Genomic DNA, 117,326 nt, shown 5'->3' with positions numbered 1-117,326 from the left:
CGTGCCTGGCTCCAACATTAATGCCAACTGGTGGCCAACTCATTTTAATAGACCCCAAATCCACCAGCCAGAATTCCCAACTAAAATTTCTTAATTAATACAATAAGCAGGAATAAATGCGGGTATGCTCGGCTGTTGGGTTGGCTGGCATGTTGCCCACTGCCGGACCACAAATGTCTGCAATTATTTTTGCATGCCATGCAAGGGGGCACAACAGCAGCTGGCAAAAATCTGAAACCCAACATCGCGACCACAACCGCAACAAGCCGTCAAGCGGCTCCCCCCGCCCCCTTCTCATCCGCCACCGTCTCTTTTGGCCCTGTTGTCTTTGCCATGTCAGCAACTTTCACCACAAACCGTCTCCTGTAAATGAAGAAATTCCTCGTGTCGCCCTGTTGTCTTCAGCTGTCTCGAACTCAGACTAGAGCTCAGACCCTCAGCTGGCGCTTCAAGCTGATTGAGGTTTTCCTCCAATGCACTGAGAGAAAAATATGGAAGAAACCATGCAATATCTTATTGAGATAATAACCAAGCTGAAAACAACATCTAGTCTACTTGCAGATTTAAAATTCAGAATGAAGAAGGTTTAGCTTTAAATGAACAACATGTATTTCTATCCTTACAATGAATTTCTCTCAGTGCACCTTTCGTATGACAGATGAAACTTCAAGATGGGTAGCTCGAGCTGCAGTTCCGTTGATTTGACTGCCATGAAATGGCAGAAACCGAATCGTTCTCTAGGGGCCACCTAATTAGGCCCTAAGCTTTCGGACTCAATCAGCGTGTAAGCAATTGCCAATACGTGATTTGGCAAAAAACAAAACGAAGCCAAGCCAAAGCAAATAAAAAAAACTTTCACACACGGCCGAAAATGTGGGCACGGCGATGAAGGAGGGCGGACAGGGGGCGTGTCAGATCACAGCTGCGTAATCGATTTTCAAGTGTGAAAATCGTCCCTACTTTCTGGCCCAAAGCTATTTGCGGCCATTTTTTAATCTACACTCGAACGCCCGGCTGGCATGCGGCCGTGTATTTGCACAACGTGATGAGATTTTGTGGTCTACTCGCATACCCACTCCACTTGGCCAGTTGTGAGCGACGCAACAACGCAACTTCTGTGCCCAGTTCCCAGCCAAAGAACTATATTTACATTTTTTTTTTGGTTGGCATATCGATCTTTTGGCCAAATCTTTGACTCCCTTTATGGGCCTGTTGGTCTCTTTTAGCGCCCAAAAGCAGACAACAGTTACTGCCTCTAAGCTCGAGTAATGTTTTTTTTTTTTGTTCGTCCTTGTTTCTCCTCCTCCTCCTTATTTCTGGGATGATGGCGATGCCGATGGGGCCAAAACACGCAACAGCTGCCAGCAGCCGGCGAAAGGAGGAAAACTTTTCTCTCAGCCAGCAGCCAACAACAAACAGCAGGCGGCTGGAAAATGTAGGATAAAAAATGAAATAAGCATTACCAGTTCGAGGAAAAAATATAAAAAATGAGTGAGCTGGAAAGTTGGGGATTGTTATCAATATCAGATGGACAAGGGGTTTTTGTTCGCCTCTCAGGGCTGTTAATTATGTGATTATTACTAGAAGTTTTCATAACTAATTTCAGTAACTTTATGTCATATATTCTACAAATATACTAGTAAGAACCTATATTTACTATGCAATATTCAATCTTTAAAGATACTTTAGCTTCTTTCGTTAGTTATAAAAACCAAAACACACTCCGTTCGCTCCTTTACCTATGTACTCCATTATAAAAGAGTGTTTGACTGGTAAATGCTCACCAATCCCCATACGTTTTTCCCCTGTCACATGATCTGCTAACCCAGCATCATAGCCATATTTTTTGGAGGATTTTCTATTAGGACATTGCATAAACTCGTACGTATATGTACATACTTATATATCTGGGCAAAGGCAAAGTTTAGTCTAATGCTCTTAACGCTCATGTCTAACCTTTTCCCGCTCCTGCATTCTGTTTGCAGCTGCGGTGAGGATTTGTCGCCTGTCTGTTTGCCTTCATCTTAGCCCACTGCCAGTGTCAGTGCCACGCCCCCCGGAACCGCCCACCTTCTCAGAATTCTCTACTTAACACATCTTCTAACGACAGACGTCGCGCAACTTTCGACATGTCTCCCGAGTTGTAAGGCGCTGAGAGTAGTTCCATGTCCAAGAGAGATGGCCCAGCTATCCTCACACACCGCCCAGTACACTGAAAGAAATAAATTAGTCTTATTTATTAGTTTAGTAAGTTACTAGATTACAAGAATTCCAAGTAGTGAACTATTAACTTATAAAGTTAGTTAATGGAATACCATACCATACAAGCAACCCATTTAATCTTTATTTTTTTATACATACATTTCAATCCAGTAATTTAATCTATGTAACCAACTCTCGATATTATTATGGATCCTTTTAGAATAGCACCCCCCTTGTTTTCAGTGCACCCTTGCAGTTGTCTGACAGATGATACATAATTTGATATAAATGCATTTTAATATGCAACTGCTGCTCATTGGGACTCCCATACTGCGGTGAATTTATGTTTTTTGCCGTAAATCAAATGAATAATTTAAGCTCTCCGCATGGCCAGTGTCTGTCACTTAAAAATGTCACGGGCTGCCATCAAAAATTTCCGCCATCCGCTTCGTTTTTTCCATATCTGATTTATACTGGCCGCCGCGGGTGAAATGCCGGAAAATGGGCAATGTAAGCTTTGCGTAATTGCATTAAATGGCATGGAACCGAATCCATCACACAGCAGAACAAGAATCGGTCTTATAGAAGGAGTAGGGAGCAGTTCCAAAGGGCTGGCAAGAATGGGTAAACAAAAACAAGACAGCTCGTCGTCCCCAATGACCGAGACTTTAACTACCCTCGCAAAGCCATCGAAATTTTAATATCAGCAAGCTCAGTTAAAAGTCAATAAATATTCAATTATATAGTGAAATGTGAAAGTTAGAAAATATATAAATATTTGTTTTGAGCAAATAAATTCGAACTTCATTATGGAAGCCAACTTACCCGTTGATGGGGCATAAATATGCTCTTCTTGTTCAACATCAGCGCACAAAATTCCAATTTATTTTAATTGATTTATTAATGATTGCAATGTTCCATAAATGTAGCAATATAAATGTATTTTTCGGCTACCGCGATCTCATCTGCACTTTTTGTACTTCTGTTTGTCTGATGAGCGAAATCAATTTTCAAGATGAATTAATACCGCTCAAATGACCAAAAAAGAAAATCCCTCAGACTTGTTTATATAAAAACATTAAACTTTTACAAAGGCTTAGTTAAAAACAAAACTTGATGCATAGTTTCGAGTGTGTTCGTTGCAAAAAAGGAGCATTGCGTACCTTCATGAATTATAACCCTTTCAAAGGATAAGAAATGTAAGCCTAGGGAAAAACTCGAGGGGTTTTTTAGAGAAAAGAAGTATGCAGTTTCTTCTTTTGTTTTATTTCTTAGATTGCACATTTGCGGATTGCCCCCCAAAGATCGGGCATAATTATGCAATTTCCTCTTTAACGCTTAGCCAGACAGACACAAAAAGAGTTAAATTCAATAAAATTTACATTTAACCACAAAAACAGCGACTCCGCCGGAGTCGAGAAGCCAATGGCAAATGAAAGTAGGCAAAAGTTGAGATGAAAGTCGAACAAAGAGATGGAAAAGCAGAGACTTATGTAAATTGAAATTCAAGAGCAGAAAAACCAAGAACAACAAAAGCATGCCGGTGGAGAAGCGGGGGAAAAACAAGAGCATCAACAGCTGAAAAACCGACGGAAAAGACAAAAAGAAAATTTTCATTCATTTCGAATTACGCTGTATGAGTGTCAAAATGGCGCTGGTATGCTCCTACCGCCCGGCATAATTCAGGGCTTCAGGGGGGATCCTGCGGGGGGGGGGGGCAATAGTGGGTGGTGGGCGATGGGTGGTGTGTGTTTTTATATTTTTTTTTTTGGAGCATGGGCGCTGGAGGTCACCCGACAATTGGGCGGGCTTTTGTCACTTGTCGCTTCTGCTGGCGGTGCAGACCGAAAATTCAATTTCATGCCGCGTGACACAAAGACAAAGACAAAGCCAGCAAAGACGGACGGTTTTCCCGCTTTCCCGCTTTCCCGCTCGCCCGCTTTTCTGGGTGAAAATGAGGGGAGTGGGAAAAGTTGAGTGGGGGGGATGGAAATGTGCAGTGCATTCGGGAAGACGCCGGAAAGTTGACATTCAAAAATGTGCGCACTTCGCTCAAAAGAATTTCAAATTAGCCACTTTTGCTTAACAATTGGTGCAGGCAACAAATTAAAAGGCAGCCAAGTGGGCGTGGCACCGCAAAATAAATGGAAATGGAAAATCGAGTCGAGTCGAGTCGAGTCCGGGCTGAGTTGAGAGTTCAGGTGGTGGTCACAGAGCATCTGGCGACAATTTAAAGTCAAGTGGCGCGTTTGCCGAGTATTGAGCAAAAAATAATTGCCGCACAAAATGCACTCGAAATCGCAGACAAGTGGGCAAAAATGGTGGGTAGGCTTGGGTGGTGGCCTTTGGGTTTGGGTGGTCTTAAGTGGAGTCTGAGGCCAACTCGCAACTTCGATCTGGCATTAGCGTCATTTACACATCTGTGTGTGCACCACGAACTGCGCTTAGCTAACAATGCTGCCGCCTTCGTCTGCTGCACTAAGTGGCAAAATTTCCATAGAAAAGCGAAGTAACCGCAGTAGTCGCCGGAAAAAAATCCCCAATCGGAACACCAGCAAACGCTAATGGTCGCCGTCGAGTCAAGTGTCCGACTTTGGCCATATGGAAATATCAAACGCCGCATTGGATCGGGAGCTGTCCAAGATGTTCCATTTGCTAAGTGGAGTCGGGCCAAGCAGGACCTCTATTTACACTGAAATTAAAGTATGGTGGACATGAGGAAATAAGGTAAAAGTTAAGTAACAGCCTTCGTATCACAACGAATCAAAACATAGAGAAATTTCTTTGATTCTACGTTTTTGCTCCATAAATTGTTATAAACTTTAGAACACACCCACATATTTTCTAGAATCTTTTTCTAGCCCAAGAATTTCCATTTAATTTTTTAATTCATTTAATGTGCATATATATTATATTGTAATTGTTAAACCCATATACCGCCACCAAATGTTGTGTAAAGTTCTAAGGTTTTGGTTCATCGGATCCAGCTGGTGTCGTGGTGACCTCCACCTCCTTGGTGGCCAAAGAGTTCTGCTGCTGCTGTTTCAACTGCTGCCGGCATTGGTGAATCTTGAAGGCCGTCTCACATTTGTTACTGCCACGAATCGCGTGGCACCGACGTTCTGGCCAGTTGATGGGATTACTGGCATCGGAAAGAAGCCCGATGAGATCGCGTTCCACAAAAACACCATCGTGCATGAGGCCCATTTGCTCGTAGAGGCAATGGGTGAAACACTGGACCGATTCCGAGGGCTCCGAAAAGTCCTCCCTTTGCAGCTGGTGCAACTCCCTGAGTGATATATCCGTTTGATCGCCGCACAGGCGAATCGTGTCCTCGGTGATCGTTTTGGGGGATTCATCAGCCACAGTTAGACCCAAATTGATGTTTATCTTGGCGAAACGGGACTGACAGGAGAGCTCCTTTTATAAGCAAATCCCTTTTTTTTAGAACTCCAACTCACCTCGCTTAAAGCGAACATTTTAAGCACAACCAATAGCACTAGAACTCGATTCATTTTGTAAAATTCGAATGTTTCTATCTGGCCAGAAGCGCCGCTTTTATAGACTCATCTTTGCGATCATTAGTGGCAGCTTGGGAATCATTTTAATTGCGAGTATCAACTCAATGAGCCGAGCGAAATTCGCGGTTTCCGTGGCCAAAAGCCTGAACAAGTTTGAATAACCAAGAGTAACAAGCCAAGTCGAGCCAAGCAGAAGCCAAATCGATACCGAATGCCAATTGGCATACCAAAAGTATCTTAAGAGCTGCTTCAACAAATCTCGAGTGCCAGCAAGTTTTCCTCTCACCCAAAAAGGAAAAAATACACAAGTTGCAAAACAAAATTTTGAAACAAAACAAGAAGAAATCGGCTGGGAAACCGCAGCTTTCAATTGCCGAAGAGCAAATACTATAAACTTATCAATGAATTAATGATGCCTTCGGGGTTTCTATCAGTTCGTTATGCTAATTTAATTGAATATTTAAATCATAAAACAGCTAATTGTCATATATTAGGACAATAATATTGAATTGGAACAAGCGACAGAAGCTCAGCCAAAAGAGTTTTTCAAATACCTAACTATACTAAGTTAAATACATTTTTGAAAATCCTACACAAAACTTGAATATTAACCCACGAACTTAATCTACAAATCGGCATACTCTTTCGCAAACTAAAATACTAATAACAACTTTGGATATTCATACTTAAGTGTGTGTGTGTGTGGGTGTTTGGGGCACTTCCGTTTGGTTGTTGCGCCATTTTGACTGCGACTATTTCCGCTGGTCGCATTAACTGCAGGCGCATAACTTTTCCAATTTGCTTTTGGCAATTATTGATATAAGCCAGCAACAGCAACTTGAACGAGCTTCTGTCTGCCACTTCAGTCGATCTCTACCCTTCTCTTTCTCATTCTAACCATCTCTCTCTCTCTCCCACGGCCAATCACGTTTGCATTGGTCCAAGCATATTTTCCTGCATTCTTGCGCATATTTGTGCAACATTCCAAAAATTCTTGAGCAAAGTTTCGTTATTATTGCCATTTTGCCGACTCTGGGGCTCTCGCAGTTGGGAGCCTGCCACTTTGATTACTTTTGCACTTGCCGTTAGATGCAATTAGTTGGTTCATTAGAAAAACAACAACAACAACGAAAACAACAGCCCCGCCCGATAGGAATTCACACACTTAATTAGCAGTCTCGGATGAAGGGTAAAACTCAGTCTCAACTCTCACTGATTGCAGACGTTTGCACTCGGAAAAATAAATTTCCTTAAACATGTTTGGTTGTCCTTGAAACTTGCAGAACTGTACACACTATGTACAGATGGATTATTTATAATAATAATAAATAAGGCTTAAATATAAAGCCCACCCTCTGTACTTTTACTTCCCCATAAGATGCATCTGACTTTAAATATCTAGTAAATAAATTCCTTTCAATTCCAATTTCTAGGCAATAATTTCGGTTTCGAGTGCAGGCGAGAAGTTGTATCTTCGTATCTTAAGGATGCCCGGACTGCTGCTTGAGTATGCAAATCGGTCAGCAAGCCGGAGCTGAGTGATTTGGCCAACTCTTTTGGCTCTCTGGGGTAAAATTTGCCAACCACGCCGCGAAGAACTTAGCATGCAAGCGGCCATGTGACCCGAGGCTTTGAGCTCGGCTCTGTTGCATATTTGTTGCATAATGCCTTATAAACTTATGCACTGGCACATTGTTGACCAGTTGTCCGGAATCTCTCCACCGCCATATATCCCGTATCCTATAACACATATGCCTTCGTCGTATCCTTCGCCCCTCGACATACATTATTTGCCGCTGTGTCCACTGCCAAAGCGTTTCGGGTTGAAAAATCTACAAATCGCATGCCGCAAACAAAAGCAAATGCCAGCAGAAGGATGTGGATATCTGGATATCTGGATAGGTGGACGGATGGATGGGTGAAGGATAGATGGCACAACGCTTAGAGGGTTAGATGGTTAGATGGCTGGCATACCAGCATTATTCCACGTCACCGGCCAGTGCACATTTCAAATTGGAAAGGAACGCTGCAAATACTGAGAACTTGGCTAAAATTCTCAGGCAAACTCTCATTCAATGCGAAATAAATAAGTAAATAGTTGAGATGCTCTCACCGCTGTGACAATTTGGCCTTCTTTCTTTATTTCTCTGCTCCCAGCCCATCCCATCCTTGCGGTTTAATTTTCCCAACCCGTCGGCATGCAAATCACATACAATCAGAATGAAGTAAACGTGGGCCAAAGGCAAATATGACATTTCAGTCAGCCAAGTAAATAAATGTTAGGCGGCACAAATGGAACGTGCCAAAGCCGCTTGAAGAGTACGAGACCTCAGACACTCGAACCCAGAGTTACCTTCACCTGTGCTCCGGGCTCTTCATCTGGCCGACAGGATCCGCTTTCATCCCTGCCTCTTTGCCCCGTGTCAATCCTTCGCAAACAACTGTGAGAAGTCATTTCGCAGCCCTAGAAATGTGGAGCTCTTCACACGGATTTTTTATGCTTACGAGTGTGTCTGCTTAAGAGGAATGACCAGTTATCGAGATTTAATATTTTCAGCAAACTAAGTAATCGATTTATACCCCCTTAGTAAATACATTTAAATTTAAGAAATGCGTAAAGGTTGTTCTCCTAAAAAGATGGAAAATGTATGTCTTAATAGCTATCGAATTCTCGATGTTTATACATATAGACGGACAAACGTATCTACAAACCTACGGACAACCCTACGTACAAAACTACGGACAAACCTACGGACAAACCTACGGACAAACCTACGGACAAACCTAAGGACAAACCTACGGACAAACCTACGGACAAAACTACGGACAAACCTACGGACAAGCATAAGCATTTACAGACTGGCACTTCCTGCAGCTTTTAAACCTACTTTACTACTACTACTTGTACTACTACTATACGAGAAGCAAGCATAATTATTAAAGGATTGTAAATTTAAGAAGTCATAACAAACCGCAGACTTTCATCACACGATTTTCCCATTCTTGGGCATCGTCTTGCGCAGCTTCGCTATCGTTTCTTTTTAGCCAACAAGTAATTGTATTAAAATGGGAATTTTTTCAATTTGAGAGCTTAGGCTGACAGGACTCGACTGCGACTGCGACTAGCGGACATGTGACAGGCGAGACACGGAGCGAGACAGTCGGGAATGAAGTTGTGGCACGCATTGTCTGAGACTCCGGCGAAGGGGCCAGCGACATTTTAGCCACCAACGATGTGGGACTTGCCTGCGCCGCCTCCTCCACCACACAGCACATTCTCCCGACTCCTGCGGGTTTGCTCGGAATTGTTTGATAATGACACTGACATGATGCTGCACTGACAACTAGGCAAGAAACCGGCTGCAGTAGTCCTGGCCACCCGGCCACCCAACAAACCACTTCCGCATCCTGTCTGGCCCACGGAATTATATACGAAAATTAGTTGAAGCGGCCGCTGCTGGCAAATTTTCTATGTGAGCTTTTCCTTTTTTTCCTGATCTCATTTCGTGTTTCTACCCACTCTGCTTATTTTTCCCCGGACACTTTTTTTCCGTTGATTTGCTGTTCGGTTTCGGGCCTTCTTTTTGGGAGGGCCAGTGCAAGCGGCGCTCTAAATTAAGTTTTAAGCAACATGTCTGCAAAAATCATGCCCCAGGATACCCGTACTCGTCCTGGTTCCCCTCATCGTGGCTGCTGTCGCTGGCAGTAGCAACGTTTTATTCTTAGCCTCCTCTCGGTTTTACTTTTTTTTTTGTGTATTTCTATTTGAAGAATGGAAATTGTGTTTTGTGTGTGTTTGCTGCAGTGGTCTTCCTTGTCCTTCGTGCAGTTCCTTGAGGAGCTGCAGGACTATTTTTTCGTATTTATTTTTTATTGTATTTCGCTGGCCGTGCTATTTACACTGGCGCAGTCAACAGTCGCCGTCGTCGGCAGTTGCTTTTCCTGTGCCTATTTATATAAATATATATATAGGTATTCGTATACGTATATATTTGCAGGAGCTTCAGGACGGGCAGCGATTTAACTTCCTCTTCTTGGCTCGGAATTTGTATTTGTGTATTTGTCTTTTAGTTTATTGTGCGGCAGCTAGGCAACTTTGCCTTTTGTATTTGCGCTCCATTGAGGCAAGGAATTCAATTTTAAAACCCCCATACCAGGCGCAAACGAAGCAGGGACTTGTGGTCGTGGTCCAGCCACCCCTCACTGCATTTGATTACAGTTCCCCATGCCGTGGGCTCCATTTTAAATGATCGGCGGCTCCTGAGCCTGGGCTCAGCTAATTAAACGTGGCGTATACTTGATGTGCGCCTAGCCTAGTCGAGTATACGCCACGTTAAGCAAACAAGAAGCGGACGCCAGAGCTTAGACAACCGACTTAATGGAGGATAAGCCAGCAGCCGGCAAACACTTGGCTGGCAATTAATTAAAAGCCCCCGAACAAGCAACCAAATATTTGGTTCTTAAACGCTAAAACGCAAAGGAACGGGGGCGGAAAACTTGGTAAATCCGATTTTATTTCCAACGATAAGCAACAGAAGCTGAGAAAATCCAAAATTGCAGCCCATTCTACCCTACATACTGTTGAGCGTCAACTGAAAATCACGGATCAGTTGCATTATGGCCACCGTGCAACCAACTGTCCCGAAAATAAGACCAATCAGCATAAGTAAGATATCCCGGATCAGCTTCCACATCAGCCGGCCATAACCCACATTATAGTTTAGGAACATATCGATCAATGCCGGACATAGAAGATTGAGGTTGCTCAACGAAAAAGCTCCTTCCAGTTCCGTGAGAGCCGCTAGATTGGGCACACCAATTGCCACGGCACCTATGAAAACGGAGTAATTATTTTTATAATTTCCTTTTATTTTACGTGCAAAAGTCACCTGTGAGAAAAAGAAACAGCAATCGAACTACGTACTCAATCAGCGTGCGATATCTTCCCCTCGGTTCTGAGTTTTCATAGTCGCTGAACATCACTGTGATCACTACGAAACCATTCAGAGGATAACTCAGAAATATTCCAGTGGCAATGAATACCTTAATGAACTGGGAAAGGCTAAGTAGAAAATAGCACTTTAAAAATGGTTACAGATAATTTAATCTTCTTTTAGAATAATCAGAAGTTGAATGTGGAATATCAATTTGGGAATTATTTTACCTACATTTCATCCTGTGGAATATTTAGGGTTATACTGGCATGGACACTGTCTCCGAAACGCCAATATCCGATGATTCCAAAAAACATGTTCGAGAGCAGGATGAATAAAACAGCAAGATTGAGGACACCAAAGAGGCCCAGATAGCTCTGCGGATGTGCCATGTGGGCCTCGACGACGAGCATCTGGAGAATGGAAACCATGGAAGTGTTTGAGATTTATTATAATATACATTTATTTTTACTTACAGAACCCACGGCTGTGAGGGAAAAGGCGGCGATGGCAATGAATTCGATCCACTCGACAGGAGGTGTGGCCATCTCACGATCATTAATATTGGGAAGACCATTGAATAGATAGTACATGATTAGGGCGAAACCCGCGTACAGCAGGAAGTTGGCGATCAAATTCAAGGGTACCAAATACTTTAGACGGCGGATCATGAAGAGCGGCAGGAGCAGCAAACAGGCGGCCAGCACATAATACCTTTCGTTGTACCTCTCAATATAATGGTCACCGATCTCCTTGAAGTTCTTGGACACGAAAACCAGGTAAACGGTGCACAACAGGAACTGACCGAAGACCAAAACGCAAGTGGTCATAAAACCAGCGGCACGACCAAAGCAATTGATCCACTTGGGACCCTCCTCGTAGGCAATCCTCACGGCCTCCGGCATGGAAACTTGAGGAACCCGACGCCTTCGACAGCACTCCGTCATGTCAGCTATCTGTTGGTACCGTAGGTATTTAAAGAGGGGGATTCGGTTGGCCGATGTAGCCACTTACAGACCAGCAAGTGGATGGAGTACGTCAGGAGTATCATCAGCAGAACGGACATCACGGCGCCCACCACGAATCCCGAGCAGCGGAAGGCCAGCGGCATCGCCAGGATGCCCGTTCCAATCACACATTTCAACAGGGAAATAAAGGCGTCACAGTTACTTCGTTATAAGTGGCAAAGAATTTATGTAATTAAGCAGTAGTTTGGCGAACTCAATCAATTCATTATCCTACATGAAACTCACGTTAGGGGTACCTCCACACTTCGCTTCTCGTAGGGATTGTACATGTAGAAAGAGGTTCTGGACTGGCTGCAAAGTAGCCTTAATATTATTAGTCTGTAAATGGAACGGGTGCGGGACATACTCACGCTATGGTCGGAGATTCAGTCTGCAGGCCAGGATCATCGTCCCGATGTGGAGCCTGATCCTGCGACTTTGGCTCCATATCCTTGGCGACATCAGCGGCAGGAAAACGAAAGAGTCACACAAAAAATAGCTACAAAAAACACAAAGTCAACGTCAAAATTGCCCCGAACTTTTGACAACGATTCCAAATTAGTTTAGTCGATTGCGTAGCTCCGTTACTATTTCCACTCCCAATCCCACTTCCATTTCCGTTTCCGGTTTCCGACAATGCAGCTGCGCACATTCAATTCACTTACGCTTGATAACTGGTTCTGCATTTAGCAGTGCCACTACAATCCTGCCGCAGCCCAATCAAAATGGCTGCACATGCGCACCCATTATCATAATAAGCGCAACTTATTGCCCCTTTTGCGGTCCTGCAGGACATAAAGTTCACCAACTAACGGCGTATTGGTCCTGCGGCGGTCGCAGGATGAAGGTTTCCGCGGTTGGCTACGTTTAGCCCAAATTACGGGGGACTTACTGAGCTAATTTAAGCCTGCTGTTTTCAAACTACTTCAATTAATACCTTAATGCAATCTGACTAATCGGGAAACTTCAAAGAAAATCAGAATTTTCTTAATATATTTGTTTCAAATATCCTTGAATTTATAAAAAGATAATAGATATAAAAGAAGTATCCCAGTTTAATCAACATGAACTTATCCTGTCATGTTCCCTCGTGCCTAAGCTTCACTGTAGCCCTTGGCTGATGGTAATCTCCGGCTGCACAGCGTCCTCTTTCCCCTTCACTAGGAATTCCCGGGCTGCCGCAGGACGATTGTCATGCCAGAATGCGCACTTCCGCGTCCGCATTTAGTTAGTTGTTGTGTCTCTGGGTGAGTTTAACAGTAAATTGAATTAAAATTTATTGTGCAAACTGCAGAATTCCGAAATCGCGCCGCTCTGCGCTGCGTTGCACAGAGGAGGACTCGCCGAGACAGCGCACTATGGTCCAGAATTCGTTTTTTTTGGCATAAAGTCTAAATTTTTATGGCAATATATCGTAATTTAGCAATTATTTTCTAATAGAAAATTGATCATATAAATAAAAACCAAAAACAAAATTGACCGAAAGCTTCACTAAATCTTTTTATGAGCTTTAAAAGGTGCAGTGTTAAACAGCTGATTGAGAGAATGCAATTCCAGCCAAATTATTTGCTTACTTTTGCACGTAGTACAATCGTTAATACGCATCCAAAAATTATAGTAAAATATGGAAAATAAATGCCAAGGTGTGATGTTTTTAATTTATGTAGGTAATATATGTATAGTTGTACTGTTTTTATGTTGTGTGACATCCAATTTATGTGTATTTTAACAGAAAATTCTAACGTGTCCCCTGTGTTTCGTGGAGTATAACTAATTTTCTGACAATTTCTGACAAAAGTTAAAAACGTCAGTTTGTACCTTTAACTATTGTCTTTCACGGTAAAGTAATATCTTTTGCCCATTTTTGCTCGTATTCTTAAAAATTTGATTTTTTATAGGCAAGTTCGAGTTCAGACATAGCGACCTCCTGGACATTTGGAGGCGTAACAATAGGCAAATAAGTTATGTTTCAGATTACGTTTGTTTCGCAATCAACAACAATAATCAGGAATCGAAAAAGACAGAAGAGATTGACAAAAAAATAGTAAATTTTGAATTATTTATTAAAAAAAAACTGCCCGAGTGTAACAGACAACTAGACCAATTTATTTCCAAACATACCAAGTGGATGGCGTCTAAGATAAAAATTCTTGTTAGTGATTTTGAAAACTCCAAGACACCCCAGCAAATGGGACGCCGAAACTTATCTTACCAAAATGCAGGAGAAAGATTAAGAAGGAAACTGAAAATGCGAGCGAAGCCTGGAATAAACTTTACAAAAGGGACCGACTATCACATGCAAGGAAAAATAGTCGGATCAATAGGATGAGTGATATTTTCCACAGAGCGATTGATTCCTCGCACCCACTATTATCAACAATTTGTTTAAAAGAAAGAGAGAGAGAAAATAGGAAAAACCATTTCCGAAGGCAGTATAAGTCTTTTGGAAATACAGTCTAATTTTAAACCTGATCCATGAGACAAAATATTGGATTCACATTCTGATTCTGATTCGAGTTCAGATTCGGAAATTTATAATGTAGAACTAAAAGAAGAATAAGGCGATTATTTTTAAAACAACAATATACACACCTTAAAAAAAAAAAACAATGAAATTTCGTTGAGTCCTGAGTCATACCAGTAGTTAATATGGGAGGCAAGAGAGGGCGTGGTCGCACAGACCAAATTTTGTGCGCAAACTATTTGTAATTTAACAACAAAATGTACAGTTTCAAGTCTGTAGCTCAATTTTTGGACTTTATGCCAAAAAAATCGAATTCTGGACCACAGTGCAGCGGCGCAAATCCAATACAAATAAAATTAAGTAAAAATGCACGAAACGTGGCAGTAAAGGGGTAACCAGGGTGTACTGCATACATATAGATAGATATATAAATGCGAGTCTGCGTTGGCACAGAAATATGCAAATGCGATATTGTCGCTGGGCGACATTTACAACAATTACAATAACAACGAAGGCACCTAACTGCGTGCGACATGTAACACGAGATTCAAATGGGGGCGGTGGGGCAGGGCCATTTATAGCATATATTTTGCATAAAGGGAAATATGCAGCAGGATCTCCGACTGCTGGAAATAAGGAGCAGAAAGCGGCAAGCCGGGAAACGGGCGAGAGCAGCGCAGAAATCAAATAAAACAAATTTGGAATTTTACAGCAGACAAGGAACCGAGCGGCTGCATCGAAGGAACCAAAGAACTGCTTATGTGCGACAATGTCCTGGTCCCAGGACCTCAGCCTCCACATCCAGTCCAACCCCATCTGTCCCGTGCTGCCTCCACATGTTCCTTAAACTGTCAGCAATGTGCGAGTGCGAGAGTGCGAGTGCCAGTGTGTATGTTATGGAAACAAACAGACTGACATTCAATTTAAATTCCTATACAAATAATTGCATGGCATGGGCGTGGGTCAGAGGGCTGCGATTCCGTCGGGAGGTCGGCTGTGATTGCTGCCGCCTGCCGCCGATAGATTGCAGCTCCCGGATAAAGCCCCTTACCTGCCCCCTAAACTCCATTTTTCACAATATTTATGCACAAAGCGAAACCAGGACACTGGGGACTTTAGTGGCTGAGTTGTTATTGTTAGTTGCAGGAATTAACTTTAAGCTACCTACAAATATTTGGTTTAAAACACCATTGTACCTATATAAATAACTCATTGGATGGGAGTATATATGGGATCCTATGCAATAAATACCTCTAATTCCACAGAACCTATGCGTTTTGTATTGAATTTAAACTCTTTATAATTAATCTATTACTATGAATTTATATATTTGTTTCCAAAAATCTTAACATTAATATTGAGTGATATGCTATGATTGATATAATATATTTAGTTGAGCAACCAGATGGATATCCTGCTTTTCCTGTTTTGGCTCAATGTCAATGGCCAGACTTGAGTCTCTAGTACATCCCAGCTGAAATTATAATTATAAATTCCCCGTGCTGCTCCGTCCGCCTGGATGCTCGCTCGCTTTATCCCCACGCCATTATCCGTGGCTCATCATCAGCTAAACCGAAAATAAATGCCATTTCGAGCGAATTTCCCAATGCAGCGCACGCACAGGACGACGAGCCACGACCGCAGAGCCACAAGGACATGCTGGCTTTTGTCCTTGCCAATTGGAGCTCAGGCGGCGTTCATCAAGTGCTGGGAAAGGTACTATTTTCTATCATTATCAAGGGTTTAGCTTCTTAGGTACCTAAGTATGGAAATATGACAAAGGAGTGAAAGGATTACAAATTCATACACTTTATCTTTCAGATACTTTAATGATTATATGTAAAAATCAGAGCGTTCAAATAACACAAAAGTAGATACTTAATAAGAATATATTCATTTATATATTTATTTATATTTATAGAATATTTTTAGATATATTTTTAGTTTTTTACAACCTTATATTTGGTACCGTCAACATTATATTTATGTATTTCAGTACTGCAGGAAAGAAAAAATAATTATTTCAAAAAAAATGTGTATTTTTAGGTACTTATTTTTCATACCCTGCTTGGGGACTCTCAATATTCGTCATCACTGCTCCACTGGCTCACCTGAAGTTGGGGCTTTTGGCTGCGCCCCAAACATTATCGCCGCGCTTATCGCGTCGTCATCATCGGCGTTATCAACAGCTTAGCGTCGCCGCAAAAACTTTGCAAGTGCGCCACGTTCCGCTGCAGTGAGTGCCACGCCTCCAGTCGCAGCCCGCTCCGCCCCTCCTCCGCACCTCCTCTCCGCGACTTACCCATTCCGTGCGCCTCAATAATTTTGATCAGATTTTCTGACGCGCTTGTCCAGCGGTGGTGGTGTCGTGCTTCCTACAATATTTTTGCATTTATAATGCAATTCATCGTTCATTTTTCATACTTGCACAAAGTGGATTTTTATTAGATTCCCTTTATATTCGCCGCACTGCCCCTTTCCCCCCTTCTGTCCCTCCCCCGCTTTGGGGAACTTTGTTTTCGCTATGCGTAGCCTGCACTTTTGCCCGGTTTTAATGTGGTCTGGCCATATGGAGCGCCGGGCAACTTCGAAATTTCAATATCATCGAGGTGGAGACTGTTGGATGGATGGACGGAAACCAATAAATTCCAAATAAATAAGAACGCATTCGCAGGGAAAGCTACTGGCAGTGGGGATTGAGATCTTCCCTAATCCTGGAGGGCTATCAAATAACTGACTAACTAACTATAAACTTTAACTGATATGGAAAACAACAAAAAATACAATGAGGATAAAAAACTATTTCAAAAACATATAGAAATCCATTTTATGAGAGAGACACAAATTGATAAAACCACATTTCTTTCTTCAAATCTTTGTGATTCATTAGGAAAAGACACCCTTTTCCTTTTTTTTTAATTTTAAGTTTATGAATGTTAAGAAACAGCATCCTATTACCCCGAATTTGTTTTTAATGTCCATCTGTTTGCGTCTTGAAAATTCATAGTCATGACTTCGAGAGGAATTCCACACGCTACCCGCTTTTAATAACTGCAAAAGTTCAAAGTGCGTGGCTTCATTTATTATGCATATTTTCCGCACAATTTGTCAATGCCGTTCGCTGGCGTATGAGGCCGTCGAGGAAAAACTATTTGGAAAACAAACGCAAACCAGCATCCATACACATGGCGAATTTTCTATTAAATAAACTGTCAGTCATTGACGATGGTGCGTCACCGACGTGCGGATGCGAAAGTCATACCCGATGATGTTCCAAATAATTGCACTCGGCACCGGGAAATAGGATGGTGGAAAATGCGAGGAAAAGCGGGCTGGGAAATATTAACGGCATTTTTAGTGAGCGGCACGCAGACAAAGGATAAGAAGAGCGGCATGCCACCGCAGCATATTATTTGCCCGTCTGGGTCCTAATTGAATGTTTCACGTAAAATATTGGAAGGAAGGTGAGTTGGGTTCATTGCGGGGTCACCAAACGTGAGCTGGGGAGCACACATATATGTATGTATGTACATACATGTATGCTTAACACATTTTGATTGCATTAACAATGGGTGACGAAATTCATTATAAATGTAATGCCACAAGACATAGACAGATATGCAGTATCACGTCCCGAAACTGTAGAAAATTCCGAATAATTACATTTTTTAAAGTTGAAATATTTTATAACTAAGCAGAAGGAAACCAGAACGAAACTTTCAGGATTACAAATGGCGTACTTTCTACCCAGATAAAAAAAAGGGACACAATGGAAATTTTGAGTTGGAAAAAATGTTTGGATTCAAAATTGATAATTGATTCCTTGTCCAGTGATGATCGGCTAGTTATCCTGATCAAGAATATATGTACCCACTTAATCTATTTTCAATTCTATTGTAATTCTATTTTCAACATAATTTCGAACAAATCAAGTTTGCCTCATATTTTAAAAGCACAACCGTACAGGGTGCCCCGTGCACGGAGCCTCATGCATGGAGGTACAAGGTGCCACGTAAAAGGAGCTCCATACAAGTTGCTTCGTAGAAGGTTGTACAGGGTGTCCCGTACTTGGTAGTAAAGGGTGATCCATACTTGTACAGTGGAACAGAACAGAACAGTTTCTGTGAAACTGATAAAGAAAATTTCTTGAGCTGAAAAACAGGGAGGCCACACAAGAATATGAAAAATTAAAGTTTTTACATAATATTTATAATTTGCATTTGCGGCTATTGGATGCCTTTGGAGCATATTTTGCCATTACAGAGCTGTAAATCTTTTATTTAATTAAATTTCACTGCTGTTACGCTCTTATAAATAGGTTCGAGTATTCGCTAAATATGTGACCACAAAACGCTCTTTAGTTTTTTTAATTATTATGCTGTAGCCGCTGTAAGGTATTTTATGCAGAGGCATTCTCTGGTCTTACTACATCATCCGCGTGCTCTGTTTATAATTTAGAAATTGTTAATTTTTGGAAATAGCCATGGATGACGAAGCTGAAACCTACAAGCTGTGGCGCATTCGCAAGACCATCATGCAGCTGAGCCACGATCGGGGCTATCTGGTGACCCAAGACGAGTTGGACCAGACCTTGGAACAGTTCAAGGAGATGTTCGGCGACAAGCCCAGCGAAAAGCGGCCGGCTCGCTCCGATTTGATAGTTTTGGTCGCCCACAACGACGATCCCACGGACCAGATGTTCGTCTTCTTTCCCGAGGAGCCGAAGATCGGCATCAAGACAATCAAGACGTACTGCACCCGCATGCAGGAAGAGAACATCCACCGGGCCATCGTTGTGGTGCAGGGCGGCATGACGCCCTCCGCCAAGCAATCCCTCGTAGATATGGCCCCCAAGTACATCCTGGAACAGTTCCTCGAATCCGAACTGCTGATCAACATCACTGAGCACGAACTGGTCCCGGAGCACGTGGTCATGACCGTCGAGGAGAAGCAGGAGCTGCTCAGCCGTTACAAACTGAAGGAGAACATGTTGATGAGGATCCAGGCGGGAGATCCCGTGGCCCGGTACTTTGGACTCAAGCGCGGCCAGGTGGTTAAGATCATCCGTTCCTCTGAGACGGCGGGGCGGTACATATCCTACCGATTGGTGTGCTGATTCTGGACTTATGAATTAATTTAAGAAACCTATGATTTAAGGAAAAGGCAGCGAGTTGGACACACTAATAAATCGCAATCTTTTCAGTGAGTTTTGTGTTTGGTATTGGTAAAAAATAAAAGTACTCGAAATTTAATTATTTCCTTTAATACTAGGGAATACTAGGGAAACTACTAGAAACGAGTTAGCTCAAAGTCTCAGCATTTTGCTAAAGATAAACAATAGTACAAATTGACAAAATTATATAAATTTAAACTAGTGTATTTATTTTATCTAAGAAGCTTATCCTAATCCATAAAAAAATTTATATTCGTTTATTTCGAAGCACCAGTACAAAATTTGGGGACTATATTGTGGGTATTCAAAATCATCATTTGATATGAGATTTATTATATCGTGTAGCACCATATATTATTTTCAAGCAGAAAGCATTTTTAAATAAAAATCATTGAAATAAATAGATTCATTTTTCTAATAGTTTTAACAAAGTTTGGTTTTGACCATTTGCGCGTAGTGAACTGCGGTCACACTGTTCTGCTTGGAGCAATTCGGTCGTAGGAAAAACAGAAAGAAATAAAAACAAATCAAATGGCCGGACGTGAAGCCGTGAAGCGAGCCGTGCAGCAGGTGCGTCCCATCCTGTCCGTGGACCGGGAGGAGGCCCGCAAACGCGCCCTCAATCTGTACAAGGCCTGGTACCGCCAGATTCCCTACATCGGTAAGTGCTCCTGGTTATGTCATCAGCGTATGCATCCGTATCCCGACGCCATGTAACGCCATCCGTCCGCTTGCAGTCATGGACTACGACATCCCCATGTCCGTAGAGCAGTGCCGGGACAAGCTGCGCGAAGAGTTCGTCAAGCATCGCAATGTGACCGACATCCGGGTGATCGACATGCTGGTCATCAAGGTAAAAGCATCCATAAGGGATCTATGCCGCAGGTGTTAATATTCTCTTACTCAGGGCCAAATGGAGCTTAAGGAATCCGTGGAGATCTGGAAGCAGAAGGGCCATATCATGCGCTACTGGAAAGAATCGCAGGATCCCAAACCCACCGACTTCCTCTCAAACTTCATCCAGGGTGTTAATTAGTTATTCAAATTGAAATAGTTTAAATACAAACTCCGACAGAGTGTAAAACGAAACGAAGGGAGTTTTGTGCGCTTCAGAAACGCGTGTGTCCTTGTTTATTGAGATGGTGACTTCAAAAATATCATGGTTTCACTGTGAATACATACTAATGAATGTTCTGATCTGGATTCTGATTCGGTTGAGCAAAATAGTTGTTCAAACTTAAACAGTGTGGTGTATAAATGCTATTTCTGTTAGGGCGATTTGTAAAGTGCAGACAGTCTTCTTGCTCTCGTCAGCTAATATGTGTGCCGTTTAAATTTGTAAATTCTATGCAGGTAGATTGATCGTCGCCGTGTGTTTAAGGTATCAAATTGAGCAGGTTGTCCAGAGCGGGGGAGCTGGCAAAGAGATCAGTAGTTATGTCGTCATAGTCCACGCCCAGGCTCTCCAGCTCGGCGAAACAGTCCTCCGTGAGGCCTGGAATCTCCAGCGAGTTGATCGACTTGTTGAATGCATCATGCCGATTGGTGTAGCCCTTCTTCTCGCGGAACATCTCAGCCAACTGCTCATCGCTCAGTTCGATGCCGTGCACCTTCTTGGAATGTTGGCGGAATCTGTAAGTGGCATGATGGTGAATTCCCGGCCCAGTATATTAAGTTTAATATTAAGTTACGTACTTGCTGCGATCAGCGAATTCGCTGGTGCACTTCTGACACTTGTACGGGTAATCCGTGTGCTCGTACTGATGCTGACGCCTGTGCCACCTGGTCTTCGTCTCAAAGTTGCACACCTCACAGCGCCAGACCTTTGACTTTTGGTGACTTCTTTGCTCGTGCTCGCGCAGCAGGGTCATGTTTTGGAACTGATTGCCACAGGTAAGGCAGCTAACTGGTTCCTCATTGACGTGAGCCCGTTCGTAGTGCACTCGCAACTCCGCCGAGTTAACATAGTTAAGGGAGCACTTACCGCACTGGAAGTGCCGCTCCGAGTGGCGCTTGCGATGCATCGTTAGGGTTTCGGCGCTCTTGAAGCTCCGCCGGCAGATCTCGCACTCGTGTACTGTTTCCACGGCATGGAGTTGCTGCAAGTGCAGCTCGTACTTGCGCATGCTGTTGAACTGTTGATCGCAGAAGCTGCAATGCACGACATCCTTCACCTGGCAGAAACGCTGATGGCTGTGCAGGCTGGCCTTCTGGTTGAACACCTTATCGCATGCCGTGCAGGCATATGACTCCGTTGGCGACACTGCAATTTGCACCGGAGTGTGCACCCTGGTGTAATGTTTTCTGGCCGAGCGCTGATCCTTGAAGATCCTGTCGCAAGCCGGGCAGTTTGCTTGCATATAGCAGTACATTTCTGGTGGATAAAGTCCGTGAGTAAGGGATCTTTTGATTCGAATCTTAGAGCCTACCAAAATCACCATCTATCTTGTGGTGATCGATGAGATGCTTCTGCATTTCAGACCTGTCTTTCGTCTCATAACTATTGCAAGGTCGGCACTTGAAGTTTTGATCTGCAACAATACGTATAAGATGGGTGGGACAAGGAATTTACTAGAAAAATATCTCACTTTTGTTTAGGCCAATTATATCGTCTTCGACCATTGAAATCTTGTGAATACTTTTGTAGTGAATTTTTAGCTGCTCCGCATCGGTATGCGTGTATTGACAAATGTTGCATTTCAAAATGGGTATATTGGTCGCCGTGCTGCTAGTCGTGGCCAGCTTAATAAAGAGTGGCGATGAGACCTCTATTCCATTGGCTAGAAAGCAGGAGATGATAACTATGAATAGTCCAACTCGGTATACACTTACATTTCAGCTGAGTTTCATTGCTGGCCTCCTTCTTGGGACTTTGGCTACAGCCATCGTCGTTTAGAGTCATCTCCAGAGCGCGTTGTATAAGGTCACACTCGTCGTCCGTCACATCGCCGTTTTTGTTATTAAAATTGTAATTGTTATTATTCTCGACAGCTTTTTCCGCAACTGAGACGACCATAACTGTCTCTCCAGGTGTAATACTGTTCTCGAAAAAGGTCTCGTTGTTCTTGGCATCCGAGCCGTCGTTCTCGTCCTCCTCCTCCAGATCATTTGTGTCGTACTTGACGTCGAAGAGTATGACTTTAACGGTGTTTAATAGAGAAGATTAGGGTGAATGCTGGGGTAAACTGCCAGTTAGGCCTACCTTCATCTTCCTTTGGCGCTGTCTTGCTGCTCGAAGAAGCGTCGACGTCCAGTCGCGGCACCTTGGTTCCTCGCATGTAGAGGACATTCTCCTCGATGGGACCCTCGTAGCCCTCGACAAACTGCTCGAACTCCTGGCTAAACTGATTCCAGGGGATCGTTTCGTTGCTGGCCTTTCGTTTAAGCTCTCCAGTGGGACTGGGCAGCTTAACGCTTTTAGCTTCGGCATGGAGCTTGAGATTCGATTCCAGGGCCATCTCGACAAAGTGCATAGCCACCTCCAGGGCGCGACAGCAGCGCACGCAGATCTGCATGGGCCACAGGTAGCCACCTGGACTAATGACCCGCAGGTCCAGGTTGGTGCACTGCTTCAGGCTCTGGGCGTAGGTGCGCGACTTTTGCAGGTTGGGCACCTCGGCGCTCAACTGCACGGTTTTCCGGTCCACCGATAGACAGGCTCGGCACTTGGAGCCCTTGTTTAGCTTGTTCATCGCCAGCAGCGCGGGATCCGGTACGGCGGCGTCCATGGCGCTGCGGTTGATCAAAAAGCTCCTCTGCGCTGGTTTATCCGCTTTTTGTAGGTGGTAGTAGTTTCAAAAATAAGTTCGGCAATCAATGTGTATTGTATTTTATACCGTTCTTTTGTGATCAAAAGCAGTGTGACCGTGTCTCCAATTGCACAAGTACCCATGCCGGCTGCGTGCTGCGTGATTTAAGTTTCAAGGGCGTACCCAAACAGGTGCGGGGGGTAAGTCACGTACAGAAGCGAATATAATTAAATATATATTTATTAAATATCAATCTACCTGCTTTCAATAAGATCAGAGGACGGGCAGTAACCTTTGAGTTACAGTCGCTAGCCAGCAAATGGTCCAAGGCCTATAAAAGTTGCCTTTGATGAAAGCTACATTACTAGACAAAAAGTTTATTAACTTACAAATATAGTAAAAACTGCAGTTCCTTACGCCCTTGCCTTCTGTACACTTCATCGCTCTGGTCATACTGCACCACATACCTTTGGACGGACGGACACTCCCTTGAGCGGACAAGAAAACTGCCAAATTTGGCAGCAAGTTTCAGCAATTTTGACAGATAAGTGTTCATCGCTCTCCCACCAGTAATGTTCGTCGACAAATATGCCATCGGGAGGAGTCAGAAAACCTAGAACATCGCTCACTTTGGAAGAGAAAATGGAGGTAATCCAGTCCCAGGAGCGAAACAAGCTATCGGTTCGGGATCTGGCCAAGAAGTAAGATCAATGCCTGATACATACATATGAATGAGTAAAAATAACGAAGACACAGGCAGCAGACATTTTGAAGCACAAACAGTCGATCAAAGAGGGTCTGTTGAGCGGAGAACTAAAGTTGAACCAGATGCGGAGGAATCCCCTCACTCAGCGGGGCGCCCAGATCGATGAGATGTGCTTCGATTGGTTCTCGCGTGTCCGTACGGAGAATAGACCCATATCGGGGGAAATGGTACGGAAAAAGGCCAAGCAGATAGCGTTGGAGCTGGGCCACTCCAATTTCTCTGCCTCCTCCGGATGGCTGGAGAAATGGCGGAAGCGACACAACATCCGATACAATGACACCGGTGACAGCCTGGATCTGCAGGAGTTCGAGGCCATTCTGGTGAAGAGCGAACCCATCTCGAATAAGGACGATTGTGATGAGCCATATCCCGTGACGCTGATCGAGCCTATCTATTCCACCGAAGAGGCCATGATGCAGTTGGCCCGCCTGAAGGAGTTCGCCAAGGATGACTATGCTTCCTACCAGCAGTTGCTTAGCCTGGAAAATCAATGGAGCTGGAAGTGGAACACCTTTAAAAAGGAGCTTCCTTGACCCAAGCATGCAATTTAAGTGCAATACACATTTATCTCGAATCTAGTAGTAAAAGTTATTTAATGTACGTTTCTTTTATAAGTAACATCGTTGAAGATAATTTAGCCCTTCATCGCGTTGAACTTAAACCTAAAACTATTGGGTTATTCTATTCATGACGAATATACAAAATACATAACTCACAAGAGCCGTATGCCAAAAAAAAAAAAATTATACATATATATAATGGAGAATTTTAAACATTATATGTGAAGCGTTTCTCTTTGGCCAATACAGAGCCAGCTGGTGGAGATTGCCTCAATCATGCTTGGGTATCGAGCGGATTGTTATGTTTAAGGCGGGGTACCTTAAGTTGCCATTTGGGCATTGCTACTTTTGGATCCTCATAATACATTGAAAATTTCACCGAAGTCTATTTGTCAATAAGTGATCGCTCGTCTGTATTTCAACTAATTTTATATAAGAGATTGTGTTTAATGTCTTAGTCTAGAACTTAACAGGAAAACTTCAAGACATTTGATGTGCTAAAACGATGGAGAGGAACAGTACTTAGACTATATCAAACTTTGTACATTGTGCGATTACTTTGCTTGATTGGTTAAAGCAGAAGTTCTCAACTACTTGGAATTATCGTCAGCTCCTCAGGGCTGCCCATTTTCTTCGCTTGCACCGCTCGCATCCTTACAGCCATCCAGGAGCTCCACGGGCGTCGCGTCTTTAAGATCGTTAGGTTTGGCTTGGTTCTTAGCCAGGGATGAGACGTTTTCCAACTCTTCGGTGGTAAGTTGCAAGTTATGGATTAGGAGTACATGGGTTACGAGTCTGCGTAAGAGAAATGATTGTAGAAGGATTACAAAGGATTAGAAAAGGGGAATCTCTCACCTGCCACGCCGCAAATAGGAGCGATCGCACTTGGGACACTTGTAGGTTATCTCACCTTTGTGCACGCTCATGTGATTTTTCAGATGCACATTGGACTTTTCCTCCTTATTGCAAACGGGACATATATACCGCGTGCTCAGATGAGAGGCCTTCTGATGGCGTATCAAATGGTGTTTGAAGGCAAAAGTCTTTCGGCAGCCATCCATAGAGCACCGAAGCGTCTTATCCTTGCTGTGCTTGGCCTTCGTGTGCCGCTCGAGCTCTGCAATGGTTACACAGGTCTTGGGGCACAGCTTGCACTGTGTTTTTCTATTACTGTGTCGCTTCATGTGGAACTTGAGCAAGGTGAGCGTGCGGTAGGTTGTATTGCAGATGGCACACTTGTGCTGATAGCCCCATCGCGAACGTTCCGTATTGGAATGCAGCTCCATTTCATGCTTGACCAACTTGCCCAGCTCGTCAAATGTCTGGTTACAAAGCTTGCACATGTGAAGGGAAGAACGATGCAGACGGCTGTTGGAGCGTAAACCCTTCGCTGGCGATGTTTCCAGGGCAGTGGTGGACAGCAGCTTATCGCTTTCATTAATTGGACTGCTGGATGAGGCATTGTCGCTGAGGGCTTTGGATACGTCATGGATATTGGGCGACGATTGCTGGACTTCGTCCCTCATTATGTCATATTCAAAATCAAATGGTGTGGGCGTGGGAAAGAGAGTGGTGGACGATGAAGCTGTGGTTGCTACGGGTGATTCTAACGAAGTAGCTGCCGCTGCTGCTGCCGCTGATATTGCTGCTGCTATTGCTGTTGTAGTCACTGCTGTGGCTGCGTCCAATGTTACGGGATCTAGTTCTTCCTCTGGCACCGCCGGTTCTGCCTTTTCTCCTGATCCATCATCTGTGCCGGCTTCTTCTGGTGAGTACAACAACAATCGACGATCATTGTTCGTCGCCGAACAACAGCGTTTTTAGATTATCATTTGTATTATGCGTTGGCGTATTTTGGGCACAGTTGAAATGGGAATTTGATTTGATTGGTGCAAGGCTATTGAGGCTCTTACCATTGCCATCGCCATTGCCTAAAGCTTCCGTCATCTTTTCCGCCCCAACATCCGTCTGCATCATCTCATTATGTTGGCCATCCACTGTGACCGAGTTTACGGGCCCAGTTGATGAGGATGTGGCCATCGTGGTGGTGTTGGCTTCCCCGCAATGCGACGTTTGCATCTCTATAATTGTGTCTACCAAATGACTGCGCTGCAGGTGGCGGCTAAGGGTGGTCTTGGCCGCAAACGATCGAATGCAGCGCGGGCATTCAAATGGTAATTCTGTTGTTGGACGAAAGAAGTGTTCATATATAGCCACAACGATTAAAGTCGTATCCAGCCCAATCAAAATAACAAAACTACTTACTGCGTATAATAAACACTTCGTTTGCATGCTCGGACACTGGAATGAAAATATAATTTATCTTATTAGAATTATTCCATAAAAACAATGGTGGAATTAAAAACTATATCTTTAATCAATCGATACTTAATTATTGATCATTCATAACTCACCTCCGTCATTGATTCCATGGTGGGCATTCAGATGCTTGCGCATCTCCGAATCCGATTCGCATTCAAACGGACACTTAGCGCACATGAGCATTGGATCTGTTGGTAGATAGAAAATTAAGATGCTGTGATCTCTATACTGTATTCCATGTAGCTTACTCTTTATCCTGCCAGGATACAGTTTTTCGATGTTGGTGCGGGCTACGGAGACCTTATCACCCTTCGCCTGGACCATGTCCCTCGTGGGCATTCGCTTGTGCACAGTTTTATAGTGCCTGATCAGCAATCGCTTCATGTTGTAGAGGTTGGTGCACAGCTCGCAGCGATAGGGAGCCAGACCTGAAATCCAACCAGACATATGCATGATTATTAGGTGACTAGAGCTGTGTGACCGACCCAGCTGACTTACCCCGATGAACGAACATGTGGTTCTCGAATTTATACTGACTGGTAAACTTCTTATTGCAGTAAATGCAGTAGGGCTTCTGCAAATGCTTCGATTGCTCGTCATCAAAGTCGTCCACATCATCATCGTCGCTGGTCAGCAGCAGATTTTGATCTGTGGCAGCATCATTGTTGTCATTCTCGTCTTCATTGTCGGCCTCGTCTTCTTCGTCGGCCACAGTATCCTCCTCCTCCTCGAAGTCTTCGAACAAATTCTCGGCATCAAAGTCCAGACTGATATTGTTATTATCAATCACAATGTCGTCACCATCCACAACGGGCATATCATCTGCGGGAATTGTGCATATGGCAGCCACATCGGTGTTGTCAATGAAGTCCTGCATGTCGCCAAACATCGAAATGTTAGATGTATTGGCTGGTGCCTGAGGTATGGCTTCGTTCACGGGCAGATTGCTCTCTGAGATTTCGGGAAAGATTCCAAATGGATGATTGTTGGCCGCACCGGTGGTTACCTCCACCGTTGTCACTGGCGTCGGGTTTGTCGCTAACAGAGAGTTGGAGGTTGCCGCATAGAAGAGCGGCGTCGCATCCACCACTACGTTGATGTCGCCCGATTCGGTGATGGTCGTCGATGTGGTGGCCATCGGCTCCGTTTGCTGCACTGGGTCAGGCATTGGTTGATGTACCACCGGTTGCTGCACTGACGCTTGCGTTTCCAAAACACCAGGCGGATCTGGAAGACATTGCATTACAAACATGCCAACATGAAACATATAAAACGGAAAGCCAGGGAATTCAAATGAGTATACAAATTTAACTGTTGGACTTAAATAAAATTTGGTTAGAGTGCAGGCTGGACAAACTCAAAGATAAACACGGTAACTATAAACAATTAATTATCAAAAACGAGTTAAGGTGCTCCTTTAAAGTCCTTACCGAAAGTCCACAATCCCTCCACTTGTATTCGATTTGCTTTTATTTACATGGAATAAAGGCCTCAACGTTTTTGTAGTTTCATCAGCGCGATGGCTAAATAGAGTTTCCCCAATCCTACCCGATAGTTAATGCCAAAAAACTAATTGCCATTATGATCATTATGAGCATCAATTTACTAGAAAGAGTACATAGCCTTGATATACACGGTGTTATGCTAAGTTTGTATGTACAACAAATGTTACAATTTAAAATTTTATTGCTGTGATCTATATATTTTCGAATGTAAATGTTAAATTTTACTGCTGTGTAGAATTTTGGTTCATGGTTTGTCACAAAATTGCCGCAAAAATTATGATAAAAAAAAACGTATTGCACGAAAGTATGGTGAAATACCTAATGAATAATAACAAAATAATAAATAAATAAATATCAACATAAACTCAGTCAAACAACGAAAAGATTAATACGAATTATCGTTTGCGAAACATTTTATAACTGTCCAAAAAACCGGCGAAAGTCGATACCAGTTTAAATGCCCTGGTTAAAACGATCTTATGACTCACATTTAATGCCCAATGGGATGTCGGTGTGATTTGATATCTTGGCCGGAGTCTGCTGCTTGGCGGGAACGCCTCTCTTTGTCGTTGACTCGACCGTCCAACTGGGACGCAGTTGCACCTCCGTGGGCTGGACCGTGTGCCGCTCCTTGTAGTGGATTCGCAATTGGCTAACGGTGGATGTCTCGAAGAGGCACATGTCGCACGAGTAGACACGAGACTCTGTAACTTGCGCCTGTTCCTTGCCGGCCTTGCCATTTTCATTGAACCGATGGTGGACCATCTTGTAATGCTGTATTAGATCGGCGCTGCGCAACGAGTAAAAATCGCATTGGTCGCAGAAGAATTTGGGAAGAGCTGTTTAAAAGAGATTCGATTAGTTATAGCGAATGATAGCATGGTGGATTTAATGAAGGTGGAGTAAACTAACTGTTGTGAGTCAACTGATGAGATTTTAGACGCGCTACAGTGGAAAATGTTTTCGGACACAATTTGCACTTGTGCTTGTGAATGGATGTTCCGATAACGGCTGGTTTTGGCTTGACTGTAAGCGTACAAAAAAATAGTAGAATCATATTGTAAGTCTTTGGGACGGATCTTACTTCTTATCTGTGGCATCGTTTCCTCCACGATCAATTCGTTGACATCGATTTCCATCGGATCATTATGGCTGGACAGGAGATTTTGTAGACTTATATTGACGTTGCCGGAACTATTCGGTTTGCTATCGTCAATATACTCGATGACCACGCCTGAAAGAGATAATTATGAGTTTTATTTTGCAATCATGCACCCCTAGCTAGTTCAACTTACCGCTTCCGTTAACCTGCTGCAGTGAACCATCGGGAAGGACAAGGTACTCGGTGCCGATGCTAACATTGGGCGTATCCATCGGCGGTAGGGTGGAGGTGAGGCTGTCCACTGCCGGTAAGGGTTCACCCATGCTGACGGCCAGCTGGTGATCAATGTCTCGCAATTGGTCGTTATCAATATTGGGATGCGGCTGTACGTAATCTTCCGGCCTAAGTACGGTGGGTATCAGCAACTCCATATCCTCAAGCGTGCACACTGCCTTGACCTCTTCTTCTTTTGGCGCTGGAAAATGCTTCGATTTTACGTGCTCCTCTGCCTGACTGAGGGGCATGTTGTGCATGGTCACATAGTGCTCAAACAAAACGCGTTGCTTCAACGACGTGAAGCTGCACAACTTGCAGTTGTACGAAAGACCCTCTGGAAAAGAATTTACACTTTTAGTTCAATAAATTACGCTTGTGGCGAAAGCCAAACTGTACCTGCATGCTGGCGTATGTGCTGTTTGAGCTCCAGGCGATTGTAAACCACTACTCCGCAGACCTGACACTCGTGCCGCATGGTCTTTAGGGGCTGTGCCGGCTGAAAAGGGAGAACCAATAGTATTGTACGCTGTGAATGCCACTATTTAGGACAAACATACCTCTGCAGACGCAGGCTTTTCCAGTTCGTGAGCGAAAGTGCCATTCAGTCTCCTTGTGACCTTTGGACACAGTTTCCGGCACAGGATCTCGTGGGCACGCAGCGCATTCTGAAGGAAGTAGTAAGCTATCTGCAGGCTCTTGCTGCACTCGATGCAGATGTGCTGCGGCAGCTCCGGCGCATTATCGGCGCTCACGCAGAAGAGCAGGCAGCGAAGGAGCGGTATCTTCTCAGTGGCGTCCGCAGGGTCCAGACTACGCGCCACCGACACCGAGTCCAGTTTGACGTACTCCACGTTCGTCTTCAAGCAACAGCGACATGACAACTTGTAGTCCACTTCGGCGCCCGAAATTGGGTCCGAGTACGGGCTCTTCCTTTTGTTCAGCGCCATTGTTCATGAGCTGCTCAACGGGTGGCACCCGTATCGCCTGCGGTCCGTTCGAAGCGATTACCTGGTGAAGCGCCACAATTTATCACGTCTTAGCGAATTTAATTTGATTGTTTTTCTCCACTCGCGTCGCGTCGAAATAAATTAGTAAAACAGGGTTGTTCTGCATTAGTGTTTTGTGCGGTAGGGTTGGGTAACAATTGCCAATGGCCAGGGCTGCGAATTCACTCGATGAACAGCGTTTATCGATAAGCAGGCACTTTCGCGCCATCGCATTTTTGCTTTTACACGGGGATACCAAAAAAAAATTATAATTTTGTAAAAATTGGTAGAAATGTAATTTATTTCAACTACTCGAATCTTAAGCTTTTAAAGATTGCCAACTGATAAGGGTAATTAATGCTAGTTATATATGTTTTTGTTATCGGGCGCAAACAGACTTACTTTAAATGTTTACAAAGTTTTTATTTCCAATTAGGTTCCTTGTAAGCCTATTTCTTTATTTAAAAATGAACATGTTAATAAATTTTAATCTTATCCTCTATAAGCCCCAAGAAAGTTATTTAAAAACAAACCAAATAATTTATCAATCCAGTTGGATCTAGTTAATTTATTAGCTTTTCGTATTTAACTCAGTAAAAAATATTAACTTGTGTACTCCATGGGCACGCACTCCTCGGCGGCCACCTCGTGCGAGTGTGAGTCGTCCTCCATCAGATGCTGCAGGCTCTCATTGGGATAACTAAAAGAACAGGATTATTAGATTGGTGCTGCAACGTGGGAATTGCACAACTTATTACCACTTAGAGGGGCTTTCATCGCTGAGCATCGTTGTGGGCACGGTGGCTGAAGTGCACTCCGGACTCATTAGCTCCAACGGAGTGGGTCGTCGCTCCTGCAGCTGGCGGGCAATCTCCGCTTGGCTGAGGCCGGGCGAAACATTCTTCGGAGCAATCTGTAGTTGCGGTGGCTGCTGCGAAGGTGAAACCGTGGCGGTAAGTTGCTTTTTGGCAGCGATGGCTGGGATTCCATGGTGCGCGGGCAACATTCCGGTTAGGATTTTCCGTCTTCGGCCTCGTGGGGCGCCCACTGTGGGCATGTGCGGAGGCACACCTGGAATTCCCGGTGCCCCCTTGTCTTTGTGCTTGCGCCGAATGGCGTCCTTGGATGTCTGAGATCCGCCGGCGGCGCCGGACGTTGATGCTGGTTCCGAATCGGAGCTGTCGGTGGCATCTGAGTCGCTAGAGTCCTTGGCCGGCTTCTCGTACACCAGCAGGCGGTCCAGCAGGAAGGTGCGATCCCGGGAAACCTTCAGCAGACGCCGCTGGTTGGTGTGCAACAGATCCTGGAAGTACTCGTTCTCCTGTAAACACAAAAAGCTGTGACTTGCCGTTGGCCAAGTTCAACTTTAGATATTTACATAGATGAGGAACTTCAGCTTCTTCTTGAGGTTCTTGTAGCGCTCCTTGAAGTCAGTCTCGCCTGCTCCCAGGCCCGCGGAAACGGAGGATGAGCTAGCGGGCGCCGCTCCGCGGGAAATTGGCGGGACGCGATCTCTGGCGGGCTGTGCGGGCTCGTCGTCGCTCGGCGGCTCGTCCTTTATGGCACCATCCTCCTGGTTGGCCAGGGATCTGCAGTACCAACCGTCTAGCATTGTATTTTAATGGTCTTCGCGTTTTGTTAATTTTTTCTTATATGTACATGCCTCATAGAGATGGGAGCATTGCGATAAATGCTAGTTGTTCGCACCTATCGTCAACCCAAGCATTGTTATCGGACGACTATTTACTGTTCTGTGTTATCATTAAGTTAAAAATTGAGTTTCATCATTTAAGTAATTTATAAAAATTGAAAACTCGCAATGATCTTTTGCGTTAAAAAACATATGAAATCAAATGATGATAGCATAACAAGGATCTGTAAGCTTATATGCAAAGCAGTTGTTTAGGCAAAACTGCTGTAGGCAATTGTATATTCCTTTGTCTCTAAGGCTCTTTTAATCAAAGCCATTCTCGCTCCATCGTGGAGTTATGCCATCCAGGTGTGGGGAACTGCTGCCAAATCCCAGCTTAATAGGCTCCGTGTGGTCCAGTCGAGAGCTGCACGTCACGCATCTGGGCTCCCCTGGTACGTGACGAACATGGTCATCGAAAGAGATCTGAAAGTTACCCTTCTTGGGGATGCCGACAGGCTTATGGCCCACCCGAACCGACTAGCAACTATCCTAGCTGATCCCATCTCCCTCCGAAGACTGAAGAGGGTACACCCCAGCGATCTCCTTACCCGGAGGATAATATAACATATTTCATTTTAAGTAATTGATAACTAGACTAGATTTTTCTTTCTTTTGTACTTTATAATTAAGATACCAATTGGTCTCATTTATCTTTATCACACATTAGGTTATGTACAGAGGAATTACTGAACGATTCCTTTTGAAACCTTAACAAATAGAATTAGTATTCAAAAAAAAAAAAAAAAAAAAATATTCCTTTGTTGATTTGAAATTTAAATTAATGTTTAATAAATGTTTCTTTATAATAGGAATATTTCCAAAAAGTCTGAAATCTAAATGTAATCTTCCTATTATATTGTTTGTCTGAACAATGTTAATATTTTAATAGTTTTTAATTGCAAGAATCTGTTTTTAATTTATTGTTATAGACATGTTTATTAGATTTATAAAAGCAAGTTTGATATGTTTTATGTATCCACGATAAAACGCTCCTGATTTACAGCTTGGCATATTTACTCTCATGTACCACCATTGCCGACGTGATATCCCCCAAACTTTGGCAACCGATCAGCGCCATGGTGATCTCAAAGTCCTTTTTCAGCACACTCAGCATCTCCTCCACTCCCTTCTGTCCATTGTAGGCCAATCCCCAGACAGCCGGACGACCCACAAAGACCGTCTTGGCTCCCAAAGCCAAAGCCTTGAAGATATCATTGCCCTGCATGATGCCTCCGTCCAGCATAACCACCAGATTATCGCCCACGGCCTTTACGATCTCGGGCAGGGCTTCGATCGAGGCCGGAACCGTATCGATCTGACGAGCTCCGTGGTTGGAAACAATGAGTCCGGCGCATCCAAACTCCTGGGCCAACACAGCATCTTCGGCAGTCAGCACTCCCTTGACCACAATGGGCAGATGAGTGATGCTCTTTAACCAGGCAATATCCCTCCAGGTGATGGTTGGATCAAACTGGCTAGAGACGTACTCATTGATGCCCGAGGCGCCCACAGCGGCATTACCCACTCCAGTAGCCTTAACGCCCTGGAAATTGGCCAATGTCAGGTGCGACGGCAAGCTGAAGTTGTTGCGCACATCGGCTCTACGGTGTCCAAAGATTGGAGCGTCGATGGTAAGGACGAGCGCTTTGAAGTTGGCCTTCTCGGCACGACGCACCAGCTTTTCCGTTATGGTACTGTATTTAAAAAGTTTTGTGTTCAATAGAAGTATTTGCTTAAATATATAAAGATAATCAACTCACCGATCCTTGTAGATGTACAGCTGGAACCATTTGATGGTGTCCGGGGCACCGGCTGCCAAATCCTCCAGCGAAGTGGTGGACAACGTGCTGAGTATAAAGATGGAGCCGGCTTTTCCGGCCGCCCTGGCATTACCTACTTCGCCGTCCGGATGAGCCATCTTCTGCATGGCCGTCGGAGCTATGCCCAGAGGCCACTGCATCTGCTCGCCGAAGATCTTGGTACTAATGTCCAGGCGGGAGACATCTCTCAGACAGCGAGGTCGCAAGCGTAGCCGGCGGAAGGCCTCGCGATTCAGTCCCAAGGTGAACTGCTCACCGGCTCCGCTTCTGTAGTAGTCCAGGGCATTCTTCTCCAGTTGCCCAACGGCCTTCTTCTCAAAGTCCTCTACGCACACCAAAGCCATGGCTGTTATATAACAGGGGAATGGAAATATACAATGTTTGGCAACACCTCTTGACGCACCTCCCAGACTCGCACTGAACCCACTGTGATTAGGTGCCAGCATCAACGCTTTTGTCCGGCGGAGTTCATAAACCAGGGAATCGCGATTAGCACACTGTCTGCCGGGTGAAATAGATAAGGAATGCCTCACAAGCCCGAGATTATGGAGTAAAGATCAGCGCAGGGATCATTTAAATCAAAAGACGTAATTTTCCAACTCGACATGGGGGGAAGCTATTGTCCGAGATGATAAGAACCCACTTCGCAAAGGTTAATTGGTATCACCTACCTCCTGCTGTCTTCCAAAGTAATCAGAGTCGCACTTCCACACGCTGGTTCCTATTTCATACGAGAGCTCCACCCACCTTTAGTGGTTCAAACGAGTGGAGGCTCGCTGGGAATTCTGAACTATCAACGGGTTTATTGAAAAACAACGAAAAATGTCTGTAAAAAACTAACTCTTAGAACTAGATAACCATCTGCGCCTACTCTAGACACTGTAAGAAGCCTTAAGGTTGTTGAAATACTCCAGATCCTTGGCGCTGATCGAGGGCACAAACTTGTTGAAAGACTTCGTGAAGTCTTCCACCTGCACGATTACGTTCTCCGGCACCAGTTCCTTCTCAGCTATTGTTCCACTCAAGTGTCCGTCTATGGTGCGCCTCACAGCGGAGAGCCATGCATTCGAGCAGATGGAGTACAGATCTGCGCCGCTCATTTCGCTCTTCAAACGCTCAGCAATCTGTTCCATGTCCACACCGGCTTCCAAAGCGAATCGCTGGGTTTGGGCACGCAGAACGGCTGCCTTGTCTTCGGCAGTTGAACACGGTCCCACGTAGAAAAGCTTGTCAAAGCGACCGGGACGCAAGAGAGCGGGATCTATAAGATCCGGGCGATTGGTGGCGGCCAGAATGAATATGGGCTTGCTGGTGTCGCCATCGCTCATTCCATCCATTTCCGCTAATAACTGCGACACCACCCTATCCATTACACCGCCAGAATCCCCAGCGACACCTCGATTGGGTGCCAGGGAATCCAGTTCGTCCAAGAAGAGTACACACGGAGCAGCAGAACGAGCCCTGGAGAAGACCTCGCGAACATTCTGCTCGCTCTGGCCGACGTACATGTTCAGTAGCTCTGGACCTTGAACGGAAAGAAAACTCAGGTTGCACTCAGTGGCGACAGCCTTGGCAACCAGGGTTTTGCCTGTTCCTGGGGGACCGTAAAGCAGGATTCCCGATCTTCTTAGATTCTTGCCCATGAGGTGAACATGCTTAAGCGGCAGGCCGATGCTGCTCTGGATCTCATCTTTTAGCTTGGCTAGACCACCAATGTCCGACCAATAAACCTTCGGCACCTTGGGCGCACCCAAACTGTCCGCGAAAGAGCTCTGCATGTCGGTGAGGTTCTTGGCAAAGTGAGACATATTCAGGGTAGTCCTACCCAACCTATTGCGAATCTTCATGCGAACCGCGTTGTCGTACAGCAACTGAAGGTCGCCCAGCAGAAAGCCCTGCGACTTTGCAGCCACATCCTGAAGGACATTGAGGGTTTCCCTCCAACTTGGAGAAATGCGTGACATGAACTGCGACTGGTTTTCCCGCGAGAACAAGGGCAATTGCTCAATGGCCTTCTGGTTGTAGATAACATCGTTGAAAGTCTCGCGCACGTGCATCCAGCGAAGAATCTCGAATCGCTCCTCCTTGCTGGGCATATCAATGTTTATGATCTCCAAAAAAAGTCCTTGGATCATGGGTTTAAGGTGTCTGTCACTGGTCAAAGCAACCACTACAATCGGATGCTTGCGGTCCCTGTTAAAGAGTTCCTGGACCTGCACGTGGAAGGCGGAAAGCAGACGCAGATCCTCGTTACCCTCGTTGTCTATGCCAAAAATCTGAAAAGATGAGTTAATAAACCTATGTAAATTTACTCAAAGAAAGCCCACGTACCTCGAAGTTATGGAAACAAATCATAAGCGGTTCGGAAACTTGGCTCTTGGCAAATACGGCTTTCAGCTTCATCTCCGTGTGGGAGGGAACTTGCGAAACGATCTCTGCGCAATCTGCTCCGTAAATATGCATTCCCAACTCTTGTGCTACGGCGCTCACGAGCTTTGATTTTCCCGATCCTCGCTCGCCTTGCAGGAGGAACACAGGAAATATGTGCTTTGACGACAGGCAGGCGGACTTCTTTGGCAGGAAGGCATCTACTGAGGAGCGCAACAGCTTATATGGCTTTCGCAGTCCACTTGGATAGTTCTCAACGATGGCCATGCTGTCAAGCACTTGACGAGGCAGGAAACTGTGAGATGCAGGCACTTGAACAAGGTTGCTAAAGTTTTTGGCAACAATCGCTTGCAGCTCGAACTCGCTGCCCTTCGTCTCCAGGTGAATACACTTTAGGTGGACGTGGCGTAGGTGAGCGAATATCAGGTAATAGTGGGCATAAGTCGCAGTGCCCACCAACTCTGCGTTCACCTCGATGCGGTACGTATGTCCACGATGCATGAGTCGAGGTGTATTGAAATAGTTGCTCAGGATGACCTCTGTCAGTTCGGTTGGAAGTTCATGGGGATCGGCGACTAAGTACACATGTGCTTTTGTTGCTATTCCAGGTATTGTCTGCTCATCGGCAAAATGCTCCACCTGCACCCAGCAGTTGGAGCACATTTGAAAGCGATCCAATATGTTGCCGTAGAAGTTCTCCTGAAATTGTACACGACGTAGAATTATATCAAATATTCCATTTATTTATAACTCGATACCCACCTGAACGTACAGACAATTGGGTTGGCACTGTGCAGCCGGCAAGATCTGGGCCACAATGGTATGCGGCGCCTCCTGGAGCATTTGCTTGATAACCGTTTGGGTCATATTTCCTTCATCTGAAGCTGGCGGCTTACCGATCCTTACCCTCCTGCCGCGAATAACCAAGTTGACAAAGTTGACGTCCGGCGATTCCGCATAGTTGTCGTACACCTCCTGACTGGCGAACACCAGGTGCTCCGACTTAATCAGCTCGTTCTTGATCAGCAGATCGTAGAGGCGGTTCGGAATGGGGGTCAGCTGCAACTTGCCCTTGTAATATTTGGCGTAACGCCAGTATACGGCATATGTCAGATATCCGGGGTAGAGGAACCAGGGCCACTTGGGCGCCAGCAGCTGTATGACCGAATTGTAGCCCTCGACTAGCTCCTGTACTTTTCCAGAGAAGCTAAATCTCGGCTGTCCTGGATCTTGCTGATCCAACGACACCGAATTCCGCTTGCCGACGACTTTTTTCTGCGGGAATTGATCACGACATTAGCTAATAGGGTTCAAATGTTAGTTATGGACCTACCGCATCATCATTTTCATTCATTTTATACAATAAATATGGACTAAACACAACAGAAAGCACGAGTACAAGGGTTAATTTCGAGGAGGCGGTGTCAAAGTTCAAGGAGTTGGGGGGTAGGCGCCAGACAAATACACTGAAATATGCAATGGCAAGTTAATCCTGTTAATGCACAGCAAATTATTACCCTCTGCTATAGAAATGTGCTTGTTTATTTGGCCAGTTACTTTGTATTTTACCTTTTTCACAATTACTCTCCTCTTCATTACGAATGTTTTGATTCTGGTAAGATATTTGCTCAAAAAATACTAAAGTATTCAGTCAGCTGTTCACAGTTAGGCCTCTATAATCACATATTAAATAATTTCCTTGGCCTGCATAAAAGTTACAATATTGAATTTAGTTTTTTATTGATCTATTCTATTTATTAAGGTTTCAAAAGGAATCGTTCAGTAATTCCTCTGAACTTAACCTAATGTGTGATAAAGATAAATGAGACCAAGTGGTATCTTAATTATAAAGTACAAAAGAAAATGTAATAAGTTATGTTATCCTCCGGGTAAGGAGATCGCTGGGGTGTACCCTCTTCAGTCTTCGGAGGGAGATGGGATCAGCTAGGATAGTTGCTAGTCGGTTCGGGTGGGCCATAAGCCTGTCGGCATAACGGCTGCTGTGGAAATTAATCTGATCCCCAAGAAGGGTAACTTTCAGATCTCTTTCGATGACCATGTTCGTCACGTACCAGGGGAGCCCAGATGCGTGACGTGCAGCTCTCGACTGGACCACACGGAGCCTATTAAGCTGGGATTTGTCAGCAGTTCCCCACACCTGGATGGCATAACTCCACGTTGGAGCGAGAATGGCTTTGATTAAAAGAGCCTTAGAGATTGAATTTAGTAGAATGAAAGAATGAAATATGTTTTTATATTTTAAATAATGCCAAATTTCGGCAAAAAGATATGTATTATTATTAGAATTTTTATGTATATCCGTCTGCGTTAGTGCTTACTGTATACTTTGACTGTACTTGGTGCATTTCAGTATATTTCATTCTCCACTTTGCCTATTTTAACCGATGCCAACCTGGTCACACTATTCCACGCACAACAAAATAGTACACAAGTTTCATATATTTCAATTTTCCGCGAAAATGAGCCTGGAAGTGAGCAATATCAACGGGGGAAACGGGACTCAACTGCCCCACAACAAGCGTGAGTTGCTGTGCCTGCTGAAACTCATCAAAAAGTACCAGCTAAAGAGCACTGAGGAGCTGCTCTGCCAGGAGGCGAATGTGAGCAGTTTGGAATTGTCGGAAATCAGCGAAAGTGATGTTCAGCAGGTGCTGGGCGCAGCTGTGGGATCTGGAGATGCCAACCGGGACCAGAAACATGTCCCATCTCCGGCGCAGAGTCATAAGCAGTACGCGGTAACGGAGGCCAATGCTGCAGAGGAACTGGCCAAGTTCATCGACGACGACAGCTTTGATGCCCAGCACTATGAGCAGGCATACAAGGAGCTGCGCACTTTCGTTGAGGACTCCCTGGACATATACAAGCATGAGCTGTCCATGGTTCTGTACCCAATTCTGGTGCAGATCTACTTCAAGATCCTCGCCAGTGGACTAAGGGAGAAGGCCAAAGAATTCATCGAGAAGTACAAATGCGATCTCGACGGCTACTACATAGAGGGTCTGTTCAACCTTCTTTTGCTGTCTAAGCCCGAGGAGCTGCTGGAGAATGACCTCGTAGTAGCAATGGAGCAGGATAAGTTTGTCATTCGCATGTCCAGGGACTCGCACTCTCTGTTCAAGCGACATATCCAGGATCGCCGGCAGGAAGTGGTGGCAGATATTGTTTCCAAGTACTTGCATTTCGACACCTACGAGGGCATGGCGCGCAACAAGCTGCAGTGCGTCGCCACTGCGGGCTCGCACCTCGGAGAGGCCAAGCGACAGGACAACAAAATGCGGGTGTACTACGGACTGCTAAAGGAGGTTGACTTTCAGACTCTGACTACTCCAGCGCCGGCACCAGAAGAGGAGGATGATGATCCGGACGCCCCGGATCGTCCGAAAAAGAAAAAGCCAAAAAAGGATCCCCTGCTGTCGAAAAAGTCCAAGTCGGATCCCAATGCTCCATCCATCGACAGAATTCCCCTGCCGGAACTGAAGGATTCAGACAAGTTGCTAAAGCTTAAGGCTCTCAGGGAAGCCAGCAAGCGTCTAGCCCTCAGCAAGGATCAACTGCCCTCTGCCGTCTTTTACACGGTGCTTAATTCCCATCAGGGCGTAACCTGTGCCGAGATTTCAGACGATTCCACCATGCTGGCCTGTGGATTTGGCGATTCTAGCGTGAGGATTTGGTCATTGACACCCGCCAAGCTGCGAACGCTAAAGGATGCAGATTCCCTTCGCGAACTGGACAAGGAATCGGCGGATATCAATGTGCGTATGCTGGATGACCGAAGTGGTGAGGTAACCAAGAGCTTAATGGGTCACACCGGACCCGTATACCGCTGTGCCTTTGCCCCCGAGATGAACCTGTTGCTCTCATGTTCCGAGGACAGCACCATAAGGCTGTGGTCTCTGCTCACCTGGTCCTGCGTGGTCACCTACCGCGGGCATGTTTACCCGGTTTGGGATGTTCGCTTTGCGCCGCATGGCTACTATTTTGTTTCTTGTTCGTACGACAAAACTGCTCGTCTGTGGGCCACGGATTCCAATCAAGCGTTGCGAGTCTTCGTGGGTCACTTGTCGGACGTGGATTGTGTTCAATTTCATCCCAATTCCAATTATGTGGCCACCGGTTCTAGCGATCGCACGGTACGCCTGTGGGACAACATGACCGGTCAGTCGGTGCGCCTGATGACGGGCCACAAGGGATCGGTGAGTTCTCTGGCCTTCTCCGCCTGCGGCCGGTATCTGGCCTCGGGCTCAGTAGACCACAACATCATCATCTGGGATCTGTCGAACGGATCCCTGGTCACCACCCTGCTGAGGCACACTAGCACTGTGACCTCGATCACCTTTAGTCGCGATGGAACAGTGCTTGCTGCAGCCGGCTTGGATAACAATCTAACTCTGTGGGACTTCCACAAGGTTACCGAAGACTATATCAGCAATCACATCACTGTTTCGCACCATCAGGATGAGAACGACGAGGACGTCTACCTCATGCGTACTTTCCCCAGCAAGAACTCGCCATTTGTCAGCCTGCATTTCACGCGCCGAAATCTCCTGATGTGCGTGGGTCTATTCAAGAGTTAGGAGCACAGATAAACTAATTTGGTATACGTAATGTAGTGTTAAGAATTTCTCGGAATGTTTAGGATTAATGTTTTATATTCCGTTTGTGTCCCACCCCCCTGAAATGTCTATTAGTTGTTTAAGCATAAAAGTGTAAAGTGCGTTATCAATAAACTTTAATTAATATAAAAGTCAATTATTAAGGTTCTTATATATAATTCATATTTATTTAAAAGTCATATAAAGCATATACACAGATAAATACGTAGCTGTACGATTTAACTACTCCGCATCAGGAATTCCAAACGTTCGGCGGACGGCTATCGAGTTCTTGATGTTAAAGATCGCACAGCGCGGAGGCTTCTCCCCGCCGAAGGCCAGCGTGTAGGGATCCTCGGGGCACTGGCGCATGCACTGCAAGCGACCCATGTTGAACTCATGCTCGTAGACGTGCTTTGCCTCTGTGCCATCAAAGTTCCACACCTTTAGGGTGCCCTCCGTGGAGGTGGAGGTCAGCAGATTGGGCATCTGGTTGTTGAAGCACACACCGGATATTTCTTCGTTGTGGGCCTTTACGGACCACAGCAGTTGGCCAGGCGAACGTTTGTCGGCGTAATGCAAGGTGCCATCGTTGGTGCCCACGATAAAGTAGTCGGTCTGTGTGGGATGCCACAGGACCTTCTCCACCTCACCATCAACTTTCCACTCAATGCTGGACGAGTTGACGCCTTCAGAGTCGCGGCAATCGAAGAGTCGCACGAATCCATCGGCACAGCCGGTTAGAATGCTTTGAGCCTCTTGCGGATGGAATTCCAGCGACTGAATCTGTTTGCCAAAAGCGGTAATGGTTGTATGAGGCTGGCCCTCGTCCATGTCCCACAGAATCACAGTTTGGTCTACGGACCCACTGGCCAGAATGTGCTCAAAGTTTGTGTTCCAAGAGAGATCCAGCACGGCGTCCTTGTGTCCATACTGCTCCTTGTTTTGTTTGCGGCTGCCTTTGGAACCAAGCTTAAATGTGGGCTCGATAGCGTCCTGGATGTCCAGATCCCAGATAGTGATTATAGGATCCATGCAGCCGATGGCGCACATGTTGCCCGCCTTTTCGCTGCCCGCGTCGTGATTCATCCACTCGATGCACAGAGGAAAGCTTGGCAGCAGAAAGTCGTGATGGGTGTAGAGAGCCTCCTCCTCCTGGTTGAACACCCACACCTCCATGGAGGCGGCGTCGTCCTGAACGTGACCCACTAGAATGAGGTTGTCGCTGGGCTTGATCACCTCGTCCTCGGCCTCGGAGTCTTCGTCCTCATCGGGGATTTGCTCGCCAGCGTCCACGATGTTGGCCAGACTGGTGACATTGGCATTCGCCTCGTTGTCATACTCTTGGAATTGGAACTCGTCCTGCGGATCGCGGTTTTCACTATTGGCATCCGCGTGGTCGTCCACATCCATGTCGTTTTCATCTTCCGCGGCATTTTCGCCCTCCTCTGCATCGTCGTCGCTCTCCTCGTCCAATTCCTGCTGGGTATCACCTATAATCCTGGCCAGCTCCGCCTGCGTCAGCACGATCTTGTCGGGACGATCCTTAGCCACGCCGCGAGGTACAAAGCAAAGAGCTGGGACAAAGTCAATGCTCGGCTCCGGTGGTCCTTCCTCAGCCATTATGATTATACTTTCAACTTAGTTTGATATACCTAACGAAATGGTAAACACGTGCAGTTCAAACGAGGCAGGTTGTGTGACCAGCTCTTATCGCTGTTACTAATACTTTAAACAAATACTGAAACGTACGGCATCAAACGATTTTTATATTTTTAAAAAACTATTTCAAATTTATTTTATTTAACTATTATTCGGAATAAAAAAACCTTTTCAAAAAAGGTATATATTTGTTTTATGTATATGCACTCCTCAAAAAACGTTCTGATTCCCCCAGGGATTTTTGTCTTACAAATAATTTCGACATCCCACTTATCAGTGATTTTCATTGTTAATGCAAAATGCAATCAAAGATTAAGATAAACAGTCTCATAAACTGGAGCTTTTGCCACCGTCTGAGATACCAGAGATATCTACGATCTTTAGTCTTAAAGTTGCCCTCAGAATGGAAGCACGAAAGTTTTCTACCCACATATTGGTAACTTTGTTTACATTTTTTTTATGTATAACTTTATTTGCGTTTATATAAAATACAATTTTCCGTTCTCCCTTACAGGATACTTCGGTGGGAAAGGCGGCAGCCAATGTGAGAATAACAGTTTCCAGGCTGGACGAGATTCAGGAGTGGAGATCCCTTCGGGCGGCCCAAACTGACGCAGATGGTCGCTGCCTGCTCTTGGAATCTGGTCAATTCCCCAGCGGGATCTACAAGCTGACCTTTCACGTGGGCGCCTATTACGCGGAGCGCAGTGTGAGGACACTCTATCCAGCAATCGACTTGATTGTGGATTGCAGTGAGAATCAGAACTATCACATTCCTTTGTTACTCAATCCCTTTGGGTATTCCACTTATCGTGGCACATAAGCTCAGTTAAAACCGAATATGGATGTTACACAACTTAAAATTGAATAAATGTCTTTTAAATGTTTAGTTGTAATATCTCGGGATTGCTCTATACTACGTGCGATGTTCGTGCATGAGTAACCGTGTCATGAAATCAACTTGTCTCACGTTCCCATCCCTATTCGCCAGTACAGTATCTTGCCATCCCTAGCCAGCATTCGGTGTCGTTTGGTTCCGGACTCAGTTTGTATTCAGCGGCTGACGCGGGAGGTTCGTGGTGTGGTCTGTGTTTGGAGTTGAATGGTTTTGAAACGGCGATCGGTCGAGTCGTGTGCCGGTAATTTGTATACAAAAAAAAACTTTTATTTGGAAATGCAACGATATTGCAAGTGCTCTTTGCAAAGTGAGTGAGTGATGGATCCTTGCGTCCTTCAGTTCTTTTCGGATTCAAATCCTCCACCGAGGTGCAACAGTTGTTTCGTAGTTGGATTCTGAGTGGAAGCAATATATCCATAATAATATATGTGTGCGTGTTTTCAAAAAGAGGCAAACAAGAAGTGGGATTTGTTATTGGAAAGTACAAAACAGCGCTCCCATAGACACATACACTCGATGCGGCCGAGCCAGCAAATCCCCGACAAATCTTAAACCAGTTTTAAGATACATATTCTTGGTGTCAGTGTGTGCATGTTGATTTTTTCTGGCATTGTTTTCGTTTATTTTTTATACTCCGCGCTGCTGCTGGCTCTGCATCTTTTTTGTGTACCCCATACCCTTTGCGTCTGCCCCTAATCGCGTTTCCATTTTCTGGCCATCGTCCAGATCCGAGGTTTTGCTATTGAGCTCCGCGTGAGCAACAAGTACCCCCGCCTAGTACCTATACCCATACCCAGACCCGTACCTATGCCTTCATCTATATCTGTACCCATACCAAGTGCCTGTCCACGTCTCGCTCCGCCTGCCATCTGAAAAGCCGAAAAACTTGGAAAGTAACGAGCTTAAATTCTAACGAGATCAGCACGCCAGTTGGTAACTCTGCCCCTCCAATTGGTCCAATTTGAATGCACCTACGAAGCACCTCCAGAATCCGGCGAAGATCGCGCAAGTAATTCCAAAAGGTGAGTGGCGGTGGCTCTAGGTGATCTCATCAGGAAGCTAGGAATAATATGTTGTTTTGGAATATATTTCAATTGGGCGAAGAAACCTGTTGTTTAAGATTCACCCCACTTAGGAGCCATTCTTCATTTATGAAATCCAACTTGTTTAAGTGTTCTTTCCTTAACTTGTAACTTGAGTTCAAATATCATTAAAAGTATTTATCGTATTTAAAATAAACTAGAAATCATCTTTCATTTATGAAATCTAATTCTTTTAAGCCTTTGTTCTTTCTTCTTTTACCAAATATTAATCACATTAAATGTTTCGGGGTTATCGTAGCTAAATATTAGTTTTTTATTATTTTAGAATCATAACACAATAGAAGCATTCTCCGGATTGAGCTAGATTCTAAGCAAAATTAAAATGTAGATTAAATTCAATTTTATTGATTGTGCAAAAATGTCGCCAGAACCAGTTGAGCTACAACAGCAAAATTAACACTTTCATTGTTCATTCGCCATACAAGTTCTTTGAAACGTGGGAAACAGTTTATGTAAAGTATTTAAATTCGATTGTTTGCTTTTTCATTAAATATATTTAGATTGCCTAATTGTCTAGCCCGAGGAGTGTTACCTCACCTTTTCTGCGACATTTCGCGCAATTTGGTTTACCTAATAATTGAAAGTTCGGCGCCGAATTAAAACGCAATCAATATGACAACTAGCTAACGGTCAATTAATCACAAGACCCAATGAATTCGACAAAAAGCAGCCGAAAAATTGTGTATATGTAATTGATAATCAATCCGACGATAAACGCTTTCCTGGCCCGCAGCTCTGGCCAAAAGCAATCATTAATAACTGTAGTCCAGCGATAAATTGAACTATGGCTGCGAATACCGTTAGACGCGGCGTTGGAAAAGTGTCAAAAATCGTAACCTACGTGGTTATAATTTGCACTGACGTAAAGCCAAAAACCCAATATGCGATGATCGTTGAACGCCGTAGGCAAATTAGAGAGCGGCTAAGCGGCCAAAGTGCAGAAAAGAAGGCAAAAGTTGGCCGCAAAAACAAAGCAAACAGCACCAGGAAAAAAACATCGAAATACGAAAAAAATAAATGTAAAAAACCTTTAAGTCTGCACAGGGGGGAAGGGGGGTAGAAATGGGGGGAAATCGCCAGTGCTTGAGCATGTTTGTCGTCGAGTTCAGCTGACATCGCAAAATGGCAAGAAGCCTCTGTAAGATGCACAGAAAAAAAAGTTTTTGAAAACATGCAGCCAAAACATAGCCAAAAAATATACTGTGTCCTTGTCATTAAAGTCATCAACAGATATTTGAGAAATATTTGAAGAATCCAATTTAACATTGCTTATCTTATTTAGAAATAATTGTGGGATGTATGAACTTAACATTTTCTGTTGCTTTTTCTTCAGCTGAAAACCAATTACAAAACATACAAATCTTTGACCATTTTCTAAATTTTCCATACTTTTCTTTACAAAAACTATCTGCTGCATTTTTAGTGCATAAACTGTGAATAATACCCATTATTTGCAGCGGTCTATCTGAAATGGCAAGAGCAAACAGGAAATGAACCCGCATGCACTTTTTCAAGTACCTTTCGTTCGAATTCGCTGGCCGATTGCATCGAGTTGTTCACTCGAGCACCGGAGTTGGTTGGAGCTCCGAGTTGAGCTTGAGCTTGGTCTAAAGTAAATTTTGTCGTCGTCTTGTGTTTCTTAGTTCGCCTTTAAGTTGTGCACATACCCAGCGACTTTTGCGAAGGTTCCATGCGGGTATATTCGCACTTGCAGTTGTGAGAACAACGCTGAATGTGCGAACTATTCAATGCAGTTTCCCAGCAATTACTTTTAGCCTTGAATACCAATGGGCAATTGCGTGGGGTTAATAATGTTTCAACTGGGAGCTTAGAATAATTCGTCATACTTATTCTTGACTTATGCATACCATACCATAATAATATGCTTTTCGAAATATAGCAGATATTCAAATATATGTCTCATACTCAACCTTCAAGATTTTAAAATGATTGAGATGAATATAGCTAACCTTTAACATTTCAAATTATCAAATATCACCTGCCCTTGCTTTAGATCGTCATAGTTTCTATTTTCTATGTTGAATCCCAAAATCGCAATTCTCCGCGCTCTCAGCGGTTCAATTAAAAGGTATCGCCGTGCCGAATGTGCACGTCTAGCCTCACCTTTTAGTTTTATTTCATTGCATTTTGTTTTGTTAATTTCCATGCAATTTCAGGGCATTTCATTCCGCTTGGGCGTAGTAGATGCTTTTCGCAATATTTGCGCAGTTGTGTGGGCATTTGCATTTGTATCTGAGTCCGGGTTCCAGGGGTGCGGATGTGTGTGGAAGTGTGAGTCGGCCAACCTGTTCGGAACTCAAGGAAAATGAGTCAGCAGCACCGGGCCGGGCTTTCGCATCCATGAGATACATTTCGAGTAGACGCCGTAGAGTGTTTGCGCAGGATATCAGGGGCTGCGGGGTCCTTCTTCCTTTCTGACCTGCACTCAAGCGTTTATCCGCCGAAGGTTTTGATTATTTTGTTTCATGTGCCCTTAGCAATGTCTCATATTACTTGCAGGGAATGGGCTATGTACATACCTACATATGGTATGTATATCCCCTGCCATCCGTATCTTTTCCTCTTCGCTTTGTTCGTCGCCCCTTCGCTTCATTTCCCGGCTATGCATGGGGCCACTCTAAATGTGTTCAATGTGTAGTTTCCGATAAGCATGCACTATGATATACACTTCGAGGCCGAAGCCGTACTGCGTCTCTTTAATTGAGATACAAAATGAGCTGCCACCGAAGAGCAGGTTACATAAAAAGATACATTTTCAAAACCATCTACCATCCTGTGGGAGGAAACTAACAGTTGCAGCTACATTAATATAGTTCTTAATAGGTAGAAATTTTCGAGATTTAAGCGAGATTTACTCGCGTAAGATGCACGACCTTGACAATCTCTGTCCAAGAGTCTCGGCACAATTATCGTGTTTGGCTTTAATACCACACGTCTACAATGTTTACCAAACAGATTTGGAGTGCGCTTAGTACCTTCCTTACCTTCCCACCTACTTACTGCCCCAAAAAAAAATAAGTGGATTGCAGCAGGTGGCGTGACTAAGACATTCCGCCATGGCAAAGTGAGTTTTTCAAAAATTCGAAACTAATTTCAGACTTTTTGTAGCCGCTCTTCTCGGTTTGTTTCTGCTTTTCTGTGCACTTTACCATATAGTTCGGTAGCTGCTGCCGCTGCTGCTAACAAGCATTCAGCATTCAGTCTTCCAAGCTGGCTTTTATTTTAGCCAATTTTTTATATTTTTTTATTTCTGCACACACATGAGCACTTTTATGGTTTCGGCATTAAAAATGTGGCGCAAAATTCAAACACAGAGAGGAGTGTAATTGAAAAGGCATGAGAGATTTGTTGCTTCATGGGTGGAGCTAATGGGGGGGACTTTGGTGGTTTTGCAAGGGGGTTGGAGGGGGGATGGTATTAGCCGAAGTAAGTCGCGCACTAAATCCCAATGGTAACGCACCCATTAATCACAAAAGAGAAACAATAATGCTCGGACGAGCGAAAAAGTGGTAAAAGCCGTTTCCAAAAACAAAGCCAGTTGAGAAACGGCTTAAAGATGTTCCTCCAAGATATCAGCCAAGTGTTAATTAATAAGTTTAATGTTTTGCGCCATGAGCATGAGGATTCTTAAACATAAATACAAGATTAGTGAGTTTAGTGAGTCAAATAGAATGGTATCGCTTTCAGCGAAATTTAGCTGCAGCATCTAGTGATTTTATGGCCTGACATTTCCACATTTCAGGGTGTGGTGCATTCGTCACCCATTTATATAAGGTTTAATTAATCCGAATTGCGTTGTGCAAAACAGTTAGCTTCTGTCTTTTGTCTTTGCCAATTTTTTGTGGATTGGGGAACGCCTATAATGGGGTAATTAAAAGCATTGTTAATGGGATTCAACGGGGGCGGTACACACATACAAACCATTCCTGTAGACAAGTGTATGAAAAACAGGGAAAATACACTAGTGAGCATGTGTTGCCAATTAATTAAGTGAATTAAAAAGGGGTGGGTATAGGAATATGCCACTGTATCAATTACTTTGCAAATGTATGCGATGTTAACTCAAGGAAAAATTGTTTAAGCTCAGCTAGAATTACTAAGTTGTTTATTTTTCGAAAATATAAGACCACATATACAATTTTTGTCTGTAAATAAAACATACTTTATTGTATAAATCATTTGATATTACTTGCCCGTTAACTCGAAAGGGAGAACCTCACGTTTGTAAAGTTCTTTATATATTTTAACTGATATTATATTATATTATCCCTTACCACATTTGTATTCAACACTCAGTGAGAACACTTCGGTTGCGCCCTGCAATAAACTGCTATTATTAGCGAGAGCACTTATGCCCGTTTTGGCCAGCTCATTAGCCATTCTGGGCACAAGCCACGTAACAGTAACAAGGCATAAAAGGCAAAATACACGAGTTCGTCTATATGGCTATGAGCGATTCCATATTCACACCATTCACGATGGTTTATCAGGTTGCATGCACGCGATTCAAATCAATTGCCACAATGACACACATACAAATTGTTGTTGCTGCGGTGTTAGATACTTCTCGCAGTCACTGTATTTGTTTCAGACCCAGACAATCGCCTAATGCCCAAACCAGAACGATGACGAGGCAGTAACGCGAAGAAGACCTTCACGGTGGCAAACAAGATATATACATATATATATATGCAAAAGTATATTCTGTGGACTCAGTCGCATTCTAAATTCTACGTCATCCAAGGAAAAGGGGCGGTGAGAGGGGCGCACTCAAATCGAGACAATTGCACGTGCTTTGCATGTCGAATTACAAAATAACGAGAACAACAACTTGTAACTCACTTTACAATCGACAGCTACGCAGAAGCTCTTTTTTTTAGTTGCAGAGCAACAGGTTTTTTATACCTTCAAAAGCACTCAGAAAAATAACAAAGTCTAACTAAATAGTCAAAAATATCCCAACAAAATGTAATGTAATCATTAGTTGTTGTTAAGAACTTTCGATGCAGGTGCATTCGTCACAACATTTTGCCTGCTTAAGTTCAACGTTTGTCTGTGTCAAGCTGCTATTCTATATTCCATATTTTAAATTATATAATATATTATTTTTTTTTTAATTGAATTATTTTTTTTTTCTCAAAAAGAATCGCTTAGAAGAGGGGGCGTTGTTTGCTTTCTTGTAGCGGTTCTTCGTTCTGCATAATTAGAAGGTCTCTTCTTCGGCGCATCAAATATTCAATCGACACAATGGCACACATTCGACGTCTATATTCTCCTCGCTCTTTGTTTTGGCCAGTATATCTTATATTTTTATTTTGGCTGCTTTACTTTTATTTGGGTTAATGCTGAAAAATTGGCAGAGCTGGCGGACAACTTTCGTTGGGCCAAAGAGCGGAAAAAATGAGAAAAAAAACTAATCTTTTGCACACCAAAGCCGACTTCTTCGCCAAGATCATGTCCGGCTTAGTGTCCGGGAATTATAAACTTCGTTTATAAACAAAGTTTGGCGAACAGTCTGTTAGTAACTTTACTTTTTATACTCACAAGAGGTTAAAACGATTAGGCATTAATGTTGGCCAATCTTTTTGATGCGTTTTCTGTATAATTTGCGTGCTATTAGCGTACTTATTTTTAAGCACTCTTTTTTTTGGTTTTCTTTTTGGGTCACTGCTATTAAGTTTTTAGGTAGCAGATGGGTGGTTTGTCTGTTTGGTATGGTGGTAAATACAGATATATAGCGTGAAAGAAGGCCTAACGACTTACGAACTTGGTGCAGTAAAAGTTGTGCAGAAATTACACTGACCTTGAAATGTGTTTGAATTATGTTTAACCTTTAGTTTATTTACTAACGATTTTATTTGTATCAATTCATTACTTGTATCTTTGTAGATTGATGACCTATTGAGCTTTAAAAGATTAATAAATTAGAAACGATAAAATATTAATCGATTTCCAACTTATCGAGCAGCTGCAACGAAAGCAGAGCTTAATAAATATTCATCTTGTTATTCAGTTACTTTCCCTTTTGTCCATTTATCAGCTGGGGAAGTTTAAGGAAGTGTTTCACTCTATAGAAGAAATGAGCACCAGTCGGATAAGGCACGGACAGATATATGTTTATGGGTAGTACAAGAATATACGATCTCCAACCTTATCGCGAACTGCATCCGGACCACACCCAGGGATTGGAAATACACTGAAATGAAACCAGATCCAATCTCCTCCCTCCATTCAACGTTGGAATGTTCAGAAGTCACTTGGCGGATTTCATGCTCCGTTGGCTTTGAGTAGAGCGTTCGATTTGTTTGTTTGATCCGATCCGATCATGCCGGCAATTAAATTCAATGAAATTTAATTTCGCAATTGAATTTCATTTTCAGCGTGCTTGCGAATTACTCGAGCGTTCAAACTTAGCCAAGTATTTATCGCCCCCGCAATTTTCCCTTTCGCCACTGGTTTTACAATTTTCACCAGCCCACAAAGAAGGCAAAACACATCGATTGGCTTTCCTTGTTTTTGCGCAAATTATCGGTCATCGAAAATTTCAGTGTATAATAGTCGGAGCACTCAAAAAAATTAATTTCGAAATATTCAGATTGCATTATTCATACACTTAAATTGTTTGTTATGGTTTTTCTAAGAGTACTTATGATAAAGGGTTTCTTAGTAGAACTTATAATCTATTCGCAGTAATCTATGGCTGGTGAGTTTATGAATGAAAAAAAAGGATTCATAAAAATACGAACTAAAATACTTAAGATCCCAGCATGAAAATGTATTTTAAAATATTAATATTTAACAACAGGTTCTTTCGCCAGAGGGGAATCCATCTTATTAACCATATGAACGTTACAATTTGGTTTTGGTTCGGTTTCCGCTATTCATGTTCATGCCCCATTGACTTATACTCGAGATGATCGAAGTGGAGGGGCTTGGGTAAGACGATGATGATGATGATGATGACCAAGGGGCGAGGTCGATTTCCAGAGCTGGTCCGTACTCGTTTCATTGCCGATCATTTGGGTTTGAGGTTTACGATATTCTATTTAACGGCTCATCGGGTCTGATCGCCTATGGATCATGCCCCCAAGCGGGGGGATCTCGAGATTTTTCTTTGTTCCCAGCCCGCTGCAATCTTAATGTGCGGCTTAGGTGAGTGACTAACGGCCAGCTAAACCATGAGTAAGTGGCCCCAGGTCCGTGGGTAGTTCAAACAGTTCAGGTATGGTAGATGGGAAATGATATTACTTTTGACAAGTTTGCCAAAATTAAAGCCATAAATGGTCAAATGGTGATCTGGAAATGACGTGGTTACTGTCAGCAGTCAATTAAAAATCTGCCAAATTCGAAATGCTTTTAGTGCTAAGTGAGTCACCAAGCAAATTCAGATATTAGAAACAGATACATTTTGCCTTACATTTATGCCTGCCCGCTTAACCAAGTTTGAAATCAACCCAAGATCATATTTTCAGCACAATTAGAGCACATTAAGTGTGGCAAGCGAGTGAGTGAGAGGTGTGGAGGGCGAGACAAGGAGAGAGTACGTACTTCTTGTTACTTTTTTTTCACTGTTTTCAGAATATAAATTAACGCAACAATTAACAGAAACGAGTTTTCGATTTAAGTTAAGGGGAGAAAACAGAATGGAGCGAAGAATCTGGCCATGGATGATCTTTCGGCGGCAAAGGGGAAAAAGAATGGAGTGGCAAAGCTGCTTTATTGAACACAACACAACTCTTCAACTATTTATGAGGGACCCCCGCTGAAGTGGCAAGTTCTTGTTTTGAAAAAAAGAAAAAAAATGGATCGAAAACCCAACGAAGCGAAGGAAAGAAAGGGATAGACTTCACTGAAACATTAGAAATTGAGTGGTGGCAACAAAGAAAATGTTCATTTTTATGCCACATTGATGATGTGATTTTCCAAGCAATATATATATATATATAGCACTTAAGGAAAAAACCCATGCTTCTATCAAAAAGTTGTTTCTATCCAGTGCTGCAAAGTACAAAAATCGTTTGAGTTCTCCAAACAAAGTTTGGGTTCTTAGCATTCAAATGATGTGATATTGCTAACTTTGCTTTTATTGTGGTTGTTTTTTTTTTTATTTTTTTTCGCCTCTGGCTTGATGTGGTCTTGTGGTTTTCCAGTTTTCAGTGTTCAGTTTCTTGTTCGGGTTTTCGGTTTTACTTTTATTACCATTCCACTTACGAGCCGTATGGCATTGAAGTGTTGCATTACTCCAGACTTTAGGCAAATTCTGTCTTCGCTGAGTTCGCAATCGCTGGCGTCATTTTTTTGGCCCACAAAGTTATGTGACAAATTTTCCATAAATACATTTGGCCGGCGGGCGAGAGAGTTCAGTAACCCCCATCTGAACTGACCTATTTGCGGCGATTGCCAGGCGGAAAATCGAAAGAGAGAAAGTGAGCCATAACATCCCAGAATAAGCAGTTCGGAAAAACTGGAAACTTTTCTGAGGAAAATCAAATACATTGTACTCATCGGAGATAATAATCTATTATATCTTTGCATATATTCATTGTTGGATTGTAAAGAATATGTAATTTGTATAGATATAATATCTTGCAAAAATAGTTTTCATTCCACACAGCAAATAATTATGTCTTTCGTTCACTTATTATTGTGTGGAAATACAAATTTTAAGCAAAATTTTTTCCTTACGCTCGCATTTTTGTTTATTTTTGGAGTGTTCAAAACAAATTTTCTTTGCCCTGATTAGTCATAAAAACTTAAAATTTTGCATTCTTCAAATATTTATACTTATTATTATGGATCTACCAATTTTGTTCTCCCGCCACAAGCCAAACTAATTTAGAGAAAACAAAACAAATGACAAACGAAATTCAATTAGGTTTTAAATGGGTTAAATTAATGGCAAGAGACTGCGATAAAAGTTGACCGAAACCCGTTTAGAATCGACGATTCGGGATAATTTATTCATGGATTCATCATTTGATGCGATGCATTGTTCGATGGCCCAAACAGAAACTTTTACTTTTTATCATTGTTATGGTTCCACTGTGAGTGCTGCTCATCTTCGAAGACCCTCGAAGAGATCTCCCCTGCAATTAATCTACGCCAGCCCCAAAACAATCCAATTAGATAACCCAGGGCCTACACATTTCCAGCGGGCAGTGAAAGTTTACGGCTCGTTCTAGCCCACTGGGCCAGTACCCGGAATCAGAAAGACGAAATCCGGAATACGATCGCCATTTGCATAAAACACTCATCGAATAAAAGCCCTGTGCAGTAGTGGGCAGTCGCTCGAGTGCTCGATCTCAAATGGTATGGTATATGGTATGGTATCGTACGTGGAGAAGATGCGTAGAAATCAGATCATGTTTTTTTATAAACACATGCTTATTCCTCGATTCATGATGATGATATTGCGGAGTTGGAGTTTCACTGCCAGTCGTCGTGAAAAGCATCTTGAAGATTGCATTGGAAATGGTCAAGTGCATCACGATTCCAATCTGCCTTTTTCCACAAAGTTTAACCTATTCCATAAAGTGCTTCAACTCGACTTAAAAATCTTATAAAATACGTAAAGAAATACCCTACTAGCTCAATTATTTTTGCCTTATTTAATGGCAGGATTAGTTTTACTTTCTCACAAAGGACTGAACTCTCCTCCCTCGCTGACTTTTCCCGCCTATCGGCATTTTTGCAGGCCCATTTCTATGCAAATCAGCTGAGAACACGCACACATCAGTTGGGTGCAAAAAGTAGGAGGTGGTTGGGATGGCTGGCTGGCCTCATATACTTATAATGGGGCACCGGCTTTCAATACGCCGCATGATATGCGATATGGATATGCAAATTCAAAGGGGTTAGGTTGGGCGAAAGGGGTGGCGCAGGGTTTTTCGAAGGGATTGGGCCTAGCCCAATGTGCAAATTCCTTTGGCCACGGGCTTGGCTTGGCAAAAAACGTGACAAAATGAAGTCTGTTTTGGGTATTCAGGCCTTACGTAATGCGCCTGTTCGGGTCTCCAGTTCTCAGCCATTGTGGCATTGTAGTGCCGGGGGATAATCAAGATTTACGCCCGACTTTCGCCGCTATCATCGGCTAATGGGGCTGGGAAATCCAGGAGACGGATGGCAGATTGCCGCCGGGGGTTCATGTTCCCTTTGTGGGTCAATGACCGTCCAATGTGTTGATTGATTCTAATGCAGGAGACTGTTCCAATGCACAGTGAAAAATGTTTCGAAAAAAAAATTGATTATAATGCAATATTATCTAAAGGCTGGCTTAATATATAACCTAATCATTAAAAGGCAAATTTATTTCTTTTGGTAACATTTACATTTTTTTTAAACAGCTTTGCTATATAAATTGTTATCGAACACTGACAATTATGCATATGTTTTGTTTAAACTCATAGACATGTCTATTGTCTATAGACCATTACTCGTTTGCGATGAACATGAACTTGACGGGTTCATAAATAGCTTACAGACAGTTCTTGGGCATGGATACAGATGCCCCACACATGTGTCCCTCGGAACCAGCTGAAGCAACCTTGGATTGCATCACTTCACCCTCGAAAACCACAATCATTTAATCTGTTTTCGTTCTTCTCTATTTTTTTCAGACCACCAACAAAAGAGTTTCGAACAATGTAACGACAACCTAAACGATCTAAACACAATCGAAAGCCGGAAAATTATTGTATTGCCCAGAAATCAAGTTGTTGAACAGACGCCAAAAAGCACTTCAGCGAAATCAGGTGAGTTGGGCAACGATTTGGAATTGCTTCTGAGATTTGAAATAACATTCGTTACTAAATAGTGATGTGCAATCATAATTCGCTTTGATCATATATTTTTCTGCTTTAATAGAGCAATTTCCAATAGCCATGAGAAATGGTTCTCTTAGGCAAGAGTGTACAAAACCCCTGAGGAGAAAACGACCAGTTGTTTATGAGTTTGTACTTTTCAAATTTACGTTTATGCGCGGAAAGAACCCTTCAAAGTTCACAATACGTAAGTGAAATGAACGTGCATATATATGCTAATATATATACTTATTCGCACCTGTGCGACGTTCGCTGTTGTTATGGTAATGTGAGCTTCGTTTTGGGGTTTCATTCTCATTACAATAACGCTTTTGCCCTCATTGTTTGCAGGCAGCAAAAGACCTTGGTTGCAGATCGACCTTGAATCCCCGCGTGTAATTGAAACAATATAATCAGACTGATTAACGCATAAACCAAGCAGCTTAACACCTTCTCGCCGGAAAAAGAGGCAGTAACTCTGTCAAAGCGAAGTCGAACAACCTTGTGGCGTCCTCAGTTTTTGATGGCTCAATTTTTGGCCAAGCCCATAAATTAGACAGTCGGCTCCTCGGATTTCCTTGACTAATTTCAAGGAGGTGGAAAGCCTGAGCAGTGCTGATGAATTTCCACCAACTTGGCCACTCTCCAAGAGCGCAGGGATTCTGTTGCAGAGAGGAAGGATGTCGTCGGCTCCTTTTTGCCTTATTTGGTTATTCGGTGACAGACTTCTGCCAAATTCGTTGACTAGGTCAGGCTCTCTCTGTTTTTTTTGCATGGTATTGTGTGTGTGTGGGCTTCACTTTTGTTTTCTGTTGGCCAAAATGCGACTGCGCAGGGAGAGAGGTAGCCATGAAGGTCCTGGCAACATGCCGTTGGCAACATAACTTCTTTAAAGTTTTCGCCAGTAAAATAAACTGAAAATATTAACTAGACTAAGCTGAAAAGCTACATTCTACAGATGTAAATATGTTATATTAGATATCAGTTGACTATATCAGATATTAAACTGTCAAAAATAGTTATATTTTAACTGAGTTGAACTGAAAATCCTCTCCTTCAAGTTGAGTCATCAGAGACTCTATGTTCTTAGCAACATATTTCCAGTGCATGCAAAACTGTGCGAGCAATGATGCTGCGCTGCCGCCCCCGCAAAAAGAGCAAGCAGGATGGCAGGATGACAGAGGAAGAGGGACTGCGAACTGAGAGCACATCTCGCAGTTGCGCTCCTTGACCTTGGGCACGAACGCACTCGGAGCCACAACCCCCCATCCCCCCTTCGTTGATGCGAAATCCGTACAGAAATTCCGAGTCAGTCGCTCGCTTCCAGCAGCCACAAGTAGTGGCCACGCGGATGGAATGAAAAGTGGGAAGAAACAGTGAGAATTAAAAAGTGTTTGTTTCTTTTTTATGGTGAATGGTGAACGGAATGATCCCCCGCAATGGCAGCTAGTCCCACCGATTCGCATCTGGATCTGCAGTATGTAAAGGGCGGAAAACGGGGAGCTGGAACTACAATTCCATCTGTTTGTCAATTAAAACGACGCCGAAGTAAACAGCAAATAAATCAACAAGAGCATCATCATCAGTTCAGTTTAGTTCAGAATCGGGTTCAGAATCTCTGAATCAGCGATTGCTGCTGCGTCATCATCATCAGCACTCTTATCGGAACTCTTACTGACCCCCAACCCCCATCGATTCGCATCGATTGTCATCTATCATACACAGATTGATTGATAGGAATAGGTGGGGACATTTCCATGAGCCTCCAGGGTTCAAAGTTCGCATTTGTCAAATGGAGCGAAAATAGGGACTGTATAAACACGCCTGCCGTTTTGAAGAGCCCAATCAACTAGAATGGGATGAGATTAAATGGTTCTGGGAAAAACACAGGTTTTCACTGGACTGAGAGACCATCAAGGGTCGCTGGAAAATTTATTTGTATTTGGGAGAATCACTTAATAGCTGCTGCTTTTGAATTTCAATTAATTGGCTATCGATTGTGAATGAGTGAATGAGAACTGAAGGTGCTTAGTTAGAATTGCAAAATTGGGGCTTACATCAGATAGGAAATGTATTCATATAACTTCTAACTAACTAACTAACTAACTAGTCATAGTATTGTAATGATATTATAGAGTGAATATACAACATGTAGGCAATATTTGCTAATTGATTTTCTTATCACAACACACCCACTTGGCATTACTTGCTCAACATTGTGCAATTGCCAAGACGCGTAAAATATGGCTCATTACATTTGTGTTGGCCAAAAGTGGCCGGAATGTTTATGCTCTCCTTGGCCATTTGTTTATACAACCTGCCAATCTTTGTGTACACAAGATACAGCCATCTATTGCCTCATAAGTAAGCAAATATTTCATTTTCCTCGCGTTTTCATTTGAGATTCTTAATAAAGCTGTTTGAAAAGTAAAATAAATCATAGAAATAAATAGCAATAAATAAATATGATTTATTAAATCCGAAATTGGCATATTCCTTGTGTTTTAAAATTTTGCATCCCTAACTTTGCCATTTTCACACTTAGAGACGACCTTCAAATGGCCCGAATCGCCCTCATTTCGCACTTTGACCAAAGTCGCAGTGGCCGGGTCATTAAAATTGATGACAGATCTATTCAGTTGGCGGCAAATAGGGTGAGGTAACAAGGTACTCCACTCCGGAGGTTGTGCACCTTGCTCATGTGCGATGAGCATGCACTTTTGTTCAGCCCGGCTGTTTGCTTTTCCTTCTCGGCTTGTTCGAGCTTTCCGGTCAGGGGCACTTTCCTTTTCAATTTGTCCAGCTCTTTGACTTGGCCATTATGCCACTTGGCCGTTTTGCAATGACGCTCGCTGACCAGCGTTTAGCCATTGGGAATTGTGCTGAAGTGATGGTAACAAGTGGCTACACTGGGCAAAATAACTGATTCATTTTAATGTCACTTTTTCATTTTGCTATTAGATAAGTTTATATGATTAAAATCACAAGTACCAGAAAGTAAACTTTGAATTGAAAAATTTTAATTATAAAATAAGCCATAATTGTATACAGCTGTGTTCATAAAAATAGCAGTGCTTGGGACATGCGAGTTTAAGATACAACAAATTACTATGATTTACAGTTTCAATGGTAATTTTTTTTTTTATAATATCATTAGGTATTTAATTTCAAACAATTCAACACTGAAAATAGCAGTGCTATGAAATCATAGTAACAAAATTCAACTTGACTTAGAACGAACTTAGTTTTTCTTTTTAATGTGTTAATTATAGATATATATATTTTAATGTATGAAATGATGAAACGTTTCATAAATAAAACATAGCTTTTACAACCATATTTTGAAAGTATCTCACATATTATATGTTAATTTTAAACAGCTAATGAATATCATACTTCAAGTATTATCCCATAGTTTTTTCTGCCTGTAGTTAATGGCTTAAACAGAGACGAGAATGTCTAACTCGCGAAGCTGAGTTTGCTTTAAAGTTAGAGCCATAAGCTGGCTTCCTAGGCCATTGTGCATAGCCATCCACCTTCGTAATTAAGTTGGCAAATTTGTGTAATGAGCTAGTGCAATTATATGTAGGGGCTGGCACCGTGTTGTGGGCCTATGCAAATGCCACACATAATTATAGTTTGCGGCCGGCTTTTTTTTATACTTTTGGTTTTGGTTTTGGCTTTGTTTTCCTTTTCATTTTCATTTTCCCTGCAGTGTTTGCCCACTTTGCCTGCTGAGCCGAATGGCGAGTGTGTGTGCTCATCTGCGAAATGCAAATGAAAGTCAAAGTTAATTTGTAAGATTTTCACGTTGAGATACAAGCTCGCGAGACCGCCGGCAAAAACTGCGTGACGGCGATGAGTTACTTTTGCGGATACCTCAACCGGGGAAATCAACGCCGGCGTTTTGCATTGCGACTTGCTTGCCACAAAAATGTGGCATACTTTCGGGCTGTTAACCAATTAGCGCTGCGGAAATTCAATGGATTCTTTAATGGCTGGTGGTGCTCAGATAAATGGCGAGGGAAACTCCAGCTACTAGTTAATTTAATTTAATACTTAATTAATTAAACAATATTCTTTCAATTTGAATTGAACTTTAATTTAGCAAAAAAACGAGTTAATGATGTTTCACAGAACACTACAGTTTTCATTTAGATTGTAATTAATGGTTGCCGTTTTATTGAAAGATACTTCAAAGAATTCCAAAGAACAACATATGGCAGTAAAATTTGCATATAATTAAATAGAACTTACAAAATAAATCTTTTAAATGCGCATTCTTTAATTTGAGTGTGTGAATCGTAAACAAACTTGACTCATAAACTATTTAGCAACCTAATTCCCTACCCATGCCCCCTGCTCAATTGAAAGTTTTAATGAATTTCGCCTTGGCATTCCCCCAAGTTCAATGCCAAAATCGCATTCATTTAGTGGACTGATCCCCCCATCTTATATCATCTATATGCCATCCAGACCACCAGTTCAGTCATTTCGTTTAATTAACCAACGCTCAAAACGAAATGAACATTTTGCAGTTGTGTTGGCTGAGTGCTGCTCGCTCATTTGTCTGCCCCAATCAACATCATCGTCATCGCGGTTTCTATCATCATTACGGGAGCTCTTCATCATTTCATCAAGTGGGGGGTGCACCCACGAGTGTCGACACGAATCCGCGGCTGCAGTTTCCATTTCAATGCGCAAAAAACGCTTAAACTGCAATTTGCGCTTGTTTCCAGCGGGAAAAAGGGCGGCAAAGGGGGCTCCAAAAGGGGCGTGTTCTCCCCCACTAATTAGCACATCAAATACTCTGTGCACACGGAACACGTTCGCATCGCGTAGTGGGTGGGTTTTTGTTGCCTGAAAGGGGTCAAATGTCAGCTCAACGCACAGCGCTATTTGGACAGCCCAACTAACTGGGTTAACTTGCTGGCTCTTTTGGAGCGCTAATCCCACGCTCGCAAACGCACTAATTACCACTTATAAATTAGGCTGCCCAAAAGTATGCAGCGAAAAAGGTGTCAACTGCATTACTCACCAGATTGATACATTTGAGTTGAGGTAGATTAGTTATTTAAAGCGCTTAAATAATACTACTAAATTAGTAGCATAAAACACTGTTAATATTACCTTTAAAATCGTAATGTTTTCAAAACTAATTTCTTTTCGTGCTTTAAAAAATATGAATGAAGTCTAGAGGCTGCCACAAGATCATGATTTTAGAATGATTGCTCATTTGAACAGTTCTCATTACCAAATGAATACTTTTTTTATGACGTACGTATGACGTAGACCCGCAAATATTTAACCAACTCATTTAAACCGTTCATAAATCAAGTTAGTGACCCAACATGATCTGCATGATGTAATTTAAATCTCACAACGTCTGTCTGAGTGCTCGGCATCCCCGAACTTGGCATGAATCATCCGCTCGAGAAGCCATTACTCACGTCCCATTCGTCCGGCGCCAAAACAAAGCCCAAGACAGTGAGAGGAGAACCATGAGCCAAAATCCATATGCACATCGACAGAGTCTGCAGGCCACACAGTTCAGGAAAAGGGGCAAATTCCTAGATGAAAATAGCTTTCCTTGAAATGCCTTTGGACCAGCCGCGATTTTCGATGCCAGCGATTCGAGGGAATCCGCCGAGCAAATGGAAAATGCATTCTGCTCATGCCGGACATGAATTTATTGGATGGATGACTCGGGATGATCGAGTGGGTTGACTGAACTAAGGATTTTTTTTGGCATCTAAATCATTGTGAATCACACTAATTCCTAATGCTTTGAGCATATTGTCATTTATGTGAAGTCGAAATAAATTCCTTGCTTTAATACATAAATCAAAAATTCTCTAGGCTTAACTGAAAATATTTACATAAAATGATTGATTAATTTAAAAAATTCATTACACATTCTATTGTATTCACAAGTATAGAGATTTTTTCCAAATTTTCAAAAACAGTATTGTAACTATTTCTTCACTTTCAAACTGAATTCAGTCTGTTACTTTTTGCCTTCTTCGGTTGACAGGTAACTATTTCAATTGCAAAAAAACTGTCAAGCTGACTTTTAATGTTTAGCTATAATTACAAAGTCAACACATCCAATTACCCAGTGTTCAATAAGTAATTATGTTTAAGATCCGCACAAATTTAATTAAATGCCACAACTTAAGGATTCTCTCAACCAATTTCCCTGTCACTCCGTCATTCTGCAGAAGACTGAGTTTTCCGCCAGTTTGTGGTGGCTTTTATCGCGAATGCAATATGACATTTAATTTCCCCCAGAACACCGACATAATGGAGATCCATTAGAGCGGTGTCGCAGGATGTCAGTGCAGTTTGAGTGACGGGTATGGGTTGAGTCCAGGGAAGTTCCTACGGAGGACTCCGATGGGGAAGAGAAGATACATATATTTCCATTGCACTAATATCGCTAATACCGCATACTTGCAGATGGCAATTACAAATAGTTTTCCCTTTTTTCCAGCATGTCTTCCGGCCTGATGTCGTGTGTGAGGGAAAACTCGCCGCCGCTGGAATCGGAGTTGGATGCCAGCTACTCCGGGGGACCATTGTCATTGCCGGCGGCCCACGCCCACCCGCACACCCATGGCGCCACCTCAACGCCCATCTCCAGTCCAGGAAACGATGCCCACCAGTCCCCGACCGCCGGTGAGTTATCTAATTGCTTTCATAATACCACCAACGAGCCAAGCCGAGCCGAGCTGAGCTAACAAAAAAACACATCCGTATTCCTATTCCTGCCAAGGAATTTCTCGTTGGTCTGCGTTATTAAATCATTCAAGTGCGGAATGTGGAATTATGAAATTGCCTTGGGGCCTTTGCTCTTGGTTTCCGGGAATCGCTTACAGTGTTGGGGATTTCTCTCCTTCACGTGTTCATCATTTCGGGAAAATCCCCCAGGACACGGGTTGCGAAAAAGGTTCTCGCTGATTGCCAAAGGCTTGGAGTTTGGTTTGATTGGCATCCCCGAGGGTTGATTGCAGGTTTTAGCCAGGACTTTATGGATGTTTTACGGGCTTTGAATATCTGTTGACCTTGTTTGGGAAAAGCCAGCATATTCCACGCCTTGAAAAATGACATCAATAGGGTACTTGGCAAAGAAAAAGTTACTTTGTAGTAGGTAATATTTGGTTTTGATACTAAATATTATATATTTGATATTAATATTTACCTTTTTCGCAAACTATTCGCGAAATATTTCTCATGGAAATCTAGTATTGAGTTTTATATGTTATATAGTTTGTTAACTTACAATGAATTCATTTTACTCGGCGTTGATTGCATCACTTTCCAGAGTAATGCCATCGATCATATGGAACGAGATTGGGCCTGTGCTCTTCCTTGAAAACTAAGTGAAGTATCATTGTTGCGATCGGTTTGCAGAGTTCACAGACGTGAACCCCTTTTGCAGATCCAGATCGTATGGTAGTTAGGAAAGTGTGTGGGTTGCATACCCAACAAAGCCATGTTATTGTAGACACCCTATACGAGCTGAGGGTATATGCGACTTGGGCAGACGGTTCGGTACGCACAGAGATGTAACAGAGTTCATGTGCTGGTTTGTTGGCTGTTTCGTATGTGCATAATTAGTGGGTTGTTTTGGCTTTCGGTTTGTCGACGCCAACTCCCCCTGAATCAAACACAGATGCAGATACAATGAGCCAGAGATAAAAGTGGCTGTAATACATATTCAGATTGAGCCACATCCACATCGTGCCTGCTACTGCACGAATCTATATACTTCAGTTCACATGTGAACTGGTCTTTGTCTATTTGTTTTCGTTGGGCTAGCCCTCATATAGCCACCGACAACTGAATAACTGGATAATGTTTATATAATTGTGGGTAATACTGCCTACACGTGCTAATTAACGCCCCCAACTTTCTACGGCTAATGCAAATGAACAGCGAATAGCGAATACAACCTCATAGGTTGGTTCTGCCTGCGGATTCGTAATGGGAATAGGAAGCTTTATCCATTTGGGGTCACCCCAACCGTGGTCGTTATGACAACTCCCACAAAGAAACCACATCAACAATAACGGACAGCACACATATTATTCACCTGTGTAAGTCTCAACATGAATAAATGGATCGATGGACAGTGGGTAAAAACGCATAAAAGATATTAGTTAAAACATTATTAATTTAAGAACTCAAGTAATGACAGAACGTCTTTGTTGTTTTCATTTGAGTTTTTTTCTAATGTTTAAATATAATTAACAACGTTGTTAAATGTTATTGCTTTATTCAAAAATAATACAGCATTCTCAAATGTGAATTAGTCATATAATCTTAAAATTATATTTATAAGTTTGATGAAAAACAGAACGTAAAAACTTTTAAGCATAATGTTTGATAGAATTAGAAAATCATTATTAATTGTTTATTTGTAGCTGTTGAAACTAGACACATTAACGCTGATTGCATAACACACTGATTGGTAATATAAGAGCGGTAATAAATATATTTTTTGAACAGCTCGCGGAAGTAGTAAACATACATGGGGTTTGATTTTTTGATTAGGCTCGTTAAATCGCATTTATGGCCCACTGTGCTGTTGTGCTGCTAACAGCGCTGTTAGCCGCTCAGACGGCTGGCAGACACCTGCAGTGAGCCAAGAAACGCTAATCAGTCCGAATTGGCAACACAACGCGGCCAATAAGCCCAATCCCGCCGCTGTCGATGACTCGATTCGATTCATTTTAGCCGAGTTCAGTTGATTACGTTTTTTTTTCTGTTTCTGTTCGGGCTTTTCGCTTCGTTTCGTTTTTCGTAGATTTCAATTTCAGTTCCCGAGAGAAGTGAGTATCATTTGCTTGTATTGTATTGTGTTGGGGAGTCTGTTATTTCGATTTCCATGGCGGTCTTTCGCGCTGTCCCATTGATTCAATTCATTCTGTGCGCTCCGCTCCACCTGAACAGGTGAGCAATTTCGCTGCCGAACGCGCCGGTTATTGCACTAATTGAATTGTCGCTGAATGCAATCGCAAGATTCAATCGAATCCGCAATCCCAACTCGCAATTTGCCATTCGCAATCTGCGAGCGATCAATCCGTATCCGAAAGATACAAGAGCTACAAAAGTCAACAAAGTTTAATCAATAATATCGGGAAAACATACATATCGAGTCATCGAACTAAGTGCAAACTTGTGTGTGCGCCGCTAAGTGAAGTTCAAGTAAAGCAGATACTTATGCCTAAAGATACATGCCATATTCTTCTAACTAAAAAAATACAGGCTTGTTTACAATAGGCAACAATCAGTAAAGTAAACAATTCGCGGGAATTGTGCAGTTGAATAAAACATCTGGCGCTATTTTGGGCTTTATGATACATATTTAAACAGGTAATAAAACGTATTGTGTTTTTGTGCATTTTTTGGACTAGAACGAACTGAAATTTGTGAAATATTTGAAATTCTGAGGATACTGAACCCAGTTTGTTTTGAATATGCATTTCAATCATTTAATTACTTAAATGAACCTAAAACGCCCGATGAGCATATAGTTTAAAACTATTTACACAATCGACCCATAAAACCATGGGCCATTATATAAGTTGACATCAGTTTGGAGCTTATCAAGCGATGATGATGGTTTGTTTTGGGTTCAATCTCCCATCTCTCCTCGAAGAAACCTCGTTACGAGCAGCTGCTGGGGGATTGGGCCTCTAATTGAAGTGCCACATGAGTTGTGTAATCAATTTGCTGCGTTGTACCGCCTGTTGTCGTTGTGATTTGTCGCGTTCGAGTGCGAACACCTCAAGTAAAAAGCACTACATTTCGGCCTGGTTAAAACTGATAAGCCAAGCCATTGGCCATTGGCAAGCAGACGACTGATTGCAGTCGTCGTCTTTTGGGCCACAGATTGGCGATAGGTCTTCGCTGGAATACGTTCTGATTGGCATTCGATCTTTAAATAAAATTGCCAGAAAATGTGCTCAAATACATTTCTTAGCACATTACACTCAAGTCAGTATGATTATTAGAAAAATTAATTTGACTTTATCATTAGCAAGTACTTATGAATCAGGCCATGCGATATATAGCGCTATATACATATCTATCTAACTAAGTACATCTATTGATTTTCCATTTCTTTGACAATCTTTTATAGCTCTACGACCAAGTTATTTATACTCATTGGCCACTATGCCTAATCTATATAGCCGCAAATGCAGCTTTATCTCAGCGTTTTTTGTGTGAAACAATTACGCAGCAATTGATTGAAAGCTCTGCGATTATTCGCCTTGTTGATGTAATTAATCATACGCCTGTTGAACTCTTTGACCAACAAAATCAACGAACCTTGGCTAAATCCATCGGCATAACATTCAATTCTCGAGGTTTACAGCATTGCAATTTACTATATGCACACGAGTAGCGCCAACATTTGAAGGCCTCGAGACTCGTTTCTATTTTTTTTTTATTTTATTTTATTTCTTTTCATTTAATTTTATTTTATTTTGCTGCTAGCGTTGTGCAATTCTTGGAGCTTTTGTCTATCTCTTTGGGGCTCGATTCTCGTTCAATGGTTTGCTATTTTTATTCCACGCAAGTGAACTCAGCACTTGTTAAGCGGCAAAGCTGCCCACATGGGGTGTTCCAAAGGGGCGGCCGCGTGCGATGTGGGCGTGGCCCACTTGACCTTACCCAATACAACAATCCCAAGAGCCGGAGCTGGTCGAGCTCACATCCGCTGGCTACAAAATGCTCAAGAAAAACTGGCAAAAAAAGGTCTCCAATTACTGCAATCGGCTAAAAAGTTGATTTGCACAATTTGCATGTTGAGTGTGTGTGTGGCAAGTCGATTGCTTTTGCCAATGATTAATTAATAAATAACGAACCCACAGCCAAACCTTTTTGGAATTGCAAATTCAGAATCGAATGGCAATCGGTGTCACTTGAACACCTCCAAAAAATCCCACGTGGGCAAGTCGCTATTAGAGCTAACATTAATACCCAAGGCATCCATCCTCCATCCGATTGCCAAATTGAAAAGACGAAAATCGCTTTTGATGAATTACCAAAGCCATGCCAAGATGCCAAAGATGACAATGACGCCAAGATTTCGCCCACATTCACGGAAAAAGCGAAACCCAAACCGATCACAGCGGCGGGCAAAGCCAAGTTGAACAATATGGGTGCTCAATAGACTTTAGGATAAATTAGAGATACTCGTAATGTATCCGCAATGCTGATGTAATCGGGATTGCCTCATAAAGTGAATCACAACCATGTCAGATTGAGCCAAGTAGAAACTTTTCAATTGAAAAGCTGGTTAATTAATTTAAGAACTTCAGCGTGTTGCAGAAGTAATGCCATTCTCGACTGACTCTGCTGACCCAATTAGGCATTCCATAAATAAACAATTTTCACTTGCTAAATGGGGTGGTAATGCCCGCCTTTGTTCGGTTAAAATTCCATTAGCCGTCGGTCCCCAAAGCAATTTTGGAGACGAACTGGGGCAGACAGCCAGACACCCCAAGGGGCAATAAATAGAATGACTTGCCACCGGGAGTCCTTGTGCCCCTCGAATAATTTCTACTTCTTTTTCCATGACTAATCAAGCGATGATGACCAGCCCCAACGCAGGTGAAATTAATCATTAAAATCGAGCCATCAGCGAAAAAACATAAATGAAGTAAGTAGTCGTACCCATGACTACACATGTGTTTGGCCATAAACAAATTCAAATACATATACATTTTGTATATATTGTATATATATATATAGTATCTTTTGCTGCTCGCGTGTCTTGGCCCCAAAACGTGACTGTTTTTTTTGATTAGAGGGGTCGAAGCTTTCTTGGCAGAGTTCATTTTATTTTGATTTTATTTGTCGAAATTCTTGTACTTCCGTTCGACGGCGTTCTTTTCTCTAATTAATATATGCACTTACCTACGCTGGTATGCAGACTTTCCACTGAGAATGATGGGTATTTGTTTTCGAAACTTTCATTTCTGGTAATGACACACAAAAAGAGTGAATCACTTTAGATGTTAAATATTCGGAGATGACTGAAGTGGAGCTTATCAGTACGCTTTACGAATAATGAGGTCAGCAGTTGTGGAAATGCATATCGATTCGATTATGAACCCATATATGAAATCCCAACTAATTCTTAGTATTTACTTTGTGTACCTGCAAAAAGTAATCATTTCTTTATGATCGATAAGAAAAAGTTCTTTTTCTTTCACCTGCCTTATCGGCCATCTAAATTGTGCAAACATTTTACGTCTACAGAAATCGAAGAAAAGAAAAAAGCTATAAAAGCTATTTAAGATAACTCAAATCGATTGATAAGCGTTTTTTATAACTCTTTTTTCGTTTTCGGATTTTTGTATGCAATTGTTCTATGTATTTCAAATTGTGTATATCGCGCAAACTTGAGATACGATATGACCTTGTCTAGTAAGCCGTTTTTCACGTGGTGTCCAATCGTTCTTATCGACGATAAGAAGCCATCCCTGTCGCTCTCCTAATCCCTGCATATTTCCCTCTCACTCTCGGCTAGGAACTTCCAGCAATTGAGAGTTCTTCAACTTTTGCCTATTTATGGTCATGTTTTTGGTACCATTCGCTGAGTTTTCCCTCGCTTATTGTTTACTTCTTATCGCTCATTTAGTTTTTTTTTTCGTATTTGGGGTCTTAACTTCTGATGAATGACAGAAGAATTCTATTAACAATCGATAGGCTCAACTGTGCTGAGTAAACTAGGAAGTTGACCACTTCCTCGGAAGTTACTACGAACTGTTTGAGTTATTTTTACGAAAGTACTGATTGCAAAGTGTATTTTGTCATCTCTTTAATGGAAATCCTTTATCAAATTGAATTTACTGAAAGGGGGGAAGGATAAGATTCCATGATAACGCAATTTCCATCGCTGGTAATTTAATTCCCTTTGCCTGAGTGTGAAAACCTAATCCCCAAGCGATTTTGCTCTCACTCCGGAATTTTTATGCCCGCGTGTCAATCTACTTGAAATCTTTAAAAATGAAATATTTTAAAATTTTATTATAAATATGTTTCAATTATTTATTAAAAAATTCCCATAACCTAAAGATAAAATGTATTAATAATATAATTTATTTTTGATGCTTGGAGACAATTGCACCAGCAAGCGTCTGGAAAGCTGCCATCACTTATATTTCGAAAAAAAAAAATTTTAAAAAAATGTTCTTATATTAAGCATATTTCTTGGTCTTTCCAGAGCATCCAAATCAGCAGCAACAGCAGCAGAAGCGTCGTCGTTTCCATCCGCTTCGCAACCTGCGGCGCATCTTTCGGCGACGTACGATCAATAGCTCAGCGGACAGTCCTGCATCCTGTCAGTCGCCAGGAGCCGGATCCTGCAACACCTTGCCACCGCCCGCCACCAGCAGCAGCAGTGAGAAGAATCTGCGCAGCGGGATCGCATCGCCACCAGGATCTCCTCTGAATCCCCAGCAACTGAAGGAGAACTACCAGACGCAATCGCTGCCCAAGTCCAAATCGTACGGCTCGCATCGCGATGAGCTGCTGAGTGTGCTCCTGGGCAAAAAGCGGGCCAGCAAACAGGACCACAGCCAGTCGGTTGCAGTCCAATCCGATTCCCAAGCGCAGTCGCAATCCCCGCAGGAAGCCATGTACCAGGCCCAGCGACAGCATGGCGGAGTGGCCGTCTTCCCCGATTCACTTGTCCTTAACCGAAGCAGCTACTTTGCCGAGCAGAGAATCCAACAGCGCCATCTTCGCAGCGTGGGGGACTCCTCGCAGGAACTGGAGTCCAGCCTAGGCTTAGGTTCGGGATCAGGATCCGGAGCTGGTGGCGCCGCTGACATCTCCGACAGCCAGCGAAGCCTCAGCGAAGGTCGCCTTCTGGATGTGGACGGGTGAGTTCATCTCCATTTCGCAGTTGCAGCGGTAGTTCAATCTCTGATTTCAGGGATTACTCTAGGGATACCCTGTCCCAGTCACATGACAGCGTCTTCTCCGAATCGGCCACAGCCAGCAGTCTATCCATTGTACTCAAGGTGAGCTACTTAAATATTTAATATGTATTTAATGTACATATGGAAGGAATCTATACCTTTTAAGGTCCCAATTCCCAGTTTAGTCAGCTTCTTTCGGCCCATTTTAATACAAATTAATGGCTCTTACTTTACAATAGGAAGTGATTTTACTTTTGCTTTTCAATGAACAAAGTGCACGGACTTCGGGTCACTGGGGGAATCCGCTTAATGTTTTTGTTATCTGAGCACTTGAGCTGCAATCAATCTAAATTGATTTTAATCAAAGTCAATTGCTGGCTTTGTTGGCACTCGTATCTGCATTGTGATGACCAAATCTTCTCTAGAGTCCATTGACTCACCATTTTTACAGATTGGTGGGGAAAACAGAACTTTGTTTAGCTGACTTATCTTCGATTCAGAACATCTATTAATTGAGTGTTTTTCCCATGGGGATGAGTTAAATAACTACCAAAAATGGTGGCTCCATTGGCTAGGGCTTATTTCCCATATCAGATTTCATCGTTGATAAAACTATTTAGCAACTTCCAAAACAATTGCAAACTGAACTAATTAAATCGACTTGAAACTTGTGCCAAATGAAAGTCCAAAATAAAATAGTCTGGCTAAGATGGTTATCTAATAGACTAAAACATCATTGCGAACTTCATTATCAACATTAATGCATAAGTCGGTTGAGCGTTTTTCTCTTCATTTTTTGAGTGAAAAAAGAAAAACTATTGCCAACGCACGCGTCTTGCAAGTTGCAACTGGAAACAGAAACCAATGTTAGATACTGCACTGAAAGAAATATATTTAAGCAAGTTTAAATATTTCAACAAATTAAAATCTGTGCTGTCAACGAATCAATTTAGCATTCAGCGATTTTAATCGATTTTTAGTTCTTAGTTCAACAAATGTTTCCCAATATTGATTCATGTTTTATAGATTAATTGTTTATAGAATTACTTTACACTTAAGTTGTTCATTATGGCTTCTTAATTGACGACCCAATATTTTCTTTCTGTGCACCCATGCAGTAAGTCGCTCCATCACCCGCCCGCCACTTTTCCCCCCCTGGAACTCCCACTTTTCCCGGCTATTTTCCTCCACTGGCAGCGCGTGGCAATTTGCGGCTTCTTCTCCCGGCTGTCGGCTGTTACTTCTATTGCTTCTTCGGTTTCTGGACAAACGAGTTGCCAGCCCGATGGTCGCTTGGCCGCTTCTTGTTATTCCACTTTTTTCCACTTGGCCAGTGCTCCTCCAGCTACCCGCTTTTCACTCCGCGGGCTCCCAGCTTATTTGCCAACCTGGTTAGCAAATAAATCGCATTTCTTTCTGTTTCTATGCTATTGAACTCCTGCAAGTTTTCCGCTAAATCAGTTTGCATCGAGACTTTAGCCAGTGAAGACACACGATTTCCACGATTCCCCGACGCCGATTGCTATTTCGAAACCGACTCCGATCCGCGCTATGTCCACGATCCTCGAGATTCCTGGACTCTAGCCAAGTGAAAAAGTTACTGAACCTGCGATTTAACGGTCCAACTGGGTAACTGTGGTGGAGATTGAAAGAACTGCGATTCCTAGGTTGTCGGATTAATTGGTTAGACAGGCGGAAGTACCAAGTGCGGGATAGATGATTGAACTTTAACTATTAGAAGATTAGATAGATTTTTGAATATATACTTTGCCAATTGGTAGTAAAGTTTTTTATCTTCTTTTCCTTGAATAAATCCGTTGAGTCTGCAATCCTGGGAAGGTGGGTATAGAAATCTAGAAGTCTTCCTAGTTCCTTCGCCAGTATACACATTTTCTAAGACCATTCTGTCCTGTGGCTCCCTGCTAATCCTCCAGTCAGCCGAGTTGAGTTGACTTGGCGACTTTTCTCTTGAAAAGCTGAAGAGCAGGTCGGAAAACGAGCTTAGGTCTATAAATATTTACCAAGCGATGTGCAGATGTGATCCCAGAGTCAGAGCCATGCAACCAGTTTGATGAATTAATTGCGGATAAATAGAAAGAGAAAAACATCTACACGATGGCCATAATGGAAAGACTAAATGACAATGCAGTGGAGCAATTTGCAGGCGGCCACCCGATGATGACTGGTGGAGCGGGGCGAGCATTTAGTCCGGACGACTTGGAATGACAGTGATATGGTAACACGGTAACACGCATTAAAATCGCCTGGGAGCGAGCTTGGCCGTCATCGGACTTGGACTTGGATGTGAATGGGGATGTGAATGGGAATGGGGATGGGGATGGCGGATTTGGATTCGGATTGAGGGGGGAAACATTTCACATGATCTGCGCTAATTGACCAACTCCAAAGCACTCCTGCCCAGCTTCCCGACACTTGATTTTTCATTTTCGGCCTACATTCGTTTGCAGCGACATACGAGATCTGTGGCACTTCCCGTCTGGTGGGCCTCACTCCCAGATATTACGTAATCCATCCAGTGCTTAATTTGCCTAGCGCACAGATTTCCGCAACCATTAGGAGCACACTCTGGTTCCCATGTACCATGTCAAATCGTCCTCGACGCATCCGCGTTGGGATTTTAATTGCATTTCTTCGCACGCCGATGGGCGCATTCTGGAGTTGGCGAAAAAATGCGGACCACGTCCATATCGGCTGGCCACTTCTACTGGCCAACTCCATGGCCCCACTTTCCGCCACTTGGGTTGACAGCCGAGGAGAAATTGATTCGAGGCGATTTGATTTGATGTGGCGTTGTGATGCGATGTGATGTGAGGCAGCCGGCGGAGCAGACTTGGGTGAGAGTTTTGGAGAAGGGTTCTTCAGTGCTCACTGGGAGAAAGCCAAGCCTAGCTTGGACAAAGTGAAGCTAATTAAGTAAATCAATAATATTTAGAAAGCATTAAAGTAGATGCAGCTTTTATGATTTAGGTTAATTTAGAGTATGCATCACTTTCAAGACAAACATTTATAAATTACTGTGTCGGAACTACTCATTCTCTTTTCTTAGACATTTATTATTATGCAGTTCTTTGAGCTATAAAAGCCCGGTAATAAACCCACTGCCTTGTTTTACCCACATGCGCTATTTGTATGTACCAATAATAAAATTAAATGTCCCATGCAATTGCAATTGGTCTACATAAATATTAAAGATTATGGCCGAAGTCAGGGTCAAATCACGTTAACCATTTGCCGATCGGGGCTACCAGTGGTAAATGTGCACACTTTGCTGCATTTATCCCAATTGCAGATGGCGGCCATTTGTTTGAGCCGCATTTGAAATGCAACTCGGACGGCGCAATGATGCAATTGCATTTAATTCAAAGCGATTGCCGTGTGCCTCCCACTTGGCCAACTGTTGTGCCCGTTCTCTGGACGAAAAGAGTCGGATTGCGGTAATCAATGTTGGCGTTTGTGTGTGGCCATGTTGGGAGCCGACTATCCACTAGCGACCGGTTCCCCCTGCTATCTCCTCCTCCAACGTGAGTTGGCCCACTCGCCAAGTGGGCCAATAAATCAGTGAACGTGACGACTGCTCGAGTCCGCTCCGCGATTTTCCTAGTCAAAGGCGAAGTGGAACTTGGCGTAGAAGTGGCCATCCGGTGCAGGTAGCTCAGGTGGAAAATGGGTTAAGGTGCGCAGGACAACTACCTGCAGGATACACGAAGCACCGCGAATTTCGCGGAATTGAAGCAGCTGTGAAAGGTTATGTAAAACTATGTTTTCATTAAGTGTGAATTCACTATATTAATAGGATAAATAGGAAAAATAAAAACAAACACATGTGTCCTAATAATAACTTAATTATAAATGTAGAATATCTTTTGAATTGGGTATACCTCATATATATGTACTTAGGGATGCAGGCGCCACGATTTATCATCTTGCAGAACATTGAACTCGCCCCCAAATCCCCATTTGCAATTGTTTAGCTAGAATTGATGGGCGAGGTCTTTAACCTGAACCAGCCCAGCACTTAATCCTCGAGCAACGAGCTCCCAAAAATAGCATCCCCACCAGAAATGAGTCCAACAGATGGCGACGTCACGCGCCGCAAACATTGATAGATGAAACAACATGGGTCACGAAAAAGCGGGAATTCCGGAGTTGGAGGAGGGATTCTTTTTCGTTTTCGGACTCGTTGTGTTTACTCTGTGGACAGAGTTCGAGTCCCTCGAGTCGTACCCTTGAAATCCGGTCGAGAGCTGACAATAAACAGATCTTCTGTGCCTGCCCTGCACCAATTGTGTTCGTCTAGGTAAAAAGCAAATGCGACGCCATTTCCATTTCCATACCGATTCCCATTCCCATTTTCGTTTCATTTTCATTTCACTCTCGAGATGCATCTGCATCGAAATCTTCAGTTGCACATTGCACTTGGGTGTCGTCAGTTGCCGCTGCTCGAGTTGAAAGTGAAATCTTTGAGATCGCGTGATCCTCATAGGCAGAGATATTTCCATAGTCATATTAACGTCACAATGGTAGCCGGAGGTGCGGGTTCTCTCAGGGCGCAGTCCAATCCCTTCCAGCTTTCGTTTGCGGTAAGAATTCGTGAGGTATTTTTGCAATCTTTGTGGAATCGCAGGCTTCTTTGGTAGCCACAGTTGCCCAGCTTAATCGGGGATTACCCATCCATCAGTCTTTTGAAGTCTCGTCCACGCTGTGAGGCCCACCAAATGATCGACTTTAAGCAGAATCCCTTCAAGATGAAGCTGGGCGGCTCTTCCATGGGCGAAAGTCGCCTGGGACGCAGTTGTCTGCGGGCTCGTTTCGTTTTCCGCTGGAAAAGCTGGGTAACCCAACAGAAATGAAACCATGAACCACTCACTCCATGCCCATAATAAACATTATAATCATTATAAATATCCATTTCAGGCGGAACTCACGGATGTCCTGCGCAAGCGACGCAACAGGCCAGATGCCTCTGACGAGGATTTGGGTTTGCCCCGCAGCCCGGCTTCTCCACAACGGAGGGCAGGGGGTGGAACCAGCAGTCGAAATACCTCCGGAGTGGGTCACCAGTCACGGGGTCACCAGAGCGAGGTGTCTTCACTCAGCTTGCACAGTGTCAATAGTGCCGAAGTGGAGACGGAGGACAGCCAGAGCTCCCATCAATACCGTCATCACTCGCGCGTTTCCACCAGCTCATCGATCTCGATGGGCTCGGATATACTGCGATCACATCACGAGGACGATGTGGACGCCGTGGGCGGAGAACGTCATCGTCTTTCCCATGCGGCGGCCAAGCACAAAATGGCCATCAGGCCTGTGAAAAAGAAAGGACCCACCAGGCAGCACCGGATGACATTGGAAGTAAGTGGATATAACATGGCGCCCACATGGACCATGTGAAAATTAGTTCATATTTGTAAACGTTTGAATATTATAATTATCTTTCAGACTTCCATTCCGGAGGCCAATGAGGATGTGCTTAAGATTAGCCCTGGGTTAAGAGCTGTCCATGGTAAGAAATTGGAAATATATTATGTCGGCTTCTGGCTTCCGACTAATCTCTTTAATACCAATTTTTAGAAGCAGATCTCAAGATCAAGACGCGCTCTTTGCCACCGAAGACTCTAACTGCCATTGCACCACCGGTCCAGTCTAACGCCGCCAGCTCGGTGACGACCAAGCGAACCAATACAATCGAGCAGAGCTCCACCATTACCAGCACCACTAAGACCACAAGCTCGTCCTCCACGACATCTCAGATGTTCGGACTTCGAGGTCTGACCAGCAAGAGCAACGCTTTGCTGGAGAATCGCGGAGAGTCTTCCACGGATGGGGACGACTTCCTGGCCAACGAGCGGGAGAAGGAGAACGAGGGTGGATTCCTGCGCCGTCTGATCCACCGGAACTCCAAGAGATCCATAGCCAGGGCCAACGACGGAGTCGAGGATACGGATTCCAGCCAGAGTGTGGCCAAGAAGCTGCAGATCTCAACCTCCTGCTTGGAGGCTGCTGCTCGGGATGCCGTTCAAGTGCCGGACAAGTCACGCAGTGCCACGTCGCACGAGCAGCACATCCAGGAGACGCGACAAACAATCAAGCGGGAGATTCACAACGAAGGCAAGCACGGATTGAACGCCATGGTCAGTAACTACGGTGTGCATCCACATCCACCCACGGCATTAAAGCCGAAATCAGGTCCTGCCGCCAGGCAGCGATACATGCCCAAGGAACTGGGAGCTGCTCCGCTGGGGAAGATAACCTCGGGCAACGATGTGACCAACTTGTTGTCGAAGAGCTCGCGGGGCAACGACACCTTCCAGTCCACCACTTTGGTGCGGGAACAGCAGAACAAAGTGGAGACCTCAACGCATTTCGGGAGGAAACCAAGGATTGTGGGCTTGAGTGCCTTCCAGCAGAAGCTATCGCGATCCAGTGACTCAGTGGGCCAGCACTCCAGCTCCTCCAACTCGTTGGAGACCAGCACGGATGAGCCCTCGCCCCTGTACTACGAGGAGAAGCAGCGCAAGACGGTTGAAAAGTCCCGCAGCTTCCGAAATTATGAGGACGAGGCTGTGGACTCCACGGCTGTGCACAACAATATGCCGAGCTTGCCGGATCTGTCGCTAAGTTTTCGCGTGCCTGCCTACTACAAGCAGCCGCCACAATCGCCCTGTTCGCCGATTTCCCCCAACGCCAAGTGTGTGTCACTGGGATTCGAGATCAACGACAACAAGTTGCTGCAGGCCCGAGCTGAATCCACGGGCCAGTTGCCATCTTCTGCGAAAATCTCACCGCAAAAGGCCACCCCCACAAAGCTTATATTGAGTAGTCCGGGTTCAGCTGATATCTCCAAGATCGAGGAGAACATTGACCTTATCGTGAAATCCCCTCTGGTGAACGTCCTAAGGAAGTCCGGTAATGTGGCTGATAAGCTGCCCAAAGAGCAAACTACTCCGACCAAACAGCGACCCAAGCTACTCGACTTGGCAGGAAAGATGACAGCTCCTGCGGCGAACCCAAGTCCCAGCCCGGCAAGTCCGTTGACCAAGAGTGCCAAGCTCTCTAACAGTCCACCCACCACCCCGGCCAAAGGGCAGGGTTCCTCCAACAGCAGTCGTCGGAATTCCAGCCACGTGGAGAATACTGGTGAGCCGGAGTTCATGAAGATCCAGCTGAATCGCGTGGACCAGGCGCGTCTGCACAACAAGACCAATCACTTGGTGCTAGCGAAGAACTTCAAGTCGCCCACGGAGCGGAGTCAGAGCAACGATGATCTCAGCTTCCGACGGAACAGTGGCGAGAATCTGGCGGGAATCGAGATTGTGGAGCACCCTCAGCCGAAGCCTCTAAGCCCGGCAATCAGGCCGACGACACTGGAGCCCAGCTTGAGCAGGCAATTGAAATCCGTTAGTGCCACTAGTATGAGGAATAGCTATGGAAGTAGTAGTGAAGGATTAGCCACTCCAGTTACTCCAGCCACTACACCAAGCACACCTAAAAGCAATGGGTTTTCGAAAAGTATTCCCACTGCTCCCAAGAACGTAAAGGAAGTTAAAGATGCCAAGGAGCCAGTTAGCCCGAAGGAGCCAGTGAAGAGCAATCGCCTTTCTCTGGAGGATCGCAAGCGGTTATTCCTTAGCGATGAGCGAACGAAGTCAGTGGAGCAACGCAGGAAGTCCATTACCAAGTCAGAAAACACTGCTCCACCCACTCCTTCGGTGATTCCAGCAACACCCGCCATTCCAGTCACTCCGGTAACTCCCACCTCTCCCGAAATATTCGAGGTCAATGGCAACACTTCACCCACCTCCAATCCCGTGGTGTTGCGCAAGAAATCCTTTGCTAGCTGCAACGGCAATCCCAGTCCCTCCAAGGACGATCCCACACCCGAGCTGATGAAGGTCTTTGCCCGCCGTTCACTTAAAGTGAAGGATGACGACGTTGTGGCTGTGCCACAGGTACAACCAGCCGCTCCAGTGACCAACAGCAAGAAGCTGTCGCCCAGTGGCAGCGGAGGTCAGAGCGTGGATAGCGACAAGGAGAACCAGTCGAACAGCGAGGAGAAGCTGGACAAACTGGCGCCCAAGAGCGAGCCCCAGGCGACCCATCACCCCAGCACCAATCGCAATTCGGTTGCAGACTTCCGCAATCTCAACAATAATAACAATAACCATCAGCAGCAACAGAAGGTGCCACCAAAGCTGGTCAACTACCTGCCCCCCATTAAGACCAGCAATCAGGGCCGCAATAGCCTGAATAACAATATCAGCAATGGTAATGGGAGTGCAAGGCCCGCTGCTGAAAAGTTTTCCCTGCAACTGAAGCAGGCTAACCCGACAGCAACTACTCCAACGTCTCCGGCAGCAGCAGCAACACCTGTTGCAGCACCAACTGCAACGTCTGCAGCAGCAGCAACAGTAGCGCCCAGTAAACCCATCGAGAGATCAGCCACAGTGGGCGAATTCAAGGGAATCCACCAGAGACGCGCCGAGTGGGAGCAGAGGGCCAAGGAGGCGCTAAAGTAATCGATTACTTATTTGGGTTAACCTAAATACTCCGCCGACCAGACTGTACCTAGCCTAGCTGCAATCCAAGTGCTTTTGTCTAGTGATGCGCTCTCCTTCAAGCAAATAAAGCCAACTGGGAGGCAACAAATAATCAAATTATCATTATAATCGTTAGCTTAAAACCTGTAAAGAATCGCAAATGAAATCAAAGTTGAGGGCGCCGGACTGGCGAGGTCATCCAAAGACAATAGCGACCTGTTCGGGTCCGGTGCCCGAAAAACTCGATAGGCAATAACTATATACCGATCTTCAAAAAGTGACTAGATTATACTTATTTTTAGTCTGTTCAGAGTATCGCTTACTATTAAAAGCTACTAGGCTTCGATTCGAATTTGTTCTGTGCATGTCGAGAAATGTTTTCAAATAAACTAAATTACACCTATTAATTGAGAGTCAAGAAAACTGTAAGGACTGTGAGTATAATTACGCGTAGCAAGGAGCCTGATATTCGAAACATTTGATTTACTTTAAGTTGATATTTTGCAAGCTTTTAATTGGTAGAAGAGATTGATTTTACTATCTAGGCTAACTATTATTACATATTAGTATCGTATATGTTTCGAAGACCTTGTTTATGTATAATCTTTAGAGTCTGCCGAGATTACAGATCCATATGAATGTAAACGTGTAGAAATTTAATCATATTCACACCCAAGTGTATGTAAAACATTGCGAGTGTACAATTGTTTTCGAAGTGTCAAGATTGTAAATGTACATACAACAAATAAAAAAGATTTAATAAATATCCAAGTACAAAGTTGTGTTTCTATACTTTTTTAAGAATTGGGAGATTTGTACAAATCAATTTTAGCAACTATTAATGGTGAATATAATTTACAATAAAATGGAAAAAAGTTTCAGTTCGCGGTTCTTAAAATTAAATGTTTATAATATATTACACTTAGTTAATCTTATCACCCGAAACAAAACCATAAACTATTGATTTCATGGAATGAAAAATATTAGAACTTGGCTTTTGTTTAAACATGAATCATTTTATTAATCTGTAGATCTGAAAGAAAATTTGTTCGCACACGTTCAATAAATAATTTTCCATTGGCGCCTTTTTTCGATTTGAAGTGTGCGTTGTTCAACACTAAGCCCAACTACGCAGTGGAAAAAAACAGTGTGGCCGTAAAGCAGAAATACAAAATCCCTTTCTGGGTGGCAGCTCCAGCAGGCACATGTGTTTCTCTGTATTTACAAAAGATTTTCCGAAAACAATCCAATAATGGTGCGTAAAACACTTCTAAACTGGGTGAAACCTATCTCACAGGCCATCTTCCATTGCAGGTTAAGGGCAAGAAGCCGTACATTGACCGCAAAAAGGCGGTCACCTTCCATTTGGTGCATCGCAGTCAACACGATCCCCTGGTGACCGATGAAAATGCTCCGCAGAGGGTGCTCCTCGAGGCGGCGGCGCGCCAGCAGAAGCCGAAGGATCCAGAGCCACCCACCGATCCCGCCCAGCGGCAGGAGGAGCTAAAGAAGTTTGGTATTCACTTCGACGATGACTATGATTACATGCAGCATCTGAAGAAACGCGAGAACGACGTGGTTTGGGAGTTCATTGAGAATCCCAATCAAGCGAGAAAGCAAAAGGATAGCGAGATACCGGGCCCTGCGCCCAAGCTAATGCTACCCAGCTCGGTGTTCGCCAGCGAGTTTGAGGAATCCGAGGGCATGCTAAATAAGGCGGCTCCGCAAACCTTACGTCTGGACTGGGATCCCGATGTGGTCGCTGCCCTGGACAGCGATTGTGAGAACGAAGAGCTGGAAGATGACTTCGTAATGCAGGCCATGGCTGAGGGCGACTCCGACGACGAGGAGTGGGATGACGAAGATGGGGAGGAGCAGTCCGACATGGACTTCGATTCCGATGACCTAAACGAGGATGAAAATGAGGACGAACTAATGGATCGCTTGGCACCCCTGATGCGCGAACGTCGCTTTGACGACGAGGAGCTCAAGTCGCGCTTCACCGAGTACTCCATGTCATCCAGCGTAATTCGGCGCAATGAGCAGCTGTCCCTATTAGACGATCGCTTCGAGAAGTTTTACGCCACATACGATGATCCGGAGCTGGGTGACCTCGCTCTGGAGGACATCGAAGGCAACTGGCACCAGAAACATCCCGTTGTGATGCAGTGCTTCCAGGAGTTCAAGAAGAAGGACAAGAGCATCGAGTATAACAAGGAGTGGGATCGCGAGCGCATCGAAAAGTATCGAAATGTGGTCGAGGGCGAAGAAGATCCCACGGAGGAGCTGGTGGAATACGAGGTCGATGACCCTAAGCAGAAGAAGTGGGACTGCGAGTCTATCTTGTCCACCTACTCAAATATCTACAATCACCCGAAGGTGATCGATGAGCCGCGACGCAGTCGTCGTTCCAGTGCAAGCACAAATCCAGCTCCCATTCAGATCGACCCGAAGACAGGCCTGCCCACAAATGTCCTGCGCGGTGGGGTCGATGGCCAACTGACAGCCAAGGCGCTTGCTAACCTGGCCGATGAATCACCCGCTGCCACTGGGCCAAAGTCACTGTGCGCCAAATCGGTGCTCTCCACATTAAGCGTTCTGTCCATCAGACCCAAGGACGAGACCCCCGAGGAGAAAAAGGAGCGGAAGCGCCTGCTGAAGGACTATCGCAACGAGCGTCGCATCGAAAAGAAGGCCAACACGGAGGCCTTCAAGGAGGAGAAGAAGCGACAGACGCACGTGAAGATCAACCAGCGAACCAACCAACAGGGAGCCTCCATCGTCTAGCTTAAGTTTCCGGCTCTGTTCTCTAGGCTTAAATGTGAAATGTATACACAGGCGTATATGTTAAGTGATATCTATAAACGATCGATTGGATAAACGACAAACTGTTGCCGTGATTACGGGCATAGTTCACCCGAACTCAATGCATTAGCATTAGGAGTTGGAGACGGCCCGGGATGTCGCCTTCCGTTGGCGTCATCGTCGGTTGCCAGTTGTCAGTCGACCATTAATCAAAGTGGCTGACTGTGCCGCACGCGCCGAGGCTATAAACCACAACAACAATGCCACATCGCGATACCCTGGAAAAGAACGCAGCGAATGTCCTGCCAGGCGGCAATTAGCCCCAACTGACTAACTGACTGGCTGGCTGACAACAAGTTTAGTCTAGCGATTTGCGAGCTGCTAAATAGCTCGACGTGCGGACATAAAGCGAAATCCACAGCGAGACAATCGAAGTGAAGCGAAAATAAAATAAACTCCAATTCATTGTCAGTTGGCGAACAGCAATGCCAACAACAAGAATGCTATAACAAAGTGGCTTTTTACCCCGCCACAAGTCCATATATACTATTGAGCTAGCAGTAGCGCCTAGCTACATCAACTATATGCACGACATGTCTGTGTCAGTGCGCTACTATATATTAAAGTCGGTCCTACAAACGTGATTTGTATTTACACAGTCATATAGAAATTTCCCACGAGGTTTGAGGCCGAGGGGAGCCCATTCAGGCCTCGTTTCCAGCCCTTGGGCACTTGGTTAGTGGCAGGTGGGGATTAGCCTGGTGTGGCAGTTGTTTAGCATTTTGGTTACTTTGTGGAATTTTCAAGTCAACTCGCATGCACCTCGTTGGAAAACCCAACCGATGTCAGTCGACAACAAAATGCTGGGGATATTAGATATATAAGTATACTCTATAGATTCAAAAGATCATAGTTATGAAAAACCATAACTGACCTTTAAAATTTAGAACTGTTCCACCACTTATAATTACACATGTGTACAATGATTATGGTAATGATGGATTTGTGGCAGCTATTGGAAATTACATTTGATCACTCCGCTGGCGGGTGTGGGCATGGGGATTAGAAAATCCCAAACACACTTCCAGCGAACCCAACACCAATTTGCAAGCGAACCGAGGGCCCATGCCCGTGCCCATGCAATCGTCCTTCCAGGCCCCCATTGCCCACAACAGGCGGGACCCATTCCGAAGCCAACTCCCCATCGCTGTAAGTGGAAACCCGTTACAGTTGGTTGTCGTGCCTGAGCCTCCGCAGAACGTTGGGGATTTTTTCGTATGTCGTATTAAAGTTGGCAAGGCGAGCGGCCAAGAAATTCGCGTACTTTCACAGCCCAGCTCAGTTCCGCTCCATTCAGTTTAGTTCTGTTTAGTTCCTGAGCGAAGGCGAACGGACTCGCGCGCGTCGTTCCCGCAGCGCGGTAATTCCCCATATAATATAATAATAATATGTACATATCTGAATAATACGGCCTGGGACACGATGGGTGCACGTTGGAGTTCGCGTGAGGCGTGGCGCTGAAGTCGCGCAATTTTAGGCCGTTCTTTCGGGGAAAAACCAACCGAGAGCCATTAGTGAATGCCACTAACTAACTACATAATTAATGTAATTGCCGTAGATCGAACATCCTGGTGTTTATGCATATAACAAAATGCGGCGGCATCTTGGGGCATTTTAAATTTCCATTAATTTCAATCCGAGCTGGATCTTTGAACATAGCCGCCACAAACACCACGCAGGATCCACGGCATTAATACAAATGGCTTCCATCCGAAAGTTAGTGCGTGTTTTCAATCAAAGTGAAGTCCATCATTCAGTCGAATGTGTAGATAAAGTATCTGTGAGATCAACGCTACACGAGACATGTGGTGTGAGTGATTTAGGCAAGATTCGTATCTGTGTGTGTCCACACCACTTGGGGACGGGCCTGGCCCAGCCGGATACGGTTCATCTCACGATCTGCATACAGCCGCACTTCTATATACATACCCGAGATCTGGAAGTGGAATTTTTAATTTGCGCGAAAATACCCATTGCCATTGCCAATGTCAGCCGTAGAAAGTAATTTATAGGAAGTGGATGTCCATGCAATTATGTGTGTGCTGCTGGCCAGGAAGCCTGCAATTGAAACCCTCGATCTGTCCATCTAACCCACTGACCGTCCGCCCGTGCATCTGGGAAATCCGCACACTCGTATCTGCCAGATATCGGTCGCATAAATAGTCGCATAGATTGAGCTGTTACACCGGCCACCGTAAAAGCTGTCTGTCTGTTCAGCGACTTAAGTAAAATTGGCACGCGATTCAATTGAATCTTGGCGAGAAGTGTGCTGTGTGCCCTGTGCCGGGGCAATTGCCAGTACATCAGCATTATGCCATGCCTTGACCGCCGGCGGAGCTCCTCCTCCTCCTTCTCCTCATCCGCTCCAGCTCCTTGCGACCCTTCCGCGTCTATGTGTACAGTGGAGGCTCTGTGGCCTGAATCCCCCCCTACTGACCTAGGAAAATAAAGTATTTCTTTTGGAAAACTAGGATTCAGCTATCAGTAGTAACTGATCATATCTGTTTTCTTAACTTATTGAATAAATTGTACCATTTGAACAGACTTAATAGTTCTTTCCTAAGAAATAAATCTTAGTTTTACTTGCAACTAGAAACACTTAGGCTATAGTAATTGCCCGCTAGTGAGTTACCACTGTAGCTACCATTTTACGACAGCAATCCGCAATCGCACGCCCACACAGAATCCAGAATACAGATATCACAGATGCGGATACAGATACTCGTATCTAGATGATCACTCATTCGGCGCGCGAGCTCGGCTCTTGTTTATTCGAGTTCCGAACGGCAGCCGAGTCGGAGGGTAAACCTTGCGGATTAACTTAGCCCCAACCAGGACCCCGTCTATATATACGATCTATGCTCTCCCTATATATATATATCTTTTGTTCAGTGTTTGTGTCGTGCAAAAAAAGAAAATAAAGTAAGAAACAGCCAGAGAGCCAAGTAAATCCAAAATCAAAACAAAATGTAAGAGCAGACCAAGATACATCCGTACAGAGATACAGATATACAAGTTGCGAATAGCAAAGGCAAATGATTGAAAATATTGTGTTACAGAAACCGAATTATGATATTCCCACGTCGGTGTAAAGTGAGATGATTTGAGGTCTGTGTGTTACAAATCCTTTCCCGTGCCGTCGCCCCAACATCATGCTCGACAAATTCAACATAAACGCATTCATATCGTTTGGACTGGGATTCATACTGATGTGGTAAGCTCGAGTTACACCGATTCCAGAATCCAGATTCCCTATACCCACTCCCATTCCCCGTGCCATCTGGAGTTCTGAGTCGCCAAGTGCAAACCCCACTTATCCCAGACCCAGAATCATAATCGTTTCCAGTTCAAGGCGAACCTTCGTCCTGCCAAATGTGCAAAAAATCGGTTCAGTTCGGTTTAGTTTGATTTCGGTTCGAAATACCTATAGCAAGGTCAATTGGATCACAGTCAAATGAGAATCCTGCACGGCATATGCGGAGGAAACTAATGTTATTACTCGCCTGCCAGGAGGTTAAACACCAAAACAGAGCACAAAACCAAACCGAACCGAACTCTGAAACGAATCGAATCGAATGGAATGGAATCGAATGGAATGGTAGCGCCGGCCAGCACGAAGGAAGTTAATTTCAAATTCAGACTTAAATTGACAAAGTTTGCTACAGTTGCATGTGGCAGACATCAGGCAAAGGACTCCCCTTTGTCTCACCACACCAAACACCTCCCTCCCCCCCGCTCGAAAGAGGGCTTTCCCACCCAGTACATTACATGCCCCAAGGAACTGCATTTGAATTTTCCCCACACTCTGTTTTCTGCTGCTCATTTTGCAGGCTGAGCGAAGCCACGGAAGCCCACATGAACTACACAGCCAAGCCGCGAGTAGTTCTTCCGCCTAATTATGTCAAGGGTAAGTTGAACTCCACCCAATAGCAATGCCCCTAGATACCCTAGAAATACCCCCTAATAATATCCCCTCGAATGCAATACGGTTGCGGGCAGTAAATCGTACTCCTCGGAGGTGTCCTTTTCGATGCGGTCTCCTTTTGTGTTTAATTGCCACGGATTGCCCGCAGGCGTTTTTTTTCCATTCTGATTTCTGATTTGTTTGCACCATGAAACCGCCAACCGTGCATATATGGATATGGATATGGATATGGATATGCGTGTTCGGGGTTTTTCTTCACCATATTTCGCCTTTTTTCCAACGTTTTTTCAACCGTTTTTCCTCTCCGCGCGTTTCGTGACGCGGCGAGTTGAGTTTCATGGCCTCCGTCTATGGCATACTAGGTTAGGGTTACGGATTACGGGGTATGGGTTAGTAACCAAGGGGGCTTTTGACGTCATCCGGCATTACGATCGATTAAAATCAAAATAACATTTACCGGCGTCAATTGCCAGCCAGTCCGAATTGCCGAAGAATTTGTGCAATCTAAGGATCTAAAGGAGAGCCTCACATTAAAGTTACATTATTTCGTAAAATATAAACTCACCCGCATAATTGTATGAGTTGAGGTATGCCAATTAAATTAGTACCTTTTTCATTTGGCTTACTCATAAAGTTCACTAATCTTAAACTTCACTATAAATTACTCAACATAATTAAGTGCATTTTGTGCGAAAATGTAAACGACTGGCAACTGTTGGGTACTAAATCCTTAAGCAGATACAGATATTGAAAGCAAGCAGATGGTTATCCACTTAAAATTATTGTTATATGCCAATTAGTGCGAACAAGTTTGAAACACCTTTGAATTTTGTTATTATTTAATGCATTACTTTTGTTTAAGCCAGTACAGATTCTTGAAAATATCCTTTTACATTTTTTTTGAATATATATTTCAATTGGTAAGTGAATTCTTATGCAATAGCTGCATTTGTTGGCCAGAAACCTTTTGCCAGAAGTATGAATAATTTACCAAAATTACCGAGAGGCGTGTTTCCTTCATTTGCGGCAATTGCTGAGAAGCTAATCAACACCTTTATTTCTATCGATTTTCACGGGTTGTGTAATACGCATGAAAACCGTAGGCTGCCCCTGAACTTGGTGGGAAATCGGAGCAGAAGTCGGGGGTTTCCTTACTTGGTTTTTTTTTTTGGGAATTCCAGACGGAGGCCCCTTTAAAATGAATTCGCGCACGAAAGTTTGTCCGGATTTCTCTGTGGATGGGATGGAATGGGTTGGGATGGGGTGATTGTGATTCGTGAATAAACGAATAGAGTGTTCACACCGAATGAATGTGTTGGCTAACCGGAGATCGCCTTGATTTATTGCAGAAATACGACCGCCCTCGAAGAAGGGCTCACCAGTGATAGTAGACTTTAGCATATTCGTTGTAGATATTAACTCAATTAACGTAGAGGATATGGACTTTAGGTAAGTGCCGTCGCGCGTGGCGACACCTCTGAGATCGGGAGTTCGTAATGGAGCATAAAGCGATACTGTGTACATTTTCAGAGTAGACATGTTTATACATCAGCGCTGGCTGGAGTCGCGCCTGGAGATCCCAGATGACATATTCGAGGAGGGCGACGACTACGTGACGCTGCTTCCAGAGGTCTTTGAGAATTTTTGGCAGCCGGATCCGTACTTTCTTAATTCCAAAATTGCCGGTACGTCCAATCCCCACTATTGAAACCCATAGACTTATGTGTATGTGTGTAGTGTGTATGTGTATGTGAGTAGTGTATGCTTCATGTTCGATGTGTGTTTTACGTACAATCTTGGATCGGGATTCCTCCTGCACTTTTGTCCAGCTGAGCTCATCACCCCTATGTGTCTAATTAAGTTTTATAAGTGTGGACCGTTTGTATATAGTAACGAATTACTTTGTTTTCCTTTGTTTGTTTGTTTTTTTTTCCTAATCCAACGGTTACTAATCCACCGACTAACATTGAATTCCCGAACTAACAATACCGACACTTCTGCATAGGATACGGAAGTCCATATGTTGCGTCCACCTCCCTGCTACGCAATAAGGGTGAAAGAGATTCGAAAAACTTTCATCTAGACAAAGATATAAGTATATCAAAATGACCCTAGATCTGTGTTTGCCACTTTTGTGTTATTTGCCAAAATCCATCGAAATCGATATCAGTATCAATATCAGTATCAGTATCAATATCAGTTTCAGTATCAGTGCATAACTTCCATCCAATGTATCCTGTATATTCAACATTCTTCGATATCTATCTATATACCGACTACGTACTGGCCGATTTAAGTGTATACAGTTCCCTGTGTGTATATATACATATATCCCCCATGCATCGCACAGCCAGCAAAAGACCCAGTGTACATTTAAGTTCTTTTATAATTTACCCACCCAATACCCGGACCCGCCCACTCGCGGCCCTCATTATACGCACGAAATCCATTCCGGTTCCAATGCCATGGTCGAAACAGGACACTCCACCAATCCACCGTAGAGCCACCCGTAGTCCCCACCGCCATGGTCAGGACCATCGCCCACGCTCCGTATCCGAATCCTAAAACGAAAACGAAAATTTGCAGTTGCACCCGCGGTCCTGATAAGATCTCACCTTGGAATCACGTGTGCACCATCGTTGGCAATTTGGTTTTTTCCATTTTGGGTTGCCATTGTCAACATTTACAAAACAAAAATCGATTCCAAATCGGTCAGCCTTGTTTATATTCCCAGTCACGATTGTTAAGCACAAGTCAGTCTTTGATTTTCAAATAATATTATTTTCGAAAATAATTATTATTTTTTTGAAATCATTATAGTAAGTTTTAAGTTTTACAAATTGATAAGAAACATCAACTCATTCGTCGTTAGTAGAAAATCGCGCTTAAACCTAGACGTAAGGTGATCACCAGCAAGATCACCATCACGGCACCACCAATTGACCACCACCCAACCACTGAACCACCACCGAAATGCGCAAGAAATGAGTCTATCGATGCCAATGCCATAGTTCTAATCAAAACCCATTTGTTCCGCATCTCTGCAACGTCTTCTCGATGTCTTTTCGTTGTAGAAATAGCGACACTGACCCACAAGTTCACGTCGGTGACGCTCTACAAGAACAAGACGGTGCGCTATGCGGCGCGGATGCACGCGATCATCGCCTGCCAGATGGAGTTCCAGCTGTACCCCATGGACATCCAGGTGTGTCCCATCTACATCGAGAGCTGTAAGTGTGTGTGCTCTCCGGATCTGTAGTTTTATCTTAATGTATCCACTCCCGAAGTCTCGTCGAACAATCAGAAGGTTAAGCTGCGCTGGTCGGACTCAGGGGTGACCCTCAATCCGGAACTGAAGCTGCTGCAGTACAATCTGGGCCAGCCGCTGGAACTGGAGGAGAGCGACGGCTACATGCCGGAGAAGGTGGGCAACTTCTCCCGCCTCACCGTGTACTTCCGCTTCGAGCGCCAGATTGGCCACCACCTCATCCAGACCTTTGCCCCCTCATCGCTGGTGGTGATGCTGTCCTGGTTCAGCTTCTGGCTGGGACTGGACGCCATTCCGGGGCGCGTAACGCTCCTGGTGACCTGCATGCTGACCCTGGTGACCATGTTTACGGGCGCCGACATTCCGCCAGTGGCTTACGTAAAGGTGGGTTTATTGTAGGACTTAAAACTGAAAAACTAATCTAAAAAATATCTGCCTATATATATTAAAAACTAAAAAAAAATATAATAGTTCTAACCAAGGGGGCCTCCCTTTTTCAGGCACTGGACCTCTGGATGGCCGGGTGCATGCTGTCCGTGTTCGCCGCGCTGGCTGAGTTCGTGGTGGTGAAAGTGCTGGACGTGCAGTACCAGTACCAGGTGAACCGCATACCCAAGGTACTGCCCATGGTAAGGCAGCTGTGGGGATATCGCTTTAATAAGTAATGCCACCTTCTTGTCGTTCCGATTTCGATTCGATTCGCGTAGCGCATCAGCAACATGGAGAAGGGTCAGTGTGCGACGGTGGCCAGTTGGGAGGGCGGAGCTGTGCGGTCGCGGAAGGCCACTCAGACGCCCACGACACCGGGCCAGGTGAGCTATTAGCCACTGATATGGATATGTGGGGGAACCTGTGCACATGTCACACACATCATATATACATATATATAATTTCAAATAACTCCCTAGACATCGCTCCAGGGAAACGGCGGACCGCCCAAGCCAGCAAGACGTCAAAGTCTACTTTCCGTGGCGTGGACGGATACGGATACCGGCGTGGAGAAGATCATGTGGCGGGAGATCGACAAGGTGTCCCGCGCCGTATTCCCCATCCTCTTCTTTGTGTTTGTGCTCCTGTACTGGCCGATACTGCTGATGAAGTCGTCCTAGGATTTGGGGAGCTCCAGACTGCACATGTCTGGACTCCGTTAAAAAGTCGAACAAACGCGAATATGCTGATGAAACTGCAACTGGACTGGATTTGAATATGCACACTTCAAGTGCAATGTCAGTGATGCTAGATATTTGGATCGGAATATCTGGAAACCGAGAGCTCTATGCTGCACGTCATCAAAGTACAAGAAACCACAAGGAAAGTCTACAGTTACCTAAATACATCCATCGGGTACATCGAAATGCCAGTACTGAGTGTTACGGACTACTTGCTCACAAGGAATATATATTGTTCATTTGAGTATATGCTTTGTACAGATCCAAACAATAATGATATGTCCCCCAAATTATTTCAAATCTATGCCTCAATCGCAGAACTAAACACGTATGTAACTCTTTCGGCAGGACACCGCGCACTCCCACAGGATGGAATGCTTCGCTACTCAACTATATTAGCCATGATCCCACGAGGATAACCCAAATTTGAGTTTAGTTCTGCCTTATGCATATATATGTACACCGGATATGAAAGAAACGTATATCACTGTGCTAGTGACAATACCCAGAGTCGAAAGGGTTGTCCCTACTTTCAAAGTATACCCTCTATTACAATTGCGAGCTACACGCATAAATCATTTTCGGGCAAACGATTTGAATTGAACTTTTGTATTAGGCTTAAGCAAATCAGCCAAGTTATGGAATTGGTGCTTTACGGAGATAATAATACAATGGCCTCAAAGGATATTTGGATTGTAAATAACGAAACGAACAGTGAATGCTTTTAGAGATTTTTACATATTTAGAATTATTTATCCATTATAGCGCATTTTAATGCAAACATTAGAGCTGTGGCTTTTACATCTAATACTAAAATCGACCTGTAGTTCAAACAGCGCACATCAGGCAGAATTTTTGAAACTATAAACATATATATATATATATATATATATATATTTGTTAAGCTAAATCGAGTTTATATTTGATATGGAAATACAAACACAATGTAAATACATTACATCACTACTATATATATTACATGCATATATTTATCTAGGGTTGTAACTGCTATACCAAGTTAAGTTTATATAAATATCTGTATTCTTTCCATTTTTAAGTTATGTTGTTCACTCAGCTCATCGTAGTTCAGTGAACCCTCTAACAATGTTATCGAAAAGCTTTAAATTTATTCTTAATAAAAGACAAGGCGCGTACATCTATCAAACAAACTAAGCGTCGATTTAGATAACAAGGAAATAGGTGGCAAAGCTCCGATTCAAGCCATCTCTTCTTCGGAACCGCTGTCGCTCTCCTCCTCATCGCTAAACTGCTCCTGTCCATTTTCGTCGTCCTTCGACCTGATAAGTAGCATTTCCTCATCACTATCTTCCTCCGTCGCATTGGGTTTGCCCTCGTTTTCCTGCTCCAACTTATCCGCTCTATCCAGGAGTACTTTCAACGTGTACTTGTTGTAGTCGCAGCTGAAAATATCAAGAACATAGTGAAAGTTCTTTACACAATGTGAAAAAGTATACTCACATTTTGTTAAGCATTTCGTATTTCCTCGAAAGAACCTCGTGCAGTGCCAGCAAGCCCGTGTGCTGAAAGACTCCATCCTGGTTTCCGTGTTTGGTCAGCAGACAGCAGCTCCATTGCAGATAGAACTCTATGTGTGGCGTGGACTGGAGATGACGGGCCAATTGTTGCAACAGTCGCTGGGCAAACTCCGGCGACAGATCCGCACAAACCAGTTCGACTGGAAAAGCGAAAGGAGCAAGGACTCAATATGCATGCAATGCAGACACGTGCTGCCATAGCTGTTTACGGCAAGCCATTTGCATGTACTACCATTATAGTTCGTTTGCAAACGGTATTGGAAGGGGTTATTAACCAAGGTGAGAGCTGGGGCGAGGACCTTGAAACTGTTTATTAACACAGCAAAAGTGCAAATTTGCACATTCGATCGGAGAACGGAGTCAGGGCAAGTGGCGAACGCCACTACGGCGGAGTGTGTCGCCGCTATTTTTAGTCGCGGCAGCGATGAAGGTTGCCTAAACTGACAAGGACTGGCCCCTGAATGCAGCAGGCGATTTAGCATTTTACTCACCGTCCTTATACGGCACTCGCTCCAGCACTAGGGAAATCAAATTGGGCTCGTTAAGCTTGAGGGACATGACCAACGCCTTGGTGTAATTCTGCTGCTTGAGGGACTCGTGGACCGCTTTCGGCGTAACTTCCAGCGAGAGATCAAAGGGATCGAAGACAACACCTGAACAGAAAAAATAGGTAGATTCAATATTTATGGTAATCTTAATAAATCTTAGTGGAACCTACCCTTATCTAAGGCGTATATGCAGAGTCCTTCAGTGCCAGCAGCAGCAAATGCCTGGCCTGTGGGTGAGAACTTTACGGAGAACACCCTAACCTCTTGCTGGAATCTCCTGGATGACATGTCTCCCCGTTGCACGCCCGGCAATCGAATAGCCACCCTTCCGCCCTCCAGCTCTTCACGTTCTTCCACCAGAGCCATGTTGCCAAATTCACTTAAATGTTTCCGACTGATAAAGTCCTGGGAACAAAATAAACAGTGAGTGCAAGGATATGTGTTTAATATTTCCTTGAGTACTTACATTAAGTCCATCTAAGCTGTGGTTTTGTGTGATCTCAAATTTCTTCAATAGTATTGCCTCCCTAACATGGTAAATGCATATGTTCGCAGACTTTCCAGCCGCCAGTATGCACTCACCATCCGCTGAGTACTCAATGGTGGAAAAATAGCTAGCAAGAAAGGCAGTTAATATATAAAACTTATTTCAAATATAAGGATCATCTTACTTTGCCTGAGCATTTTTCCTCGCTGTTATAATATCGGTTTCCAGGCGCCCTGCGCTCAGATCATTACGACCCTCTATAGTAGCAACTTGGCCAGCAGATTTGATGTCGAAAATGGTTATATTACCACTGAGAGTGGCCACAGCGATCTGCAAGAGTTTAAATGCCACATGTACTAAAGTAATGTCGAACGAATAATGGAGTGAACGCATACCTCTTCACCACTAGGACTGAATGTAACATTTGTAACATCTGAAACAGCATCAATAGTTTCGTGTTCGCTGTTGCTCTCGAGGCAGTTCCATATCTTGACGGTCTTGTCCCAAGAACCAGACACCAAAGAAGATGAAGTAGCCACTGGAGAGAATGCTATGGAAACTACGGGTCCCTCGTGGCCACTGATGATCTCCAGCAGCTTTCCTGTTTTAATTGACCACAGGAAGATGTCGAATACGTCCTGGCCGCCAGCCGCAACCAACTCGCCAGAGTAATCCACAGCCACACAGGAGAACTGAGCAGGATTCGGTGAGGTGAAAGTCCTGAAGTTGCGGTATCTGAAAAAAGGAGCAGCATATAAGTCTACCATACGATTGAGACCTAAGCAAAACCCACCTGTTGACATCAAAAGCACGCACTGTGCCGTCTAGGGAACTGCTAACCAGGAATTTCTTGTTCCTGCTGAACTGTATGCCAGTTACTCCACTTGTATGCTCGCTGAAAGTAACAAAACAGAAGCTGCTCTGCGTGTTCCAGAGCTTCACCTTTGAGTCCTCACCGCCAGTGGCGATGAACTGACCATCCGAGGAGTATGCAATGCAGGTCATTTCGCTGCTGTGTCCCTGCTGCTTCATTATGTATTGCTCACTTTGCCACTCCCAAACCAGAAGTTGTCCAATCTCTCGGGAGGCCAATGCCACCCAGTCACCAGTGCAGTTGAAGAGGGCCGCCGAAATGGGATAGTCGGAGATGCTCAGCGAATGAATCATGTTCACGTCGGGCAATTCGTAGAGGTAGAAAGCTCCGGAACTGAAGGCTACCACCAAAACCTTGGTACGAGTGTTGTAGTTTGCCGCGGTCAGTTGTACATCCCGCTGCTCTTTTCGCGGCTCATCGGCCAAGTAATGACGAGTTATTTTCTTGTAAAAGAAGGGGTGACCCTTCGTCTCGTCCTCATTTTTTATATGGTTGACATCTTCGGCATCCTTGGACGATTCTTCCTTCAACGCATCCTTTTCCACCACATTTTCAACGTCATCTTCTGACTCATTATCAGATACTGCCTTCTTTTCCTTCTTCCTTTGAGGAGGAGCGATCTTTGGCCTTTCAGCATCCTCTAAATCCGAGGGAGCCAGGCTGCATTCCCACAAGCAGAGCTGACCATTGCGGCTTATGGTGTTCAAGTGCAAGCTGTTCGCCTCGAAAAAACAAGCCACAATGGCATCCGTGTGGCCACTTAGGTTATAGGTTCGGAAGTTTTTTGTATAGTTGATGGCAACGATTTTGGTGGAGCTATCCCGACAGCCGATTGCCAAAAGTCGAGAGTCCGAAGACCAGTCCAGCCAAGTGACATCGTCGTATCCACCGAGGAATTTTCGGCGGAGGACAAAAGGATTGTACTCCCCGGTGATCTCACCAGGTGCACAGAATATTAGCACTACGTTGTGGACAGCGACGGCAAAGAAAGCTCCATTCGGACTAAAACAGATACACTGTACGCCCGTCTGGAACTTGTGACGATGTATCACCGTACAGGACATCATGCTGATGAGCTGCGCCTCTCCCCTTTCATTGACTGCGATCAGCAGACTTCCATCCGGGGAAAGAGCTATGTTCGTGTAGTTATACCGCGATTCCAGGGACAAGGTGCGCGATTTGTTGCTGCAATAATATATAAAATCTATTCATGAAGTCCTTGGATTTGAAATGGTAACTCACTTTTTCAAATCGTAGACCGTTATCCTATTGCCAACCGGACTGATAACCGAATTACCATCCGGTGTGAACACCAAGTTTCCATTACGATATATTGTGCCCAACAGGTTGGAAAACTGTGAAATCAAACATTAGCAATTAGTATTAATAACATATGACACAATTTACTTTGTAGGAAAACTTCATATTGCGGCGGGCTTTTAGCTAAAACCACGAGCTAAAATATAAACAAAAACTCCCGCACGTGTTGAGGTAAACAGCACATGAAGTTGGAATTGCACTAACGCTTTCTTAAATACCGCAGCACAGTATATACCATAACGGTGACAAACATCGAACAAAGCAAATACTAAGCAACGTCTTTATAAGAAATATAAAATAATAATTAATTTTTTAAATATTTCATTGCTTAAACTTTAATTTCTTTGATTGCTTGTTATAAAATAATCACTTCACATTTACGTTAGCTGTCATAAGGGCTGTTCACTGTAATACGCTCCGAAACAGATGTTTTTACTGGTGCTGCCAACGCGGCCCAAAACCGACCAAAATAACAAAGAAGGGAAAACAACGCATTTTTACAATTTCTATAAACTAAACTAGTTTTTAATATAAATAACCTATGGAGAAGACCAAAACGGCTGCGGAAAAATTGGCGGAGCGCAAGGCGCGTTTGCTGGACCTGCACAAGAAGCGGCAGGAGGCGCGTACGGACAACCACCAGGAAGTGGTGGCAGAGGACGCTCGCAAGAAGCTCCCCAAGAACTGGGAGGCTCGCAAGCGACAGGCGGAATGGATCCTAGCGGACGACAAGGCGCGAGCGGAGGCACAAGCAGCTGGCAAGGATTACGAGCGTTTGAAGCTTTTGGAGGTATCCGCTGTGGATGCGGATCGCATTGAGAAAAAAAAGAAGCGTAAAGACAATCCAGATCTTGGTTTCTCCACATACGAAGCACAAACAGCTAGACAGTACAACCGATTGGTCAAGAGTATGCCTGCTCGCGATTTGGAAAAGTACGAGCGCCAGAAGGAGGAACTCGGAGACGCCTTCTACGGTGGTGCACACACCACTTTGCATTCGAGGACGAAGGACACTCCAAGTGCTATTAACAAAATGGTAACAGACCTGGAGCAGCAGATAGAGCGCCGCAAGAAGTACTCTCGCAGGAGGATCTACAACGACGATGCGGATGTTGACTTCATCAACGAGAGGAATTCCAAGTTCAACAAAAAGCTGGACCGCTTCTACAGCGAGCATACAGCCGAGATCAAACAAAATTTGGAGCGGGGAACAGCTATTTAAGTTTAGTATTTCATTATTTTATTATCCTTTCAATTTCTGTACGTATAATTTTTGCAAATCCAATAATAGACCGTTTACATGAAATTCACCTACAACACACAATCGTCTGATTACTTACTCATTAAAGTTTAAACGTAAATGTTCAAGTTGGAAGATTCAAAAGTAATCTCATTATTTCGACAATTCATTTTGGATAAGATGTACAATTTATAGCAATTTTTGTTTTTATTTTTCCAAACCCTTACGTGAAAACTTCTGTAAGTATTTTTCTTATATGTAGTTCAAAACAAATTAAAGAAAATGTAAAATTACTTATGAAGCGAGTTGGCAGCTCTTTTTCCCAAGAGCAATACACTTATTTTTAAACCTATCAGAATAATGCAGCAGTTTAGTGCGCGGGAGAAGTATTTGGTGTCCAACACCTTGAACTGCTGGCCCGTGATGCTGCAGGGTCATTCCGTGCTGATCGATCTGCACAACGAGACCTCCGTGGCCGGAATCATCGATGTAGCGGATGGACACATGACCTGCGAGCTCACCCATGCAGTTTTCATCGATCGCAATGGTGGTCAGCACCCCTTTGATAACTTCATGGTGCGGAATCGTATGATTCGGCAGATCCATATACCTTCGTACTTGTATGCCGAGCAGGAACTTCGAAGCGCAATGGAACGGGGAGTCCTGCGAAGAAAGCGAGTGGAAACCAAGGGCGGAAAGCGGACATTCAAGCAAAAACGAGCGGAAGTGCGACACAAGGAAACATTGGAAATGATCTCCCAGCAGAAAAAGAATAAGGAGACCTAAACCTATTATTTACCAATAATACCTACATTTATACTATTAACCCATTAAAGCCAAAAAAAAATGGGCCCAATCAATTATACACAAAACATAGTCTCTAGCACGTTTATTTATTCCAAGAAATTCAAACGTATACAAACTGAATATCTTATATTCCCTTAATCCAAACTCTACTTAGCGGCCTGCTGCTTTAGCTGCTCCTGGTACTTGTAGTGCAGTTCCATGCAGTCGGTGTTGGAGATGTTGACCCAGCCGTCCTCCTTAATGTGATACACGCGAATGATACCACCGGAATAGGCATCCCTGAATGTGGCATGGTAGATGGCGCGACGTCCCAGCTCCTGGGCCTCCTCGTCCTCCAGGTCCCAATGGTAGCCAGAGTCCAGGACACCGTAGGCGTACAGCGATCCACTACCAACGGAGAAAAGATTGCCAGGCGTGCGAGATCCCTCGGAGTCCACATAGTAGAGGCCAGGACCACGCTTATCGTAACCGGCCAGCATCATGCCCATGCTCAGACCCATTCCCTTGTATTCGTGCGCAATGTTGGCCATTATCTTGCTGGCGGCGGCTACCGAGATGCGTTCCTTGTTTCGCAGTTCGTGCAGGCGGCATTCCTTCGAAAGGACCCTGTCCCAGTAAACGCAATCAGCTGCGCCACCGGCCAAGGTGCCCAGCATGAACTGATTGATCTCCACGATCTTCTTCATCGACTGGGAGCCAATGTACGATCCACCGGTGGCACGGGAATCAACAGCCAGGAGGACGCCGCCCTTGAACTTGAAACCCAACGTTGTGGTGCCGTGATCGAAGTCGATTTTGATGCCGGTCTTGTCGCCATTGGCCTGGATCTGATTAAGGTTGTGCAGGGGCTGAGGAAATCAAAAAATTTTTAAGTAAATTTCTAATGAAAGTCAGCTATTTAACTACATACGTTCTCGAATGGCGGAGCAGCCAGTGTGTAGGGATTGGCCAGATTGCAGATAATCCCTTTTTGCTCTTCCTCCACGTCCGCCGATGACCAGGCAGTGGGCCTCATGTACGGAGCATTCGATATCTTGCAGATTTCAGCTAAAGCCATTGTTAAAGCTCCTTTAAAAACAATTGGAAACGTTGAATGCGAAATGCCGATGACAAACAAAATTCGTTGCCTACTTGTAGAGTGACCGTACATCGGTTGGAGCAATAATACGGACTATCGGCTTCATCGTTAGCTGCCGCAGGTACGGCAACGCTGCTCGAAACCTGTTGCCAATTTTGCCTGTGATTGGCTTTCTTTTAGTCTCTTTTTAGGCCTGGCTTGAAGCCAAATTAACTCTGGGCGTTCCATCAATCGTTGGCCAAATACTGCAAAGTCGGGCACTGAACAATAGTCGAAAGGAAACATGTGTAAATACGTGAGAGTGGCGAATTGCAATGCGTAAATTGCGGTCCAAAGACGGGATTTAAAATTAGTGAAAAGTAAGTCGGGAATCGAGAAAACCTAGGCGCACTTTAAACCTGGTTTTCAGGCCTAGAAATTTACTGTAATAGTGTTGAACATTTAGGAAACCATATATGTTTTATCAATGTGTTATAATGAAAGACATTTAATCTACCCTCAAAAAGGTTGTATTTCAAATTACGAGTCCTTTATTTGTTCGTTTTTGGTAACTCCCACTTCTGTTTGTAATGACAATTACTACGTGGTACGCCATTACGTGAGGCACACACACATGCGCATACACGGCCAGAAAATGTGGGATCGAAGATCAGATTCATTTGATCCCAGGTCAAGTTAAGCTCTTTCGTCGTCAACAAGGTTATATCAAAGCATCTAATTTTTCATATGATTTTGTTCAGTATAAACAATTCTAACGGTAAATACACTGAAATATATGAGATATATTCAATATTTAATGTAATCTTTAATTAAGATGTTTCATTTTTTAGAGAAAAATAATGTTCTACTCCTAGGAACATTGCAAATAATTGTTAGCTATGTAAGGAAGAAGTCATGAATTTTTCTGGCTTAGAAGTGGGTAAAGGTTACTTAAGACAGGGTAAAAAAATAATGTAGTTGAATAAAATGATGATTTAACAAATTAGATAAATTTTAAATATTTTTGCAGACAATGCAGCATGGATCCTCCCGCATTCCGAAACAGGAAGCTCTACCGAATGCGATATCCGGGGTAAGTTAGGGCACTTGCCTGAACCCACCAAGCTTACACCGATGTAAAATCTTATTCTGATTTTAGCCCGACTCCAGCAACTGGACTTCTCTGCACGAGGCGGTAGCCGCCGGCGATGATCGCCGGGTGGAGGGTCTCCTGTTTAGCAATGCTGATCGACTGGCCAGGGAATCTGTGCAGGGAAACACCCCGCTCCACGAGGCCGCCAGTCGGGGGTTCAGTCGCTGCGTGAAATTGATCTGCGCACCCCCCACGCCACCCTCTTCCTCGGGGGTGGGAAAAGCAGCAAAGGGACAGAAGGACAAAGACAAGGATAAGAACAAGGGCAGGGTGAAGGTGGCCCACCAGACCATCGAAGCCCTACACAACAGTGACCTGGGTATTGCCAACAACGAAGGGTTGTCCGCCCTGCACTTGGCCGCTCAAAATGGTCACAATCAGAGCTCCAGGGAATTACTGCTGGCCGGCGCGGATCCCGATGTCCAGAATAATGTAAGTGGGGGCTCATATCAGTTATAACTATGTTAAAACAATCGGTTATTTCAGTATGGAGATACTCCGCTGCACACCGCCTGCAGATATGGACATGCAGGAGTCTCCCGAATCCTGCTCTCCGCCCTTTGCGATCCGAATAAAACAAATCTGAACGGCGATACCGCTTTGCACATCACCTGTGCCATGGGTCGCAGGAAGCTCACAAGGATTCTCCTAGAGGCAGATGCTCGGCTGGGCATTAAAAACGCACAAGGAGACTGCCCCATGCACATAGCGATCAGGAAGAACTACCGTGAAATCATAGAGATTCTGAACACGCCGAAGAAGATACGGAATCGCAAAGAGAAACCCAAGGAGGGCGGCAGCAGATCGGACAAGGACAGAGATCGAGAAAGGGATGTGGTGGACAAGGGTATCAACTGGTCACCCTATGGCTGTCACTACTTTCCCGATCCGCGTGCCTTTCCTTCACCAAAACTGGAGACACTGCCCAAGGAGCCACTTAAGTCGGGGGAGCAATATTTCCTGGATTTGGCTGGGCATATTCACAAGGGTCCGGTCAGCGTGGGCAACACATGCTATTGCGGTCCCTTCTTCCGTCACATTGAAAACAAACTGAATTGCAATCGAAAGAGTTTAAAGAAATACGTTCACAAAACGAAGGAACGTTTAGGTCACAAAGTTCAGGCATTGGCAATCAAGACGAACGATCAGATTGAACAGCTCACAAGAACGATGATCGAGGACAGATTGCGATGCGAGAGCAAGAGGCAGCACCTCAGTGAGTTCCTGCGACGAGGTGAACCTATGCGGTCCACCTTCGATCAGCAGAACAAGAGCTCAAGGATCGAAAGAACAATGTCCAGGTGCCGCAGTCTAGAGCTCTTGGAAAACAGCCATGAAGGTGGTAGGCTCACCAACTCACGGAGTGTAGATGTCCTGGAAGATCAGGCGGTAGAAGCTATAGTACACCGATCAGCGGAGGTCCAGCTGGATAGCGACAGCGATGAGGATTCCAATGAAGCTCGGGATGAAGAAGAGGCAGAAGTGGGTGACAAGGACCAGGTGCAAGAGGAGACGGAACCAGAGGAGCACTCGAAGTTAGATGAACTTAAGCTAGATTTCTTAAAAGTATCCGAAAGATTGGGAGTGCTTTTAGAGAAAACCACACTGATCATGGAAAGGGACAGCGAACAGGAGGGCAAGCAACAGCTTTCTTCCTTATCGCCACCTTATAATCCCCATCCAAGAGCGGAGTCTGCCCAACTTCGTGAAGATAAAGAGAGTGTTAATAGTCCTAATTTCGACGAGTACGCCAACGTAATGCGGCGCTATCCGAACTCCAGTGAGACCTCAAATCCCTCCCAGAACTCCAACAGCTGGGACTGGGAGGCTTCCCCCACGGGCAGCAATCCCCACCCGGATTACAATAAATACTACCAGCGCATTGGGAGAGGAGAGAACATGCTGAACTCGGTGATAAAGGCGCTTCGAAAAGATGCCTCCTTTGCGGATCTCGGCAAAGAGGAGACAGCTGTCAATGAAACTGCCGAGGGAATGGGTGGCGACAAGCTTCTCTACAAGGAGCAAGCAAGCGAGGCGACAGGTATCTCCAATCTGATGAAACGACAGCCTCTTTGCTTGGAAGACAACTATCCCGTCATGTCGAATTTATTTTACTCCAATCCCATCATGGAGTACGCCGAGGAAACAGAAGTGCGGCAAAATGGCAATGAAAATATGAGTAAGGTGGAGATTCGGAACAGTGAAATCAAGTGCCTTAAAAAGCCGAACGCTGGTCAGGTGAGAGATATGGTGGCCCAACTCCAAAACACCATTGACTCCAATCGGCAGGACTCCCAGACGGCACATGTGATCGCGGCAAGATCACACTCCCGCTTGAACAATAACTTCCATCACTTGGAGGGCACCTCTTCGAACCCTTCGCCCACGTATAGTATTCCCCACCGGAGTAGCGCCCAGTTTGGGCTGCCCGACAGACACATACCCAAAGATGCTTATTTCCACGAACTGCCCCACCGTCCACCGATTCCACAAAACCCGCAGAGAAGGCTGCACTCCGGCTACGTACCAAATCCGAGTCTCTATCGCAGTGAAGATCTATACGTGGGAAGGATTCCACATCCAAATGCTCCACCGAGACAAGGGGACTATGTGGATGCGGTAGCCTACAGGCCTCTGCAGTCCCCCACCTTTCAGGCCATTGTGCCGCCCCATGTTAATCATCGGCCAAGGAACTGGCCCCATCCCAATCTTCCATCCAATGAAATCGATCTGGACGAGGTGTCTGCCGTTGGCCTCTACAACAATGTCTCGAGTCTAGTTTGAGCTCGGTAATCCCTCAGCAGTTCCCATTGTACATAGCTAATCCCTAAATATTTATCTTAATTGTAATCAAGTTTTAAACTACAAAGAAAAGTTAACTTATTTCCAACTGATGCATCTAATCTGGAGGGTCTAAAATATATAAATATAATACAAAGATATATGTAAAACCATTTTGTTGTTATTTGTTTGCGGGGTTTTGCTGAGTGCTTTTAAATTCTGCGTAAGTTATTAGAATATCTATTCCTTAAATATTTGGTTCTTCCACTTTTAACCCCAAAAATAAGCAAAATATTAAAAACTTTCCACCCCGCTCGTTTGTAAATCAAACCCAACCGAATGTTTTCGATCAAAATATATTTTTCTTTAAAAATGTTTAATAATAGTATTTATGCATGTGTAAATATCAGAATGTCAAGTACATATATTTATTGATAACAGATCATTTTGGTGTTTTGATAGACATGCGGCTTATGAACTCTGTAAAATTGTGTAAACGAAATCAACCAGGAAATCATCTCAATAATCGAGCTCCGATGTTTGGTGGGAATTCAAAAAAACCAAATCCCCACCGCTGACAAAAGTAAACAAGTAAATTGGGCAACATTTTGATATCGTTCACCAATATGTCTGCGGTATTGTTAGTACAATTTTAGCAAGTGCCTAATGATGATTTCTCGATGTCTTCGTAGTTAATTTAAACGCTGCTGCTGAACGGCGCCTGCTACTTAAATTTATCGGCCACTTAATAATATCTTAATTCTGAATAGTCATATTACAAATACAAACTACAATAGCCAATAATTTAGTCACTTCGCATGTATGTATAAGTATTTCTCAATGTAGGTATGTTCTATGTAAGTATGTATATGTATATCGCCTAATTTAAGTCTATTAATAATAGTTGTTGCTTTCTAATTAGGGACGCTGTTGGCTTGGAAATTGATGTGACATGAGTAACCCGGCTTTTTTGCTCTGCGTAACTTAACAATGTTGGTCTCAGGACTGTTGTTGGATGTGAACTATGATCGCTTATGTGTCGGCAAGTGACATATTTTCGGTCAGGTAACGTCTCAAAGGGGACTGTTGTCGGAGTCTTCGCGCTCTTGGATTGTGGTAATGCTTTGCTGCAAGGCATTCGGTGTCAGCCATTCTCTAAAAATCAACATAGAGTAGTTAATAATCACATGAACGTGGCGTTTGTTTCACTTAGGAAGGCTTACTTTGGCAGACATCTTTGTAGAAATGGCACACAGGAGCTGAAATGCGCTAGACGATTGACCCAGCTGGGTATTTCTTGGCCGCAAAGTATCTAGAACGAGTAATTAGAATTGCAGATATATTCAAATAAATCTATTTGGGCTTCAAAGCTTTCATTTTCTTGCTCCTAAACTCCAATCGTTTGGAAGCATCTAATTGTATTGGACTTACTTAGGACTGCCCTACTTTTTAAGGTGATTCACTACAAGAAGTTCTGATTGTAACTGGCAGTATCTGACAATCGGTGAATCATGCATAAGCACACCCAAAATATTGCTTGATATCTGTAAGGGTATTCGATCCACCCAGTGGAAAGTTTCCTCGATTTATGTCTCACCTGAGTTAATGAGCCCGAGAAGTGGTTGCAATTGTTGTTCATGAGATGATATCGGTCGCCCCGGAACTGATTGCCCAGCTCCTCGACGATTCGTCGCACCTCCTCGTACGTGAAGTCGGTGCAGCCGATTTGGATGCTCTGCCGGAACTGGAACTGATCGCCCAACTCGTCGTGATCCCGCGGTGAGATCTCGAATACCCCCGTAAACGGAAATGGGTGTCCGCCGTATGCGAATTCGGTGCCAAAGGCTTCTACGCCGGAGTGAAATACGCCCAGTCCGATTGAGGTGGTGTACTCGTTGATCCAGTACTGCAAATGCAAGGTTACATTTATATTTATAGTTATGCGGTTCGGAATGGGCAATAGGAGTAAGCAAGCGTACCATATCGTAGACATTGAGTATAACAGGCTCGCGAGTACCCATATTGGATGGCAGGAGCTCTTCATTACCGATCTCGTCTTTTGGTACACTGAGACAGCTCGGAAACGACAGATTGCACGGCAATCCGTTGGAGAACATTGATTAAATGCGTCGTTGGTTTTGTGGGGCTCGAAGTATATGAAGTCTGCAATGCAGGGTCTTTGATTAATCTCGATTCACAAGCATATGCTGGTTAAGGGTATGTATATATGAATATATATCCACCGCAAAATGAAGACTTAACATCAACGGCTTACATGCATATATATTCCGCATATATACATATGTATATAGCCGCGAGTGCGTAAGATACATATGCAGTTATATACATGCATACATATGTGTACATATGTGCGTATGTATGTAAGTTCGTCTCGGAAGAAATGTGTCATAGTAGGAGGACGACTTACACCTGTTCAGGGCTATCTCAGCATCTCATTTTCCAAAACAGAAACTTAACAAATCATAAGGGGCCAAATTATACGCTAAAGTGTTGTTTTTCAACTTCCGCTTTTTGTTTTTAGTTTACACAAAATTTTTTTGTTTATGGATTGGTTTCAGAGTTGTCACTTGTGCCAAGAAGGTTTATGTTGAACTAGTTCGCCGATTATCGCTGCTCGATAACGATAAGCATGCTTGGGCTGAAAGCAGTGCATTTGAACACAGCATACAAAAGAATATACCTTAAAATCCCTGTGCCTTCCCACTACGATATCTGCCTAACACGTGGATATTTCGAATAGAATAATTTAGAGCTGCACTGCGAGCCCGGAACCAGTTCGCAAGTGAATCACAGCTGTTTGCTTATCAGAACTGGCCCATTCCCAAACGTTCCATTCCCATTGCCATTGTAAATCGCAGACAAAAACAATATAAAATTAAATTAAACCAACTAAAAGTGCTTTGTGTTGCTCAAAATGTGGAGTTAGGGCTGCCGTACACCAGTAGCCTGGTAATTAAGCCCGATTTAGCATTCACTGCCGCCAGCCGAGCGCTAATTGAGTGCCGTGACGAAAGTTCGATCGATTGTTGACCGAATTAAAAATAAGCCAAACATTTGCTAAACTACAGTGCTAACCGGAAGTTAAGGCCATGCTAAATAGGATCAAGCAACTGGAAAAGACTGCAACCAAAATCCGGCTATAGAATACAACCAATGTGGTGTGGGTGTGGCCAATAGCGCACACATGTGTTGGCGTAAGTATAAATAAATGCCAAAAGGTCAAGTCTGAAGGGAGTGTGTTATTGTTTGCAGGTTTATGAATATTGGCTGATACATGCTATAAGAAGGGAATCCCCACCAGACATGCGGCTGGACACTCAACTGACCAACGGAAAAGCAATAACTAGCAACTAGTAACTAGGGATACCACGTCAACTTCCATCGACTACGATTTAGCCATGTTCTCGGACGACACCGACGAGTTGGACACCATCGCCGATGTGATGGGTCTCCGGTCACAGGCGCGTCTCAATACGTTTCGCGAAATGTGGTACCACGTCTTTCTGTGGGCCCTGTTCTCCTCCATATTCATTCACACCTGCGCCGCCGTGGTGGCCTTCTTCACGCTCCGGAAACACAAGTTCGGACGATTCTTCTCGATCCTGATCCTGGTCATGGGGTTCCTTTCCCCGGCCTCGAGTGGCATCATAAGCAGTGCGGTCATCGCCTTTGTGCATCGCGCCTCCAGTTTGCCGATGTCCCCCATATACGCCATGATCTGGGGCCTAGGACAGACCATCGTCTCCGCCTGCCTGGGATTCACGCGGATTCTGGCCACGCTGTAGAGCACGGACTGATGTTTTTCATCATGGCCACCACTTACTTCATTCTCCTCATCGCGCCCAATCCAATGTTCACAGAGTTCCGACTTCCAAGCGGACATATTATCAATTCTTCAGGTGTGCAAACCACAATTAATTGAATTCATAGTTATGTGTATAGGAACATTGTGATTTTTAAATTATACCTTATACGATGAGAAAATAATGTAAAATACTTAGCTCTTAACTTAAAAACTAATTCTAATTGTACATACTTTAGGAAGCTAATATATGAGCAGATTCTAAAGCCAAGAACGTTTAGTTTCGTTTCCTAGATCAGAGTATTGGGATCCCTGGCAGTATACAATGTATACAGTTTGTTGCTGAGGACATTTCCAATGCGTCGCTCGGTGTGAAGAGGCTGTGGTCCATTGCATCGCTTGATCTTCAAATCGGCGAGACTTTGGATCGCCAGTGGATCGCTGGAAAAGTGATCGATCAGTTTCTTGGGACAGGGATACTGCGCTATTATGGACTCGGCCACTTCCAGCGTGACCATTGGCATTCGATTCAGATGCTGCTGCCAGAGACGTCCGTATCCATTTCCCTGATCCACACGGACGCACTGCTTCTTGTCGTTGGCCAGGTACTTCTTGAAGCCTCCCAATGTCTCGTTGCGTTGCTTCTTATAGGGGGCTTCGGCTATTGCTTTTGTATAGCGCTGCAGCAGGGCCACTAGATCCTGGCTTTCGGGTTGATTGAGCTGCTCCACGTGTAGCTCCTGGAGCAACTGCATCTCGATCAGAGCGTCCTGGCTGGCCGAGCTGCCATGCTTGCTGTGACGGAGCGTTGGCAGGGCAATGGTGTACTGGCAGTCCGGAAATGAGGCCTGCAAGCGCGGTCCCAGACAAACAAGGCTTTGATCCCTAACAGCTCTTTGGAAGCTGCTTTCGGATAGCCACTGGACCACTTGGTTTTCCGATTTCCAGGCGTCATCCAGGCCGGTGGGACTGCTGTCAAGAGCAATCGTCTGCTGGCCCACATTGCGTTCCCACAGGATGCAGTGGCTCACGGGCAAGCTCCTTATTTCATATTTCAAGCCCGTTGAATTCAATTGCTGCAATGCCTCCTGGCCCACGGGAAAGCCCAGAAATCCGGCATCTATGACCATCCGCACATATTTCATACATTCTCCGGGCTTGATACGCTTCTGTTGTTCGCGTAAAGCCTGTTTGTGCAGCTTGTCAGCTTTATTTGACATTGTGTACGAAAGTCCGCCAAATATTCTATACAAATATGTTTAGAGATGGAAGTGAATCGATAGCAATGGAATTCTAGCTACGGTTCGAGGCTTGACTATTCTGTTCATTTGGATTATTTAGCGCTTATTCTTTTTTAAGCCTGGTAACACATTGCAACGCACGCCACACGTGTTTTATTTTCTTCTTCTTTGACTACGGAAAAACAATTCGAAAACTGCAAAAATGTATTTAATGTACACAATTAACGAAAACGGCGATCGCGTTTACACCCTGAAGGTAAGTTGTCATCAAAACCTATATGTGTTACCCAGCAAAGATACAACTTGTTGCTCTTCTAGAAACGCACCGAGGATGGTCGTCCCACACTGTCTGCTCACCCAGCACGTTTTTCGCCGGAGGATAAGTACTCCCGCCAGAGACTGACCATCAAGAAGCGCTTTGGACTGCTCCTCACCCAGAAGCCGGAGCCCATTTACTAGGCCACAGTTTAGTTTTAATTAGTGTACACCTTTATTTACAAATAACAAGCTACGAAACAACAAAACTTGGCCTTTAAATGCGGCGCTTGAGGCCCGCCGTGTAATCGAATAACTCGGCATTCCGAAACTCGCCACGCATATCCAGGACATAGTACAGTGTCTTGCCCTTCACCTTAATGGGTAGCTGCACCCTTGCCATGTTCCGTGATTCCTCGGCGGAGACGCACTTCAATGGCACGGTCATAATGCGATTGCGGTTGAAGGGACCGTAGGTCACAAAGGAAACGCTCTGACCACCCTTTCTCAAGATAAGAAAACGCACCGATCGCAGGGTAAACATCCAGACAGCAAACAGTATGCCATATCCTAAAATGTTGGTTGAGTTTTATTTGCGGAGCGCCGAGAAAGTAGTTAAACACTCTTACCTATCAGAAAGCTACAGGCTGTGATGCCATTTCTGTACTTATTATCGCCCAGATTTATGCGCTGGAACCACTTCAGCTCCTCTCCGGGTTTTTCCACCACTGGAGCATCCTTAAGTGTCGTGAAAGCGAAGTGCGAGAGATATGTCCAGAAAACAAACTGACAGACCCCGAAAAAGTTAAGCATCTGGTAGAATCGGGGGTTCTCATACTTAAAAAGTATTATGTCCTTGGGGACACTGGTGTTCACATCGAAGGGGGCGGCTTGGGAGGAGAACCTCTTTATCGTGGAACTGACCGGCGTTTTAGTTACAATGGCCGGAGCTGCCAGTCTGAAACTCTGGAGGCTAAGGCGCTTAATGGAGTTGACGCCCTGCCGCAGGGCGAAATTCAGCAAATTGCTCATCTTAATTGAATACTTCCCGCATTTGTTATTATAAAACAAATTAACCTATAATCTACAGATGTTTTTATTTTGTTCCGCTGGCTATTGGTTCACTAGCTCCGGAACTGGAGCTAGTACAACAAAGCGGAATTCAGGGCTGGCACATGCTGACTCCGTTCACTAGTTCACCCATTGGAGCAATTAACGAAAAGAACACGATTTTTGCAATGTTCACAGCTGTATTTAATAAAAACTTAACATTACTTAAGCGGGCCTAACATATTTGTCTATAGAATTCAGTTTAAAGCAAGATAAGGGACAGTGGTGATCACGTTGTAGTTCCAACTGGCAACTTAATAGTTCTGCTCCCATGAATCAAAAATTCAGCTATGCAGCCCTAGTAATAACATTAGATTTTGTTTGGTTCCAAACTAGGGATGTACACGTGCCTATACAGCATGACGTTTTTTATTTTGTATAAAAATACAATACAAATGGAGATTTACCACAGCTATTAAATATACATCCTTTTATACTATCACTATCGTAATGATTAAGTACCTAGTTTACGTTATATTTAGCAAAATATCCGTTCATCAATGTTAAGAGTAAAGAAAAAGACGCATAAAAATGCAATGTTGAATATAAGATAAAATAAGGTTTACCAAAATCCAACCTAAATAAATCCAAAAATAATAAGTACTGTCAGAAACGTAATAAAACCATCAAAAAATCTCTTCACGATGCATAGCATTAATCGGCATCCGGAATCACGCGCCAATCTCTATTGCAAGTGCCGCTAGCTTGCAATCTGGGCGCTGCTCTTCGGAACCAGTTGTGCATAGACTAGTTCTTTTCGGCACTTTCTGTTGTTGTCCGAATTTAGTCTGTGTTTCACTCTTCGTCGCTTAAGGGCATAAGAAGCGGAGTTGCTTGCGAATTGTAAACAAATCGCGGAAAAGCTGTCAAATTCATTCAAATCATTGACATTTGATAGTAGCCGATGAACCACAAGTTATATTTCAATAGTTTTCGCTACTAGATAAGTTAATAAACGAGTTTATCGAGTCGTAGAAGGGTAAGTGCAGTTTTTTTTTTATTCATTTTATGTTATATTTATAATTTTATGTAAATACCCTGCAATATTATGATCCAATCGAATGGTTCACTTGGAGTTTGGGTTTGTTTACGGGTTTTTGAAAGTTTTTTTTTTTATTTGGGCTGGGTATGGGCACCATACGCCAGATATGGTACGAATCTCTTTAAAGACATTTGTGTTTTCAGGGTTGTCAAGTGACCGCGATTTGCAAATCAGGCGAAATCTGCTATATATCTAGATTTGTTACTATGCTATATTTTAGACTAGACTACTGACATATAGGCGACACAATCTACCGCAATGCCATAGCAATGGGACAAAAAATGACCTGCCGGTGGCAACCCTGCCCGACAGCATGGTCTCAATTATACATTTAAAGACATTTGTTTTGCGCTTAATCGGGCACAACGCGTTTTATATTATATTCATGATAAACATCACGCATACCTGGCAACCCTGAAAACATAAAATTGTACAATAGGTGAATAAAAACGCTGCCCGTTTTGCTTTTGCTTCTGCTTGCAACCTGCTCGTTTTAGGTTTTTCGGAGTTTTGTCTTTATCGAAAGTCTGATACCAGAAACGTGCAGAGGGCGCAGAGCGGATTTAAAAAATGTCCTTGCTTTCGTAGAACATGCAAAAACTTGGATGTTTTTCGACCTAACCTCACTCTGCATCAAAATCGATACGTAACCTAAAAAGAATGTAAATGCGTTGCAAAATCGCACACATACACGTTCTGATATACATACACGCTCACACCGGTGTGCCGTTGCTACAACGAACTTAACTGGTGTGTGTGTGGGTGTTAGAGCGGGACAGCTATAATAGACATAGAGCCCAACAAGGGCTTAAATACAAGACCGAACTTTAAAGGCGATAAATTGGCCCATAGATACTTTTAGTTGCAAAAATACGACACCTAAACATGTTTGCTATCTACATTTGTGTGTATAAGCAACGGTTTTAATGGACCTAAGCATCTTGAAATAAAATATTGCCATCGGAGCAAGTCGAAATGCCATGATCCAATGTCAATAGCTCCTAGGATCAATTCCTTTAATATAGCCAAAATCGCCGGTTTTAGCATTTCATCCACAAAAACAACGACTTTACGCCTCGATTTTTGTTTGCCCGGTGTTGTAGTTGTTGCTTTCGGCCTGCTGCTGTATCTTTGTCGTGCTCTGTTCGGCGCTACGCGAACTTTATTCAATTCCTACATACAGGCAAATATATATAGCCACGTGCATATATAAATTTGGCCTCTTGCTCTCTCTTGCAATTACTCTCCGGCCGCTCTCTCTTCATCCCGCTCACTCCGCAACTTTCTACAAAACCGGTATCCTGGCAAGGTCCTAAGTTCGTTTCGAAAAGACCAGAAGGACGGACGGACTCTAGGTTCTAAGTTTTGAAATTTGGAAAGTTACTTTTTTTGACAGGGTTACATTCTGTTACATTTTTGCTTCAGCCTTCGCTAATTCCACATACTCTATGCATTCGGCCTCCATCTACATCTACTACAAGTCATCTATTTTATTTACTAACTCTGGTTGGAGCTGTGTGTAGTTGCACTAAGAAATAGATATTCCATAATGTTCTTTACTTATAATGCTCCCCCTTTAATTGTAAACATATAGTCGTCCCGCTCTAACTGCCTGTTTCCTCATCTCACCCTGCCGCTCGCGACCAACAAAACGCGTTCTATTTGCGTTATTATTAAACGCTTTGCTTTTTCGTTGTTATCAAACAATGTTTTTTGATTCAATGAGGATCCCTTCTCACCTCATTTCGATTTTTATACCATCCCCAATTGTTTTTATTTTTTAATTTTATGGAGAAACTGCCATACCAAAAGAGACTGCCAACTTGTCATAGAGCACAATAACAATGACGACTTTAGCTTTGCCCAATTTTTCGCGAAAGTTAAAGTTTAAGATGTGAATGTGGTTTCCTTAAACTCCGGGTAGAATTACATTATCGAATCTTATCATATCATCCCGAGACACGCCCTCCCGGCGACTATCTCCCCCTTGCTTACCCGTACGCCCCTGCCGCTTTTACCGCTCTCAGCTGTTTACTCTCTCGCTCTCATTTTCGTTCGTCGAGAGCTGGTTTGGCGTTCACCTCGTTCATTTTTGCACTAAACGCGGCGAGATGTTGAAGTCATTTTTATTTCTTTGAGTGTAGCCAAATCAAGATAAATGGTAAACAGGGTATCAGGAAGTTTGAACGTGTAAGTTACTCAACTCAATATAACTATTACATGTGCAGTTACGATATCACGTAAAAACCCAACAAACTCAACATAACCTCACTTTCGATAGAGAAAACTATTATATGCAGGTCTGTGTCACTTTAGACTCTAAAATTTTGAGCATAGATTAATTAACTGCTTCCTAGTTAATTTGCTCTTTCTCCCCTTATTCGCATTTTTCGTCACACACTTTTTTCCCTTGCACGAATATTTATCGTCGCTTTGCTTTGTCTTTTCGCTACAATCGTGTAGTTATTGTTGCGTTCGGAAAGCGACGAACGCCTAAGACTACTAACAACAAGAAATATCACAACGGAGTAGATACACACCGAACCGAACCCAAAAAAAGAAAAAAAAAATTAAAAATGTTGGTCTTGAGTTATGATGTTCCTTTCATCCTTTGACTATGGAACATCCATACTCAAAGATTACATTGCAGTTAGTACTTCGTATATTTTAGAGTTAGAAGGGACTTCAAAATGAATTCGGGGAAGTGGTTTATTTTATTAAGACTCCGCCAAACCTCATAAACCGCTTTCCCGAATTAATTTTGAAGTCCTTTCTAACTCTAAAATATACGAAGCACTTACTGAAATGTTATCTTTGAGTATGGATGTTTCATAGTCAAAGGATGATAAGAACATCATAAGTCAAGACCAACATTCTCAAGTTATTGCATTAGCATTTTGATTAGCAAAAATGGTGAACTAAGCTTTTCGGGAGCTTTCTTTTAAAAGCTATTTTAAATAAATTTTTTAAGGAGATTAAATTTGTTTTTTTAAAAAATGGGACGGGAGCAGGTTTGTGACAGGGTTGGGATATGACAAAGTTGTCAACATACGTCGTGAACTATAATATAGATATACTTTCAGCCATCCAATGACGATTAAGTAAATCGACAAAAACAGTCAAAATGATGGGAGTAAGCCAGAACATGGAACTGAAGGAACTCTCTACAGAGGAAGCTTTGATGCGAACCCTATCCTCAGAGCTCGGCAATGAAGTGGAACCTCACTCCACCCCTGGTAAGTGCCACTTAGTTATTTGGATAAGTCCATTTGGGATATATCGATATCTGAATTACAGCCATTCTCAATGAATCCAGTCGAACGTCTGTGGATGAAGTGGATCTTTGTGATCTAACCAATGGCGTCGATAGCTCCGATAACGTCAAAGTTATTGACAAACCAAAAAAGATATCGGACCGAGAGCGTAATCCAGGTAGCGATTTGGACGCTCTTCTGGACAAGATTAGCTCTATTGTGGATTGTAGTCCCAAAAATTCCGATGATATTGATTTACTCGATAGAGGCGAGGAATGCGACTCTGTGTCGGCGAAGAAGAGAACAGCTGGTGATACGGACAAAAATCTAAAAGAGCAAAAAGAAAAACCAGAAGAAGAAGAACAAGGTGAAGATGTGCTTAGTTCTCTAGAAGGAGCAGAGTGCATCGATCCTGATTCTGAGTTAAAGACTGAGGAGAAATTAGAAGAAAATGAAGAACACGCTTCAGCCAAAGAATCCACACAGAAAACCGAAGATTTAGCTGATTCAGATGAAATATTAAAGTCAAAGGAAGAAGATGAAGTCGCAGCCCATACTGCGGAAAACATTGAAAAAGACGGTAAAAATACATCAACAGAAGATGTGTTTATGTATGCTTTAGACTGTATTTCGAGTGCCGAGTCCTCTCAGGACTCCAAGAAGGTAAAGCCAAGCAAAAAACTAAACACGGAAGATAACTCTTCTGCCAATGACTTAGAAGATATTTCATCTGATGACGATGATATAATTAAGGAAAATGAAAAACCCAACACTGAGGTTATAGATTTAGATTCGTCGAGTGAATGTGTGCCTTGCGAAACGGAATCGGAGGTCGAGGAAATTGCAGCTAACACAGAAGATACCGAAGTCGTTACTCACGGTAAGGTTTCTGCGAAGAAATCATTGAATTTGCAAAGTATTATCTCAGAAAAGTCCGCGAGTGCGGCCGAATATGAGCCTGTCAAAGCTGATGAACATTTAACAGAAGGTGACGATCCCATGTTAGTTGGAGACGAGGTAACCGAAAAGTCGAAAGAGTCTATCCCAATCCAGAGCGAAGAGTCAATGGAAATCGATGAACCGGATGAATCCAAGGAATCCGAGGAAGAAGGGCAAAAGGAAAAAGAAGAGCCTGGTTACTGCAAGAAAGCAAAAGATTCAGAAGAGGCGAAGGAAAAAGAAAAGCCGGAGATGAAAACCATACAAGCTTCGAAAAGAGCAGAGATACTGGGAGACACCAAGGGAAAGGAAGATCCAAACCCATCCCAGGATGTGGAAGATGTTAAGGACACAGAAGAGCCAGAAAATAAAAAGGAAATAGAACAGACTGGAGAGCTTGAGGAACCTGTGGTGATCGAAGGTGAAGAAACAGAAGATCCCAAAAAGAAAGTCCAAAAGGAATTTGATGCTCGAACTCAAGCCCAAGAAGAAAAGAAGGCTGCAGAGGATGAACCAGAAGGCGACAAGGAACCCACGACAAATGGAGTATGCGAAATTTCTACTGATGGAAATTTAAAGCATTTAGAAAGCAAGGAATCAACGGCTGTTGAAGAGGAGACCAAAGAGACGGAGTCCGATGACGAAGTTATATTCTTTGAACCCCTAGAGAAGACCGAAAATGTGGGCACCACAGCCAATCCAACGAACGAAAATTCTGTGAAACCACAAGCTAAGGATGACGAAGTTGTTCTCGTCTCCGAGGATGAGGATGAAACACCGCAGAATAAGATACCGGAAAAGGAAGTTCAAACTACCCAAAAGGAAACAGCTTTAAAAGAACTTTCCAATGAGTCCACTACAGAATCAGGTGAAGCTAAGGACCTACAAATAGACAACTCCGACAATGCGTGCGATCAGTTTGAGAAACTGAAGACCCATGATGTGGTAAAGCAAACTGCCACAGAAGATGGGAACAGTAATTCCAGCAATCTATTGCGACCCGCCGAGTACACGGAAGACTCGGCTCCAAAACGGCTGCGTCTCAGTACCGATGAAAAAAATGAATTCGAAATGGAGACGAATCAAGATGCATCACCAAAACTCAGCAGAGCAAAGGATGGTTTAAAGGATGTAACCAAGCGGAGCCATGAACATCTGGACAGCAGCCCTCAGGAGGAAATACCCAATAAGAAAGCTAGGACTGAAGACTCCGACTCAAATAGCTCCCACGAAGGCACGCTACAGATTGATATGGGTGGACAGGATGACAAAGAAGAATCCCCCAAAAAAGAAGTCCAAAAAAAACTCGACTTCGACCTTAACCCCGTTCCAGAAATTAAACAGAATGTTAAGCCTCTGCGCTTGGAATTCTTTAAGACCTTCCGACGTAGTTTCGACACAATGACCCGTGACGACCTGGAGGAGCTGGTGCTGCAGAAGGTCGTCGAGGCGATGATGGTTAAAAGTGATTTCGCAGAAATACGTATGCAGCTGGAAAAATGCGAGAGCACTCTCGTCAATTATCGACGCAAGATTGCCGAGGTGTCGAAGCAATTCCTGGATTTGGAGACGGTGCACAAGCGTGTGCTTAAGGACTTGGAGGCTAAGAACTCTCATTTTACCGCTCCTGTGCGGATAACACGAGCTGTTGGTCTTCAGGTGGGCATTCCGTTCAAGGCCATAAAGCCCACCGTCGCCGCTCCAGAGCCAACGCATGCTGCTGGCAGCGTGTTGGCTCCGCCCAGCGGAACGCCACCCAAGGCCAGCACCTCCCCGACGCGTGCGTCCGTGCGACCAAGACCTCCTCCGCCTCCCTTTGGACCACCCACATCCTCATCGGAAACGGTTGCGGGCGTCAGTGTCTCTCAGAATTCCAATCCCCAACAGCAGCAGCCAGCAGCACGGTCATCTCCATCCTTGGCCACGGCTAGTGTCACGCCACCTGTGCGCCGGGGCTGCTTGCAGAAGGTCACGCCTCATCGACCGGTACCTACTAACTTACAGCCCGGGCCAATGCTCACGAATCAGACCAGCGTCCAACGTCTGCAGCCCCCACCGCCTATAGCTCAAAGGACAATGCACGCCTCCAAGCATACGGGAACACCTGGCTCCACGACTTCAGCGGTGGCCAATGCGATTAATAAAAGCGTCATGCGTGGCCGGATGTCAGCAGCCGCTTTCTTGGCGCAAAGACAACAGCAGCAACAACAACTGCAACAACAACAGGCGCAGCAACAGTTCATACTGTGAGTATAATCCTAATCGTCCTCTTCGATTAAAAGCGAATTCCACGCTTGTGCAGAAGTTTACAACTAGCAATTTATTATGAATCGTTTCAGACCCAATTAGGTAAATAGACTCATAGATAATAGCGAATTTTTATACCCTTTACTTGTAGAGTTAAAAGGTATACTAGAAAACTTCCATATTTATGCCAGAAAAAATCAAAAAAATTAAACGTTCACACTTCGACTAGCTGAGTAACGCGTATCTGATACTCGGGGAACTCTTTTTTCTTAACATTCCAGTATATTGTATTGCTAATGAATCTTTAGGCATAACTCGTTGGGGTAATAACCCAAATAGGTAAATACAATGCGTTACCGGTATATAAATATTCTTGTCAAATCAATTTTTGTATGTCCGTCCGTATAATCGCCGAGATATCAAATTCCTCATGTCATATTCACATTACTAACTTACAATTGTTTCATATTGCAGACCTCGACCTAGTTCCGGTCCCACGCCAGGTGCGAGTCCTGCCAAGCAGGTGCCGAAGTGCACAACTAAAGTGCGCGCCCAGCAGCCACCGCTTTCGGGGGCCACGGTCTCGGTGCCAATCTCATCCAGCAGCAGTGGGTCGGGATCTGGCAGCTATGGACAGCAGCAGGAGCCCAGCTTGACGCCGGCCAAGCCCAAGGAGAAGGCAGTCATTGACCTCACAGATGAGGATGATGCAGCGGCTGCGGCGGCGGCAAGGGCTGCCCAAGCACAAATCGAGGCTAACGCTCGTTTGCGTCAGGCATCCAATGCGGCGATTAAGCGGAATGCTCAGACTGCAGCAGCGATAAGAGGAGGACGTGGAGGCGGAAATGTGGTGCGAGCTTCTCCAATGCAATTGGCTCGCGTAAATGCTCGACAGTTAGTCCATAATAATGGAGGAGGTGAGTTGGAAAATCATTATATTCAAAATATTCAGCGTACTTATTTCCAAACGTATCCAAAGGTCAGCGAAGTTCCTTGGGCTCAAACGTAACTATGCAGATACGTTCGGAGAACACCCCGCCTCCAGCATCTCGTTTAAGATACTCACATCCTGCACCACTGCCCACGTCACCTCCCCAGCCCTTCAATCCAGCCTGGAAGGTGCCTCCTTCGCGACCCGTTATCCGGATTAGTCTCCTTGAGACTGGTATCGTTATATCCTGGACTCTGGAGGATTCGAGCCCGCGGTTCGCAGAGTGCGTAATGTACCAGATCTATGCATACCAGGAGACGATTCACGAGCCCAGCACGGATAGCTGGCGGCATGTAGGCGATGTCAGCGCTATGTTGCTGCCCATGGCCGTGACTTTAAATCAGTTCCAGGAGAACCAGAGGTATTTCTTTGCTGTGCGGGGCGTTGATAGCCACGAACGATTCGGGCCGTTCAGTGTTCCCAAGACCTGGTCGTAGACGGATTGGTCTGTTCTCTTCCTTAGGTGTAGATTCTAGTTTTAGTAGGCGATATGTAATTTATTTTTGTCCTTGGTAATCCGTTCTCGAAACTAGCCGAAATGATCAGTTTACGCCTAAGTTATACAGAGATTTTTGAAGAATTTTTAAGAAGTAATAAACAAGTTATGCCAAGCAGCCAATCCTCTGCAGCCAGTAAAGAACAAAAGAAAACATTGTATTTTATTCTCAATAGGTTATTTAACATAAATAAGTTCAAAACTTACATGAAATAATACACAAGATTGAATAAATATCAAATGAGAATGGCGTTTATCTTATATTACATTTTGTGTGTGGGCGCCCTTTTTATTTCTGTGACTAACATGACTTTTACTATTTTTAAACAGTTGTTGTATTTTATTTAAAGCCCATGAACGGAATTAGTTTTAGTAAAAGTTCATCATTCTTGAGTTTGTTGAACTAATGGATGGATTCCGATTAATGTTAATTCATCTACAATATGTAGTAACAATTATAATACGGTGCAAAAGCATTTCTAGCCTCAGAATCGATTGCTTATCTAATTAACAAGTTAATTGACGAAGCACCTGATGTTTGATATTGGCAAATATTGAGCATATAGTCACTAATTGGTGCTCAAGTAAAATGGGCCTGAGGTGTTGGAATAAGTCGTGCCAGGACACAATGCATGCGATAGTTTTCGGGTTTAAGGACGATGGGACATAAAATATGGATACACTCCCATTTAGGTGAGTGTGCCAGCCAATTTGGAGGTCACAACAACAACCGTCCCAATGCTCAATGAGAAGGTACAGTCGAGCTTGTGTATGTCAAACTTATGCCATGTATGAAAATTGGTATTATTATAA

At 43.9% G+C, this 117,326-nt stretch overlaps 27 protein-coding genes across 39 annotated transcripts; 14 read left to right on the top strand and 13 right to left on the bottom strand.

The window, feature by feature from the left end:
* Nucleotides 1-5,077: 5,077 nt before the first annotated feature.
* Nucleotides 5,078-5,720, bottom strand: LOC6608584 (general odorant-binding protein 56a). Its single transcript, XM_002033282.2, has 2 exons — nucleotides 5,664-5,720; nucleotides 5,078-5,607 (listed from the first exon to the last, which is right to left on the bottom strand). The coding sequence occupies exons 1-2, from the start codon at nucleotides 5,715-5,717 to the stop codon at nucleotides 5,164-5,166; spliced, it is 498 nt and encodes a 165-aa protein (XP_002033318.1). The 5' UTR covers nucleotides 5,718-5,720; the 3' UTR covers nucleotides 5,078-5,163.
* Nucleotides 5,721-10,294: 4,574 nt separating this feature from the next.
* Nucleotides 10,295-12,236, bottom strand: LOC6608583 (glutamate transporter polyphemus). Its single transcript, XM_002033281.2, has 7 exons — nucleotides 12,036-12,236; nucleotides 11,911-11,976; nucleotides 11,676-11,826; nucleotides 11,134-11,613; nucleotides 10,892-11,070; nucleotides 10,613-10,785; nucleotides 10,295-10,554 (listed from the first exon to the last, which is right to left on the bottom strand). The coding sequence occupies exons 1-7, from the start codon at nucleotides 12,110-12,112 to the stop codon at nucleotides 10,295-10,297; spliced, it is 1,386 nt and encodes a 461-aa protein (XP_002033317.1). The 5' UTR covers nucleotides 12,113-12,236.
* A 6,298-nt stretch (nucleotides 12,237-18,534) lies between these two features.
* LOC6608582 (DNA-directed RNA polymerases I, II, and III subunit RPABC1) lies at nucleotides 18,535-19,334 on the top strand. The gene has a single exon (XM_002033280.2). The coding sequence runs from the start codon at nucleotides 18,612-18,614 to the stop codon at nucleotides 19,242-19,244; it is 633 nt and encodes a 210-aa protein (XP_002033316.1). The 5' UTR covers nucleotides 18,535-18,611; the 3' UTR covers nucleotides 19,245-19,334.
* Nucleotides 19,335-19,737: 403 nt separating this feature from the next.
* LOC6608581 (NADH dehydrogenase [ubiquinone] 1 alpha subcomplex subunit 6) lies at nucleotides 19,738-20,390 on the top strand. The gene is made up of 3 exons (XM_002033279.2): nucleotides 19,738-19,962; nucleotides 20,039-20,154; nucleotides 20,209-20,390. The coding sequence occupies exons 1-3, from the start codon at nucleotides 19,833-19,835 to the stop codon at nucleotides 20,335-20,337; spliced, it is 375 nt and encodes a 124-aa protein (XP_002033315.1). The 5' UTR covers nucleotides 19,738-19,832; the 3' UTR covers nucleotides 20,338-20,390.
* A 9-nt stretch (nucleotides 20,391-20,399) lies between these two features.
* Nucleotides 20,400-23,167, bottom strand: LOC6608580 (zinc finger protein 184). Its single transcript, XM_002033278.2, has 6 exons — nucleotides 22,504-23,167; nucleotides 22,134-22,439; nucleotides 21,890-22,081; nucleotides 21,731-21,832; nucleotides 20,997-21,675; nucleotides 20,400-20,933 (listed from the first exon to the last, which is right to left on the bottom strand). Exons 1-6 carry the CDS (start codon nucleotides 23,027-23,029, stop codon nucleotides 20,678-20,680), a joined length of 2,061 nt encoding a protein of 686 aa, XP_002033314.1. The 5' UTR covers nucleotides 23,030-23,167; the 3' UTR covers nucleotides 20,400-20,677.
* A 302-nt stretch (nucleotides 23,168-23,469) lies between these two features.
* LOC6608579 (tigger transposable element-derived protein 4) lies at nucleotides 23,470-24,594 on the top strand. Its single transcript, XM_032714211.1, is given in 1 exon segment — nucleotides 23,470-24,594. A coding segment is annotated over 1 exon segment (711 nt). The 5' UTR covers nucleotides 23,470-23,638; the 3' UTR covers nucleotides 24,350-24,594.
* Nucleotides 24,386-30,693, bottom strand: LOC6608578. 2 transcript variants are annotated; one of them, XM_002033276.2, is made up of 13 exons: nucleotides 30,139-30,528; nucleotides 29,978-30,077; nucleotides 29,499-29,915; nucleotides 29,288-29,437; nucleotides 29,116-29,229; nucleotides 28,692-29,042; nucleotides 27,197-27,925; nucleotides 26,947-27,126; nucleotides 26,791-26,886; nucleotides 26,642-26,677; nucleotides 26,290-26,556; nucleotides 25,232-26,141; nucleotides 24,386-25,171 (listed from the first exon to the last, which is right to left on the bottom strand). In XM_002033276.2, exons 1-13 carry the CDS (start codon nucleotides 30,526-30,528, stop codon nucleotides 24,991-24,993), a joined length of 3,921 nt encoding a protein of 1,306 aa, XP_002033312.1. In that variant the 3' UTR covers nucleotides 24,386-24,990. The 2 variants fall into 2 exon arrangements, with proteins under 2 accessions (XP_002033312.1, XP_032570101.1); XM_032714210.1 differs by having other exon boundaries at nucleotides 24,991-25,171; nucleotides 25,232-26,138; nucleotides 30,139-30,693.
* Nucleotides 30,694-31,104: 411 nt separating this feature from the next.
* On the bottom strand, nucleotides 31,105-32,252 carry LOC6608577 (INO80 complex subunit E). Its single transcript, XM_002033275.2, has 3 exons — nucleotides 31,946-32,252; nucleotides 31,326-31,888; nucleotides 31,105-31,267 (listed from the first exon to the last, which is right to left on the bottom strand). Exons 1-3 carry the CDS (start codon nucleotides 32,177-32,179, stop codon nucleotides 31,171-31,173), a joined length of 894 nt encoding a protein of 297 aa, XP_002033311.1. The 5' UTR covers nucleotides 32,180-32,252; the 3' UTR covers nucleotides 31,105-31,170.
* An 882-nt stretch (nucleotides 32,253-33,134) lies between these two features.
* Nucleotides 33,135-34,495, bottom strand: LOC6608576 (peroxisomal (S)-2-hydroxy-acid oxidase GLO5). Its single transcript, XM_002033274.2, has 2 exons — nucleotides 34,021-34,495; nucleotides 33,135-33,954 (listed from the first exon to the last, which is right to left on the bottom strand). The coding sequence occupies exons 1-2, from the start codon at nucleotides 34,422-34,424 to the stop codon at nucleotides 33,258-33,260; spliced, it is 1,101 nt and encodes a 366-aa protein (XP_002033310.1). The 5' UTR covers nucleotides 34,425-34,495; the 3' UTR covers nucleotides 33,135-33,257.
* A 362-nt stretch (nucleotides 34,496-34,857) lies between these two features.
* On the bottom strand, nucleotides 34,858-38,095 carry LOC6608575 (peroxisome assembly factor 2). Of its 3 annotated transcripts, none has more exons than XM_002033273.2 (5): nucleotides 38,038-38,095; nucleotides 37,802-37,934; nucleotides 37,231-37,743; nucleotides 36,412-37,167; nucleotides 34,858-36,356 (listed from the first exon to the last, which is right to left on the bottom strand). In XM_002033273.2, the coding sequence occupies exons 2-5, from the start codon at nucleotides 37,820-37,822 to the stop codon at nucleotides 34,953-34,955; spliced, it is 2,694 nt and encodes an 897-aa protein (XP_002033309.1). In that variant the 5' UTR covers nucleotides 37,823-37,934; nucleotides 38,038-38,095; the 3' UTR covers nucleotides 34,858-34,952. The 3 variants fall into 3 exon arrangements, with proteins under 3 accessions (XP_002033309.1, XP_032571331.1, XP_032571330.1); XM_032715440.1 differs by having other exon boundaries at nucleotides 37,802-37,960; nucleotides 38,038-38,071; XM_032715439.1 differs by lacking the exon at nucleotides 37,802-37,934 and having other exon boundaries at nucleotides 38,038-38,084.
* Nucleotides 38,096-38,881: 786 nt separating this feature from the next.
* LOC6608574 (transcription initiation factor TFIID subunit 5) lies at nucleotides 38,882-41,233 on the top strand. Its single transcript, XM_002033272.2, has one exon. It carries the CDS (start codon nucleotides 38,949-38,951, stop codon nucleotides 41,061-41,063), a length of 2,115 nt encoding a protein of 704 aa, XP_002033308.1. The 5' UTR covers nucleotides 38,882-38,948; the 3' UTR covers nucleotides 41,064-41,233.
* An 8-nt stretch (nucleotides 41,234-41,241) lies between these two features.
* Nucleotides 41,242-42,784, bottom strand: LOC6608573 (periodic tryptophan protein 1 homolog). Its single transcript, XM_002033271.2, has one exon. The coding sequence runs from the start codon at nucleotides 42,702-42,704 to the stop codon at nucleotides 41,325-41,327; it is 1,380 nt and encodes a 459-aa protein (XP_002033307.1). The 5' UTR covers nucleotides 42,705-42,784; the 3' UTR covers nucleotides 41,242-41,324.
* A 317-nt stretch (nucleotides 42,785-43,101) lies between these two features.
* LOC6608572 (5-hydroxyisourate hydrolase) lies at nucleotides 43,102-43,639 on the top strand. The gene is made up of 2 exons (XM_002033270.2): nucleotides 43,102-43,179; nucleotides 43,258-43,639. Exons 1-2 carry the CDS (start codon nucleotides 43,147-43,149, stop codon nucleotides 43,564-43,566), a joined length of 342 nt encoding a protein of 113 aa, XP_002033306.1. The 5' UTR covers nucleotides 43,102-43,146; the 3' UTR covers nucleotides 43,567-43,639.
* A 178-nt stretch (nucleotides 43,640-43,817) lies between these two features.
* On the top strand, nucleotides 43,818-78,843 carry LOC6608570 (proteoglycan 4). 4 transcript variants are annotated; one of them, XM_032716809.1, is made up of 8 exons: nucleotides 43,818-44,663; nucleotides 55,382-55,516; nucleotides 62,058-62,242; nucleotides 68,808-69,468; nucleotides 69,522-69,609; nucleotides 74,443-74,880; nucleotides 74,968-75,031; nucleotides 75,100-78,843. In XM_032716809.1, exons 3-8 carry the CDS (start codon nucleotides 62,059-62,061, stop codon nucleotides 78,042-78,044), a joined length of 4,380 nt encoding a protein of 1,459 aa, XP_032572700.1. In that variant the 5' UTR covers nucleotides 43,818-44,663; nucleotides 55,382-55,516; nucleotide 62,058; the 3' UTR covers nucleotides 78,045-78,843. The 4 variants fall into 4 exon arrangements, with proteins under 4 accessions (XP_032572700.1, XP_032572699.1, XP_032572701.1 ...); XM_032716808.1 differs by lacking the exons at nucleotides 43,818-44,663; nucleotides 55,382-55,516 and adding an exon at nucleotides 56,989-57,041; XM_032716810.1 differs by lacking the exons at nucleotides 43,818-44,663; nucleotides 55,382-55,516 and adding an exon at nucleotides 61,417-61,598.
* A 379-nt stretch (nucleotides 78,844-79,222) lies between these two features.
* Nucleotides 79,223-80,953, top strand: LOC6608569 (protein LTV1 homolog). The gene is made up of 2 exons (XM_002033267.2): nucleotides 79,223-79,320; nucleotides 79,380-80,953. Exons 1-2 carry the CDS (start codon nucleotides 79,318-79,320, stop codon nucleotides 80,850-80,852), a joined length of 1,476 nt encoding a protein of 491 aa, XP_002033303.1. The 5' UTR covers nucleotides 79,223-79,317; the 3' UTR covers nucleotides 80,853-80,953.
* A 2,730-nt stretch (nucleotides 80,954-83,683) lies between these two features.
* Nucleotides 83,684-90,461, top strand: LOC6608568 (glycine receptor subunit alpha-2). Of its 6 annotated transcripts, none has more exons than XM_032717086.1 (11): nucleotides 83,684-83,899; nucleotides 83,990-84,144; nucleotides 84,761-84,837; nucleotides 86,205-86,304; nucleotides 86,365-86,540; nucleotides 86,861-86,950; nucleotides 87,930-88,085; nucleotides 88,143-88,507; nucleotides 88,624-88,740; nucleotides 88,831-88,935; nucleotides 89,032-90,461. In XM_032717086.1, exons 2-11 carry the CDS (start codon nucleotides 84,083-84,085, stop codon nucleotides 89,230-89,232), a joined length of 1,449 nt encoding a protein of 482 aa, XP_032572977.1. In that variant the 5' UTR covers nucleotides 83,684-83,899; nucleotides 83,990-84,082; the 3' UTR covers nucleotides 89,233-90,461. The 6 variants fall into 6 exon arrangements, with proteins under 6 accessions (XP_032572977.1, XP_032572976.1, XP_032572979.1 ...); XM_032717085.1 differs by having other exon boundaries at nucleotides 83,685-83,899; nucleotides 88,624-88,752; XM_032717088.1 differs by having other exon boundaries at nucleotides 83,687-83,899; nucleotides 86,386-86,540; nucleotides 88,624-88,752.
* On the bottom strand, nucleotides 90,316-94,270 carry LOC6608567 (periodic tryptophan protein 2 homolog). The gene is made up of 10 exons (XM_002033265.2): nucleotides 94,165-94,270; nucleotides 94,000-94,112; nucleotides 92,677-93,942; nucleotides 92,279-92,618; nucleotides 92,068-92,213; nucleotides 91,863-92,010; nucleotides 91,567-91,801; nucleotides 91,340-91,501; nucleotides 90,772-90,988; nucleotides 90,316-90,713 (listed from the first exon to the last, which is right to left on the bottom strand). The coding sequence occupies exons 1-10, from the start codon at nucleotides 94,180-94,182 to the stop codon at nucleotides 90,509-90,511; spliced, it is 2,850 nt and encodes a 949-aa protein (XP_002033301.1). The 5' UTR covers nucleotides 94,183-94,270; the 3' UTR covers nucleotides 90,316-90,508.
* A 238-nt stretch (nucleotides 94,271-94,508) lies between these two features.
* LOC6608566 (pre-mRNA-splicing factor Syf2) lies at nucleotides 94,509-95,401 on the top strand. Its single transcript, XM_002033264.2, has one exon. The coding sequence runs from the start codon at nucleotides 94,619-94,621 to the stop codon at nucleotides 95,297-95,299; it is 681 nt and encodes a 226-aa protein (XP_002033300.1). The 5' UTR covers nucleotides 94,509-94,618; the 3' UTR covers nucleotides 95,300-95,401.
* A 62-nt stretch (nucleotides 95,402-95,463) lies between these two features.
* Nucleotides 95,464-96,196, top strand: LOC6608565. The gene has a single exon (XM_002033263.2). It carries the CDS (start codon nucleotides 95,678-95,680, stop codon nucleotides 96,101-96,103), a length of 426 nt encoding a protein of 141 aa, XP_002033299.1. The 5' UTR covers nucleotides 95,464-95,677; the 3' UTR covers nucleotides 96,104-96,196.
* Nucleotides 96,192-97,267, bottom strand: LOC6608564 (proteasome subunit beta type-5). The gene is made up of 2 exons (XM_002033262.2): nucleotides 97,035-97,267; nucleotides 96,192-96,972 (listed from the first exon to the last, which is right to left on the bottom strand). The coding sequence occupies exons 1-2, from the start codon at nucleotides 97,179-97,181 to the stop codon at nucleotides 96,271-96,273; spliced, it is 849 nt and encodes a 282-aa protein (XP_002033298.1). The 5' UTR covers nucleotides 97,182-97,267; the 3' UTR covers nucleotides 96,192-96,270.
* Nucleotides 97,268-97,372: 105 nt separating this feature from the next.
* On the top strand, nucleotides 97,373-101,285 carry LOC6608563. The gene is made up of 4 exons (XM_002033261.2): nucleotides 97,373-97,561; nucleotides 98,212-98,274; nucleotides 98,341-98,766; nucleotides 98,821-101,285. Exons 2-4 carry the CDS (start codon nucleotides 98,215-98,217, stop codon nucleotides 101,116-101,118), a joined length of 2,784 nt encoding a protein of 927 aa, XP_002033297.1. The 5' UTR covers nucleotides 97,373-97,561; nucleotides 98,212-98,214; the 3' UTR covers nucleotides 101,119-101,285.
* A 230-nt stretch (nucleotides 101,286-101,515) lies between these two features.
* Nucleotides 101,516-103,707, bottom strand: LOC6608562 (deubiquitinase DESI2). Its single transcript, XM_002033260.2, has 5 exons — nucleotides 103,546-103,707; nucleotides 103,095-103,278; nucleotides 102,713-103,021; nucleotides 102,339-102,427; nucleotides 101,516-102,270 (listed from the first exon to the last, which is right to left on the bottom strand). Exons 2-5 carry the CDS (start codon nucleotides 103,230-103,232, stop codon nucleotides 102,189-102,191), a joined length of 618 nt encoding a protein of 205 aa, XP_002033296.1. The 5' UTR covers nucleotides 103,233-103,278; nucleotides 103,546-103,707; the 3' UTR covers nucleotides 101,516-102,188.
* A 242-nt stretch (nucleotides 103,708-103,949) lies between these two features.
* Nucleotides 103,950-105,212, top strand: LOC6608561 (transmembrane protein 170A). Its single transcript, XM_002033259.2, has 2 exons — nucleotides 103,950-104,330; nucleotides 104,389-105,212. Exon 2 carries the CDS (start codon nucleotides 104,535-104,537, stop codon nucleotides 104,919-104,921), a length of 387 nt encoding a protein of 128 aa, XP_002033295.1. The 5' UTR covers nucleotides 103,950-104,330; nucleotides 104,389-104,534; the 3' UTR covers nucleotides 104,922-105,212.
* On the bottom strand, nucleotides 105,067-106,208 carry LOC6608560 (crossover junction endonuclease EME1). Its single transcript, XM_002033258.2, has one exon. The coding sequence runs from the start codon at nucleotides 106,156-106,158 to the stop codon at nucleotides 105,229-105,231; it is 930 nt and encodes a 309-aa protein (XP_002033294.1). The 5' UTR covers nucleotides 106,159-106,208; the 3' UTR covers nucleotides 105,067-105,228.
* Nucleotides 106,209-106,306: 98 nt separating this feature from the next.
* Nucleotides 106,307-106,703, top strand: LOC6608559 (H/ACA ribonucleoprotein complex subunit 3). Its single transcript, XM_002033257.2, has 2 exons — nucleotides 106,307-106,435; nucleotides 106,498-106,703. Exons 1-2 carry the CDS (start codon nucleotides 106,382-106,384, stop codon nucleotides 106,636-106,638), a joined length of 195 nt encoding a protein of 64 aa, XP_002033293.1. The 5' UTR covers nucleotides 106,307-106,381; the 3' UTR covers nucleotides 106,639-106,703.
* LOC6608558 (transmembrane protein 223) lies at nucleotides 106,646-107,556 on the bottom strand. The gene is made up of 2 exons (XM_002033256.2): nucleotides 107,064-107,556; nucleotides 106,646-107,004 (listed from the first exon to the last, which is right to left on the bottom strand). The coding sequence occupies exons 1-2, from the start codon at nucleotides 107,464-107,466 to the stop codon at nucleotides 106,712-106,714; spliced, it is 696 nt and encodes a 231-aa protein (XP_002033292.1). The 5' UTR covers nucleotides 107,467-107,556; the 3' UTR covers nucleotides 106,646-106,711.
* Nucleotides 107,557-108,325: 769 nt separating this feature from the next.
* On the top strand, nucleotides 108,326-116,764 carry LOC6608557 (activating transcription factor 7-interacting protein 1). 2 transcript variants are annotated; one of them, XM_002033255.2, is made up of 5 exons: nucleotides 108,326-108,523; nucleotides 111,670-111,822; nucleotides 111,884-115,025; nucleotides 115,501-115,943; nucleotides 116,006-116,764. In XM_002033255.2, exons 2-5 carry the CDS (start codon nucleotides 111,711-111,713, stop codon nucleotides 116,452-116,454), a joined length of 4,146 nt encoding a protein of 1,381 aa, XP_002033291.1. In that variant the 5' UTR covers nucleotides 108,326-108,523; nucleotides 111,670-111,710; the 3' UTR covers nucleotides 116,455-116,764. The 2 variants fall into 2 exon arrangements, with proteins under 2 accessions (XP_002033291.1, XP_032571031.1); XM_032715140.1 differs by lacking the exon at nucleotides 108,326-108,523 and adding an exon at nucleotides 110,687-110,776.
* Nucleotides 116,765-117,326: the final 562 nt, after the last annotated feature.

This window comes from Drosophila sechellia, chromosome 2R, assembly GCF_004382195.2.
Source record: "Drosophila sechellia strain sech25 chromosome 2R, ASM438219v1, whole genome shotgun sequence".
Lineage (NCBI taxonomy): Eukaryota > Metazoa > Arthropoda > Insecta > Diptera > Drosophilidae > Drosophila > Drosophila sechellia.
This window is presented reverse-complemented; position numbering and strand designations above follow the sequence as displayed.

What these genes read in the sequence shown, in the direction of transcription:
- LOC6608570 (XM_032716808.1), top strand. Translation starts at nt 57,004, where the DNA reads ATGGCAGCTAGTCCCACCGATTCGCATCTGGATCTGCA. An exon ending in GTCTATCCATTGTACTCAAG is followed by an intron (nt 69,610 to 74,442) that starts GTGAGCTACTTA and finishes TATCCATTTCAG; the next exon opens with GCGGAACTCACGGATGTCCT. An exon ending in TGGGTTAAGAGCTGTCCATG is followed by an intron (nt 75,032 to 75,099) that starts GTAAGAAATTGG and finishes ACCAATTTTTAG; the next exon opens with AAGCAGATCTCAAGATCAAG.
- LOC6608576 (XM_002033274.2), bottom strand. Translation starts at nt 34,424, where the DNA reads ATGGCTTTGGTGTGCGTAGAGGACTTTGAGAAGAAGGCCGTTGGGCAA. An exon ending in CTGTACATCTACAAGGATCG is followed by an intron (nt 33,955 to 34,020) that starts GTGAGTTGATTA and finishes TTTTAAATACAG; the next exon opens with TACCATAACGGAAAAGCTGG.
- LOC6608568 (XM_032717085.1), top strand. Translation starts at nt 84,083, where the DNA reads ATGCTCGACAAATTCAACATAAACGCATTCATATCGTTTGGACTGGGA. An exon ending in TCATCTAGACAAAGATATAA is followed by an intron (nt 86,951 to 87,929) that starts GTATATCAAAAT and finishes TTTTCGTTGTAG; the next exon opens with AAATAGCGACACTGACCCAC. An exon ending in TACCCAAGGTACTGCCCATG is followed by an intron (nt 88,753 to 88,830) that starts GTAAGGCAGCTG and finishes CGATTCGCGTAG; the next exon opens with CGCATCAGCAACATGGAGAA.
- LOC6608563 (XM_002033261.2), top strand. Translation starts at nt 98,215, where the DNA reads ATGCAGCATGGATCCTCCCGCATTCCGAAACAGGAAGCTCTACCGAAT. An exon ending in TACCGAATGCGATATCCGGG is followed by an intron (nt 98,275 to 98,340) that starts GTAAGTTAGGGC and finishes TTCTGATTTTAG; the next exon opens with CCCGACTCCAGCAACTGGAC. An exon ending in ATCCCGATGTCCAGAATAAT is followed by an intron (nt 98,767 to 98,820) that starts GTAAGTGGGGGC and finishes CGGTTATTTCAG; the next exon opens with TATGGAGATACTCCGCTGCA.
- LOC6608575 (XM_032715439.1), bottom strand. Translation starts at nt 38,064, where the DNA reads ATGAAGAGGAGAGTAATTGTGAAAAAG. An exon ending in GGAGAGTAATTGTGAAAAAG is followed by an intron (nt 37,744 to 38,037) that starts GTAAAATACAAA and finishes CAATTCCCGCAG; the next exon opens with AAAAAAGTCGTCGGCAAGCG. An exon ending in TTTGTTTCCATAACTTCGAG is followed by an intron (nt 36,357 to 36,411) that starts GTACGTGGGCTT and finishes TCATCTTTTCAG; the next exon opens with ATTTTTGGCATAGACAACGA.
- LOC6608560 (XM_002033258.2), bottom strand. Translation starts at nt 106,158, where the DNA reads ATGTCAAATAAAGCTGACAAGCTGCACAAACAGGCTTTACGCGAACAA.
- LOC6608558 (XM_002033256.2), bottom strand. Translation starts at nt 107,466, where the DNA reads ATGAGCAATTTGCTGAATTTCGCCCTGCGGCAGGGCGTCAACTCCATT. An exon ending in AGCCTGTAGCTTTCTGATAG is followed by an intron (nt 107,005 to 107,063) that starts GTAAGAGTGTTT and finishes CCAACATTTTAG; the next exon opens with GATATGGCATACTGTTTGCT.
- LOC6608565 (XM_002033263.2), top strand. Translation starts at nt 95,678, where the DNA reads ATGCAGCAGTTTAGTGCGCGGGAGAAGTATTTGGTGTCCAACACCTTG.
- LOC6608559 (XM_002033257.2), top strand. Translation starts at nt 106,382, where the DNA reads ATGTATTTAATGTACACAATTAACGAAAACGGCGATCGCGTTTACACC. An exon ending in ATCGCGTTTACACCCTGAAG is followed by an intron (nt 106,436 to 106,497) that starts GTAAGTTGTCAT and finishes TTGCTCTTCTAG; the next exon opens with AAACGCACCGAGGATGGTCG.
- LOC6608584 (XM_002033282.2), bottom strand. Translation starts at nt 5,717, where the DNA reads ATGAATCGAGTTCTAGTGCTATTGGTTGTGCTTAAAATGTTCGCTTTA. An exon ending in AAATGTTCGCTTTAAGCGAG is followed by an intron (nt 5,608 to 5,663) that starts GTGAGTTGGAGT and finishes CTCTCCTGTCAG; the next exon opens with TCCCGTTTCGCCAAGATAAA.
- LOC6608577 (XM_002033275.2), bottom strand. Translation starts at nt 32,179, where the DNA reads ATGCTAGACGGTTGGTACTGCAGATCCCTGGCCAACCAGGAGGATGGT. An exon ending in AGCTGAAGTTCCTCATCTAT is followed by an intron (nt 31,889 to 31,945) that starts GTAAATATCTAA and finishes TTGTGTTTACAG; the next exon opens with GAGAACGAGTACTTCCAGGA. An exon ending in GATGAAAGCCCCTCTAAGTG is followed by an intron (nt 31,268 to 31,325) that starts GTAATAAGTTGT and finishes CTGTTCTTTTAG; the next exon opens with TTATCCCAATGAGAGCCTGC.
- LOC6608561 (XM_002033259.2), top strand. Translation starts at nt 104,535, where the DNA reads ATGTTCTCGGACGACACCGACGAGTTGGACACCATCGCCGATGTGATG.
- LOC6608557 (XM_002033255.2), top strand. Translation starts at nt 111,711, where the DNA reads ATGATGGGAGTAAGCCAGAACATGGAACTGAAGGAACTCTCTACAGAG. An exon ending in GCGCAGCAACAGTTCATACT is followed by an intron (nt 115,026 to 115,500) that starts GTGAGTATAATC and finishes TTCATATTGCAG; the next exon opens with ACCTCGACCTAGTTCCGGTC. An exon ending in AGTCCATAATAATGGAGGAG is followed by an intron (nt 115,944 to 116,005) that starts GTGAGTTGGAAA and finishes ACGTATCCAAAG; the next exon opens with GTCAGCGAAGTTCCTTGGGC.
- LOC6608574 (XM_002033272.2), top strand. Translation starts at nt 38,949, where the DNA reads ATGAGCCTGGAAGTGAGCAATATCAACGGGGGAAACGGGACTCAACTG.
- LOC6608572 (XM_002033270.2), top strand. Translation starts at nt 43,147, where the DNA reads ATGGAAGCACGAAAGTTTTCTACCCACATATTG. An exon ending in AGTTTTCTACCCACATATTG is followed by an intron (nt 43,180 to 43,257) that starts GTAACTTTGTTT and finishes TCTCCCTTACAG; the next exon opens with GATACTTCGGTGGGAAAGGC.
- LOC6608564 (XM_002033262.2), bottom strand. Translation starts at nt 97,181, where the DNA reads ATGGCTTTAGCTGAAATCTGCAAGATATCGAATGCTCCGTACATGAGG. An exon ending in CTGCTCCGCCATTCGAGAAC is followed by an intron (nt 96,973 to 97,034) that starts GTATGTAGTTAA and finishes TGATTTCCTCAG; the next exon opens with CCCCTGCACAACCTTAATCA.
- LOC6608581 (XM_002033279.2), top strand. Translation starts at nt 19,833, where the DNA reads ATGGCCGGACGTGAAGCCGTGAAGCGAGCCGTGCAGCAGGTGCGTCCC. An exon ending in CCGCCAGATTCCCTACATCG is followed by an intron (nt 19,963 to 20,038) that starts GTAAGTGCTCCT and finishes GTCCGCTTGCAG; the next exon opens with TCATGGACTACGACATCCCC. An exon ending in TCGACATGCTGGTCATCAAG is followed by an intron (nt 20,155 to 20,208) that starts GTAAAAGCATCC and finishes TCTCTTACTCAG; the next exon opens with GGCCAAATGGAGCTTAAGGA.
- LOC6608583 (XM_002033281.2), bottom strand. Translation starts at nt 12,112, where the DNA reads ATGGAGCCAAAGTCGCAGGATCAGGCTCCACATCGGGACGATGATCCT. An exon ending in CCCTCACAGCCGTGGGTTCT is followed by an intron (nt 11,071 to 11,133) that starts GTAAGTAAAAAT and finishes TCCATTCTCCAG; the next exon opens with ATGCTCGTCGTCGAGGCCCA. An exon ending in AATATTCCACAGGATGAAAT is followed by an intron (nt 10,786 to 10,891) that starts GTAGGTAAAATA and finishes TTTTCTACTTAG; the next exon opens with CCTTTCCCAGTTCATTAAGG.
- LOC6608567 (XM_002033265.2), bottom strand. An exon ending in ACAGCTTAGATGGACTTAAT is followed by an intron (nt 91,802 to 91,862) that starts GTAAGTACTCAA and finishes TTTTGTTCCCAG; the next exon opens with GACTTTATCAGTCGGAAACA. An exon ending in CATATACGCCTTAGATAAGG is followed by an intron (nt 91,502 to 91,566) that starts GTAGGTTCCACT and finishes TTTTCTGTTCAG; the next exon opens with GTGTTGTCTTCGATCCCTTT.
- LOC6608562 (XM_002033260.2), bottom strand. Translation starts at nt 103,232, where the DNA reads ATGTTCTCCAACGGATTGCCGTGCAATCTGTCGTTTCCGAGCTGTCTC. An exon ending in TCTCGGGCTCATTAACTCAG is followed by an intron (nt 102,428 to 102,712) that starts GTGAGACATAAA and finishes TACTCGTTCTAG; the next exon opens with ATACTTTGCGGCCAAGAAAT. An exon ending in CTACAAAGATGTCTGCCAAA is followed by an intron (nt 102,271 to 102,338) that starts GTAAGCCTTCCT and finishes GTTGATTTTTAG; the next exon opens with AGAATGGCTGACACCGAATG.
- LOC6608578 (XM_002033276.2), bottom strand. Translation starts at nt 30,528, where the DNA reads ATGGCGCTGAACAAAAGGAAGAGCCCGTACTCGGACCCAATTTCGGGC. An exon ending in GCACATACGCCAGCATGCAG is followed by an intron (nt 29,916 to 29,977) that starts GTACAGTTTGGC and finishes ATTCTTTTCCAG; the next exon opens with AGGGTCTTTCGTACAACTGC. An exon ending in CCACATGTTCGTTCATCGGG is followed by an intron (nt 27,127 to 27,196) that starts GTAAGTCAGCTG and finishes GTTGGATTTCAG; the next exon opens with GTCTGGCTCCCTATCGCTGC.
- LOC6608566 (XM_002033264.2), top strand. Translation starts at nt 94,619, where the DNA reads ATGGAGAAGACCAAAACGGCTGCGGAAAAATTGGCGGAGCGCAAGGCG.
- LOC6608573 (XM_002033271.2), bottom strand. Translation starts at nt 42,704, where the DNA reads ATGGCTGAGGAAGGACCACCGGAGCCGAGCATTGACTTTGTCCCAGCT.
- LOC6608582 (XM_002033280.2), top strand. Translation starts at nt 18,612, where the DNA reads ATGGATGACGAAGCTGAAACCTACAAGCTGTGGCGCATTCGCAAGACC.
- LOC6608580 (XM_002033278.2), bottom strand. Translation starts at nt 23,029, where the DNA reads ATGGACGCCGCCGTACCGGATCCCGCGCTGCTGGCGATGAACAAGCTA. An exon ending in CAATGAAACTCAGCTGAAAT is followed by an intron (nt 22,082 to 22,133) that starts GTAAGTGTATAC and finishes CCTGCTTTCTAG; the next exon opens with CCAATGGAATAGAGGTCTCA. An exon ending in TATAATTGGCCTAAACAAAA is followed by an intron (nt 21,833 to 21,889) that starts GTGAGATATTTT and finishes GTATTGTTGCAG; the next exon opens with ATCAAAACTTCAAGTGCCGA.